Source organism: Pinus tabuliformis, chromosome 3_2 (genome assembly GCF_031772625.1).
Source record: "Pinus tabuliformis cultivar Carrire ecotype Pingquan chromosome 3_2, CPIR1, whole genome shotgun sequence".
NCBI classification, from domain to species: Eukaryota; Viridiplantae; Streptophyta; class Pinopsida; order Pinales; family Pinaceae; genus Pinus; species Pinus tabuliformis.
Genome location: NC_142302.1, coordinates 218,513,256 through 218,657,434, shown reverse-complemented (window position 1 = coordinate 218,657,434; position 144,179 = coordinate 218,513,256). Strand labels below are relative to the sequence as shown.

At 37.4% G+C, this 144,179-nt stretch overlaps 1 protein-coding gene and 1 pseudogene across 4 annotated transcripts; one reads left to right on the top strand and one right to left on the bottom strand.

The window, feature by feature from the left end:
- Positions 1 to 43,527: 43,527 nt before the first annotated feature.
- On the bottom strand, positions 43,528 to 134,419 carry LOC149180513 (transcriptional corepressor SEUSS-like). 4 transcript variants are annotated; one of them, XM_089416151.1, is made up of 11 exons: positions 134,169 to 134,419; positions 131,406 to 133,911; positions 131,160 to 131,279; positions 130,705 to 130,753; positions 130,082 to 130,296; positions 129,863 to 129,931; positions 129,185 to 129,282; positions 112,553 to 112,646; positions 112,321 to 112,390; positions 47,139 to 47,510; positions 43,528 to 44,276 (listed from the first exon to the last, which is right to left on the bottom strand). In XM_089416151.1, exons 2-11 carry the CDS (start codon positions 132,588 to 132,590, stop codon positions 44,251 to 44,253), a joined length of 2,298 nt encoding a protein of 765 aa, XP_089272277.1. In that variant the 5' UTR covers positions 132,591 to 133,911; positions 134,169 to 134,419; the 3' UTR covers positions 43,528 to 44,250. The 4 variants fall into 4 exon arrangements, with proteins under 4 accessions (XP_089272277.1, XP_089272275.1, XP_089272274.1 ...); XM_089416149.1 differs by lacking the exon at positions 43,528 to 44,276 and having other exon boundaries at positions 46,035 to 47,510; positions 131,406 to 134,031; positions 134,169 to 134,414; XM_089416148.1 differs by lacking the exon at positions 43,528 to 44,276 and having other exon boundaries at positions 46,035 to 47,510; positions 134,169 to 134,414.
- LOC149180514 (PTI1-like tyrosine-protein kinase At3g15890) lies at positions 125,917 to 127,160 on the top strand (annotated as a pseudogene).
- Positions 134,420 to 144,179: the final 9,760 nt, after the last annotated feature.

The window sequence follows — 144,179 nt, the reverse complement described above, 5'->3', positions numbered from 1 at the left end:
TTAATTAGAACCATTCTTGAAAACACTAGCAACATCTAATAATGTTATCAATCAACCACAATATATCATGTTTAATAAATATGAGAAAGGAAAATACATTGATTTTGTAAAGCTTAATTAGAACCATTCTTGAAAACACTAGCAACATCTAATAATGTTATCAATCAACCACAATATATCATGTTCAAATGTGAGTTGTATATTTCAATAAAATACTTTGCTCAAAATTTTATGCAGCAAGTATAAAATAGTTTTATTAGGGTTTTTACTTTGCTAAATATGTAATTTGTGTATTTCAACAAAACATTTTGTTTAAAATTTTATTTAACATATTCATTAAGTTATTTTATAGTAATTTACCCATGGTGTTTTCTCTCTCTAAAAAAACTTGAGATGAGAGACCACTCGGATTTATAATAGAAAAATCAATATTTATTTTTCTATTTAAATGTAAATATTTTTTATTAAAATTTTATTTAATGAATATTTTTATTAAAATTTTATTTAACAGATTCAATAAGTTATTTTATAGTAATAGCACTCGAATTTATAATAGAAAAATCAATATTTATTTTTCTATTTAAATGTAAATATTTTTATTAATCTTTGCTGCGAAGGAAAGTTCAACCATGGAAATTTAGACGGCGATTATATAAAAATTAATTAAAAATAAATATTACGATTAAAGTGCTCAACAAAATGTTTTATGATGATGTTAAAGAATTTGTATGGTATGTAGATGGTAAACATGTTCAACGACAAGTAAAAGGATGATCCACAAATATTTTACATCCAAGCCATTGTAAAAACTATGGAAAAAATAACTAATTATGGAGTCAACTATTATGGGAGAATCATTTGGAAAGTTAGTAGAAAATAAACAAGGAAATATTATTGTGTCTAAATCATATGATGGATATGATGGAAAAGATAGGAATGATAAGTGATCAATATTATATATGTGTGGATTATATTAGGTAATGTTATAAATGAAAATAATTAATTTTTTTGAGTGGGTTTTTATGATTTTTAATGTCAAAAGAAGTTGATGAATAGTAGATTTGCAAAAAAAAATCTCAAAGTTGATAAATAGTAATTTTGCAAGAATAAGTCTTTTATGACTTTTAGTGTTAAAAGAAGTTAATAAATAGTAGCTTTGCAAAAATATTCTCACATTTGTATAGTAAATTTCTAATTTTTGAAACTTTGTTGTTATAATTTATATGGAAGATAAATATGGTCGACATAATATTGGCATTTTAAATGTATCTTGATGTATTTATGTTCAATATTTTTAATTTGTTATATAGAGAGAGATTATTTGTTCACAAAACCTAATCTTTTTTAGGTTCTTGATATGTGAATGACTTAATTATGAGTTACTTTACCTACTTTAGAACTACACTAATGTTAGATTTGTTGGATTTATTTCTTCAACTACATCATTCATAGATAATGAACAACTTCTTTAATTCTATCATAGTATTCAAAAGAACATGTCACATTTACATAGAATGATGAATTGAATGTGTAAGTTCTTCACATATGTTTCAAACTACCACTTCATGAAGCACAATCTAGCTAGAAATCAATATTTTCTTTGCAAATATGATAATTTTTTTCCAATGTGTAGTAAAAAAAATATTTCACTTGAATGGTCCAATTTAGTGACAATTAATATTTTTAATATTTTTCTTTTCTAAAATTGATTAAGTGTAGCATTTTGCTTTATACAAATTTGTTTCTTAATTAAATTGTCCCACTTTAAAATTATAGTTAAATTGTTTCTAGAAAAACTCTAACAAACATTGTGAGAAACAAAATATAACATATAGGAATTGACCTTCATTTATACAAACTAAGTTAAAGAACTAAATGTAATTTTTCAATTTATTGGTTCGATCTTGTTGAATTTTTTCTAACAAAGTCTATAGATGGGTTTACTTCAATTTCCATGCTCTAAATATGGGAATGGTTCATTAAAAAAACAATGGCTTGCTCATGTGTCCTCATAAAATGTGTCGAAGTGAAAAAGACAAGTAAGAACTGAATACATGATGTACAACTAATTTTTTGACCGTATATGTAAACCAAACTGAAGGTTATTGAGCATCAAATTCAATATTGGTTTGTTATATTATAGATTAATTTTTCTATCTATAAATAACAATCTCAAGTTTAGATGTAAGTCTCAATGTGGTATTAATCATTTTCCTATTTAATCGTAAATGGATCTCTATTGCGAAAATATGTTTCTATGTTAATGTCATATATGTGTTATTTTCCCAAATGGCATCAAAATATAAAAGGCTAAATGTGTAATAAAATCATTTTATAACTTTAGAGTATACATTAATGTTTATTTTTTGTGTAGAGCAGTCTACTCACATTCATGTGTGAAACTGATTTCTTAGTGAAAAACAATATATAAGGAGGTAAACTTGTTTGTAGTAGATGCACCAATTATTCATTAATAATATCATTTTTTTTGGGTATCTTCCTTTGAGCTTAGTTATGTGACTCAACCCTATCTAGGCTTTCCTCATTTAGTGAACTAGTTTATTTTGCAATATAGTATCAAAGCAAGGAATAGTCCATGAGTCCAAAGTTGTATTAAGAGCCTCAAGCCTTTGAAAGACAAAGTTTACACTCTTGCAATTTCAATGACACCTAGAAAAATAACCAAACAAGAGAGTCGAGACATATGTCGAGTGAAAGAGGCACAATTGCTCATGTCAAGGTGTAAATGTTATAGCTACCATTTGAAGGAATCATTGCATGGAAATTCCAACAACTGTACAATTTTATTGTCTAGCTGACAAACGATTTCGAGTAACCATTATATTTTTTTAATTTATATTCATTGCTTTACAAAAAAGCACAATCACCTTTGGTTGTCATACAACATGCATGCAATTATGCACCAATGGAATTTTTGATTAGTTGACCTGTTTCTATATCAAGGAAAGAGTAGTTTTAAATTCATTTTATTAGAACATAAACATGGATATGCCATTATAAAATTATTCTAGCTTCAATTTTGACACTAAAAAAGTGAAAATCCACATGCAACTAATGAACAAACACTTATGAAGAATTGTAAAAGGGACTAAGAAATCATCAACATATCCAAATAAGTTATTGGAATGTTAGAACAATGATGATAAATCCAAATCTCTTATTGGTCTTGCTTTCTTATACCCAAAATCACATCATATATATATTGAAAAATCATCCTATGTAATCCAGTGAATCTAAATAAGTTATCTAGAGCAAAGGTGATGTGATATCCCTCAGCTTAAGGATTTCGCTGAAATTAAATGTGCATAAGTTTAATTTTGATTTAGTATGGTACATTAAAAGATAGATAGACATGTAATTATCAGTGATTTTATTGATATTATCTATTCTAAATTTGTTGTTTATAAAATTGTAATTACGTTTTTATTTTATAAATAAAAATAAAACTGGGAAAATAATCCTTAAGTAAAGATTGTTGAAAAAGGAAAAAGGCTACAATTTATTTTGGAAATTATTATTTTATCCATCAGCAAGTCTTAGGCATCTAATCTGGGCGATTAGATTTATTTATGAAATTATGATATTGGTCAATTAAATGTTTCCTAAAAGACGGCGAGTTGTCTTCAAAAATGGGAAACAAGAGCTCATTAATGAGCAGCTAATTACCTTCCACCTATCAATGAGGTGAAGGGAGTTAATAACCACCCAAAGAGTGGAAGATGGATAGTATCTTTGTAATTTTTTGGCTTTTGTATCATAATTTCTAAGAGTAGAATTGGAGAGATTGAAAAGAAGTAGAAAGTGATATACATAAAATGAATGGTAGGCCTAGTTACTTAAAGGGACCAACAATAGTTGTGTTAAGGTTGGAATGAGCCAAGTACTTGACTCTTAGTTTCCTAGGAAATTTCTTGAATTCAGTGTCTCTAACTTTATTATTTGCTTATTAAGACTTAGAATGAAAAATTGTTCATTTTGTTCTTGATTGGTTTAATATTATTTTGACTAGTACGAAGAATGGAAAAAAGTTTTTATTGTGCTTTTAAGACTAAGCATGAAATAACCTGTTATGATTTATTTCTGTGTGGAAATTTTATTATGTGTGTGGAAATTGTCAAAGAAAAGTAAATTGAAAAATGGGAGAAATGGTGTTTTTTTCTAAAAGAGAAAATATAGTTCGGCTTCAGTAAAGGCACACTGATATTAGCAACACAAGAGTATATTGTGTATAAAACTAATATAATGGCATGTAGTATAAGAGTAAGTAACTATAAATATGAAACATAGTTAGAATGGAATTATACAGAAGAAAAATGGCAGAGACGAGTATACACTATTATGCAAAAAGTATGTAAATAAATTGTGAAAACAAAGTAGAATTTACTCCTTTAATAATTTGAATCAACTCAATAACCATTTTAAATCTACTGACTTTAGCCTTAGTCAAATTGAGTAAATCGAATTTCCACGTCAGCGGGACAACTTGGAGGTAGTTAACTAGTGTGACATGGATCTTGTCACTCAGTTAGCTTAGTAAATTCGAGTTAGAGGGCTTGGAGTTAAGTTATGCATGTATGATTGCTAAATCTTAGTAATTCAATTCAGTTATTTTCAGTTGTATTCAGTTAACTAGCCTCTAACTATTGATAGAGTCAGTTGAAGCTCAGTTGCAAGGAATTTGAGTTCCTCAGTTGAAATGGAGATGAAAAGACAGTGTAACATTAGTTGTAGACTAGTTTTGAGTGTAAAAGTGTTGCATAAGTCAGGAGACCAATCCTTGGGAATTGCGTAATCAATTTGGAGGAAATTCCTATTTTTTAGGTGATAATTTCCTCAAGATTCGCACAAGGAAATAGGAGGTTGGGTGAGTAAATAATTGGCTAAGTGTTGGCCAGAGTTTCTCGTTGAACAGAGAGAACATTTACTCTTCTGCAGGTTGAGCTTAGAGTTGGAGCTAGCAATTGTAATAGTTTTTCTATTCAACTGATTAATGCAAAGCGGCTTGAGTGGTTTTTCCTAGTTGGGTTCCCCTAGAAATCATTGTGTACTTGTGGTTTTTCTTATTGCATTTCTAGGCATGTTGTTCAAAATTGTGATTTCCATTCCACGGATTAGTAGAATAGAATTGCATCTCTTGTTTTTCAGTTTGAAATCTTAAGCAATTGTAATTTTTATCAAATTTCTACATGGTATCAGAGCCCTAAAATCACATTAGAACCATTATTTCAAACTTGTATCTCAGGAAGTTCGATTTAGCAGCTTCACGCAGTAGTTTTCTTCAGGATCAAGAGAATGTCTTTCAACGAATTGAGATTGGAGTATGCCCTAGAGGGTAGCTTGAATTTCATAGCCTAGAAGGATCAAATGGAAGCAATGATTGATGACAATGGTGTGTTATAATATGTTAAAACTGACATTGCAACACCCCAGCAGTCTTATGCACAACAATTAGCTCAGTGGAAGAAAGATGTTACAAAGGACAAGAGAATTCTTCTAGAAGGTGTGAAAGACCATGTGGTCTCACATCTCCATGGAAAAGAAACACCATTTTCTATGTGGAATACATTGACTGAGCTATTCAAAAATAGAAGTGGCCATAGAAAATTGGCCCTGAAAGACAAACTTTGAAACATTAGAATGCAGAGGAATGATATTATTCCAGGGTATCTCTCCAAGCTTACACAAGTTCAAGATGAGCTTGGAGGGGTTGGGGTGAATGTTGCAGAAGATGACCCGGTGAGCCTAGCTCTTCTAGGCCTTCCAAAATCCTGGCACAGCTACCAAGACTTTGTGAATGGAAGGGAAAAATTACTGAATTTGGAAAGGTTGTGGTCTGATTTGGTTCAAGAAGAGTTCAGGAGAAATAACAGAGATGGAACATCATCCAAAGTTGAGGATGAAGAGAACTTTTCCTTGGTTGGAAAGAGGAATAAGGGAAAAGGAAACAAAACCTGGAGCAAACCTAAATTCAGCCAAAATAATTGCAAGAAGAAAGACTTGAGCAAGATAAAATGCTTCCATTGCCACGAATTCAGGCACTATGCAACAAAATATTCACACAAGAAGTCTAAAAAGAAGCCTTCAAGAGGAGGAGCAGGTGAAGCATTGGCTTCACAATTCAAATTAGAATTCACCCTAATAGCATGCATGGCTAGCATTATTATGGGGAGTGTGTGGTACCATTATTCTGGTGCCTCATTCCATATGACAGGGTGCAAGGAGTTTTTTAGTAGCCTAGAGGAGAAGGATCTCCAAATGCATATCAAAATGGGGGATGATGGGAGGTACAGTGATACAGGAATCGGTACTATCACCTTTGAGAGGGAGAAAGCCTCTACTCTTCGCATATAAGATATTATGTTTGTACCTCGGCTAAAGAAGAACCTAATATATGTAGCAGTATTAGAGGATCGTGGCTATGATTTTATTTTCAGTAAAGGGAAATCCTTTCTGAGACACATAGCTATTGGGAAAGTGAAGCAGAATGGGGTTCATGTGAGGAACATATACAAACATGAGGTGGGATATTGCACTGCATTGAGCAGCAAGGCTGAACAAATTTAGAGTCGAGATGTTGGAGAACTTTGGCATAGGAGATTGGGTCATCTACACCATGGTGCCTAAAAAATCATGCATAAAATTATTGATTTGTGTATCTTGGGAGGTACTCCAAGTCCTAGGGTTTAGGGTTTGGAGGGAAAAACACCACAATGGCATCTTGTGGGCCTGGAACCAAAGTGTGGGGTTTATTACCCAACCTGATTTGCGCCAAAATTGTGATGAGAAATCGATGTGTGATGAATTAGGACGATAGTGCTCGATGAAACGATTCCAACACAATGAGAATCATATGATTTTGAGTTGTCGTTAGAGAGAAATGAATTTTTGAAGTTGATTAGTAATTATTGGTTTTCAAGTCATGTAGGCTTGATGTAAAACTCGTCCAATAGATGGGTCTCTTCATGAATTCGTTGAGTCCTACTGTTTTTTATAAATAGAGGTTGAATTAGATTCATTTGAGGCATCCAAGTGTGCATCATTTCATAGAATTATCTCTAAAATACGCTGAGCTCAAGGAGGAGGATGAAGGTGAGATTAAATTCTAGTTTTTGGGCATACATACACCTATGATGAGGCTGAGAACCTATAGGAAGTAGGCCACAGGCCTAGAGGAAATTTCGGGCATGATTTGTGGTGTTGTTTATCTCTCTTTTGGGTCCGAGTTGAGCTAGAAGGGAGGTCGCATACCTTGAGGAGAATTTGATACATGTGTGTGTATTTTTTAGGACTATATTCCATATGATGTCGTAGTCCTATTATGTGTTTACTTATTTAGTCGCAGTCCTGTAGAAGAGTTTTGTGAGGATTGTTGTCCTTAAAAAGCTGAAACAGTGTGCCATCCATAGCAGCGAAGGGAGGAGGATCTTATGGAGAGGAATTCGCAGTCTTGTAGGTGCCTGTTGGAGTGTTTTAGGATTGTGACAAAATTCTGTGGGTGCCCTAACTGGTGAGGAAATACAACAACACGCACAGTCAGAGGTATGTTGATGAGATAGTGTTGAATTTGATGCTAAAGGATCAATCCTAGGTTGGATAGATGTGCTTGTCATCTTTGTGAGGTTTTAAGGTGACAAGGTGCCCTAGACATGCTGTCATAAAGGACCTTGTACAGTAGAAGGTGGGCACACTTGGAAATCCATGTGTTGGATCATTGGTTGGATCATATGATGGGAAACGTGAAGAAACCTTAGGAGTTGTTTGGAGGTGCCCACGTGGACTGTTAGGAAGCCTACCAAGCAGCCAAGGTAACAGTAGGCACACCATATTAGAAGGTAAGAGGACAGCAACAAGGATTGTTGCAGATGTTCACTTGATGATCTATGGATTGATGGTGTCCTAGGTGAGGACATATTCATGTTCCTAGATTTTTTAGAGCAAAGGGCAGATTAGTGAAGTATGTGGGTAGCCATGTGTAACGGTCTCCTAAGTGTGGGGATGCCCTAACTAGGTGTAGATGCTACAACGTGGACTTGGTCTCTTGTGGACTGTTGGAGAGCAGCGTGAGAGAAAATCAAGTGTGGACGAGATTGGGCAGATATGGTCTGCTAGAGGATAGCATGATAGTGTCCAATTTGGAGCCCGATGAGCAACACCTTGATGAAAAAAGGTAGTTGTGAGAGAGGCAGTTGTTGAGCTCAAGGGTTGACAAACCAAAGGAGAAGTTGTGGAGCTCGAGACTTGTGTGTGGAGAAGGACTTCTACAACATATGATGGGTAGTCCTCCTAGCATGTGTTCATTGTGGGAGATGGACATCTTGTAGTGATAGGTGAAAAACCTCCATGCCCTATGTTGGTCTTCATCGGTGCAGCACAGGAATACCATAGTGGGTTGAAGTCCCTAAGTAGATGAGGAGCAACAGTGGGCAAATCAAGAGTTTTTCATAAGTGGCGCTATGAACCACTCGATAGTAGTCTTGATGTGTTGATGGACGAACAATCAAATAGTGACCAAATTGATAGTTGAGGTTCAATGCACAGATGGACTTGGAGCATTGATAGAGGCAGGAGATGCATATCAGGAGCCGAAGGACTGGGCAAGTATAGGGTACGACCGAGGGGCGCTGAGAGAGTTGACTTCATCAACTAGATGCTCAAAATATCTTGTTGAGGGCAGATTGTATGTTGATGTACTGACATCAAGCCCTAGTTTTGTATCTTGTACTAGTGGATGTATGAGGGCCATTATCTCTGGTACGGGAGCCCTAGACTATTGTATTATATGTTGTTTAATATAACAAAGTTGGGTTGAAAACTGTAAAAAGTTGTTTATATTATGTGCATGTGTGATTTACTAATGTTTATATTCTGTTGTGCAAAGTAGTATCGTTGAGATTCTTGATTTGGTAGCTTTAGTGATTTTAAGATTCTATCCTAGACCCAAGGTCATGCAAATTCAACACAAACTATCATCGGTCCCCCTAAAGGCTCCCTTAACCAGCAAGATGTCTAAAAGGTTGCTCATTGGGGAAATATGTCAAATCCACTTTCAATGGCCGAGATAGAAAAGCGGATGCAATCTTGGAGCGAGTCCACTCTGATGTTTGTGGACCCTTTTCTAAATCATCCATAGAAAAAAAATAAGTACTATGTTATTTTTATTGATGATTTCTCTAGAAAATGTTGGATCTTCCTCAAGTAGAAAAAGGATGAAGTTCTCTCAAAAATTGTTGAATTCAAGGAATTGTTTGAGAAGGAGACTGGGAAGAAAGTGAAGGCTCTCAGGAGCAACAATGGAGGTGAATTTGTTTCGCATGCCTTCAAGGATTTATGTGTGAAAGAAGGTATTTGAAGGGAATTGATAACACCCCATAACCAACAACGGAATGGGGTAGTTGAGAGGAAGAACATGATCATAGTGGGAGAAGCAAGGGCCATTTTTCATGACCAGGGGTTTCCATTGCATTTATGGGTAGAAGCATGCAACACAGAAGTCTACTTGTAGAATCGGAGTCCTCATAGAATACTTGGTATGATCACACTCGAGGAAGTTTTCTCTAGGAGAAAGCATGATGTGTCTCATTCAGAATTTTTAGAGCTTTAGTTTATTATCATGTATCCAAGGATTCGAGGAAGAAACTTGAGCCTACAACAAAGTTGGGAGTTTTTGTAGGATACACTAAAACTCCACACAATTACCGAGGGTATTTTCCTTCACTGAGGATGATATTTATGAGGAGATATGTCAAGTTCGATGAGAAGAAGGCTATGAGATGATCTCTAGAATGAAATATGACTATCATACCAGAGCAAGATATTTTATCTCCAAATAAGGAGCCTAGGGATGAGCTTCAGGAGGTTGTGGAGCAGACAAGAGGTAGAGTGGAGGCACCAACTCAACCAGAACCTTCCAGCGAGGGGAGAAAAATAACCATAGAAGTTGATACATTATTGCAGGATACAAGGGAGAATGTGGGAGCCCCCACATCATAGTGTAGGCAGAGGAGATCACCTAATAGGTACACTAGTAACATGGCTCTCATGATTGAGCTCATTGAGACATAGCCTTCCTCATTTGAGGAAGCAGTTTCTCAACCTATTTTGATTGATGCCATGGTGGAAGAATATGAATCCATCATGAAGAACAGTGTATGGGAGGAGGTGCCAAGACCAGAAGGGAAATCAGTGGTTGGTTCGAGATGAATCTACAAAGTGAAGCATACAGTTGACGGGGGCATCGAAAACCATGTTGGCTTGTTGGGGCCTGACCCAGGTTTAAAGGTGATTTAGCCAAACAAATCTCGATACCACTGGCCTTATCAGCAACAGTCCGCGGAGCGCGGACTGAGGTATCACCCGAAGTAGTATGGGAGGGTGTTAAAACCAGGTTTCTGCACCCTAGATATGTTTGATGAGTTTAAGTGGTTTGCGGTTCGACCCTGCGCTCACGTCACTACGCACACTTACCCATACCTCACAACCTGAGATGTTGCCTTCGCACAGCCCTAATCGGGGGCCAAACACTTTTATTACCCAAGCCTTTACTAGTATTTTGATGTTAGTTGATTAACTTAGCTTACTTGCATGTGTAAAGTATATGTTACACTAAAATTTGTCACCATGACTATTTGCAGTTAGTATGGCTCCATCAACTGTCATACTATCCTCCTTGGCAAGTCTCATACCTCTGCTCTCCATGTCAAACTCCAAGAAAGAGAGAAAGTCTTTAAAAATCTATATATCTCTGGGTACGCAGTTTCTCTTAGCTTTACCTACGTGTACGCACCCCAAGTTCACAATACCTGCGTACTTGTACGCTCTGTCAGTAAAGGGGAGGGTGCGTACTCCTGTAAAGGTCAAAAGGCGCAAGTTTCACTCCAAAAAAGTTACTTGTGGTCATTTCTAGAGCATTCTAGAAGCTTGTTTGACGTGTATGGAGCGCCTCCAGATGGTTCATGTATCCCTATGAAAGAGGAACTTATCCCATCAAGAGGGGAGCTATCCCATCCAAAGAGGGGCTTATCCCATTGATGGTGGACCTGAATAACTTCCTCTAGAGCACTATAAATACAGGCATTGGGCCAGAGAGGGAGGAGACGTTGAAAGCTGAACATTCCTAAGGGTAGATGTTGCTGGAATTAGGACTCCCTTGTAAAGCTTGAGAGGAGAGATTCCCATCCTTTCCTAGCCTTATTGGAGAGTGGGTGAGCTGATCAAAGTAAAGGAAAAATCTTGCTGGACCCTAGGAGGGACCTGCACAACACCAAGGCTCAGGTTGTAATGGTTTCTTTTGTTTCCACTTAATACAAATGAACTCATTTTTCTCAACAGATTGTTATTCGTGATTTGTTTCATATACTCCTTGGTCTGTATGATGGATATGTATTATTTTATGAGTTTATCAAGTGCTATTTAATCTTTTGGCTTGTTAGTGAATGCAGGTTTCGAAGAGAAGGAGGAGCTCATCCGGATCGGCGAGGCTGGACTACTACAAAGCGTTGGACTAAAGGTATGTTAAAATCACTTGATTACTTGTATTCTAAATGCATGTTTAGAGAAAGGTAGTGTTTATTTGTCTTGTTTGTCACTAGAAAGCCTTTGCTTCTAGGGAGGTCGGTTTTGTCCGCATTATCGACTCTTTCCGCATGACAAAATGGCGACTCTGCTGGGGAATCCATTGATGTGAATGTTTTTTCCTTTGTATGAAATTTTGATTTGAGAAAATTCATTTGTTTTCTGGTTTTTGGCTGTCTGACTGTGTTTTTGGGTGGGCTAGCTTAGGGTTGAATTAGATTTTAGTTTTTCTTTGTTTTGCTAGAAGTAAGCAGCCTCTGCGTTGAGCACAGTGTGTACCTGTACGCACTGCAGCTTTGTGCACATAGCGTACACACACCTGTGCAAACAGGTCGCCTGCGTACCCTGTCAAAATTGAGAAAATTCCAATTTTCTCCTTTTTTCCTTTTAAATTTTGTTTTTCATTTGTTTTTTCTGCTCAGATCCACTGGTTATCTGCCATAAATCTTCACCTAATCTTGTTTCGTCAGTGTCGAGAGTTTTAGTGAAATTCATAGAGATTTTGCCCTAGGGTTTGATTTTTGCACTGGTCCTGTAGTGACTTTGGCTTTAGAGGTTGTCAAACTTTGGATCTCCCTGGTTTTGTTCAGTCCTCTTAGGAGTCGGGCCTTTCATAGAATCCACCCTTGTGAGAAACCTACCTTTGTGTTCTCTCTTTGCCAAATCTCGAAAAAGTTTGTTGATTGAACTTTGAATTTTATTCTTGAGAAAAAGAACAAAAGATTTTGATTTTTGTTTTTGACTGGTTTTTGGTTCTGCATTAACTAGTCCTTAGTTACATTTTGACTAAGTAAAACATTCGGGAATTATACTTGATAGGCTTTTGCCTCGTTAGATTTACTTTTAGGTGCATTTCTCTTAGATTTGCTTTTGAGTAAAATTGAGTTGATTTGATTGCCATAGCTTTTTTAACTTTGATTTCTGTTAAAGTAAGTTTTACATGCTTTATTAACTAGGAAAAAATACAAAAAAATATCTTTTGAAGGAAAGTTTGCTTTGGTAACATTTGAGTCTTTGAAAGGAAAAGGAATTTTCGTGAAGTGATTAGTGGTCATGTGTTGTATGTTTTGGAAAAGATAAAGAGTTTGTTTCTTTGATTTTCATTGCCAAGAAAGTTGTCTTTATATCAATTTTCGCATTCTCCAACTCTCTTAGCTAGGAAATTCATTGAAAAAGAAAATTAGTATAAATCATCCTAAGTGCATCTTTTTAGTGGATTTGAGTCGAGTCTACACACCATCAGTTTCATCTCCACTACCTTTTGTCTTAAAGAAAAGCCATAAAAATTAACGCTTAAAGTAAAATCAACTTAGTAACTTTTTATTTACTAGGGCTCTGAAACACCAATATAGATCAGGCTAGTGTCTTGGAGTAGGAGAGTAATTAACTCTCCAAGACAGTAAAACCAAACAAGTAGCTCATCTTGTGGTAGGATAAATCCAACTGTTTCATTTGTACTCTGGGAAAGCTCCTCTTAAAGGAGAAGCACGAGACCGTGTCCGAACCAATGAGGGGATCAATCCTCCTTCATTAGGAAAGACGCCAGATACGCACGTACTACAAACGGTAAACCTCGGATTATTTTCGAGAAGCCTGGGGTCACTTGTCGGTAAACCTTGGATTATTGTCAAGGAGCCGGCAAGGGGATTGAGCTTGTTACTCTGCCCTTGCATGCTATCGGGTCGTAGACTGTTCCCCCAGGTATATTTGTTGTTGTTGGTAACCTTAGTGACCATTATCTTTAGGATTCTACCAAGGTGACGGTGGAGGGAAGATCCCACTGTACCTGGAGCAGACGTCGGCTAGACTCACTTGGATTTTCCGGGGGGTTCACTTCACTCGAGACGGTTAAAGTGGAGGAACTTGTGCCGGTCTATTCATTAAGCAGGTTGCCGGGGTAACTGTTCCACCCACCACTTCTGTACTGAATTCGACGATGTTGGGTTTCATCTCCAACTAGTGTTTTCGGTCCGGAAGGCTACTGTTTGTGTATGGTTTGACGCCCTAGATTCTTTAGGCGTGTGCCTCGAAATTGTTTGGTTCTTTAGAGACTTTAGGTGGTTTGCTTTGAGATTTTACTTTGTTTGCGTGTGCAGTAGTTAAAAATTTTTAACTGTGGCTGAATTACCGAGACAGTCCCGTAGACTTCGGGGAAAGTCTCCTGAGATTGTTACCGTGGCCGATTTGTTGAGGAAGTCCCGTAGACTTCGGGGCGAACCTCCTGAAGAGGTTCCGGGTCATTACGAAGGTTTGAAAATCCTTGTAACTCCTAGTGGCAGTAAAGTAGGTTCACCTGAAGAAGGAGAATCGTCGTTGGTAGTCCATCCAGATTACCAACGTCTAGAAACAGGTTATAATCCCGAAGCTGTTGTAGTTTCCGAGCTTGCTGGTAGTTTTTCATCTACTAGTGATATAGGCGAAGAACCTGAAATATCTTAACCTGTTACTCCAACTTCTAGTGCTCCTGATTCACCTAGGGTAGAAAGAGTTATCACTGAAAATCTTCCTGCTGGTTTGATAGCTATTGAAGAACTTGCTCCAGAGGAAGAATTTGGCATTTCTATCCTTGAAGATCAACCTACCATTTATCTAAGAGAGCGTGAATCCATCTTTTACAGTCCTCCTAGAAGTACTACTTGGTACCTTTCGTTAACCAATTATTTAGACAACTCAGGGTTAAGTTTTTCTCCACCTCGTACTCCTTATCCACCTAGAGGTATTTATACTCCTGTAAATATGTCTGGTCAGTCGTCCGTGTTCACTCAATCTCCTGAATCTTTCTTGTACGGCGGTCCTTTTGTTCCCTCCGGGTATCAGTCACTTTCTGGTACTTTTGCGGGAGCATCTCCTCAACCCATTGAACATGGGTTATTAGCTGGAAACAATGGTAATAAACCGTTGGGTGTAGGGGACATTTACATGATGTCAGGTTCAGTTCCCGGTTCTCAACCTCAAGGTGGCCAATTACCGCCTGGGGGGCAGCCTCAATTAACGCCTGGGGGGCAACCTCAAGGTACACAAATTGCGTCCGGGGGGCAACCTCAAGGACAGTATGTACCCATAGTACAATACATTCCTCAAGGTCAACCCCAACCTCAATATGTACCCCAAGGTCAACCTCAGTATCAATTTATAGCTCAAGGTCAACCCCAGTATCAGTATTTACCTCAAGCTCAATACTCGAGTCAAGGTTATCAACCACCTCAAGGTCAATCTTATGTTCAAGGTACGGGAAATGTACCTTTCAATTATCAATCCTACCCTCAATCCGGTTATGGATCTCAATATCCTCAACCTGTCATGGGTCAATACCCCGGAATGAACATAGTGTGGGATCCATCGCAAGTTCAACAGGTATTGCAGCCAAGCGTACAGTTGTCATCTCAAGCTGGACAACCCTTAGTTGCTGGTTCATCCCAGCAACCAGTCCAGTCTAATGTTCAAACTTCTGTACCTTCGGTAGTTACTCAGTCGCCAATTGCACCTAGTACTCCATCTCAAACGACTGCTGCAACTACCGCAACATCTCCTCCTTCCACCACACTTGCTTCTGGAGTATCGACAGCTCCGGTTTCTACTGTCTCTGCAACTACTCCTCAGACATCTTTACCATTGTCTAGATCTACGATTCAAACTACGGTTCAGATGCCTGTAGAACAACCTGGTTTAAGTACGGTTGTCACTAGTCAACCACAATTCACTTATCAACCGTACCAGGGACAGTACCAATACGGGCCTGCTGTCCAACAGCCAGTTTACCAGTATCAACCGTATCCTGGGTACACTTATCAACAACCTCAGCAACCCCAGTACGGTCCGGTTAATCCTGGTTTTCCAGGAGGATACAATATCCCGAATGGGATACCTATTCCAAGTTATCCTGAATATCCTCCTCCTGGGACTGGTCTTGTGACCCAAAGTTTTAGGGATCCTAATCAGCAGTTACCATTTATCGCAACTTTGGATTTACCAGACTTGTTGTGCCTAACGAACGATCCAATAAATTATCTTTCGTTCTGGCCGCCAATGCCAAATAAGTTGCCCAGTGATATACCCAAGTTCGAAGGTAAGTCTGGAGAGGATCCGTCAAATCATGTGATGACTTACCACCTCTGGTGTGCTTCAAATTCCATCTCGGATGATTCGATCCGCTTACGTCTTTTCCAGCGTACGCTCATTGGTCTCGCGGCCAAGTGGTACATTAAGTTACCACGAGCCTCTTTTTACAATTTTAGGCAGTTAGCTACCTCGTTCCTAACTCATTTTCAGTTGCCGGTCAGATATGATAATGGCACGGAACTACTAACTTCACTAAAACAGTCGACGTCCACTTATATTTCTGATCATATACATGAATGGAGACGTCGATGGAGATTAGTGAAAGTTTTTATCCCGGACCAAATCTTAGCTGAATGGTTTGTTAAATCATTATTACCGAAGATTACTGAAGACGTAGCTAAGGCCGGAGTAGTTACTGAGGAGCAAGTAATTGCTCAAGCGCAGTACCTTGACTTAGTTTACACTCAGTCAGGTACGTTACACGAAAAGATCCCATATCTTCCAAAGTCAAATCAAATCGTTGCTGCTCCTTCAGGATCTCATGTTGCTGATGGTATGATTGGTATGGTAAATACTAAAAGCAAGAAGAAGTCTTCAAAGAATTCTTTGCCCATTATAACCTTACCAGATTCCCCGACAGGAGAATCTTCTCCTGAAGTTTCTGCTGATATTCACGCTGTAGAGTCATCTACGGCTAAATCAAAAAATGGTGGAAAGAAGAAAGGTAAGAAGAAGAGTAAAGCAGACAAGACTCCAAAGGAGAAAACGTAAAAGTCGGAAACCAGTGACGAAAAGCACAAACCTCGATATCCTTGTCTTATTTGTGAAGAAGATCATTTTACAAGAGATTGCCCTCATCGGGCCGAGGTTGTGAAAATCGTCAAAGGTTCCTCAACTCCTGTTGTTTTGAAAGATCCATTTCCAAAGCAGGAGAGTAAGATGATAGGTTCTTCCTCGGGTGCTACTGAAGAACCCATATTGATGATGTCTCATGTAAGGATTGTGACTCGATCGCAAGATTATGGTAGTAAAAGTCTTGTTGATGGATCGAAAGAAGCAGAATCTTCTCATTCAAATCCATCAACCTCAGCTCTCGTTTCCGATCCACTACAAATCGAGAAACCTAACCCTGACTTAGTAATCAAACCGCCCGCCAAGGGTGTACTTCGAAGGTCTGCTTTCAATCCACATGCGAGAGCGGCCCAGAATTACAACATTGTTGAGGATTTAGCTGTTTCACCCTCAGCAATGTCGTCTTTAGAAGTGCTGCAATCATGCCCAGCACAGCGAAAATTACTTTTGTCGGCTATAGGAGCTGTTGATGTTCAGGACCCGAACCTGATAATCTTTGATCTAGAAAATAGTACACCGCGTTTGCCTCATCAGATGGCTTTCCAGATCCCAGTGATAGTCAAAAACAGGCCTATTCATCGGACTGTAATTGATGAGGGAGCTTCCACGTGTATTATGTCGATACAGTGCTGGAGATCGCTTGGTTCTCCTTCACTAAATCAATCCCCGACAATTCTTAAGGCCTTTGATGGCCGTGGGTTCCATCCGTTTGGCATTCTACAGGATTTGCCTATAGGGGTTGAAGGAAAAAATGTTAGTCTAGATGTGGAGGTGGTTGATGCCCCTCTAGACTACAACCTTCTTTTGGGTCGAAGTTGGTCTTACGCTATGACAGCGGTCGTTTCATCGGTCTTCAGAGTAATAAAGTTTCCACATAATGGCAAGATCGTAACTATAGACCAGTTGGCTTACTTTTCATCCGACCCAGCCTCTTCAGAGAGTATCCAGCATGTCGGTAAAACGACTATCCCTTATACGGATGTTGGTGTAGGATTAGTTAAAGATGTCGGTTTACTGGGAACTTTTCCTTTTCCTCCAATCAACGTCGTGTCTTCGTTTGCATCTATTCATATGATTACTTCAGACACTATTATTTATGACGATCCTTGGATCGTTCCTTCTGAATCTGAGATAGACTCATTTGGTGATGCAATGCCTTTGAGTCCATATGAAATAGCCTATGAAGCCGTGCAGTCTTTTTCCGACCCGAGTTCAACCAAAATCGACCAAATGAATGTGGTCCGTGAGGAATCCCTTTTCGCGTCAACCTCGGAATTAATAACGTTTCCCGAAGTTGTGTCATCTGACGAACAACTTTGTGAAGTCCTGTGCGTAGACGATTTACCATGGGAAGATCTCCATCATAGATCTTCGTTTTTACCTGAGGATGACCGTTTTGAAAACGATTTCTCATCAATCTTTACAGCTGAATATGTCAAAGACACTCAGAGTCCAATGAAACATCCTGATTCAGAGCTGAATTTGGGAAACATTTCTCGCACTATTCCCATTGACATTTCAGTGAATCCCGGAATTTTTGAACACATTCATATAGGTGCCTCGTGTTCAGATGACGAAATTCAAACATACAAGGCCCTATTTCAAGAATTCCGCGACGTGTTTGCCTGGTCTTACGAGGAAATGCCAGGAATTGATCCCGCCATTGTTGTCCATGAAATCAAGACTTACCCGGACGCTAAACCCGTCCGGCAACGTTTGCGTCAGATTCACCCACGAAAAGCGGCTGCGATTAAAGCAGAAGTTGAGAAGCTGTTGAAAACAAGTTTCATTTATCTGATCCCGTTAACGGATTGGGTATCGAATATTGTTACGGTTAACAAAAAACAGGGAACAATAAGAATATGTATCGACTATAGGGATATCAATCGTGCTTGTCCCAAGGACAACTATCCAACGCCCTATATCGATCAAATAATTGATGATTGTGCCGGCAGTGAAATATTTTCCTTTATGGACGGTTTTTCCGGTTACAACCAAATCAATATTCTACCTACCGATCAACCAAAAACGGCTTTCATTTGTCCATGGGGGACATTTGCTTATTGCAAATTACCTTTTGGGCTTAAGAATGCCGGAGCCACTTTTCAAAGGGCGATGTCTTATGCATTTCATGACATCAAGCACATTGTGCAACCGTATCTCGATGATTTTCCCGCTCACTCCTTACATCGAGTTGATCACCTTGTCCATTTACGAGCAATTTTTATGAGGTGTAGGCATTATCGTATACGGTTGAACCCACACAAATGTGTCTTATGCATAGAAGTGGGACGATTGTTGGGATTTGTGGTTTCAAAAGCCGGCATTCGCGTCGATCCCTCGAAGGTAGAAGCTATCATAAAATTGCCTCCTCCTTCGAGTCTGTGCCAACTCCAAAGTTTGCAGGGGAAAGCAAACTTTTTACGCCGATTCATTCCTAACTACGCCGAGATTACCAAGGGTTTTACCCGGTTGTTGAAAAAAAATGCTCAATTCTCTTGGGATGAGATAGCTCAGAAATCTTTTGATGCGCTGAAGCACACGTTGACCCATGCACCGTTGCTGCATCCTCCCAACTACAACCAGGATTACTTTTTGTACCTCGCCGCCGCTCATTCCACCATTGGAATGGTCTTAGTACAGGAAGATGAATTCGAAACGGAACATGTGATCTATTATCTTAGTCGGACATTAAATCCCACTGAGCTCAAATATTCACATGTGGAGAAATTGGCCTTGGCAGTCGTTCAAGCTGTCCAACGTTTTCGTCACTACATTCTTCTCCGTAAAACTACAGTCATTTCGGATTGCAACCCTATGATCTACATTTTGACTAAACAATTGCTAGGGGGCAAGTACTCTAAATGGATCGTTATCCTGCAGGAGTTCGACTTGGAATTTGAAAAGTCTAAGTCTAAGAAATCTTTAGTTTTTGCGGAGTTGATGTGTGACTTCCCGCGTGCTGACACGGAAACTGTGGCAGAGGAACCCATTGCGGACGAATCTTTGTTTCTCATCAGCACTTTAGATCCGTGGTATGGGGATATAATTGTCTATCTCCAAACCCAATCCTTTCGGCCCGAAGTTTCAAAGTCGAAACGTCGGAAAATTCGATTCCAGTCCCAACAGTACAAAATTATTGGAGATACTCTTTATCGTCATGGGGCGGACTTGGTTTTTCGTCGTTGCTTAACTCATGAGGAAGCTGAAAGGGTTTTGAATGACTGTCACTCTGGAGCGTGTGGCGGTCATATGTCTGGGTATGCCACAGCCCAAAAGATATTGCGCGCTGGCTACTTCTGGCCGTCTTTGTTTAAAGACTGTATTATTGCGGTTCGGAAATGCCACAACTGTCAAGTGTTTAATCACAAGATGCGCTCACCACCTACTCCTCTCCACCCTATAATTGCCGTTGGTTCTTTTGCCAAATGGGGTATCGATTTTATTACATGTAACCCTCACTCGACCGGGGGCATGCGTATATCATCCTTGCGGTTGATTATTTTACTAAGTGGGCCGAGGTGATGCCTACATTCGAGGCAAACGGCAAGACAGCTGCGATTTTCGTATTCAATCATATTATTGCTAGGTTTGGTGTCCCACAAGCGATAATCACTGACCATGGGCGCCATTTTCGAAACGTTATGATGACAGAACTTACAGGCCAGCTTGGTTTGCGTCACGATAGCTCAACTCCTTATTATCCACAAGCCAATGGCCTGGTTGAGTCTATCAACAAAGTTTTAGTTATCATGATCTGACGAATCATTGGTATTCATCGGTCGAATTGGCACAACATGTTATTTTCCGCGCTTTGGGCGTACCGAACCTCAGTGAAAACATCAACAGGGTTCACTCCTTTCGAACTAGTTTATGGTTTGGAAGCAGTGCTGCCCATTGAATGCGAAATCTCGTCACTTCAAATGGCTGTCGAATTACTTCCAGCTACTTCCGAAGAGGAGAAGCGTCTATTATACTTAGCTCAATTAGATGAGACTCGACGTGATGCTGCATTGGCAATCGAGACTCACGCAAAACGGATGAAAGCTCAGTATGATCGCAACGTGACCCCTCGAAATTTTTCGGAAGGAGACCTAGTGCTATTATATGATCAAGCTAACGATAAATTAGGTGCTGGAAAATTCGTTCCTATGTGGCATGGGCCCTACATTGTCAAGCGAAAGCTAGCAAAAGGGGCCTATGAGCTGGTAGATTTTGATGGGGACTCTTTGGGTAAGCCCAGAAATGGACTTTACCTAAAGAGGTATTATGCTTAAATGATGGGTATGGAGATTTAGTTAGGTTAGTTTTTTCTTTCTAGCTGGTGTGTTTGTTAGTATAGACAGTGTGCTTAGCTTAGAGAGTGTGTTTTTCGTCGTTATTCTGGCTTATCTTGGTTTTACTCTTGATATTGCAGATGTCGACGCCTCTTCAAACGTACATTGGATTCGCTAATGGTGCTTGTCGTAGTACACGGAATATCTCTTCCGCAGCATGGGTTACCTATTCGCCCTCTGAAGAGTTAGTTTCTATGCATGGGGTGAGCCTCGGTCAAACAACAAACAACATTGCAGAATACAGTGCAGTGATTGAATTATTGTCTGAATCTATTTCGTTTGGGATTCGAAGTTTGATAGTGAGGTTAGATTCTGAACTCGTTGTATTACAGCTTAATAGAGTATATGCCATTAGAAATCCAGTGTTATTAAGGTTATTTTTGAGAGTGCGCCTCTTGGAACGTGAATTTGATTACATTGAATATCAGCATATTCCAAGGTCATTAAATACATTAGCAGATGCAATTGCTTCTCGAATGTTAGATAGACATTTGCGATAATCATACATGTAAATTTAAAAACATTTCATCACACATGTTTAACAAGATAAGCCGGTAATAATGATATATATAGATAGGAGTGTGTCAAAATATACATCGTCTTCGATCATAGGTTGAAAAACACCTTATGATCGGCAAAAATGATAAGTACAAAAAACTAAAATGTCACATGTGTCTACAAAAGTGACCAGCCAGTCACTGGTGGTGCTCTCTATACGACACCACTGCACGCGCTACCCTACACAAGAACCTCCTAAAAGGTCCTGGGACTACGACCACATAGCGCTGAAGTCTGATAGGAATGTCATCTATAGTCGTCTCTGGTATGTCTGTTGTAAGACGCTCTAGGTCCTGTTCCAACTCGGCTAAGGTCTCTGCGGCCGCATCCTGTGGGGCCAGTGCTGGTACTCTCCTCTCGAAAGGCCGGAGATTGGCCGGACGCTGTGGACCTACATCTGCATTTTGAAAATTGTCACTGTCAGTTTTGAGACGATATAAAAACAAAAAAAAAAAGTAAATAATTTAAAAACTTGTGGAAAATGAAGTACCTGTGTCGTCCCACTGTTCTCCCAGTGGAAGAATCATGTCTGGATCTCCGCGAAAATCAACTCCGGCATACGGAAAATCCTGAATCGAGAAGACCTGGTTCTCTAACCAGTGAAAATATTCTGGTCTAAATCGGACAACCTTCGTGCCCTCGTCAGGATGACGGGCCATCACCGCAACCCATCGCATCAACTTAGGCTCTCGGGGAAGCCCAGCCTCAACAGTGAGCTGCTGCGGGATCAACATCGGAACCCTCTCTAGGGAAAAACTCACAACTAAGGGCCCATAACCAAAAGTCTTCAGTTGCCCGTTTTTTGCCCTAGTCAGTTGGCCCTTTAAATTGGCCAACACAGCATCGCACCAGTTGAAAATGGTGCCTCGATAGCAGTCAATCACCATCCGCATTTGGGACCCGGTGGCAATGTGCAAAGCGGCAGCGCCGCAAAGTCTGGTAACTGTAAAGGCAATTACCATAAGTTCAGGTAGGGATATCTTTTTGATTTCTATCCCCTTATCCTGGTTTTGGTTGTTACACCACTCTAGCCGGAGGCTAGCAATGGACTGGCCACCTGGCCTAGTCCCGGACAGAGTCAATTGTTCGCCCCTCTTGGGCAAACCAGTGAGGAAGTAAATATCAGAGGGCTCTATCTCGAGCTGGTGCCCTCCAATGTAGAAACACTGATCCTGAACGTTCCACCTTTCGACCAGCCACTCTAGAAAGCGCACCTGGGCCCTCATGCCAGGTATGGCCCAGTATTTGTAAAGATCGCATGCCTTCAAAGCATCAATGGAAGGTTGATGATTAATCGCGGCCAAATCAACATCTTCGTGCTCCCTCTCGCGCCAATCAAGCATGGTGGGCAATCTACACACCATAAAACATCTGTTAGAGTCCATAAAATTGAAAGTTTTTGGTTCATTTTGGAGAATTTGGAGTTTAAAAATCCACTCTGTGGTGTACGCATCCAGCCCTTTGAGAGACAGGGCGTATGTACGCACCTTCTCTTAAGGCAAGCTGCGTACGCCCGGCATTTTCCCAATGGAGAAAATGTCGGGGTCCGCAGGTCACCCATGGGGCACCTGCATACCCCGAAAAGCGGACCTTGAAACCCCCAAGGTCTCCAAAAAATAAAACTAAAGCCTAAAAATGAATTCTAAACAGATGGAAATGCAAGGGAGGATGTTGTAGAATACCTGATGAGACGGCGTTCGGTTTCGACGGTCGGATTCTCCGCAATGTCCACGGGAAGTTTCTTGCCAAAAGCCCTTTTTCTCTCCTCAACAGTGAAATGGTAAAAGCCCTTTTTATAGGTTTTTTGAGTAAATGAATGTTAAATTTGTTTATTTTCCACCATGAAAAGGTATTTTTCAAAGTATTTTTATCTATATTAAACAGGTATGAGTAATGTGTTGGTTTTTGTGCAGGATAAAAAGATTTTCAGGGAAAATTGTCATTTTTCACATACAAAAACATCAGAGTCATCTTTTAAGCCCTTTTCTGACTCCTAAAACATGAAAAGATTGTCGAGCGTTTCTTTTACACTCGTTAAAACGGAATTAAAAGACGGTCCCCTTATAGCCCTTTTTCTGACCGTAAAAACAGGAAAAGATTGCCGGATTTTTGTCGTTTCAAATTCGATACTGGAAATAAAACGACGTGTCCTTGATCGCTTTTTACTTTTCAGGTCAAAGACACTAATCATGAAAGTACTCCTTGGTCGTAAGATCAAGCGGTTCTCTCAAGTATTATTTTATACTTTTTCAGGCTTGGGAGACACAACTTTACGAAAAAGTTCAACCTGGAGTCTTCTTAAGTTTTTCAGACTCTCTAAAAATGAAAAACGTCGAGTTTCTCCTATACTGGACTCGTTAAAATTTCACAGTAAAGATCCTGTTCGATTACAAACAGGAACGGACCACTCCTTCTTAGGGTTCGAATCAAAACTAAGTTAGACTCATCCGAAGGATGAGCTTATAATCAAGCATATGTTATCCTCCTCAAGCTTGTAAAAAATAAAGAGGTACTTGTCAGAAATGGTGGGGGAAAAGAGAGAAAAATGAGCCTATTTGTTATCCTTTGTCTCAGAAGAAGCCTTATCACCACTCTTGAACACGACACTTTTCATTCACCTGGGTTGGGAAATCCTTTGCCTCACAGTTGATCAAACCACATTGAAAGTCTTCAGCCGGGTATTAACTTTGGGTCAAATGTCACCAAGCCATCTGTTGTGTCGTTATGTGTTCAAGAGGTCTCTGCAAATAAACCATTCATCTGCAAAATACCCGTCATCCATCTCGACCATCCCTGAGTCAGTCCTTACAGCTACATTTCTTCAACTTGATCTATGATTTCGTGTTGTGGGCTTGCCTGCAACGGGTCGCTTTCTATCGACATCAGCACATTATCTAGAAAGATGACCTAGGAATCGTCAGTACCTTGAAGTCTGCATGCATCAATGGCAGGTTTCTCGCCTTTGACGACGATTTACATCATTGACTTTCGATCGAAGGATTCCATGAAATGTTCGACATCAATTCATTCATTCACATCTCATGGATTGTACTGGGTACTTTCAGAACCATTGACATCACTGGTGGTCTCTCTCACGCTTGTTAACAGTTTACATCATTGACTGGTAATCAAGTGGTTTCTACCATGTTCGACATCAACTCATTTATTCACATGGATAGAATCGTACCTTTTCGGGAAGTAGAAATGAAGACCCTGGATCTAGTTTCCACCATCCAGGCTGCGAGGAGTTTTGTATTCATTATACAGTAGACTAATCATAAACAGATGGCTGCGTCCATACTGTGTCTACAAAAGTCTATGATTATGATGTACTGCAAAATCATTCCTGTATCAGAGCAGTAGATAGTTTGTTAGTTAAAGTTTTCAATCTGAGTATGGGAATGCCTACCTCAGCGATGATATGATCTTATATATGTATTTTGTGTTGAATACTTGCAGGTTCCGACTGGGCTCTCCACAAGATAATCCTTGAAATGATAAAGTACCTCACCCTTCCTAGATATGAAACCCTTATCTACTACAAGCTTCGCACTTTAGGGGACAATCTGTTACACTAAAATTTGTCACCATGACTATTTGCAGTTAGTATGGCTCCATCAACTGTCATACTATCCTCCTTGGCAAGTCTCATACCTCTGCTCTCCATGTCAAACTCCAAGAAAGAGAGAAAGTCTTTAAAAATCTATATATCTCTGGATACGTAGTTTCTCTTAGCTTTACCTGCGTGTACGCACCCCAAGTTCACAATACCTGCGTACTTGTACGCTCTGTCAGTAAAGGGGAAGGTTCGTACTCCTGTAAAGGTCAAAAGGCGCAAGTTTCACTCCAAAAAAGTTACTTGTGGTCATTTCTAGAGCATTCTAGAAGCTTGTTTGACGTGTATGGAGCGCCTCCAGATGGTTCATGTATCCCTATGAAAGAGGAACTTATCCCATCAAGAGGGGAGCTATCCCATCCAAAGAGGGGCTTATCCCATTGATGGTGGACCTGAATAACTTCCTCTAGAGCACTATAAATACAGGCATTGGGCCAGAGGGAGGAGAGGTTGAAAGCTGAACATTCCTAAGGGTAGATGCTGCTAGAATTAGGACTCCCTTTTAAAGCTTGAGAGGAGAGATTCCCATCCTTTCCTAGCCTTATTGGAGAGTGGGTGAGCTGATCAAAGTAAAGGAAAACTCTTGCTGGACCCTAGGAGGGACCTGCACAACACCAAGGCTCAGGTTGTAATGGTTTCTTTTGTTTCCACTTAATACAAATGAACTCATTTTTCTCAACAGATTGTTATTCGTGATTTGTTTCATATACTCCTTGGTCTGTATGATGGATATGTATTATTTTATGAGTTTATCAGGTGCTATTTAATCTTTTGTCTTGTTAGTGAATGCAGGTTTCGAAGAGAAGGAGGAGCTCATCCGGATTGGCGAGGCTGGACTACTACAAAGCGTTGGACTAAAGGTATGTTAAAATCACTTGATTACTTGTATCCTAAATGCATGTTTAGAGAAAGGTAGTGTTTATTTGTCTTGTTTGTCACTAGAAAGCCTTTGCTTCTAGGGAGGTCGGTTTTGTCCGCATTATCGACTCTTTCCGCATGACAGTATATTTAGCAATATAAATCATTCATACATGTGTGCGCAGTAAACAACCATGCATTAATCCAAGAACAGATACACGAATTTGTAACAAAACCTTTCTTTATTAATCTCTTCTTCGGTTACAGACTCGACTCTGCCCTATGCACTGAGTTGCAGTGGTCCGTGCACTTAGCTGCGGACTACTAGGCCTCTATGCACTCAACTGCAGAGCCTTCTCCTACTCTACGACCCAAGACACACTTAGACTCTTGCTCTTTTCTTCTACTTTTCCGTCTATTACTTCGCTTAGTTATATTTTACACTTAAAGCCTTGCTCTATTTATACAATCCCATGGTTCGCAGATCATGGGTAGGCCGACATTACATTACAAGACTAAGGCGGACCTGTGACTCTATCATACATTTCGTGCTCCGCGCCAGCAATTCGCAAAGACTTTACATCAATATTGGGTCAAAACTTGGGCTTTGAGCCCCAAAACATGTCGTGGGGGGATCCCATGCCCAACAAACTACAAGGCCATATTTGTCACCAAAGGATTCTCTCAGATGGAGGGAGTGGACTATGACGAAAATTTTAGACCAGTTGCAAGATATTCCTCAATCATATCCATTCTAGCATTGGTTGCGCAGATGGGGTGGAAAATCCACCATATGGATGTGAAGACCGTCTTTCTCAATGGTGTTGTTGAGGAGGAAATTCACATATAGTAGCCAGAAGTATTTGAGACATATGATCGAGAATCACATGTGTGCATACTTAAGACAGAATTGTATGGTCTCAAACAGGCGCCCAGAGCCTGGTACACTCGAATCGATAGTTATTTCAGTGGATTGGACTTCACCAAAAGTGAAGTAGATGCAAACCTCTATCACATTGTGGTAGATGGTAAGTTGTTTATTCTTGTTTTATATGTTGATGATTTAAAATTGAAATATGATGAGTAGTTGATCCACTCTTGTAAAGAGGATCTTGCAAGGGAATTTGAGATGAAAGACATGGGCGTCATGAATTACTTCCTTGGGTTGGAAGTATGGCAAGGTGATGGTGAATTGTTTGTGTCTCAAGGGAAGTATGCCTCTGAAATACTTCATAGATTTCACATGGGTAATTTTAAGCCCATGCACACACCTCTAGCTACAAACTAAAGGGAGGAGAATGCCACTTCATGTAAAGAGGTTGATGCTACCATTTACACGCAGTTTGCGGGGTATTTGATGTATCTTATGAACACAAGAACTAACATGTGTTATTCAGTAAACCAACTTAATCAAGTTATGGTGAGGCCTACCAAGTTGTATTAGAAGGAAACAAAGCATGTGTTACAGTACCTCAGAGGCACTACCGAGTATGGATTATGGTACAGGAGAATAGAGGGAGTGAAGCTCCAAGGCTTCACCGAGGCAAATTGGGCACGGAGTCCATCAGAAAAGAAAAGTACTTCAAGTGTTATCTTCAGCATTGGGTCCACAACTATTTCCTGGTACAGAAGGAAGTAGAGGTTTGTGGCACTTAGCTCAATAGAGTATGAATACATGGTTGCAAGTCCAGCAGCATGTGAGGCCATAGGGACAAGGAGAATAATTGTGGGACTTTTCAGTTAGGAGATGTATCCGATAGTGATATATTGTGATAATCAAAGTTGCATTAATCTCTCTATGAATCTTGTATTTCATGACAGGTCCAAGCATGTTAAAATTAGGTATCATCATTTGCGGGACTGTGTGCGGAGGAGAATTATGTTGCTATTATACAATCCAACTGAGGAGCAAAATGTTGACATATTGACAAAGGCATTTTCAAGAGGTAAATTCGAATTTCACAAGTGCAAGATAGGCATGGTAAAATATCCCCTTTTTGCTAAGAGGGAGTGTTAAAACATGTTGCAAAAAAAGCTCTATTTGACTTTAGCCTTAGTCAAATTGAGTAAATTGAATTTCCACGTCATCAGGGCAACTTGGAGGGAGTTAACTAATGTGACATGGATCTTGTCACTCATTTAGCTCAGTAAATTCGAATTTGAGGGCTTGGAGTTCAGTTATGCATGTGTGATTGCTCAATCTTAGTAATCTAGTTCATTTATTTTTAGTTGTATTCAGTTAACTGATCTCTAACTATTGATAGAGTCAGTTGAAGGTCGGTCATGTAGTGGGATAGTGGTCTAACTCATAGATTTTTCAATTAATTGATCAATCAGCCCAAAATAACTATTGCGTGCAAGGAATTTGAGTTCCTCGGCTGAAGTGGAGATGAAAAGGTAGTGTAACATCATTTGTAGACTAGTTTTGAGTGTACATGTGTTGCATGAGTCAAGAGATCAATCCTTGGGAATTGTGCAATTAATTTGGAGGGAAGTCTTGTTTTGAGAGGCTAATTTCCTAAAGATTTTTGCAGGTAAATAGGAGGCTTGGTGAGCAAATAATTAGCTAAATGTTGGCGAGAGTTTCTCGTTGGGTAGAGAGAACAATTATTCTTTTGCAGGTTGAGCTCAGAGTTGGAGCAAGCAATTCTAATAGTTTCTCTATTCAATTGATTAATGCAAAGAGGCTTGAGGGTTTTTTCCCAATTGGGTTCCCCTAGAAATCATTATGTATTTGTGGTTTTTCTTATTTCATGTCTATGCATGTTGTTCTAAATTCTGATTTTCCATTCCACATATCAGTAGAGTAGAATTGTGTCTCTTGTTTTTCAGTTTGAAATCTTTAGTTGAAATTTCTATTGAATTCCTACAATATGCATACAATTATCATTATATATAAACAATTGTATTTGTGAGCAGTGCTAAAGAAGTGTAATTTCAGTCAAGTGTCGCGATAGTAAATACTCTAGAGAAAAATAAGAATGACTAAAGGTCTAAATTATGTGACCGTGAATACATATGCAGTCATCGATTAAGTGAGAGGAAGATCTTGATGTAGCACAATATTAAGTAAAATGGGAAATGCATAGCCAGTAAACAATAAAGGACACGCATACACACACACACATATATATATATTGATAACCAGAGTTGGAAATAAACAGAGCATTTGTCGTTGTGAGGCCTTATTTCTCTTAAAAAGAATGTTTTCTAACAAAATATATAGTGACAAAGTCCATTCACAGTAGACATATACATATATAATGTAAAAAAATTCAGAATATGTAATGCTAAACAGTACGTAATCTTGAAATTGGCAAAAATGCCTATTAATAAACATAAACTCCTTTAGTTCAAAAAGATGGAATATCCCTGATAAATTACATGATAAATAAGGAAAACGTAAGAGAAGAAAATAGTAATACAGTCTTCATAAATATAAGCAATCCTTTTCTCAGTGAGAAACTAGAGGGTTCGAATAGTTTCCAACCTGGAGAAAGAATATCTTCGAACATTAAAATTTAATAAACTAGAAAAGACTTCTATTGCCAGCAACATTGTTGTATTATTGTGCTTTGGAGCTATTCAAATGATAGATACCTACCACGGAAAGAGAAAACACAATGTATGTTACGATTTTGTATATTTTGCAAAAGAAAATTTATAAAATTTACGAAGTAGGGCTTCAATTCAACAATGGAGTAAGAACTCAACCTTATAAATTCATCGAGTCCTTGCCCGAACCTCCTCTGCATAAATAAGAGGAAAATATTGGTTAAATGGATCCAACAAATAAATAAACAATTTTATGAGGAAAAATGTGTAATTGAAACCCTAGAAGACAAAACTTTTAACATGGCACTTAGACATCAAGGCCAAAAGTTCTGCAACCACTTTAAAAGAAAATTTTGAAAAAGGAAAAGTAATAAGGACAATTACAGTAGAACAGGCTTGAAACATTTCATCCAAATGAAAGAAAAAGGTACACTCGGGTAAAAAAAAGCCAGTAGCATCATGGTTGAAATTTTTGACACGCCAATAATATACAATAATACTTCCTTATAGCAGAAAACCCTAGGGTAAGAAGTAGAAGAAATATTCTTCTTGCAACTCTAGTGGTTGTAGAAAAATATTTTGGAGGAAAATATTTTGGAACTAAGTCAATAGCCGAATAGGAACAAAGATAAAGTTACCACAAAGTTAAATGAAGAGAACCCTTTTTATCAAAAGAATGCGTAGGGTTTGAAATGGGAGAGAAACCCTTTGTTTCCTGTACTTCTATTAATAACGGGAATGTGTTGAAATACAAACAAAAACTGAATGAGAGACATAATAATTTTACATTTGAGGGTTTTGAAAACAAGAAAACTTTTTCTTCATATTATCTGGTTTCGAGTCCTAGGAACATCCTAAGAGAATTGTTCACATTTTTCCTAGAGGACTAAGTGAATACAAGAATTCAATAGTTTGAAACTATGGAAATGCCCCTGTAATCCTGCAAACAACACAAACATTAGTGATGGCTATGTATTTATAATAATTCAATTGTGAAATTCTTATAAAATCCAGAGCATGCAATTATTAAGAAAATTAACTTACTTTTGAGAAAGAGGTTGACACATTTCAAGTGGGTCAAGTTCCACTCGACAAATCACCGAGTCAACTGCTTATATATGATAGATGGAAGCGACATAACTATTGAAGGTAAACCACAATACACATGGAGGTACGGTGTCAAAGAAAGCAGTGTTTTCCATTGTAATCGAGATTAAAACCCTAGCCGCAGAGTGGCATAATCAACGAAGGCCAATGAGAAAATTAAACAACACAACAAAGACCAAACGAAATCATTAACCGAGTGATAAAACCCTAATTTCATAATGAACATTGATTCATTCACAAACAATCTGGGTTGAACTTGTCAGTTCTGGTCAAACCAAGATTGTATACGTGGCGAATGGAATTACCTTCCCTCTTAAATACAGAACAATCTAGAGGAATGTCAAAAACACATACAGCTCAGATTAATACTCGTTTAATACCACATTGAAAGGAAGACTTTGAACTCAATACATTATATATGTGATAAAATACAATAATTTGAAGTCGAGAAATTGCTTCGAGGAAATATGTATTGTACAGAAGGATGAACCATTAAAATATTACAACTATCAAAATGATTAATAAGTATAATAGAGGTTAGTATAGTGTTCATATCAACATTGTTTAATTGCGTATTATTGAGAAATGAACTAACGTCCTACCTCTTATAATGATCGTGAGAGAACCTTACAATAAACCAAGAAAGAAAGCATTGTAGATATCGCATGTATCATCCAAATTATATAGTGAAACACATAGATAGATATAGATTAGATATTTGGATAAGGGACTAAGATCGTGAGAGAACCTTACAATAAACCAAGAAAACATTGTATCCCATGTATCATCCATGATACAAATTATATAGTGAAACACATAGATATATATAGATTAGGTATTTGGATATACAAATTATATAGTGAAACATAGAGATAGATATAGATTAGGTATTTGGATAAGGGAAATAATCCCTTGTTAAGATGATGTAGAAGTTTAAATTTGTTATCGTGGAAAGAAAATAAGAATATGTGTATTTATATGTGATGGAGTTAAACATAGGATGAATTTATATAGTGAAACAAAGATAGATATAGATTACCTTACAATAAACCAAGAAAACATTGTAGATTGTGAGAGAACCTTACAATAAACCAAGAAAACATTGTATCGCATGTATCATCCAAATTATATAGTGAAACGTCCTACCTCTTTTAATGATCGTGAGAGAACCTTACAATAAACCAAGAAAACATTGTATCACATGTATCATCCAAATTATATAGTGAAACACATAGATAGATATAGATTAGATATTTGGATAAGGGACTAAGATCGTGAGAGAACCTTACAATAAACTAAGAAAACATTGTATCGCATGTATCATCCATGATACAAATTATATAGTGAAACACATAGATAGATATAGATTAGATATTTGGATAAGGGAAATAATCCCTTGTTAAGATTTAAATTTGTTATCGTGGAAAGAAAATAAGAATATGTGTATTTATATGTGATGGAGTTAAACATAGGATGAATTTATATAGTGAAACACATAGATAGATATAGATTAGATATTTGGATAAGGGACTAAGACAGTGAGAGAACCTTACAATAAACCAAGAAAACATTGTATTGCATGTATCATCCATGATACAAATTATATAGTGAAACACATAGATAGATATAGATTAGATATTTGGATAAGGGAAATAATCCCTTGTTAAAATGATGTAGAAGTTTAAATTTGTTATCATGGAAAGAAAATAAGAATGCGTGTATTTATATGTGATGGAGTTAAACATAGGATGAATGCATTGTTAAACCTTTGGAAAATAAGTTTGTATAAAGACCCATAGTTGATATGTGAACGAAGAAGCTTTTTAGTAGAGATTCTAGATTTATTTTTAATGCATTTTTTAAATAATAGTACAAAAGATGGTACGGTGATGACCTGTTGAGTATTTGTATTTAGCCAACAAGGAGAGTTATGGAAATTCCATTATCTTATAAACATTTCTGGGGTTAGCTATTGATCCACAAATTGGTAATTATTAGGAGTGGAGATTTTGTAAGAAGACTATCTTTAAAATAAAATAAAATAAAAATTTATATTAAGAAGGGTCTTTACAATTGATGAATGCAAAGTTTTCTTTAAAGCTAAAGTTATTAATATCCAAGATGACTATTGAAGCAGCTATCTCTAGCCACATAATAATCTAAGTTCTCCCATTAGACAAATAGCTAAATTCAAAGCTATCGTAAAAGAATAAGATGCGAAATCCATTTTGTTAAATAATTTGTCTTCTCAATGTTATAATGTAATTTTTACTCTCAACCAATTACCTTATCAAACTATAGAATATCATCATTTCTATCATAGCTGAAGAAAACAAAGAAATTGCATGAGAGATCGAAGATTATTTTCAACCTATGATGGCATTATACTAAAGCAACAACCATAGCATATCAACTAACAACAAGCGGAAGATATTATATTATTATTGCAAGCAAACAGATCACATAGCCTCAAAATATATATTTTGAGCTAAAGATTTCTCAAGATATATCTCAAAGACAAACCACATGTAGCAAATGTAGCCATTATTGAATATTCATTGAATGTTAATAATGGTGATGACCTTAGTGAAGAAACAGAAAATTTATTAATTTTAATAAGCCCAAAATTTGAATTAGGATGGGATTTAGTGTATATACAACTCAGCGTGGACGTTTCCCCAAATAGTTCAGCGGTTTTGGGATCTTATGAATTATCCCTCATTAGATTTTTTAGACATGCATGTGGATTTCTATCTATAATGAGATTGTGAGACACGAATGTGGTGCATGTGGATTGTTGTCCTTAATGAGGTTATGAGACATGCATGTGGATTGTGATCTAGTAATTTAATTCAAGATCCATGATATGAGAACTCAAGGAGGTGGAATATGAGAACTAAGGAGCTTCGCCTTTACGAGGGTTATCACGCAACTTAATGGAGCGTTGTCTAATTCAATCATTTATTTCAAAGAAGAAACTTATGAATATTTTTTTGTTATCATTTATAATGATTTATCTTTGGTTAGTAATCTTTGCTTTCATAAGCCATAAGGGTCTTGGAATATAAGGATATGCGATAAAGTCACTTAAATTATGACTTTAAAATATGTTCATGTTCAATTTTAGCATAGAGTGATCTATCCTACATTCATAGCTGGAAATGATTTACCTAGTGGGGAATAATATATAATGAGGTAAACTCCTCTATAATAGATGCACCAGTTATTCATTAATAATATGATAGAGTTATTGAGAGTATCTTCCCTTCAACTTATTTATCTGACTCAACTCTATCTAAACTTTTTTCATTTAGTGATCTAACATAGTTTAAAATAAATTGGCACTAATAACAATTCAAATGTCTTCTTGATATTTAAAATGGAAGAAGCCTTCTTCTGTTCATACACTAAAAAAGAACTAGACCTTGTCCTATTTAAATAAAACCTTATTTGGAAATTGATGATATGTTATTTTTGGAGGTGTTTTCATTCCAAGTACTACAATATTATCGACAACATTATGATGATGTTATCTAAACATTGTATGTCAATACCAAGTACATTCGACAAGTACTAACAAAATTTAGTGTAGATATGTGGAACTTTATGTAAGTATAACAAGAAGTGGAGTGATATGTGGTTGTGAAACAGAGTGTGTATGTGTAGACATATTTTTGAATCAAACTTATTTTCGGATAAATACATTGAATCTTTTTTTCCAAAGCTATTAGTGTGTGTGAGTTGGGAGGGGGCGGCCGGGGGGAGCATATTTTCTAATCAAACTTATTATTGGTAGAGACATTAAATCCTTTTTTCAAAGCTATTAGTGTGTGTTTGTGTGTGTGGGGACATATTTTTTAATCAAACTTATTGTTGATAGAGACATTGAATCTTTTTTTCCAAATCTATTAGCATTGGTTCAAACCACAACATGATAAAATTTTATACAAGATGAGCAAAAAAGATACTTGGCCTAAGAAAACCGTATTCCCTTTTTAAAGATGCTTCATTGTGTTAGGAAAAAACATCGATATATTGAAATGTTCATAGTACCTTGTTGGCTTCAATTTATTACATTCAAAAATTTTAAAATGACTTCGGAAATATTTTTTGAAATGGATTTCTAGATTCTAATAAACATTGAATACATTGAAGTCAATAATGATGTTATTAATAAATTGTATTGGATTTTTATGGGTATATTGCAATGTAATTATTGTATATTTTATGTTTTCATTAGCTTTATAAATTTGTATTTTTAATCCATCTTATAATTGCTATCATCATTTGTTTTAATATAAGATAGCATTCTATTTTCCCAAGAAAACCCTTGCAAAAATAACCCTCCAAATACTTCCCCGTGATCCATGGATGGTAAAAGGGGTAAGTCATTTATCATAATTATGGAGTCTCACCCCAATGGGATCAAAAGAGTCAAACCCATGACCTTTCCAATTCTGGGGGAGAAACCCCACATTTGGCTCATAATCACTTGAGCTAACCCTCGAGGTTAATATAACCTAACAAGATAAATTTCTATGATTTTAAATTGTTAGTGAGGTGTTTAATAGAACACATTGTATATATTATGCCTTAGTTTCGTTAGTTTCTTGGACAATTCTTAAATGCTCTATCAGATTCATTTCTTAAGATATGACTACTTTGGGCTTCATTCCCATCACTTAAATAGTTGTGTAATTCCATATTACAATGATAATTTTGAGGTACAAAAATACTCAATGAAACATTAAATACTTCCAAGAAAACAAAAAAGACTCAAATTTTATGATGTCCTCATAAGAAAAATTGTCCAACTTCATGAAAATGTGTTTCTAAAATTCATAGGATGATTTATGCATTTTTTAGGTTTCATCTTATTGAGTTATAAGTATATGCAAGTGCTATAATTTTAATTTAAAATGCCTTCTATGATGAGTTTATTCTTCAATATATGTTGAATCCATCAAAACATGTATATTCACAAACCTAATAGCTCCTTTTCCTTAAAGAAAACATAAATAGATGGAAGGTTTCCAAGGGTGTGTCTCCTTAAACATTGGATTCCACCCTATCATGGAAGGGGTTAATTTAAGTTTTAGCTATCTAGTAGATCCATAAAAGTGATTCATAGAGGATGTCTTAACTTTTGTCTCAATAAGAATCATCATATTCCTTTCATGGAATATTTGGCCCAAAGTTCTTGATAATAAAAGGTAAGATTGGAAAGAAATAAGGAAAAAGAAAAGCATGAGTTGAAAATAAAATGATCGTTAACAAAATTGGATAGGATTAAGATACAATAAGAAGCTCTAGTAAATTATTAATATGGTGGAATGAAACAAAATTTTAAGATGCAAATTCCAAGGCCAAGTTTGGATCAATATATAGTTTTATTCAAAAATATGGAATTATATTCATGTGGTATTAAACATATATGATCCACATTCTTCCCATAATTGAGGATGTGGAAAAAAAATCATAAAATCTTTTTGAAAAGGGGAATTATCAACAAGAAATTCAAAAAAATAGACTTGGCAATGATGTAGGGAATGAGAAAATTGTTGTAAACTTGATTTTTCTTTGAATCACAAGAATTGTTAGGGAAACTAATTATGTCATGTCTTAGAGGGGAATGGCATAAATAGCAAGGAAGTTGAATATTTCTTTAAATCCATGTTGTTAGACCCTGAAAATGTTTCCATAGAATGTCAGAGATTGTTTTAATTCATCCCATAAATCATTGAAAAATGAATTGGCGGCTTTTGGACATGAATTTCGAAAAAGAATCCTATAATTAGTGTTCCTCGTGAAAGACATAATTCTTGAATTATACCCCTTTTGGTTGGATTTATAATAGATGCACCAGTTATTCATTAATAATATGATAAGTGTTATTGAGAGTATCTTCCCTTCAACTTGTTATCTGACTCAACTTTATCTAAACTTTTTTCATTTAGTGATCTAACATAGTTTTTAATAAATTGGCACTAATAACAATTCAAATGTCTTCTTGATATTTAAAATGGAAGAAGCCTTCTTCAGTTCATACACCAAAAATGAACTAAAGTTTGTCCTATTTAAAGAAAACCTTATTGGGAAACTGATGATATGTTATTTTTGGAGGTATTTTCATTCCAAAGTACTAAAATATTGCCTACAACATTATGATGATGTTATCTAAACATTGTATGTCAATAACAAGTACATTCGACAATTACTAACAAAATTTAATGTAGACATATGGGACTTTCTGTGAGTATAACAAGTGGAGTGATATGTGGTACTAAAACAGAGAGTGTGTGTGTAGACATATTTTTGAATCAAACTTATTTTCAGATAAATACATTGAATCTTTTTTTGTAAAGCTATTAGTGGGGGGACGGGGGGGGATATTTTTTAATCAAACTTATTATTGATGGAGACATTAAATCTTTTTTTCAAAGCTATTAGTGTGTGTTTGTGTGTGTGTGGACATATTTTTGAATCAATCTTTTTTTCAAAGCTATTAGTGTGTGTTTGTGTGTGTGTGGACATAGTCTTTTTTCCAAAGCTATTAGCATTGGTTCAAACCACAACCTGATAAAAGTTTATCTAAGATGAGCAAAAAAGATACGTGGTCTAAGAAAACCCTATTCCCTTTTTAAAGATGCTTCATTGTGTTAAGAAAAAACATTGATGCATTGAAATGTTCATGGTACCTTGTTGGCTTCAATTTATTGCATTCAAAAATTTTAAAATGACTTTGGAAATATTTTTTGAAATGGATTTCTAGATTCTAATAAACATTGAATATATTGAAGTCGATAATGTTGTTATATGTTTTAATAAATTGTATTGATTTTTTATGGGTATATTGCAATGTAAGTATTGTATATTTTATGCTTTTTCATTAGTTTTATAAATTTGCATTTTTAAGTCATCTTATAATTGTAATGATCATTTGTTTTAATATAAGATAACATTCTTTTTCCCAAGAAAACCCTTGCAAAAATAACCCTCCAAATACTTTCCCATGATCCATGGATGGTAAAAGGGGTAAGTCATTTATCATAATTATGGAGTGTCACCCCAATGGGATCAAGAGAGTCAAATCCATGACTTTTCCAATTCTGGGGGGAGAAATCCCACATCTCGCTCATAATCACTTGAGCTCACCCTCGAGGTTAATATAACCTAACAAGATAAATTTCTATTATTTTTAAATTGTTAGTGGGGTGTTTAATATAACAAATTGTATGTAGTATGCCTTAGTTTCGTTAGTTTCTTCTACCATTCTTAAATGCTCTATCAGATTCATTTCTTAAGATATGACTATTTTGGGTTTCATTCCCCTCACCTAAATAGCTGCGTAATTCCATATTACAATGATAATTTTGAAGTACAAAAATACTCAATGAAATATTAAATACTTCCAAGAAAACAAAAAAGACTCAAATTGTATAATGTCCTTGTAAGAAAAATTGTCCAACTTTATGGACATATGTTTCTAAAATTCATAAGATGATTTATGCATTTTCTAGGTTTCATCTTATGGAGTTAGAAGCATATGCACGTTCTATCTTTTAATTTAAAATGTCTTCTATGATGAGTTTATTCTTCAATAATATATGTTGAATCCATCGAAACATGTATATTCACAAACCCAAAAGCTCATTTTCCTTAAAGCAAACATAAATAGATGGAAGGTTTACAAGGGTATGTCTCCTTAATCCTTGGAGTCCACCCTATCAAGGAAGGGGTTAATTTAAATTTTAGGTATCTAATAGATCCATGAAAGTGATTCATAGATGATGTCTTACCTTTTTTCTCAATAAGAATCTCATATTCCTTTCATGGAATATTTGGCCCAAAGTTCTTGATAACAAAAGGTAAGATTTGAAAGAAATAAAGAAAAAGAAAAACATGAGCTGAAAAAAAAATGATCGTTAACAAAATTGTGTAGGATTAAGATACAATAAGAAGATCTACTAAATTATTACTATGGTGGAATGAAACAAAAAATTAAGACACAAATTCCAATGCCAAGTTTGGATCAATATTTAGTTTTATTCAAAAATATGGAATTATATTCCTGTGGTATTAAACATATATGATCCACATTCTTTCCAGAAGTGAGGATGTGGAAAAAAAAAATCATAAAATCTTTTTGAAAAGGGGGAATTATCAATGAGAAATTCAAAAAAATAGACTTTTCAATGATGTAGGGAATGAGCAAATTGCAGCAAACTCAATATTTCTTTGAATCACAAGAATTGTTAGGGAAACTAATTATGTCATATCTTAGAGGGAAATGGCATAAATAGCAAGGAAGTTAACTTTCTTTAAATCCATGTTGTTATACCCCGAAAACTTTTCTATAGAATGTCAGGGATTGTTTTAATTCATCCCATAAATCATTGAAAAATGATTGGCATCTTTCGGACATGAATTTCCAAAAAGAATCCTATAATTATTGTCCCTGGTGAAAGATATAATTCTTGAGTTATACACCTTTTGGTTGGATTTATCTCCCAAAAAGATATAACATATAATTAAAACATATCTTCAAGATCAATTTAGAAACTATTAATGCTACAAAGAAAAATCTTAAATGTCAATGAGTTTGACATAATTTCTTTATCCACATTTGGTGAAAAAAAGGTTTAAAGAGTTCTCTTCCTTCCTGATAATTTCCTTGTGCAATTCAATTTACAAAATTATCTCAAGGTTAAAACCCATACTAAAGATGTCAATTATGTATTGGTTAGTTGGTGATAAAGTGAGGGTGCTTAATGCCCCCAACTAACGTTCAATACCCCAAAGAAATGTTAAATTCCTATTGAGTAGTATTGCTCATGCAAGTGGGTTGTTTCATGTAGTTAGTGTTAGGTGCAAGTTCTAGGCAAGTTTTGTGGAATGCAACCCTCCCCCGCCTTCATAGCTTCTCAATGAAGCAATCTTTGTCTTATGATTCAAATACATTTCATTGTAATAATTCTCATAATGGAGAAAGGAATGTTTGACACATGAAAATGATATCAAGCATCTCCTCCTCGCCTTCCAAAAAGACACCCTTATTGAAGAGGATATCTGAAGAGAAAGACGGCTTTTGTGGTAAGTAGGTAAGATTGATATGACTAATGTTGGTGAAAGAATATCCTCAACACTATGAAATAAATGAAACATGGATGTCAATGAAAATGGATTTTGAAAAATCCTACAAGAAAGTCAATTGACGTTTTCTAAAAGTTATGCTTCTTATATTGGGATTTGACATTAAGTGAATCGAATGGGTTGTTGAATTTGTTTCTATAACATCCATTGTTATACTAATAAATAGGGGTCACAAAATCATTTTCATTACTCATTATTATATAAGAATCATTGAGAATGGGGGTCCACAAAATCATTTTTACTGCTCATTATTATAAAAGAATCTTTGAGAATGGGGTCCCACAAAATCATTTTCATTGCTCATTATTATAGTAGAATCTTAAAAAAAAAAGTTATTGTCTTGCATGAGCTCAAATTTCATGAAAGATATATGAATACTTCGAACACTTAGAACTCTTACCTATATTCAATTCGTGGGTGACATCTTTGAAAGCATAGGTGTGAATGAAGAAAATAGATTCATAGATATTATATTAAATTCATGTAGGCATTCAACTAGGAAGTAAACAAGGAAATTCCAAAGATTACTTTTTAAATGTGGATCTTAGTTCTAGAAAAAGAATTGATAATACTCTTGAATTTAGGTCATAGGTCTTCCAAACAAATGCTTCAGTTTTCCCACTTTCTATTTACTAAAACACTTGACAAAAGATTGAGCCCCAATAATAAATAAAGCTAAAGTGCAAGTTGACTTGAAGAATTCTCTATTTACCTATCGAGGTACAAATAGCACTTTTCTAATTAGTTGTTTTAGTTATTCAATTAGATAGAAACATTATTCTAATGTTGACAGCAACAATGTCACAATAAATGCAAAACATTCTTAAGACACAAATAATGAGAACAAAGATATATGTGATCTCGGTAAAAAATGGATGTATCCCAATGCACACCACTAGTTAGAATAAGCATGTCAAAACTCGTTAATAAAAAAAAATTATCCCAAACTATACTAAAAATTTTAAATAAGTAAAACCAAGTGTGAAGGTAATGAAATTCAAGTACTTAAGAAATATTAAGGATAGAAACAAGATATATGGAATTCATAGAGGATCGTGTCTTTCGGAGATTTGATTGACAAAACGTTATTTTGGAATCCTCGCGATCATAAATAAATCAACAAACTTTTAAGAAGACATTTAACAAAGCCACCCAAATTAGGAAGAGTCCAAGAACTACATAGTCAAACTATGTAAAAAGCAAATTGGAGGTAAGCAACTATGGGACACTCAATCCACTAAGAGGAAACATAATTTAACGAGGGAAACTATGTGGAAAAAATATATTTTTTTATCAAATCAAATGAAAATTAGGGAAAGGAAATACATAGAATTAAATAAAATGAAGGTCATTGCTCGAAAGAATGGATCATGGATCTTTTTATCCGATATAGTATGATAAAAACTACTCTATTAAATATGGTTATCTAAGAACTATCAAAGAAGACAAAAAAAAATTAACTAGGAACGAATCTAGCAAATCAAACCAAAAAAAGGGCACTTACATCTTGTTAAAAGATTGTTTCTCGTCTTACGAGCCACAAAAGAAGGCCATTCAATGTCCCTTTCAATGCAATGGTTGAGCCACAAAAGAAGGCTATTCAATGTCCCTTTTGATGCAACGGTCGTTTCTAAAAGGATGATTCAAGCCACATCCTACTTGAAAGCAATCAAAATGAATCTTTTAGCTTTACAGCAACTTAGTTGGTACGGGTGTGCATAAGCTCACTGTTTTGACAGCCACCAAAATAGTTTATATACGCTCAAGCCTAAGCAAAATATTTTTGTTTCAGTGGCAAACTTGTGTAAGAAAATATTGTTACCCAAAAAAAATAATTTTACGTGTTGTTAATCATAGGCAGTTTTCCTGTAAATAGAAGACTCACTCCCCTGCATGTTCGAAGTCCTCCCTATCCTCCATGCCAGCATATTGAAACACACATTTTCTAGTTTTGTCCCTTTACCAAGCATGTCATTGATGTAATAGTAGTGTAGTCAACATCTCCCCAATACCATTTCTTGGAGAGCTACTCTCCTAGGAGATGATGCCCACTAGGTTGTAGAGCTTCAAGTTGTCTAACCCATTGAAAATACAAAATTACTTTTTCCTGTGAACAAGAAATGATGACAAATTTTAATAAAGATTTCTTGAAATTTATTATGCTTGACAATGCTCTAGCTTATGTGAATTTATCCTCGCAAAATATTGTTCAAAGCTAGAAATCCAAGTTGAAATTTACCACTTGAAATAGTTAATTTTTAAGGTGAGATGGAATTTAATATTATTATAAGGTTTATAATAAATTTTATATAGATTTAAAAATAATATTAAAATTTATATTATATTTAATAACAACAATAATAATTATTATTATTATTATAAAAGCAGAGATCATGCAACAAGAACAGAGATCACCTAGCACATCCCCAAGGCAGTGAAAGCATTACAAGCAGAATTGAGGCAGAGCAGAGATCACCTAGCACATCCCCAAGGCAGTGAAAGCATTACAAGGAGAATTGAGGCAGAGCAGAGATCACCTAGCACATCATAAGGTTGGCCATGTAATGAAAGAGGTCGGCGCATCGTGGCCCCTTCTCCTTCGGCCCCTTCTCCTTGCGCGAAATAACGATGGATCTCAATGCATTGCCTTTGTTTATCTAAAAGACTGATGCTGCTTCAACCAAAGAATCACTGGTAAGAGAGTCAATTCTTTTGGATTATGAACCCACTGACATTGGTTAGGGACGAAACCCCAATGTGCATGGCACATCACCAAATGTCAAGCTCCACCCCGCTGCTTTGTTTATGCTCATTGTTCCTCTTGCCCACAATTTCACTGATTCTAATCACTGGAAACCCTTACAAACCAGCATTTACATTTCATTGTTTCAAGTGGCAGATTTAGATTACATATCCCTGTCATATGTAAATAGTACTTCTTCAAGCCCTTTTCTTCCTGCATTATTCTCACATCTAGCAAATATTAAATCTACTAACAAACGTTCAGCAATATATATGCAAAAACTTGAATCCTCTTGCCCCTTCAACTTACATATCATCCTCGTTTTCATGCTAAAAACCTTGACTCCTCTTGGCCCTTAACTTACATATCATCCCCATTTTCATGCTAACCTTTGTAACTAATGTTAAACCCACAAAATTATTTTTACAATATAATATATCTTTTTAATTTATTTTATTTTTATTTGTACTATATATTAAGTTATTTTACTTTTTGTTATTTGTACTATAAGCACAGTCATTCAGCCCTATTAAATTAAATGGCTGATAAAGGCCAACAGTCATCAAAAGTGTCATCTGTAACTCTGACAAATTGTAATGCCAAGGCAAGAGTGGAGATCAGAAACAGAAAAACTATTTGTAAACCCCTAGTTTTATCCGTTGGACAGTGTATAGAACAAAGTATACATTTAGATTATAAATCTGGACCATCCATAAATTTTCATGTTTGAAAAAAAAAACTTGTAATGCCCATTCTGAGATAGACCACGCCTATCGGCATAATTATATCCTTTTACTTTTCCAGTGTACAAAAATATAAAACTCCCTACTTCTGGAAACTCCCTACTTCTGAAACTAGATACAGTAAAATAAAATGCAATATATAAACTTGCATCATTTCGAAAATTTATGATATTCAAACTAACATTTTCAAAATTTTAAAATATTGCTCCTCCATAGCTAGCGTTTGTGCAAATCTCTCCATGAAGGTGTTCCATGTGAAGCTCTCTGTAGCTAGAGTTCTTTGGCGTAGCTTCTACGCATCATGATCTCTACACAGTTCAGATATATTGCTGTTGGGTCATTCATAATCTGACATTCCTGATATAGGTGTGGTTGTTAGCTCAAAGCCACCTTTTCAGGTAGACTTATCTTCTCTATAAGAAAAAATTATCACTGGTGTGGAACCCTCCAATGGTCCGCTCTTCAGAGTGTATAACCCTCAAATGGCTCGAAGAGAACTTTCAAAGACAGTGTCTTCATCTAGTGTTGCAATTCATTAAAAGGTCACTCCATGACCGAAAAGGGAACACTTCATCTCCATCTGTCTCCCTTGGCCAGGAAGCTGTGTATCAATTCGTATTGAATCCATCAATCCATCATTTTAAAGGTTTTTGACCACATTTTTTCTGTCCTCCAACCCTGTCTGTATGGTGAAGCCATTCATCCATCCATGTCTCTGATGAGAATCAAGACAATCAACAGTTCCGACATCAAGGTCTATGACTCACGCAAGCCTCCACATGAAATGGTGCTCTCCTCTCTCTGATCATTTCTTTGAATCATTAAATTCAACCCCAATGGGGGTCAGCTTACAAATCTACCCTTGCTCTTTGAGGACCCGAAATCATTGGTCTCCACTGTAAACACTCCAGGCAAGTTTCATTTCTGCCGCCAGAGATCCCCAACAGTGACCATATCACACCCTATGCCAAATTGTGTATAAAAGATGGATTTCACTAATGCCCTGTCCCCAAGGACATCTCGAAAACAAAAAGTAAAAGCTGGATAAACAGAGATCCTTTTGATGGAGAGCATTCTTCACATTTGGGCACGTCGCTTCATCCCTGGTGCAAAAAATAGACTCAGAAAAGCCCTCTAATCCTTTGGGAAGAAAGATCGTGAACGGTGAAGAACCACAACAGAAGAAGCAGAAGCTCTAGATAATAAAAGGACAATAGATTCAAGTTGAGCATAACACACACCAAAAGCATAAGATAAAACCCGAAAAGAAAAAATAGAAAGAGAGCACCTCCTAGTGCTCCCAGTCAAGGAAGAAAAGGAAGACACTGCACTCAATGTCACTACACCAAGGTCAAATGGGTTTGGGCCCTTTACATACAACAAATTGTGAAGAAATCTCAAGATCCAGAAATAAAATCAGCTATAAAGATCCAAAAGGCGGGGGCCCCCTTAACACAAATGATTCTAAGCTTTCAAAAGAATTAAGATCATCGAGAACTTTTGAGTCAGTCATTTCGTAGTTTGTTTCGTGTGTATTGTGCAGAAAGTACATCTGGAGCATTAAAAATGTAATCGTTCTTATTTTAATAGAAAGAAACGGAATTGTTACTGTTTTCTATTAAACCAATATGAAAATATAAAGTAGGTAAGCCCGATAGAAAGGAATTGAACTGATTTGTTATGCACGAAAGTTGATTCGCACGTGAATCCAGATCCCATAATGTCACGTGAACTTTGGTTGATAAATTCCATGTGCTAACATCGTATTACCTTTTCAAGATTACTGCTTAGGTTATTCATCTCTAGCTCAAACGCCACTTCAGACTTCCAAGTAAAATGACCAACTTAAAAATAAACTTACACAGCACTACCATATTGAATGCAGCACTAATAGAAATGCCACTTAATTTAATGCAAACTTTTGACTTCTTGTATAGCATAAGTTTGCAAGACCTTCAAACTTATTTCTGTATATATAAAATATAAAACTAAAAATATTTCAAACATATTTTACCACTATTAACGAAAAATAATTGTTTATTCCCATTTTCTTTGTCCACAATGCCCACAGTAGATTGCTGTCTTTTCAATGGATTCAAATCCTAATTAGTCTTTGGAATATAAGTTTGTGCAATACAAAATATATAAACGCAGTGCGAATATATAAATCGTGTATATACTATAGCCGGTATTTGCATTACTAAATATGCATCTTACAGAGTAGACAAAAGGGCTGGATCGCTGTGAATACAGTTTCCGAAAAACACACACGAGACATGAAAAGAAACTTTGACAACAAAGACTACCTAATACATAGGACGGCATATAAGCCACACTTCTTCTATTTTTAAATCGCTTCTTCACTTTCCGTTAATATTTCTAAATTATTATATCAATCTGCTCTTTACACCACCCCAAAATCCAGTCTTGCTTCAACTACTATAACTAGTTCCAAGTGATTGCACACAAATGGTATCTTCCAGTTATGTAGTATATCAAGTGCAACTTCCATTTAAGAGGAAATAAGGGATCCATCATGGCAATCTGAAAACAAAAATGGATTTAGATTTGGTATAACTTTACATTTCACATCTTTTGTATCTCAAGGTCGAACCTTTGGAGGAAATTAATAAATGCAAAAGCAGGCTCATTTCCTTACTCTTCATTTTGCAAGAATAAATCTAATAGCATCAGATATCTTTTATTCCCGCAAATGTTCCGTTTGCATCATGGTGGTCTATAAAAACAAGCCTATCTAGGAAGAAATTAGAGTAGGAACAAAGAGAGTCCAACGGAGCAAATCACATTTACCAAACCAGGTCTTTCACACACTTTGCAGCTGAAACCCTGTACCAAGAATAGAAAGCACAACCATTTCACTTCCAAGTAAATTATCATTCTGCAAAAACTGATGCTTTTAAGTGCATCACACGCTCCCACATATTTAGTAAATCATATAGTTACAAACTAGCCAGTGGGAGTACGAATTCCTGTATACAGCTCTCAGATTCTGAAGCTGGAAAAAGAGGGAAGGGGGGTCCCTTAAATGGGGTGTTAGTGGATAAATGCATATTACATCTGGGATGTGAAAAGATGGCCTAAATAAATTAAACCTAAACCACAAAAGGTGCAATACAGAAGCAACGAGTAACTTTATCCTTTGGCAAGTATCATGAAATGGCTGAATCCCACTATGGGAGATTTATTGAAGCTGACTAAGATACTGCATAGTACATGTGGCAAACATTATGTATTTCGACATAATGCTAATGGGTTTCTCCCACAACCTTTTGTTTTACAAAGAAAGCTTCCATCGAAACTTAATAACCTTGCTTAAGTGGACTTCCAATCAAATTGATTGTTACTGTAGCTGCCTGAAGCACCAAGACCATTCAACAATCTATTTCCTCCCAGTTCCTGTTGAAGACTGAAATTGGGATCTTGCATTGTAAGATTTTGAGGTATAGAAGGTATATTGGCTCTCCCATTTAACGACACAGAATTATTGGTCATGCCTATATTATTGGATCTGATACCATTTACTGAGCTAGGCATTGAGCCAATTGCCCCTATGTTGTTGAAGTCAACACTTACATTGTTAGTCAAACAATTTCCAGCCAAGCCATTTGAACCTTTAAGATTTGCAGACCCATTACCATTTGGGACCAATCCATTCAAATTCTTCATATCACTCCCTATGACACTATTAACACCTAAAGTGCCTCCAGTATTAGTCCCCCCACCACTGGGCTGGAAAGGTATTCCTCCATTGAGCTGAGATGACATCATCATCTCCTGTATAATGTGTTGAACAGAATTTTCTGAATCATTCCGGCCAAGATCAGTAGTTGGCACAGGCTGCTGCTGATATAGGCTAGAAGTTGCAGTAATAGGAGCCAACTGAATAGAAGTAGATGTTAAGGTAGCAGCAGAAGAAGGTTGTACAGAATTTGAAACAGATGTACCTGAATTTGCAAAAGATGGTGCAGAGTGGAGCTGTGACTGCTGGACAGAGTTTGAAGAACCAACAGAAGGAACTTGAATAGTGCTTCCAAAAGAAGTTGTGACACCACTTAAGAGACTACTCTGCCTGGAGTTCATAGAGTTCTGGTGAAGAAGTCCTGCTATGGTGCTTGTAGAGCTTGTATGGGAGGTTGAATTGACTGAATTATTTACATTATTAATAATATTATTTGCAACAAGCTTCATAGAAGTAGGTTGACCTGCACTTTGTTCACCGCTCAATGTCTGTGAACCATTCTGTTCTTGTGGCTGTGCCACCTGATTTTGAAGCCCAACAGACCTTGGAGTTCGACGAGGAAAATTGTTCAGGCTTTCTGCATTAAAAAAGCAATAATTGGATAGTAAATAACCAGTAAACATTTTTTATTTTAAACTATATCTGTTAATGATACTTGATGACAGTATCTCAAATTGTTAAAATAAACTGCAATGAAAAGAGCATGGTTTACTCCAAAAATAGACACTAAGTACAGAAATTCTAGGGAAAAAATGAGTGATAAAGAAAAACAAATGAAACTGCTAGATGAAGTACAGCTGCTACACTTAGTCACAAACAAGAAAAACCCAAATGAAGTTCTATTGGGTGAGAGTTTTTTATAAGCAAAATACCCTGTGAACTATAATTGTATACCACCAAAATGGGCTGCAATCCAATTCATCAGTGCCACGGGGAAGAAATGTTGCACATCTACTTGCTGAAGACAAGCACATCATGCATTTCACTCCAATAGGGTCATATGAAAGCTAAGGTGGCTCATGACCAAGATTACATGAGGTGGGATGTGCAAATTGCCTTTTTCTTACATTGGAAAACATTAGCGTGAAATATCTGTATATATAGAAATGTCAAAATAGTAAAGCCTACATAGAAATTAATTTTACAGGGAAGGAAATTCCACACAGTGATTAACAAGGGCAACAATTATTCACCTTTATGGTGTTTTCCTGGAACACTCTTTGAACCTATAACACCATCATCATAAAGGATGACAGGGTTTTGTTACTATCTATCTATGGAACATGTAGCCATCGCTGCAATGCATGAAAAATTCAATCCACCCAAAGAGCTGGACAATTAGTATATGACTCTTCTCTCAATTTATTTGCTCCTATACCACTTCTTTTATTACCTCTTCCCTGCCAACACCAACTCAATTTTCCTAAGCTCTTCAAAAGTCTCATTGTAAATAGTCTCCAAATACTCTTAACAATGTCTATTTATGGTATACTGGAATCTGCATTAACTTTATTTTTCTCAACTATTCCAATCATGATCTAGGATCATTCTCAAGAGACCGAGATAGGCTCACTTTGCTACAGTGTTCCTCGGGGCCGCGTGCCGCCACCTGGGGGCCGAGTTTCCTATCTCCCCTGCGCTCCGGGGACTTGGGGACGAGAGGGTGTCATTTCCCCACGCTCCCAAAAAACAGGGTACGCAAGGAAACTTGTCAGGGGTCGTTTCCTCCATTTTTGGGGTCGTTTTCCACAAAAGGGGGTCATCTCGGGTCACAAGGGATCGTCAGGGGTCATGTTCATTGACCAATTTCGAATTTTTTTAATGATTCTTTTTAAATCATGATCTTAAAAAAAATTTATTGTGTTGACTATTTCTGGCCAAAAGGGTTTTATTTTTTCATTGTTGAAGCCCGACGCCCATCCCTCTAAGTTTCTAATGCTGCAATCGCTGCTGCTGGACGCTGACGCCATCGAAACCTCCAACACTGGACGCTGGACACCATTGTTGATGGACCTGGATGCTGTTAAAACCTCCATCTCTGCTGCACACAGTCGAAAACTCCATTGCTGCTGCACACCATCGAACGACAAAACCAACTCACTGTTGATTCTTCATTCTTGAACCGCTACTTGCCTCACGACTTTGAAGTTTTCACTTGAACTGCAGGCAACCCAGGGACTTGGACACTTGGAAGTTTTTTTTCATTTGCACTTGAACTGCAGGCAGCCCATCGACTTTGAAGTTGAACTGCAGCCCCCATCGACTTCACCTGGCCACAGTTTGCACAGTAACATTAACAATTTAACATTGATGATTGCAATCTGCCGCTGCTGTTTTCTTTCATTTTTTGTAAATTGTAAATTTTTCTGAGTTGACTGTGTGCCTGTAGGCTGTCACTGCATTTTTTTTTTCAATTTTTTTTTGTAAATTTTAAATTTTTTAAATTTTTCAGTGTTGAAACTTGATTGTGTGCCTGTCACTGCATTTTTTTCTTTCATTTTTTTTGTAAATTTTAAATTTTTTTAATTTTTCGGTGTTGACTATTAATTTTAATTTTTTTCTTGTATATTTAAAAAAATTATTTAGTGTTGAATCTGTGTGCTGTTAGTATTAGTCAACCTGTGTAATTTTTGTAAATTTTTCGGTGTTGACTATTAATTTTAATTTTTTTCTTGTATATTTAAAAAAAAATTATTTAGTGTTGAATCTGTGTGCTGTTAGTATTAGTCAACCTGTGTAATTTTTTTAAATTTTTTTTATTACAAATAAGATTTAAATTTAAACGGTAAACCCTTGTTGCAGGCTGCAACCTACAGGCTCCAAGTTACATTCAACTTACAACTATGAGTCAAAGTTATTCTGCGAACAGTGGGAACAGCGACAACAGCTACAGTGGTAGTGAGACACATGATGCACAAGAAGAAATTGAAAGCAGTCACAGGAGGGCAAAAAATCAAAATAGGCTTTTGCATGGTGTAGATTCTGAAGGCCCACCAAGAGATCTGGAAAATTTTGCAGGGAGAACATATAATCCTCTAAAACCACTTCTAATCTATGTAACCAGACTTCCGAAGAAAAAAAAAATCCAAAAGTTGGTGGTGGCTCACGTTATTGGGTCAGCAATATTTGTGGGCATCACGTTGTTGGCAACTATACCAGGATGAAGCAACATATTTTGGCTATCACAAGTAAAGGAGTCAATGTGTCCCTCAAAGAACCTGAATTCAGCTCAAAGAGAGCAACTTTGGAGGCTAGAAAGGACAGCCACTGGAAAACGACTCTTTTCTAGCAGAAATGTTGATCCATCCACAGATATGCCTCCATCAAGTGCTTCATCAAAAAAACAAAGGGTTCTACTGGTGCATCTCGTTCTTGTGCAATGGGTGCTACACTGTCTGGGATGTACAATGTTCTAGATCGAGATGACACAAATAATGCAATTGGCAAATTTCTTTTTGCAAATGTAATTCCCTTCCATGTTGTTCGTTCTCTTTATTACAAGGAAATGGTCCAAGCAATCGCAAGAATAGGGCCTTCATATGTACCACCTGGAGAACATAAGCTAAGAACGACAATTTTAGATAGACAAGTGTCCAAAATTAATGTGCAAAAAGAGAGAATGAGACAATCATGATTGAGGTTTGCTTGCTCTATTGTTATGGATGTATGGACTGACATCCGAAAACGCCCACTAATCAACATCATAGTGACATCTTCAAAAGGTCCATTCTTTCTTAAAGTTGTTGATTGTTCTGGAAAGCGCAAGGATGCATCTTTCCAATTTGAGCTTCTTCGAGAAGCTATAGAGGATGTTGGGCCTGATAGTGTGGTGGAGGTTGTGACAGATGCAGCAGCAGTTCGTAGATCAACTGGGTTATTGATTCAAAGCAAGTATCAACATATTTTTTCGACTCCTTGTTGTGTGCATGCACTCAATAATGCACTGAAGGACACTGGCAAGATTCCGTGGATATCAGACTTGGTCACAGCGGCTAGAGATGTGCAAATGTTTATCTGCAACCACCACACCTCCTTGGCCATGTACAGGTCTCACACGAGGAAGGGAATTCCTCAAGCCCATTGATACTAGATACGCTAGCTATTTTCTCTTATTGGAGAGGACGCTAGAGGTACAAGCACCTCTACAATCCTTGGTTCTAAGTTCAAAGTGGGGAAGGTGGTCAGAATCAAAGACAGACCCGAGGAAGAAGGTCAGGCTTTGGGTGTTGGACAATGATTGGTGGGCAGATTGTTCTTATTTGGTGTCATTCTTGGTCCCTATTTTGGAGGTCATTCGTTACACTGATTCACATGCTCCTAGTCTTGGAGAAATCTATGAGACCTTTGACAACATGTTGGGTCGTGTGAAGGCAGTCATTCAGTAGAGGGAGCCCTCATTAGAGTTCTATACATCTCACATGCTACCCATCATTCAGCGTAGGTGGCATCGCATGAACACACCTTCGCACATGGCAGCATATGCATTAAACCCAAAATGGTATGTTGAAAGGCCTGGGAGGGTGCCTCCTATTGATGATCTTGAGGTGAAGAATGGCTTCCTAGATGCAATTGCAAACATGTACAATGAGGAGGAGGGGGCAAGATTTCGAAGACAGTTTGTTCAATTTGCATCTCTTAATGGCCCCTTCAACACACGTGGTGCACAAGCAGATCGCATAGATCTAGCCCAAGATGACCCGATTGGTTGGTGGAGGATGCATGGGGATGGTGCTCCAGAGCTCAAACATCAGCTATGTGTTTGTTGTCTCAGATTGCCAGTTCTTCTGCAGCAGAGAGGAATTGGTCCACATGCTTCATTCACTCTATCAAGAGGAACAAGCTTATCTCTAAAAGCACTGAGAAGTTAGTTGTTGTGCACAGTGCCCTACGTCTTGAAAATAGGAAGACACCTGAGTATTTGAAGGGACCAGCAACACACTGGGATGTTGATCCAGAGGATGATGCATAGGTAGATATGAGGAGAGACTTGATGAGACATAGATGGGGTCGGTTGGTGTGCTACTTAGCATGCTTGAGAATGCAAGTGATTATGATTCAGATGGTGATATGGTTGATCCTAATGTATTCATGCAGCAGCTGGATGCAAAGACTAGCAGGGCATTACCTTGAGCAATTATGCTCATTTATCTTTTGATATGTTCTTATGTTATTTTGACCCTATAAAATTAAAAAAAATTGACTCTTGATGTATCATACTTGACTTTTTAATTTTATAATTTTATTTCAATATTCAGCGTTCAATGTTCAAGTTGGAAGTGGATCATCAATATGGTTTAAAGTTTAAAACTTTACACGTTTATAATTTTAGAATTTATTTTCATTGTGCATTGTTAGTAAGTTAGTAGACTAGTAGTTACTAGTTACGCTGTACAGTTACAAACTTAATGTATGATGTATGATTATAATTTAATAATTTATACGATAATTATTAATGATATCAATGATCGTGCCTTCTGTTTTAAATTTGTTTCAGTTATATGATTCATCTATTTAGTTTTTATATTTATAAGTTTTTAAGACCCCGACGTCCCCCCACGTTTCCTAAAAATTGGTGGGGAGCTTTTGCATAGGCCGCTCCTGCCTATCCCTGCTCCCTCGCCTCCTCATCCCAGAAACTTGGTGGAACATTGCTTTGCTAAGCCTCAGCGCAGTTTTTATTAAAATGCTATCTTTTATGCGTACAGCTCTAGATTGTATGCCGACCAGTAATTATATAAGCAGGCCGACTTAACAATTTAACGAGTTTATATGTTTGCATTACTCATCAAGTAACAAATGAATTATACCAAATTGAGATGGTATCCATACAGAATGAAGCAACCCATAGATGATCAAAATCTAAATATGTATATTCTAGCATTATATTTCATTATGTTAATTCTACATTTTTCTAGAAAATACTGCTGTTTATTATCTCTTTTTAAATGTTTCTGACAGATAAAAATAGTCGGGATGAGACAGTGCCGGGTTCCCTAATCGTCACATGTATTTATCGATTTCTCCTTTCAGACAATTTTGAAATGTAAAGTCAAAGGACTTGGCTCTAGATGTCAAAGATCCCTATCATACAATCAATGCAGTGATACGCACAATACAAAACCTTTAACTACCCTTTCAAGTTTGGATTCAAAGTTGTTACTTTTAGAGCTCAACTGATACTACCCTTGCTTGGACTTTTCGCAAACCATTTTGGGGATCTCATGAAGGCTGGAACCAAAAATGCAAAGTAAGTTGTGTTTTTTATTGAAAATGACACAAATTCGTGTACTTAGGACACCGTCAGAGGAAATGGAAGAAAAAGAGGATTTCTTGTGGAACTTCTAACAATTTGCAATCAAAGGATGTAGGAGGTTCCAAGGGTTTGTATATCATTAAAGCTAAAATCATCCAAAAGTTTCAAACAAATATGTAGGCCCTTACATAGAATAATTGATATAAATCACTCTAATTAGAACTGATTTCACGTAAGAGGCAGTTTATAACAATATAATGAAACAAAGTAAGCTAGCACCATGACTTACATTACAAAAAGATGAATTTTTATGCAAAATAGCCCACTTACAAATGGTTTGGTAGTCCTCATCTTTGCAGGGAATACATAAATCATTTGCATCAATTCAGACACTTCTGATATTAGTCTGGGTAGACTTCCACCAATCACATTGTTTAATTTTTTATATATTCCACCAAAAACGTTCAACTTTAGAACTGTTTTTCTAGATTTTTAGAATCCCTTCAAATAAAGATGAAAATCATCATATCAAGTATATCAAACATTAAAAACAAAGTAATGTTATTTGTCAACATATCCATGAACAGTTTTGATTATTAAATTGCTTTAGCATTCCGACATTCCTTGCACCATGTATTACATTTTATTAACTCAGAGACACAGTTCCCAACTTGAACATTTCTCCATGCTAGCCCATTTAATATTTCTCATCCACATCAAGATGTCAATTCTGGCATGTCTTTTGTTTTTGCCACTAAGAATGTCAAGTATGCATTGAACTACAGAAAAGATGGAAACTTATGAACAAGTGCCTATGCATTGCCTGTAAAATTTTATTCAAGCTCAAATGTGCTAACCAATCCATCATCCGTGCAATCCGACAATGACGCCAAATTTTCAGAGTCACGGATTTTGGGAGCCTGGTAGTTCTTCCTGAAATGATGGCTGTGACACTAGTGCATCCAGTGATGAGGGTCTCTTCTGATTCACTGAAGTACGAGGGGTATCTCAGCACCATTTCAAAGATGACAACTGTTAACACATTGTCTATGCCTCAGTATTAATGTCTGACAGCAGTTTCATATTTGAACAAAAATCTGTTCTCTAAAATTCACTGGATCGTCATCACAAAGCACACGAAAGTTTTCTGAGAACATGGCATCAAGATGTAGCTCAAACACGAGGATTTTCTGCTTGTGAGTACTTATGCCTTTGGCTAGGGGTGGGCTTTATTGTGATAAGATCATAGTATTCAAAACCCACCGGTTCATTAGGCTGACCCATCCAACCAGTAGAAAAAACGGTTTTAAACAATGAGGGCTAGGGTTTCTGGGCCTAACCGTCCATAACCGGCCGGTTTATTGCCAGGCTTGTCGCAGGCACCACAGAAAGCGGTTTAGTGCTTTTTCAAGCAGTTTTGTGGAAAACTAGGGGCAGTTTCCCTCCAAAAACAGCCCCTCCAAGACTTTAAAAGCATGTCTCCCCTCTCATTTGCCTCACACATCTCGATTCTCAACCCTAGCAATGCTGGCAATAAATGGTAATGTTAAGTAAAAGTGGCATTTCCTTTATCTTTCATTTTCATCATTTTCCTCTTACTTCAATTTTTAAAATTACCATGAAATAACTCAGGATGTTGGAGTGGTTTCGACCTCGCTGAATTTCATATGGAAAAACCAGAATTTTAGATCTCACTCAAAATCGAAGAGACATAATAATTTTCAGGATTTCAGGATTTGGGGGATTGCAATGTTTCCATTTTATTCTGTCATGGGTGAGGGTATGAGATTGGCATTTGATCAAGAGCATGGCATGCATTGTTGAATTTTGTTGATGTTGGCAGTATTGATTGTTGTCCTCTACCATGTATTCAACAAAAATGCACCCTTGACTAGAAAGAAAATAATTGGTCAGGCATGCCAAACTTTTTCTACCATAATATAAGGTTGAGGAGTTGAACCCTTCACTCAAACCAAAATCATTGGTTAGGCATGTTAAACTTTTTAATTTCTATCATATTATAAGTTTGAGAAATCCAAGCCTGAAGACTTTAAGCTAGTTGATGTTTATGTAGCTCTTGTCCATGATCCCATTTCTAATGGTGCTGAATCGATGATGAGTTTTATGAGTGATCATGATGACCAATGACCTATAGTTTTGATGTCTAGTTTTGCAGCTACTACTGAGGTTGCAAAGGAGTTTGAAGAGTGCTCAGACTGTAAGCCAAATGATGTTTATAATATATATAGCTCCTGTTGATGATCCCATGTCTGGTAGCGGTGATGATTTTGATCATGATGAGCAGTGATCATGTTGATCACTGATATGTAGACTGGTAGTAGGCCAGTGGTGCCATAGCTTGTAGCATATTTTTGGACTCTACAGGCCATTTAGAGCCTCATTGGTTGTGTATTTTGTTGCTGATATGTATTGTACTCGGTGCCATTTTGATATATTCAAGTTTATATGGTATATACTATATAGATGAACAAACTTTGAATATTTTGTCTCTATTGGTTTGGAACATGGTTTTAAATCTTAAAATATTTTTTCATTAAAAATTAATTATTTCATATTTTTTTAATGACTGGTTCATTGAGATCTGAACAGTCCCAATTTGACCGGTTCTGGTTTGAAACCCAATTTGATAGGTCAATCGGTCTGGTCACTGGTTTTATTATTGAACAGTAATGACAATATCGCCGAGATATCGCTGATATTCGGAAATATCATGATATTTTCGGGGAGACGAGATATCGCCAAGGAAATATCACGACATTTTGTCTCCCCGAAAATATCGTGATATTTCCGAAATATCAGCGATTTCTCAAGAAAATATCACACTATGATGGAAATATCGCCGGGTATAGAAAAACTTCGTCGCCGCAACTAGAAAAGTCCGAATTCGTTTTTTTTGTTCACTCATTTTGTTTTCCGATCGCTGGAGAAGGGGAGAGCATTGTGCTTGTTGTCAAGGAGGATTCAAGGGTTGAATAGCCATTATTGCCGCCAACAACAAATATTTTGTTGATCAAAGATGGAAGAACAATGAGACAATCTTCATTTCTTCCATTAACAAGTATGTTCAAATAAACAAATATGTTAATGATTTTTTTGATAGTTTTAGTGTTATTCTTGCTTGCCTATTTGCCTACAAACATTTTTGCTTGTTTTTTTATCCATTTGCTATGATTTTCATGCCCATGAGCAAATGCAAGGGTTTTCTCCATATTTGGACAAGAAACTCCATTTTTTTTAACTTTCAAATGCACCTCTTATTTTCATTTATGATTTTTCATTGAATTCACATTGCAAATAATGTAGCAAAAAAATTATTCTGTGAAATGAGGTGGTTATTACTTATTAATTCCATTTTTTTTTGGTGCCCTAGGTTTGAGTTAGCTCACTACAAAATTCAAATATGCCAAAAGCCTTGGGTCAATTTTGGGAGTATGGCAGCCTAATGGTGAGACAAATCAGGCATATCTATCATGCAAAATGTGTGGGACCAGGATGACATTTTTGCTTGTTTTTTTATCCATTTGCTATGATTTTCATGCCCATGAGCAAATGCAAGGGTTTTCTCCACATTTGGACAAGAAACTCCATTTTTTTTAACTTTCAAATGCACCCTCTTATTTTCATTTATGATTTTTCATTGAATTCACATTGCAAATAACGTAGCAAAAAAATTATTCTGTGAAATGAGGTGGTTATTACTTATTAATTCCAATTTTTTTTGGTGCCCTAGGTTTGAGTTAGCTCACTACAAAATTCAAATATGCCAAAAGCCTTGGGCCAATTTTGGGAGTATGGGCAGCCTGATGGTGAGACATATCAGGCAAATCTATCATGCAAAATGTGCGGGACTAGGATGACAGGAGGGGTTACACGATTGAAATACCATCTAGCTAGACTCACTTGACATGATGTTGGGATTTGTACAGTTTCTAGTCCGAAGCTTATACAAAAAGCTCTTGAAGCAATTGATGAAAAAGACAGAAAGAAGGAAGAGACATAAAGAAACAAGGTTGAACGTGCAGGTAGATCTTTCGAGATACCTCCTCCTGATTTTGATGTTGAGGGCAGTGGGAGGGCTCCACAGCATCACTTGCTACTGCTAGTGTGAGGTCATCATTTTTTGTTCCACGAACAAGACATGGAGCACAACCTGGCATAAAATCAATTGTTAAAAGAAGAAGCAAGAAGCAGATTGAGTCATGGGGAGGTGTCTTTTCTGGAGCGACTTACCTCTCAGCATCACCAAAACCAATCCATTTTGGCAGCCAATGTGTGATGCAATCGCTGTTGTGGGCTCAGGGTACAAAAGTGCTCCATATGAGAAGTTGTGTGGGCCAATTTTTCAAGCAAAAAAGCAAGACATCAACTCTAGATTGGCAGAGTTGAAAAAAACATGGGAAGTTTCTGGATGCACAGTGATGTCTAATGGTTGGATAGATAGGAAGGGTAGGACCATTCTAAATTTCTTGGTACATTGTCATAAAGGTACCATGTTTATTAAATCAGTGGATGCATTAGAACATATCAAAGATACATCAACGATATGTGAGTTGTTAGATGGGTTCATTCGAGAGATTGGTGTGCAAAATGTGGTGCAAATCATAACAGACAATGTAGCTAATTATGTGTCTGCTGACAAGAAGCTTATGGAGAGGCATCGCACATTGTTCTGGACTCCGTGTACAGCACATTGTCTCTATTTGCCGCTTGAGGATATGGGGAAACTCTCCTTCATCAAGGAAGTGGTTGATATAGCTAGGAGCGTCCCCAAGTTTATTTATAACCATGCTTTTGTTCTTAGCCTCATGAGGAAATTCACTAGAAATAAGGAGTTGTGGCGTCTTGCGATAGCACGTTTTGCCACAAACTTTATTACTCTTCAGTTTTTATTTCGATGTCAATTCAAGTTGAAGCAAATGTTTGTGTCTAATGACTGGCATAATTGTAGATACAACTGGAGACAGGACAAGAGAGCCATTGCAAAAATGGTGTACTCTGACACGTTTGGCATGGAGTAGAAGAAGCATGCTCAATTAGTGAACCTACATTAAAGGTTCTAAGATTAGTAGATGAGGAGAAGCCTGCAATGGCTTATTTGTATGAGGCCATGGATGGAGCTAAGGCAGTCATTCGTTCATATTATACAGACAATGGTTCTACTGGCCTTGATAGGCATGCGATGTTATGGGATGTGATTGATAGTCGGTGGACGGGGATGCTTCATCAACCCATTCATGCAACAACACTCTTCCTCAACCCCGCATTTTCATACAAATGCATCTTTGATTTTGATGGCAAGGTGATGGAAGGGCTCCATTCCTGTATTCATAGGATGGTACCTGATCCTGAGCTTCGTAGAAAAATCAAATGCGAGATACAGTTTTATCAGGATTGTGTTAGCCTATTTGGCTTTGATGATGCTACTAGGGAAAGGACACTCTTCAGGCCACGTAAGTGACAAGTCATCACTCATTAAAAATTAGAATGTCCTTATTTATAATTCTAGTTTTTTAAAATTCAATTATGTAACTTTTATTTGAAAGTTTAATTATGTTTTAAGTTTTTGAATTTTTTATTTCTTTATTTTGTTGTAGATATTGAGTGGCGAAGAGCACCAAATTTGCAGAAATTGGCCAGAAGAATCTTGAGTCAAACATGTAGCTCTTCAGGGTGTGAGCGCAATTGGAGTGTATTTGAGAAAATACACGCAAAAAAGCGCAACAGGTATAACTTTGAGCTCCAGCGTTTAGTCGAGCAATTACACTTATTGTAATTTTTTATTTTTAATTTATGACTTTCGAGTGTCAAGAGTCAAGAGTCAAGACTCATTAGTTTTTTTGACACTCTTATAGGGTGGAGTTCGCACGCCTCAATGATTTAGTGTATGTGCATTACAATATCCAACGTCGAGTGAAGCAAATAGAAGCACCAATGGATCCAAATGCCATTTCCTTAGACAATATTGATGTATTGTCACAGTGGAGGGTGGAGTCTGAGGAGCCCATCTTGGAGGAGTCACCTTCATGGTTAGAGCTAGATGATCCATTAGAACAGGGGCAGCGAGAGGACTCAGAGGAGGAGCAGCATGAGGAGGAGGAGGAGCAGGAGGAGTAGGATGAGGAGGACATTGTGGGAGCATCAGCATCAACACCATCTGCTATAGATATAGGAGAGCACAGCACCATACCTAGCATTTGTAAAAGTCTCTGTTTTCCCACCCCGATTTTCAGTTTCTCCTTATTTCTCCCATGTAGTTAAATGCCCATTCTCATAACCATACATTTAACAGACTGAAAAAAATAAATATTGCTGAAAACACAAATTCTGGAAATTTTTCAGAATGGTGGAAATTGCAGAATTAAAAATCAGCAATCAAAAACAACCATTAAAACACATTAAAACACTGATATTTTTGGTCAACTTGACCCTGGAAAAACCCCCTACAACTCTTGGGGAAAACCAGTTTGAGAGCTCTTCTTTATTTCTGAAAATTGCCTTTTTACAGTGAAAATTATTCAGCAAAAAATCAGTAAGCAAATTTACAACTTATCTCCTTTCCCGTGCCTCACAGCAATCTGGAAATTACAGCAAACAGGACAGCAATAAATGTTGTACGGCCTCCGTTTTGTGTGCAGAAAAATCAGCAAACTGCTCCTCGATTTTTGTGCAAAAATCTGCCTTTCACTATGTGTTGAATCAGCTGTACAAATCTGCTCAACTGCTGCCTTGGAATGTGTGCCAAGCTGTTGTCTCCTCCTCCCTGCTCAGAAATCTCTTTTGCTCTCTTGCTCTCCTTCTCCCAATCTACTCATGAAAGAATGAATGACCTTTTCCTCCTTTTCCTCCTTTAATATAACTCCAAGTGACTTTTGGGTGATCCAAGTGACTTTTGGGTGATCTCTAAATCCAATGGCTGAAATAGATTTAGATCAATGGTTGAGATTAAATGCTCATTTAAATCTCACTTTCTATTTTTTAATTCACCCCACTTTAATAAAGACCCACTTAGTCATTTATTTCCAAAGTCACTTTTCCTTTCTAATTTTTCATTTACTTTAAAATTAGACTTAGTAACTTTATCACTTAAAGTCACTTTTAAATTAGATTTAACTTTATAAAATTATAAAGTCACTTTAGGAGAAAAATTAAATTCTTTTAGACACTTTTCCCTAGGCCAAAGATCAAAGCCTAAGGGAACCACCTGTCCTCCGGTACCAAATTCAACACTCCCTCTTACCGAGGAAGGTGTTCCTCACCACACCCATCTTGTCTCTGAAGTAGACATGCTTGCCCCGTGGTAAGGCTTTGGTAAGGATATCTGCAACCTGCTCATCAGTGGAAATATACTCAAGCTTCACAGCTCCCTTCTGAACATAGTCTCTGATGAAATGATACCTGATCCCGATATGCTTTGACATGTCATGAAATACTGGATTCTCCGTGAGTTTAATGCAACTCTGATTATCACAGTAAATCACTGAAGGTCTCAACGGCTGACCAAATAAGCCAAACAACATCTTGCGAAGCCAGATAGCCTCACAACTAGCTAGACTGGCTGCCATATACTCTGCTTCCGCTGAACTCAGTGCTACTGACTGCTACTTCCGGCTGAACCATGACACTACTGCTGAACCCAACCCAAAACAACACCCTGAAGTGCTCTTCCTATCAGAAGCACAACCTGCCCAATCAGAATCAGTGTACCCTGCCAATCTCACTCCATCTCCCTGCCTGTAGTCCAGACCATAATCCACTGTCCCCTACAAGTACCGCAAAATGTGTTTTGCAGCCACCCAGTGAACCTTCCTAGGCTCACACATAAACTGACTCATCGTGTTGACTGCAAAACAGACATCTGGTCTAGTGTTGACCAAATACATCAAGGAACCAATCAGCTGCCTGTACAATGTGGGATCCACCAACTCGGAATCCGAAGCATGAAGCTTCTTCCAGTTGGTGATCATCGGTGTCGACATGGGTCTACAATCCTCCATGTGGAATCTGCTAAGGATGTCCACAATATACTTCCCCTGCCCCAGGAAGAAATGCCCCTCCTCCTGCCACACCTCCAAACCCAAAAAGTAATGCATCAGGCCGATGTCCTTCATCTCAAACTCCGCCGCAAAATCTCTCTTGCAGTGCTCTATGAGTCTCTCTGCACCTGTAATGATCAAGTCATCCACATATAGCACCAGAATGAGAGGCTCCTCACCAATCACAATAAAGTAAAGGTTCGGATCTGCCTCACTCTTTGTGAAACCCATCCCCTGCAAGTATGTATCTATCCTGGAGTACCAAGCTCTGGGAGCTTGCTTCAGGCCATAAAGGGCCTTCTTCAGTCTGCACACATGGGACTCCTTTCCATGCACCTCAAAGCCCTGTGGCTGCTCAATGTACACCTCCTCCTGTATGAAGCCATTGAGAAATGCGGTCTTCACATCCATCTGGTGGATCTTCCAACCCATCTCTGCTGCTATCGGTATAATGGAGCGGATCGAAGTATATCGAGCCAGGGGAGCGAAGGTCTCCTCATAATCAACTCCCTCTACCTGGGAGAACCCTCTAGCCACAAACCTCGCTTTGAATTTCTCAATGCTGCCATCTGCAGCATGCTTTACCTTGTAAAGCCATCTGGAAGTAACCACGGATTTGCCCTTAGGCCTCGGCACCACCTCCCAAACATCATTCTTCATGATAGAAGAATACTCCTCCTGCATGGCCTCTCTCCAGACCTGCTGGCTAGCTGCCTCCTCATCGCTAGAAGGCTCAGAGTCAAGGATGCTGGTAACCATCACCATATAACTACAAAACCTCTCAGGTGATCTACTCTCTATGACCGGCCTCTTCGGCTCAGCAACAGATGTGGCATCTCTCAAGGTGTCCTGAAGCCACTTGGGCTTCCTCTTCCCTGAGCGCACTTCTGGAGAATGAAACTGTAGCCTGAACTCTGACTGTCTGTCTGCTGTCCTTTTGCCTGCACCTGAACCTGTAGAAGCTGAGGTACCGTGTGAACTGTCCATCAGTGGACTCCCTAGTGAACTGCTCTGTGAACTGCTCTGCATGCTGCCCGGAGCACCACCCCTCTGGCTCGGCAAGCCACTGCTCACTGATGGACCTGACATCCTCATAGATGTACCTCCGGATCCTCCTGATCCCTGCCCACTGGATCCCTGCCACTGACTCAACTGCTGCTAAGGGTCTGGCTGATCCAGATACTCTAACTCCCGTGACCTCCTAAAGGCCCTGTCCTCCTCGAACTTCACATCCCGTCTGACAACAACTCTCCTCTGTGCAGGAATGTAAATCTGAAAGGCCTTTGAGGTCTCACTGTAGCCCACAAAGATACCATTCTCTGCGGTGGGCTCTAGTTTGGTCCTCTTCTCCTTGGGTATATAGGAGTATGTTATGCATCCAAAGATATGAAGATGACCAATATCAGGCTTCTTCCCAGAGAAAGCCTCCTCCGGAGTCATGTACCCCAAGGCACGATGCGGACTCCTGTTCTGCAAGTAAACAGCTGTGTTGCAGGCTTCTGCCCACAAGAACAATGGCAACCCCTGATCATGTAACATGGCTTTGGCAGTCCCTATGATGGATCTGTTCTTCCTCTCTGCAACTCCGTTCTGCTGGGGGTTGTAAGAAACAGTGAACTCCCTCCTAATGCCTGCCTTCGCACAATAGTCAACAAACTCTCCAAGGGTGTACTCTCCTCCATTGTCCGACCTCAAGGACTTGATCTTTCGACCTGTCTGAGTCTCCACAAGAGCTCTGAACTCCTGAAACCACTTGAAGAGCTCACTCTTGGTCTTCAAAAAATAAATCCAGGTCCTCCTGGAGTGATCATCAATGAATAACACATAGTACTCATATCCACTCAAGGAAACATGAGACATCCGACCGCTCACATCGGAATGAATCAAATCAAGTATCCCCGTTGCTATGCTGTCACTGCTGGGAAAAGGGGATTTGGCAAACTTGCCCATCGCACAACCTCTGCAAGTATCAAAGTGATCAGTACTGAAATCTGGCACACCTGTAGTGATCTCCCGCAATGTCCTCAAGGCTCCATGATACATATGTCCCATCCTGCGATGCCAAATCTCACACAGCGCAGAACTGCTAGCTCTGCTGTCGGTACTACTGCTCAATGCCAAAAGGGGTTGGAATGCAAACTTGTACACCTTTGCATGGCGTACACCTATCACTCTAGCTGAATCAGCTGGAGAGCCCCTGGGATACATCAACACCTGTCCTCCCCTGAACAGTACCTCATATCCTCTGTCCTCCAAAGTTGAGACGGATATGAGGTTCTTCCTCATCCCTGGCACATAAAGAACCTCTGACACCTTCAAGGGAGGTTTGGACTCCCTCTGAAATGTCACTGTCCCCACCCCGACTGCTCTAACAACTCTGTCATCACCGAGTACTACCTCAATATCAGTGCCACTCTCTAAAAGCTCTGAGAAGTACTCACGGACTCCTGTCATGTGACGTGAAGCCCCAATGTCCACATACCACTGTAGATGCTCCGCTAATCGAGGGAAAAGCACGCTCCCTCTGAACCTGTGTGGCAGGTGATCCTGCACTAGAGGACTCACACGTAGTGAACGCAAACTCTCGGTCAAAACGACCAGCAAAGTCCTCAATCTCTGCTGAAGCTGCCACGTCCTGGTTCTTCCCCTTCTTCTTCTTCTTCTCCGGACACACAACTGCATAGTGTCCCATCTTTTGACAATTCCAACACTTCACCTTGGAATAGTCCTTCTGTGTGTTCCCCTGTTTACCTTTACCTTTGCCTTTGCCCCCACCACGCTTGTGGAAGCCTGCTTCTTCCCTTTGCCTTTCTTGCCTCCTGCCACCAGTGCTACGTCCTCATCCTACTCAACTGGCTTGGCTGCCCCAAGCTGTCCTTTCCTGATCTCTGTCTGAATACAATCATCTCAAAACCTCTCCCATGTGGGAAGGGTCTCACGTGCACAAACCCCATCAGCAAAGTTCAACCATGAACGGGGTAGGCCATTCACTGCAATACGCACCAACTCAGTGATGGAATGGCCTCTCCAATCGCTGCCAACTCATCTCTCACATTAGTAATCTTTGTGAGTTATCCAGCTGCACTATCATTCCCCATCTTAATGTTCTTCAGCTTCTCCTTCAGGACCATCTTCCGGTTCTCATTGGTACTCTGGTAGAGATTGGACAATGTTGTCCACATCTCATGGGCATTGCTCTTTCCTCTCACATGAGGAATGCAATGGTCTTTGATTCCGTCTAGAATCAGCCTCTTACCCTTATTGTTCTTCTTTTTATACTCAGCCAACTGAGTAACATCAGTGGGCACAACAACAGGGTTCTGTGTGGTATGCACCATGATATCCCAGACTTCTGCCTCCTCAAAGATACTTTGCATTCTCTCCTTCCAAACACTGTAATTTGTATGCCCATCCAACCTATCCTCCACCCTCAATCCCAATGACATCCTGCTGTCCTAAAACTGAAAAATAGCACTGTTGTAGTAAAGATAAAACTGTTGTTTATGAAAAAATCAGCTTGCTGGAATTTTCTGAGTGAAAAATCAGCAACTGTAATTTTTCTTTTTGCTGTCTCAAACTGCCCTTCAGCACTCAAGCTCTGATACCATGTAAAAATCTCTGTTTTCCCATCCCGGTTTTCAATTTCTCCTTATTTCTCCCATGTAGTTAAATGTTCATTCCCATAACCATACATTTAACAGACTGAAAAAAATAAATATTGCTGAAAACACAAATTCTGGAAATTTTTCAGAATGCTGGAAATTGCAGAATTAAAAATCAGCAATCAAAAACAACCATTAAAACACATTAAAACACTGATATTTTTGTCAACTTGACCCTAGAAAAACCCCCTACAACTCTTGGGGAAAACCAGTTTGAGAGGCTCTTCTTTATTTCTGAAAATTTCCTTTTTACAGTGAGAATTATTCAGCAAAAAATCAGCAAGCAAATTTACAACTTATCTCATTTCCCGTGCCTCACAGCAATCTGAAAATTACAGCAAACAGGACAGCAATAAATGTTGTACGGCCTCCGTTTTGTGTGCAAAAAAATCAACAAACTGCTCCTCGATTTTTGTGCAAAAATCTGCCTTTCACTATGTGCTGAATCAGTTGTACAAATCTGCTCAACTGCTGCCTTGGAATGTGTGCCAAGCTGTTGTCTCCTTCTCCTTCCTGCTCAGAAATCTCTCTTGCTCTCTTGCTCTCCTTCTCCCAATCTGCTCATGAAAGAATGAATGACATTTTCCTCCTTTTCCTCCTTTAATATAACTCCAAGTGACTTTTGGGTGATCTCTAAATCCAATGGCTGAAATAGATTTAGATCAATGGTTGAGATTAAATGCTCATTTAAATCTCACTTTCTATTTTTTAATTCACCCCACTTTAATAAAGACCCACTTAGTCATTTATTTCCAAAGTCACTTTTCCTTTCTAATTTTTCATTTACTTTATAAAAGTTACTTTAAAATTAGACTTAGTAACTTTATCACTTAAAGTCACTTTTAAATTAGATTTAACTTTATAAAATTATAAAGTCACTTTAGGAGAAAAATTAAATTCTTTTGGACACTTTTCCCTAGGCCAAAGATCAAAGCCTAAGGGAACCACCTGTCCTCCGGTACCAAATTTCAACAGCACTCATTATTTGACATTAAGTGCAGAGGCAGGGCTAGGGCCTTCTACTGCTAGGGGCAAGCCTGGCAAACGTCCAATCATGTTTTCCCGTAAAAGGGGGAGAGTGCAGTGATTTCAGATAGATAGTTGCTAGTTTTATTTGTTTTGCTACATATAACTCATGATGATGAGATATTTGTATATATGTGATGTTATTTGTATTGGTTCTCCACATTTGAGTCCTTGATTAGACAATTATCAGGGATCGACAGGATTTGGTATCGCCTTTGATGTATCATTTCTATTTGACATCATATATATCAGTGCTTTCTTCATATTTATGTGCCAATGTGTTTATTTCATGTTGTTATTGCTTTATGTGTTTAAAACTCTGAAAGAAAACCAAAAAAAAAATGAATATATTATGAATTTTTTATGCTTGCCGATATTTGTCGATATTTTGCCGATATTTTCAACACTAGTATTGAATACTATGGCTAAAGTTGCTAGAACCACATTGGTAAATGTTCATTGACAAGATATTTTATTAAGTATGTTTATTCTCTTATTCTACATAAAAAAAGCTTGCATCAAATGAAATGTTGGAAAATGATTATACCTGAAAGGCTTGCGTAAATCCACATGAATTGACATCATCTTGAGAAAGACCCTATTAGTTAGCTTGTCAAAGTCAAAAGTTGTCTAACGGGAAGTAATTAAGTGGGTCGTATCCCTCAACATTTCATCAAACATATCACCACATATGTGTGCCTATATGCTTGAAGTGAAGATGAAGATGAAGACGATTCTTGATTCTTTTTAGCCACTGATGTGGAGGGGAAAGAATTCATAAAATATTAATTTAAATCGGTGTTTTTATCTACCTCTAACATTTCCTTTTTTATATCTTCATTGATATACTATTCTTATCTTTCTCTTCACAATTTGTCTCTTTATGTATCTTATTTTTTGTTTTCCTCGCCATTTATCTAAGAAAATCTCTTCAAATACTTCCCACATGAAAGGGTCTCAAAATTGTTCAAGTTCATAGGAGTTTTCATGATTGATTCCCCATGTGAATGCTTTTACCAATGAGGTATCCATATATCAACTTAGAAGAACAAAACCCTTCTCCAACTAAAGTATCCATATATAAACTTGGAAAAAAAGAAATATATATATATATATATCCTAGAAAAGGTAAACTCATTAGGATCCATCGTATATTCTTTAAAGAAAATGATGATATTATCATAACTTCAATCAAATGCAAACTTCAACTCCCAAGTATGAGAACAAAGGTTTTAGGCCAAAAAGAAGGGAAACTTATAATGGATTTATATTTCTTTATATTGTGGATGTAAAGCTAAAATTTTATATGGATGTAGATTGGAATCTCACCTTCAAGATACCTAAAATCCCCACCTTGATCAGAGTCCCAAGGAATGATACCAACTTGCAGCAGATTGGTTTAGAGAAGAGAGAGAGATCCCAACCTATACTATATAGTGGTTGGTGGAGATCCTCTTATTCTCATTCTAAATGTGAGTGGTCTCTTTATTGCAGGGTTACAGAGGCTCATAGCTAGTTGAAAGTGAGATGTTGCTTCAAAATTTGAGATGAAAGATATCGGGCTGATGCATTATTGGCATTGGAGGTAGGAACCAAGATATTTTTTTGGGACAGAGAAAGTATGCAATTCACATCTTGAAGAGATTCCAAATGGAGGATTGCAGACCTATTTCAACACCACTGATAACCAACTGGAAGAACTTTAATACTTTTAAGGGTGAGTTGGTGGATCCCAACTTGTGATGTCAGCTGATAGGACCACTGATGTATCTGGTCAACACCATGCTAGATTTGTGTTTTGTTTCAACACTCTCAATCAATATATGGTTGAGAAGAGTTGAGTTCATTGGATGGCAGCAAAGCATGTGCTCAAATACCTTCGGGGTACATTGGATTATGAATTGGACTACAGGCGAGGGGATGGAGTCAATTTCACTGGTTACACAGAATCAAACTGGGCAAGCAGTGTAGTGGACAAGAAAACGCTTTCGAGTGTTGTTTCAATTTGGGCTCTGCAGTTGTGTCAATGTTCAACAAGAAACAAAAGTTATTGTAATGCACCATATTAATAAATCAATAAATAATAACAATAATAAATGAAATAATACTAATTTACAAATAAATAAAACAATAAATAATAGGGGTCATGAGACAAGGGACTCTGCAGTGCACTGGCATGCGAAGCCACATCCTTTTCTCACAGCTCACTAGCCGCAGGAGTCCTATAGTTTTCCATGTGTTCAAAGTACTCCCCTCTCCTTTTCTTGGGTTTTTGCATGGTTCAGGAGGGTTTTGTAGTTTTCTTTCTCGGTAAACTTTCCTAAGGCGTCTAGGGCTAGCTCCTGTTTTTCAGCAGTTGTATGAAGCAGGCACTAGTCTAAAACAGGATCTTTTTAACTAGGTGGTCTGTCGTTGGCAATAATCCAATCCCTCGACGAAACATAAGCATATCCTTTGTTTTTCAGAAGTTGTTGGATTTTAGGGTTTTTTGATCTTTATCGCTTTCTAATTGTCTTACCCTAACCCTGCAGTGGAAATCTCGAGTAACGGTGGTCAGCTAGAAACTAGAGTTGCGCTACTGCATAGTGTTGGGGATTTGGATTTAGCTTTGTTTGTAGGTAAACTGCTAGCAATCTCAGGAGTAGGGTAGAAGGGTCTAACACTGAGGGGGTTATGCGCATGGAATGGATGAAAAAGTAGACTATTCCTCTGACCCTTTTGAATTTGTATCCATCTGGCAAGATTTTCCTCCTCGGTATCTAAGAATGGAGGTGAACATGGCATCTAGCTCCCCGAAATTCGAGATATTCTCTTCTCTTCCTCTCCTGGAGGTAATTCTAGCTAACCAAGTTTTCTCAAGCCCTCAATCAAGCAGCATTTTGTATGGGTTAAAGGTTGTCTTTTAAGAGTGTCGATGGCCTCCGAGCGGTGGTGCAATCCCAACCCTGGGAACTCTGCCCTTAAGAGATTCAAGGATAAATAGGGAGGCGTTACAATTTGTAGATAGTTGTTTAGCGCCAAATGTTTCCGGCGGAATAGAGGATGTTGCGGGTTGTTTTAATGTGGTGGAAGAGTTTCGGTTTCAAAAGTTTGCAAAAGTCAGTTTCGTTATTTGTTCCCAAGAGGTGGAAGGAAGCAATAATCCTATATCTTAGTTTGTCCATGAAGGATATCAGGGTTCCTTGGAGCTAAATGCCTCTCATGGTGGTTTTGGCTTTTCAGGTGTAGTTGGCAGTTTTGTATCGAGTCTAGACTAAGGAGCTTTCCAATCTAAGTGTGTAGCAAGCTTGGGGTACTTCGCAGATCTCAAAACAAGTCGACATCGAGCATTAGGAGTACCATAAGCCATTTGTAGACGGGATCTAGGAGGAGGCAATCCATGATGCATGACACTTGTTTTTTGTTATAAGATTTTTGACTTTCAACATCTCAGCTATTTCCCTCGTGTTTTTTGTTCAAGTTTCCCTGTCAGTTACAGAATGGCAGTGCCTTAATGTTATATAGTTTGCATATACATGGTCTAATAATGAAGCCCGAATAGATATATTCTTTTTTTATGAACATTATGTATCTGAACTATTTATGATATGAGTGGGGACTAATGTTTTGTATAAGTAGTCCCTGTGATACGATGTATGAAACCTGTAGCATGTAGTTTTCAACTCTATCTTAATGAAAATTGCAATTTTTCCTTGGGGAAAAACAATAAATAATAAAGAAAAGATAATAATAGCAAATAAATAATAAATAAAGAAAAAAAATATAATAATAATAAATAATAAATTGATGTTCTAAATAAATATATATAAAAATAGTAAGAATAAGTAAAGCTAACAAAAACTAACACAGAATAAAATAAGCAAGATTTAAATTAAGGAGGAGGTTGAGTTCAATAAAACTTAAGACAAATAAATAAACGTTGGAATGTTGACACATAGATTTTGTGCATGTGCACTTTCCAACCCCCTTCCATTTTTAGAATAGCATGTTCTAATTAATAGCTATGAGAAGCAATCATCTTTTCAGAAGACAATGGTGTGAGAAAAAGGATTCCCTGGCAGTAGTAGTTGATTGAAAGCTCGGGAGTGGCTAGTTGTAGAAAAATTATGTATACTTGAGCCTATTGTTCAACAGGGATTCAAGTAGCACCACGGCGTCGTAATCAACAATGAGATATATCTTCACTCTACATGTAAGTATTCACTGCTCATGGTTTTCAAAATTTATATGCTCAAATCAATTGAATATTTTGTATTGATTATTCATAACACCCTTTCATGTAATTAATTTGTATATTTTAATTCTTGGCCATCACATATGGTATCAAAGCCTTGTATTAATAATAAATGAAATAATATTAATACACAAATAAATAAAACAATAAATCATAAAGAAAAGATAATAATAGAAAAAAATAATAAAAAATAATATTATTAAATATGTAATAAGTTGAAGTTAAAATAAAATTTCATTTGTATTTCAGCAATAGCGGCCTTCTGAAAATATGGTGTATCCATCACCACTCTCCTAGGAAACCGGATTTGTCCTAAACCCCCTGCGAACCCCGAATCCGGCGAATCCGACACGATTCAGTCTGGATTCGTGTCCAAATCACAGGACACGTCGTGTCTGTTTCGGACACGTTGTGTCCGAGGGCGTGTCGCGATTTTAGGACACGTGTCCGGTTTCCAGGACTTGCTAAGCTCAGCGCGGGTATGAAAAGGGCATGTTTGCTCATTAATATTTTCATTTGGTAAGTGATTTGCGCTGTTGCAACAAGGAGTAGAGCATTTTGGCAGCTTCATAATCAAGTCTAGGCCCTAGTATTGATATGCTATTCATGGTAATGTTAAATTCTTAAAGTAAAAGTGACATTCTCCTTAATCTTCATTTTCATCCTTTAATTGAGAGTGGTTCCGGCCTCATTGGATTTCATATGGAGAAAGTAGAATTTTAGATTTCATTCACAATCCAGCAGAATTATCAGTTTTTCAGGATTTTAGGATTGGGGGATTGCAATGTTTCCATTGAATTTTTTCATGTATTAGGGTATGGAACTCGTATTTAATCAAGAGCACCAAACCAAGAGCTTCTGAATATGTCGCTCCCGCTCCCGTTTTCGCTGCCGCTCCCAAGTAACATTGTTCCTGATGATATGGGTCTGGACACCATTGTTGAGTTGGCATTGGCCAACATGGATCTCAATGATCCAGTGCTACAGCCTGTTAGATTTGATGACTTAGAGGGGTCAGCCTCCATACCAGCAGATGCAGAGGCGACTATGGATACAAGGGAGGAGGAGGATGTAGAGGAGAGCAGTGGGGACCATGATGATGGGGACAATGATGCTGATTCTGATGCTGATTGATGCCTTGAGGCTTGTATACCTGTAGTTGTTTTATATTTTCTATTTCTATTTGCCATTGGCTTGCACCAACACTACCTATGTAACACATTTTGATTTGATGACTTAATGAGAAAACTACAGTTGTCAGTGTGTTTATCTTACTATCTTGTAGTTGTAAGTTGTCTTTCAGTTATGAATTATGAATCATGATTTAAATTTTTAATAGATTTATCATTTATGTGACCAGTACCACTAACATTTATTTGAATTTTGTATGTACTATGCATGCTAATAGCTATAGATGAAGATCTATGTTTGAAATCAATAAATTTGTATCATTAATTAAAATTTGTGTAAGAAATATGATAATATCTCATTTTTAATATATATATATATATATATATTTAAATATTATATATATATATATATATATATATATATATATTAATAAAATAATATATAACGTGCCCTGTTCCGGGGGGTCAGCGTGTCCCGAATCCAACACCACAAACCCTGAATCCTACGTGTCCCGAATCCCCGTGTCAGGTGACTTAGCCACTCTCTGTTTGGTAATTGAACTCACGACCACATGGTTTAAAACAACATATACACCACCAACTAGAATGAAACAAGTTTTGTTCACCATCACATGGTTTAAAACCACGTGTGCGCTACCCACTGAGATAAGAAAACTTTTCTTTATTTTAGGAGGTTCTGAGATTAAAGGGGTAAATGTGAGGTTCCCATAAAATAAAGATGTTACATCTTATCAAGATTAATATTGTTTTTATTTGGAAGTAAAACAAATAATTCTCATATATTGTGCACATGAAAAGATACACTATATGAATTAAAAGATACGAAGGAGGTGACTGTATTTTATTATTGTAAAAAGTGGTTGTATTTTATTATTGTTGTTGTGTTTTCATTGTTTATTAATATAGTATAAATATGGTTTTTTTTTAATTTTTAAATTAAATTACTGTAAATTAAATAAAAATAATGGTAATGGAGGTGGACATTGAATTGAATATTAATTATAATTGAAATTTTTTTAGACACAAGATATAAAAACCCTTTTATTTAATTAAGGTTAAAAGCCTAAGTACATTGAATAATAAAAATGAAAATTCATGTGAATACTTTCATTAACATGTGTAGTTAAGAGATGTTCTAACTTCTAAGCTAATTATAATAATGATGTATTCTAAATAATATTGTTATGTTCAAAAAAAAAACTAATAGTATTTTTTACAAATAATTTAGTTTTAGTAGTATAATCAATACTTTATTATATTAATTAGGGTTTTTCATCATGAATAGATGTGTAGTGTTTTGTGGCACTTCATCCAATAACATACATGTACAATATAACTCTTCCTCTTTAAATGATTAAGTACCATAAAACGTGTCTTACATTTTAACATAACATTTTCTTTCATTGCATATTAATTATAAACATGTTCATTGAACATTGGAAATGTAGATGTTAAGCTTAGTTTAAGAATCATTGTTATGTACATATTCATTACCTAATAAAGTCATAAGAAAAGTGTCATGGGACCAATATAACCTCAGGTCAGCTACCTAGGAGGAAGCAAGAGTTATTCATAGTGACTTTCCTTATCTTTTTTATTATTAAAATGTGTTATGAACCAAATAGGACTGTATAACTTAGACTTGATAGATCTCTGTCTTATATGGAATTTCCTTGTAACAAAGGACCAAACAAAAGAACAAAACTGAAACATTTAAATCATGTCCTATTGCTTAAATTTTATTGATACACTATGGTACTATGTTCGAGGCTATGGTTTAAGTTATTTGTCATATCAACATAGGAATTTTTAAGTATAACGTTGTGATGATGTTTCAAGATGTGATGGTATGTGGCAATTGGACTAGTTCTGAAGAGAGGTTAATGATGTCATGGATATGTGCTTCTTAATTATTTATTTGTTATGATAATGATGTTGAATTTTCATGATGGATATGATATGTCAAATAGAGCATATGGATTATTTTCTATGATGTTGTGATTATAACTAATGCATTGGTTTCATGTTGAAATGTGGTGATTGACAAGAAATCCACAAATGGTCTGAGGGGGCCAGTTTATTGGATGATCTTGTGGGAACCCATACCTGCGAGGGAGAATATGTAACGCCATATGTGTTGGGGGCAGACTCGGTCAACATTACATATGTTAGTGGTTCTTTTGTCCTGTATAGCTCTCAAAGGGCTATGGGGCTATCTTGAGGAGGCCTAGTGCCTGATATTGGATTGGCATGTCGAAGTCTAGAAGTGTGTGTAGGACTTTGTTGCCTAGGGTTGTGCACCTTAATGAGTCGTGGAGGGAGTTGGGTCATCCTTTCGAGATGACTAGACTATTGGGTTTGATGTCTACCTTTGGGTAGATGAGGTCTGAGCCTTGGGGTTATGGTATAAATCGATGAGGTTTTATGTCTGGTTTCCGAAAGATGGGAAAAAGGACTCGGGATTCCTTGGGATTTGCAAGTGTTGTGTAACATTCAATGCCTGCTAGTATAGTAGTTCAGTAGAGGGTGTTGGGAAAATGCAGGGTAATAAGTAAATAATTAAACTTAAACTTTCGAACGAAGTTCCTTAACTAAGGGGGGTATGTAATGTCTTGTATAAATAATAATAATAATAATAATAAATGAATGAAATAATATTGTCCACAAGGTCTTGGATAGACGGTGATCAGTTGCTTTGTTAAGGCACTCCTTGATGTGAAGTCATCAGTTCAATTCCCTGCACCAATCGAGGTGATATATTGGACATGATAAAGATGTAATCATGCCAAGTTTACAAAAAAAATGAAATAATATTAATATACAAATAAATAAAACAATAAATAAACGATAATAATAGCTAATAAATAATAAATAACGAAGAACAGATAATAGTAGTAACTAGTAAACTAGCATAGATCCATCATAACTCTAGCTTTATCAAGCGCCAATAGGGGTCGAATCTCTTTTCACTTTAAAATAGGTTTGCATATCAAGAGATTTGATCCCTCTCGACGATTGGTAAATCTGGAGTTAAGATGGATCTACACTGATTTAATTTCCCCCTTTAAATTAAATAGGCTATATTCCACATGAATACCATGGGTCAATACCATGTGTTCTCAATACCATGGTCCAATACCATGGGCCATTTTTATTTTTATTATTATTTTATTTTTGTAGAGTTATTTTTATTTTTCTTTTTGATTGTTTATTTTATTTAATCTTTTTCATTTTTTTAATGTAATTTGACTTGGTCAAAATGTGAAACATTATATTACAACATCTCTACCATACTACGTTGGAGAGTGCCTCTCTACGCAATAAATATAATAATAGATAATAAATAATAAACTAAAGTTCTAAATAAATATATATAAAAATAAACCATAAAAAAGGTAGGAATAAGTTAAGTTAACAAAAAGCAAAAAGGAATAAAATAAGCAAGAGTTAAATTAAGGAAAAGGTCGAGTTTAGTAACACTTAATACAAAAATAATAATTGGCATGTTGACACATGGATTGTATGCATGCGGATCCCTTTCCAATCCCCTTCCATATTTTGAACTTGTTCTATTTAACAGTTGAAAAGAAAGATGACAACATTCATTCTTTTCAGAGGAGAATGTTGTGAGACAAATGATTCCCTAGTAGTAGTAGTTGATTGAGGGCTCGAGGGTGGCCAATCGTAGAAAAAAATTTGAGGGCTCGAGGGTGGCCAATTGTAGAAAATTTTTGTGCACGAGAGCTTACGATTGGGCAAAGAGTCGTCCTAAAAACTTTGTTGCGATTAACGAGATTCAAGTAGCACCACAACATCGTGATCGATAGTAAGAGATATCCTTGCTCAGGTAAGTATTCATTGCTCATGGTTTTCAAAAATTCTATGCTAAAATCAGTTGAATATTTTGTATCGATTATTCATAGCACCCTTTGATGTAATTAGTTTGTATATTTTAATCCTTGGTCATTAGAGTCATTGGCACTAAGCCTCGTTGAGGTTGAGTATATGACAGAGAGTCAGGTGAGTTGTGAGGCCATATGGCTTCGCAAGTTACTATTTGGGCTTTTTGGTCAGCAATTGCAGCGAACAGTGATTTACCGCAACAATCATAGTTGTATTCAACTCTCAAAAAATCCAATATTTCATGACAAGTAAAAAGATATTGGGATCAGATACCACTTCATTCGAGATTATGCTCAAAGATAAATAGTTGAGCTTCAATATATATCTATTATCCACAGATAAGAAAGTTGCAGACATTCTCACAAAGTCGTTGATGAAAGGCAAGTTTGTGCTTTTCAGAGACAAGTTAAGAGTGGTGAAGAACACCTTCTTCGCTAAGAGGGAGTGCTGAAATTTTTAGCTCAGACAATTGTCTTCCACATTAGCTTGTTTTCTGGCGTGTGGGAGAGTATCCAAAATTGGTCTCTAGAACATTAACTTTATTTTATAATGTTAAAGTGACTTTTGTGCATTATTAATGAATAAAGTGACTTAACTGATTTAAGTTGTGATAATGAGAGATTATAACATAGATCTTATTGGCCAAGGATTTAATCTAAGCCATTAGATCCTAGGTTTAAGTTATAACCATTATACTGAGACATCAGAGCAGATTCTATGGAAAAGGCACCATTATTATTACTCAATCATTGGGGCGACAGAGAGAAGAAGAGGCACAGAGGAAAAAGGAACAGCAAGAAGGGGCACAAGTTCCAAGCTAAGTTGCCGGAAATGGCTACCCTAACCCCCAAAATGGCATTTTCCCGTTTCAGATCCAAATCCAAGAATGAAACGCCAGAAAAATGCCGAAAAAACGTTTTTGTGACTTTTTTTTTGGATACGGGACTTTTTTTCCAGACGACGTTTTTGTAGAAAAAACTTGTCGTTTTAAAAAATTGAAAACGTTTTATGAAAATATGAAACATATTTGTAAAAAGTTTAAACGTATTGGTAAAGGAAAAAAAAAAACGTTTTTGAGGTATGCCCGTCGGGAACAGCTAACCGATTTTTTTACTACGCAAACCTAACTTACAAACTACATTGCACGCATTACTAAACCTACACTTTACTTGTTGCTGCCATAAGTTCATAACCCGGTTACCGTGAAGAAAATCGTGGAACTTGGAAGCCGCCGTCGAGACAGGTCACAGTTTCCAGAACTGTTCAGTAACCAGTTTGGTTGCGGACATAATAGTTCAGTTTGGCCGCATAGAGTTGAGAGCCGAGTTGAAACTTGAGACTCGAGAGCTGTCTGTTCGAAGAATCGAAAGTCGAGTTGAGACTTGAGAGCCACGAGGTATGTAGTATTGACTCTCGATATAGGGATGTAGTGTTTGCTAAGTGCTTGTGCATGAAAATTTAGGATTGGTTGATTAACATTTGATGCTCAAGGAGTTTATAAAACACGTTCACTATGACAATGATTTGAACTTCAACCACCCATTCACATTTTCTCAACTCATTGTCTTATGTTTAAAGTATATGGTTTCAGAATCGAATATGCTGGTGAATAATGATGCCTTTGGGTTCTGATAAGTTTAACAACATACTTTTAGTTGGGACAAAAATTCTTAATTATCAGTATCTGGCAATGAAAATAGTGACAACAAATTTAGGCTTGAGCACATTAAGGGCCAGCATCGATTTTTGCAAAACACAACACACAAAAATTAGTGGTATGCATGCAACCACACTGTATTACCAAGAGAAATTAAGTTATAAGCCGGTAATCATTAAGTTTAATACCACTAGTGAAGAAATAATGATCATTATCAACCTCAAACTTTGGGGCATTTTTGGTTGAAAACACACAATTTTAATCATGCTTGAAGTGTCTGCTTTAGCAGCCCCTTTTTGGCATAAAATACCATGTAAGCAAAGCATCTTATCAAAAAATTACAACACACATCTGAGTGACTATATCTTTTATGGTTTTCTCTTCTAACTCTCTGAGTGGACTCCACCCTCTTTCTTCTCAGTGGTACAAAATTTTGAAGTACTTCTCAAAAATATGAGCAATCAGAATTATTCCCCTTAGCCTGCTCTGAAATTGGGTATTTTCAACAATTTTCAGAAATTTTCCCCAATTTTTACATAGATCCGAACTCGATATTTCTATAAAGTCCTCAACAACCTCTTTAGTTCAACCCTATACTCTATCATAAGACACATTAATAATTCATATAATGACAATTTTATTTTTAAAATTTTACTCATTGCATGAGATCTTCATTGATGCTATTTTGTCTCCATCTAAATTGTAACTTGTTTTAAGTTTTAACTTTTAACTTTTGAACTTTTGAAATAAATATATGATAAAATGATATTTGTCAATTTTCTTTTTCAGTTTCATTTACAGCATCATCATCATCATTCATGGCAACTTCAAGTTTAGCCATTCATGAGGCAGATGAAGTGGCATAGGAAATTGAATCAACCCCTGGGCCTAAAGTTGATCCAAAGTCACCACTTTGGAAATATGTACCTATTGTTGGGAAGATCCAAGGAGATGGATCATTGGAATGGGTTTACAGTGAGTGTAAAAAGGAGTATAAGGGATCATACACACGGGTTAAAGCACATTTGCTTGCGTTAAAAGGCAATGGGGTTCGAATATGCAGTGGCCCACCTAAAGAGAATGGGGCAGATGGAAATGGTTTAAGCAAGGTAAAAATTGCAAAATATCAGAGAGAACAAGACGAGGCAGATGCTAAAGCAAATGAGGCAAATCTTGCCTCCCATTTAAAACACCCAACAAGGTTGGGAGCATCTTCATCAAAGCCTCCACTTCATTCTCATGGAATTGTTGGTTCAAAGCGGTCAAATTAGGGACCGCTTGAGAAGAGTTTTAATAATGATGCTCGAGAGATAGCAAATGCAGTTGTAGCCCAATGCATTTGAGCAAATGGCCTTCCCTTTAACCTTGTGCGATCTCCTTACTGGGCAAACATGGTAAAAAGTTTGAATGAAGCCCCAAGAGGGTACAAGAGCCCTGGATATGAGAAGATACGCACCACATTATTGAGTGCTCAAAAGTTAGATTTGCAGGAGAAATTAGCCCCCATTCATGATTCATGGCTCATTTTAGGGGTGTCCATCATTTCTGATGGACGGAAAGATCAAAGAAATAGGCATTTGATTAATGTGATTGCTCAGAGCCCACATGGGGCAATGTTTTTGAAGGCAGTGGATTGTGAGGGGCGGATGAAAGATTCTCAATTCATTGGTAACATCTTGATTGAAGCAATTGAATTGGTGGGGCCTGAAAATGTTATCCAAGTAATAACTCACAATGCAACGGTGTGTAGAGCAGCAGGCCTAATTATTGAAGGCAAATATCAACACATTTTTTGGACCCCTTGTGATGTACATTCATTGAACCTCATGTTGAGCAAGATGGGGAAGCAAATTGAGTGGATTCGAGTTATTTTTGAAAAGGCAAAAGAAATTCAAGCCTTTATCACAAACCACCACATGTCCCAAGGAATCTACAAGGAATTTGCTAAGTTGGAGCTCCTTAAGGTACCTATACTTTAAAGTTTAAAGTTTATTAAATATTTCATAAATTCTAATTTCTTACTCTAAATTCAAATATCTAAATTGGATTCTCAAATGTCATGATTCGTGAATCATAATAGGTTATTCAATCAAATTATGATTTTTAATTTGTTGAAATTTGAAACATTGGCAATTTGACACCTACAAGTTGCCGAGACTCGATTTGCTTCTCACATCATAGTCTTAACAAGACTCATGCAGGTGAAAGATGCATTACAATCAATGGTATGCAGTTCTCTTTGGAACCAATGGAGGCAATCCCAATCTGTTAGAGCACAAGCAATGAAACGGTTGGTTGTTGATGATGAATGGTGGGATAGGGTGGAGTACCTCTTGGCATTTACTAAGCCAATTGTGGATTTGCTCCGTATGTTTGACACAGATATGCCTAATCTGGGAGAGGTGTATGAAGACATTGATTCCATGATAGAGAAGATAAGGTTGGTTATAAATGCCAAGGAGAATGACCCGAATGAATTCTTTTACAAAGAAATAAAAGATATATTGACCAAAAGATGGAACAAGATGACCACCCCATTTCACCTTTTAGCCTAGGAACTGAATCCAAAATATTATGCTACAGAGTTGCTACATGATCCAGAAAGAAGTGCACCAAACAAAGACCCAAAAGTCGCAAAAGGATTTAAAAATGCTTTTAGAAAGCTTTTTGTAGATCCTGAAATTGGGCTTCGGATTCGCGCATAGTTTTCCCATTTTGTGGGATCAAAGGGTTGGGGTTGTGATATTGATAGTATGCGGGACAAGAGCAGATTAAGTCCAATTGAGTGGTGGATCTTCTATGGTGGGGCACTTCCACATATCCAAAAGTTGGCCATCAAGATCTTGTCACAAGTTGCTAGTTCCTCTTCAGCAGAAAAGAACTGGAGTACATACGGCTTCATCCATTCAGTGAGGCGAAACAGATTGGGCTCTAAGAAGGCTGAGCAACTAGTGTATGTTCATTCAAACCTTCGCCTTCTGTCACACAAGATAGATGAATACAAATTTGGGCCCACCAAATTATTGGACGTTGAACCAAAGTTGCCTGACTTGGATATGACATTGAATGCCATGTCTCATATGAATTTGTTTGATTCGGAGTCACCAATAGGTGGATCTTCAAGTGGACATGGCAGCAATGTTCCCAGTGCCACTTCTAGAGAGGATGTGGAAGTGGAACATTATAGTGGAATGAATGAAGACATATTTGATGATATGTAAATGTAATTTATGATGGTGTTTTAACTTTTAAACTTTTGAACAACCATATGAATTATGAGTAATGATAGTAGACTGTCAATCATAGTTCATTTTATACTTTGTACTATGTAATTAGTATGCATTATTAATTTTGGTAATGATGGTGCCCGTGTAACTTGTCATGTTGATAACTTGATGTTTGAAATTTGAAACAAAAACTTGATGATATCAATATGTTGAAACTTGAAACTTGAATCATGAATGTTATAATAATCGTTAATGATGATGACAATGTTGAATGTTTATGGCATATGTTGAATTGATGATGATGAATCATGATAGATTAGTGTTGCACTAATCACGATATTATCGTATAATCACGATAATTTCAATGAAAAGAGAAAATCACGCTTGGTAATCGGATTTTTTTTTGCCCGATTTTTTCGGTAAAAATCGCGGGAGGCTCGGGCAGCGCGTGTTAAAAGGGAAAAACGTGATTTTTTTTTTTTAATTTCATTTGGACAGCAAAGCGCACGGTGGGGTTTGGAGACTTGGAGTGTTGGAGGCTTGGAGATATTGCCATTTTGGAGCTAAATCAACTACGTGGAGGAGAAAATCAAAGAGTGAGCTAAGGAGGAGACCGATTATATTCATAAAAACGGTATGGGCACCAATGTTTTTTGTTTTCATTTTTTTGTAACTTTGTTTTTGGTTTTTTTCAATGTTTTTGGTTGGATTTGGAATGGGGTTTTTGACATTTGTCCAATGTAATATTTTTTAGTTTTTTTGGTTGGGTTTGGAATGGGGTTTTTGACATTTGTCCAATGTATTGTTTTTTTAGTTTTTTTGGTTGGGTTTGGAATGGGGTTTCTTAAATTGTACGTAAAAAAAATTTAGTTTGTGTACAATGTAAATAGTAAAATATTAAATTGTAAGTTTGTAACTTGTAAATACTAAATTGTAATCCTTATTTTCCCATAGGTTCACCGAAACACCATTCAAGTTTTCAACTTCAAAGTTCAAAATCAAACATGCCAAGGAAATTGGACCCTTTCTGGGAATTTGGTGAACCTAATGCTCTGAATGATAGACTAAGCACCATATGTCTGGGGGGGTGTATAGATTGAAGTATCACCTTCCAAAAATCCCTGGATTTGATGTAGGGCCTTGCAAAAATACAAATCTTGAACTCATCCAAAGAGCCATGAAAGCATTGGAAACTTTAGACCACAATATAGAGGCCAAAGAAGAAATGAAGAGGCAACCAATCCGGTAGCTGCCTCATCATTTTTTGTTCCTCGAACCACACCTGGTTCACAGCCATCTATTAGTTCAATGCTAAAAAAAACTGAGAAAAAACAAGCTGAAAAGTTGCTGGCAAAATTTCTCCTTTGGAGTGATATTCCTTTCAGCATTGTAAGGAATAATCCATTTTTCCAACCTGCTCTTGATGCTATTGCAACTGTTGGCCCAGAGTACAAAATCCCTTCTTATCATGACATGAGAGGCCGGATTCTTCATAATGAAAAGCTTGACTGCACCAAAAGATTTGAGGATTTTAGGGCATCATGGGCACAAACATGATGCAATGTGATGTCAGATGGTTGGACTGACGAAAAGGGGAGAACCCTTATAAACTTCTTGGTTAGTTTTCCCAAGGGGACTGTTTATCAAATTTGTTGATGCATCTGCACAAATCAAAGATGCAAGAACTTTATGTGATTTGTTAGATGTGTTTATTTTGGTAGTGGGTGCAGAAAATGTTGTCCAAGTCATAACGGACAATGCTGCAAATTATGTTGCTACTGGCAAGATGCTTATGGATAGGCATCCTACTTTATTTTGGACACCTTGTGTTGCACACTGTATTGATTTGATGTTGGAAGACATAGGGAAAATTCCCTTTGTCAAAGATATTGTTGAGTCATCCAAAAGCATTACAAATTTATATATAACCATACATCTATGCGTAGCTTGATGAGAAGATTCACCAACAACAAAGAGTTAGTGTGCCCCGCCATTACACGGTTTGCCACCAGTGTCATATCTCTTCAATCCCTCTTGAATTCTATGTGGGATGTGAAGAGAATATTTCTTTCAGAGGAGTGACGTGCTTTGCCAATGAGCCACAAACCAGAGGGAGAGGCCGTATGCAGACCAGTTTCATACCAGGAAGACTTTTGGGCGGGAGTGCAGGAGGTTGCGTTGTTACTAAACCTTTGGTAAAGGTTCTTCAGTTAGTTGATGGCGAGAAGCCCGCAATGAGCTATTTGTATGAGGCCATGGACAGGGCCAAAGAAGCCATTCGGCCTACTATGATGATAAAGGAGATGAGGGGTTTCAGAGACAACTCCTCCTATGGGGAGTGATTGATGAGCGATGGAAAAACACACTCCATCGTCCCATTCATGCTGCTGGGATTTTCCTCAACCCCGCATTTTCTTACGCATGTGGGTTTGTATTTGATGTTGAGATCATAGTTGGATTCTTATCCTATGTCTAGAAGATGTTGCGATCTCCAGCAGAACGTACAGAGATCTCTAAAGGAATTGAGACATATAGGATGGCAGGTGCAACATTTGGCTTTGACATGGTTGTCACTGATAGGACGATTAAAATGCCAGGTATTTTTTAGTTTGTAACTTTGTTTCAAATTTCATTGTCTCTTCAAATTCCATTTTTTTCTTATGTTTATTTAAAATTTTATTTGTAATTTTGTTGTAGATGCATGGTGGAGAATGTATGGTGTCAAGGTACCCCTTCTACAAAAGAAGGCCATTTGAATCCTTAGCCAAACATGTAGCTCCTCAGGATGTGAGCGCAACTAGAGTGTATTTGAAAAAATACACAACAAGAAGCGCAACAGGTTAACACTTAAAAATTTAAAATATTGCAAATTTCCAAATAAAGTTTTGAATTCATTAAAAAATATTTTTTTATAATTATTATTTCATGATCTTTGTACAGGTTGGAGTCCCAGCAACTTAATGACATGGTCTACGTCTACTACAATCTTCGATTGTGGGTGAGGCAACTTGAGAGGACACCTGATATGGAGGCCATCTCATTGGATGGGATTGACACCACTGTTGCATGGAGGGTTGAGGCCGAGAGGCCTCCATGGAATCCGTTGATGATTGGTTAGTGCAAGATGTAGTGGAGGGGGGGGGAGGAGGAGGAGGAGGATTTGGAGCAACAGGAGGAAGAGGTGACACCACCTGCCTGAGCTACCCTACCACCAATAGAGGACGTGGTCTACCTCCTATAGCTCCTACTTCTAGTTCTTCAGCTTCTAGAGCACAACAAACTCCACTGCCAACTCCACCAGCTCCAACATCTACATCTAGAGGGAAAGGGACAGCTATGGCATTTTCTCACAAGAAGGGCAAAGGAAATCAATAGTATTAGACTTTAGTTATTTTTTTCATTTCCTTGTATATGACATTATGACTCATGAGATACATTATTATGTTTTTTGTTGATATTTTGAGGTTGAGTTGGGACTTAGGAGTCAGGACTTACTATTCAAGACATGATTCACTGTTATGTGTGATTTTAGCACTAGAAATGATATTAAACATCTTATATATTACTTCTTTTATCATATTTATGTGTCAATGTATTTATTTTAGGAGTTTGACTTGCATTGGGATTCACACCACCATTTCCACTTGTTACATTAGATTTTCATTGGGATTTGCTCCCAAACTTGTGTAATCCAACCCTCTTAGCTTTCATTTGCTCATGGTTAGAAGCTTATTCCTTGGCTAAACTATGTTGAATTGTTTTGTGTTAATTTTTGGTACGTTATATGCTTAAGATAAATTTACTTCAATTTTTCTTATTAGCCCAATATCAATTTCCAAATTAGCAATCACCCCAGCATGATTGTAAAATACAAATAGAACATAAACATAAACAGTAGAAGACAAACCAAGACAAGAGGACTAGAGATGTGGCACCAACCAGGGAAAAACCCAGATGTGGGGAAACCCTTGATCAATTCTTATTATATTCTTCAATAGTTCAGCAAAGAAAGAGATAGTACAAATATACAAAACTAATATTTATGACAGCAGTAGAAAGTCCATCATTCTGCTAATGATGATTGTTCAAAGATGCAACCTTGATATCTCATGATAGTGTTCAATCACTAAGAGTGTTGTAGCATATCCTTTGAGGAGATCATCAATCTAGAAACCTTCAACATAATGTTGTTGCAACATGTTAGTACAGTGGTTAGCTATCCTGTAGCCTTAGATCCACCACACAGTCAGGAGATAAGTCCTTTTAGGAGTGAGATTTACCTTGGAGACCCTTCTCTCATGCCACGCTGCCTTCCAAAGGTTCTGACCACCCTAGACTGCTCCTAACACAACCTCTAGTTGTACTAGTTGTCACTGCTTCAATCCTTATCCTTCACACAGTCAACAATAGTTTTGTTGTTGTCACCACAATGATTGGTTAGGGCATCAAATACCACTGTAACAGTCCTCCAACAGTGATCAAAACAGCGCTTAATCTTTGAGGTATTGCCTCATAGGACAACTCCTTGGTTATGTTGTTGATCTTGGCATATATAAGCCCTCAAACATTTTGTCATTTGGAGATCAATAAAACAAAATACATTGGGGGTCATTTGCATTGGGTTTGTAGAGTTATTCTTGGCATTTGGGGGGTAACTTAAGTTTTCCAATGGTTCTTACATGCTTATATTCATGATACTGTATTTGCTTGCATCTAGTTTTGGTATCCTAGCCCATAGGAGCATTGTTGCCTAAGGGAGAGGAATTCAATTATTTGGATCTCATCTTTGACATTGTTCACATCCTAGGCTTGTTGTGACTTGTTTGATCTTGGTTGAACAACGAATCCATCCTTGCCATCCTATGAGCAAGGTCTCAAAGGTTACTAATTATTGTGTTACAAGTGTTGGGTTTAGCATGTGTAGATTGCCTAACAAGCTTGGAGATTAGTAAAGTTTTTTGCTAAACTAGCCATCTCCAAGAGAGCTAAGGAGCCTCAAACTCAAGTTGACAAACGCCCAATTTCTTCTTCCTTACACCTCCTCAATGGTCGCTTTATTTATGTGCATCTAAGCTAAATCTGAGCATCTAAGTTAAATATTATATTCATGTTCCGACAATGGTCTATATGCCCAAATGGAAGCCAAGTTTTCTTGGTTTCCTCTTAAGCAAATTAGAGTAATAAACATCTCTTTAATTTTGGTTAATTAGATATAATATATGTCAATTTTTGGGGTTGATTTCCAAGTTTTCATCTAGTCATTTACTAACTTACTCATTTGTTGTCTTTTGGGCATAAATTTCGAGGCATTGGGATATAACACCAATGTAGTATGTTCTTCGTTGATTTACTTGACCTTTTTCTAATCATTTGCTCAAATTGCTATGTAACTTGGGGCCAAGGATTTATCGTGCTTCTAACAAGATTTGGAAAGAGTTTCATTCCTCTTTTGAGGGAAGTACTCTTAAACTCTTTCCAAAGACTCTCTTCTTCCCTCATCTCATAAGAGGGATGAAATTTGAATAAAAAGACAAACTTTCTTTTTGAGAACTTGGGAATGTTCCCCTTGGCATCCCTCTTCACCATTTGGGGGAGGTGTCCCTTTTGTAATTACTCGAGTGTTTATTCTATTACTTGGGTTTACTTAAGTAGTTTAGAGTGAATATCATTTCCTTTAACTTGCCTTTCATGCATCTTACTTCTCTATTTGACATGCATCTCTAGTCTCTCTATCTTGTCATTACATGTTACATGCCCTTTAATCTAATGTGTTGAAATAATCTTGGGTAACTTGGTGCACTAATTCCATTTTGCACTTATATCGTCATGCATTTGTCTCTTTCTTGCAATTAGTAGATTAACTTGCTTTTACAAAATTCTTGCAATCTCATTGTTTTAATTTGTTAGTCTTACTTTCAAGTGTCATTTACTTTGAAAATCATTTATTTCATAATATCTGGCAATTGTGGCACTAACAAATCTACCTCCAACGTAAGTTGGTTGAAGTAGACAATAGGGACACTCCATCCCCTATTGACTCCTCACTCTCAGATCATGGCCCAGGCGAAGGTGAGGTCTAGAGAAACGGAGTTATTTGAGACATGCTTTAGAACTTAGGATTTAACTTAAAATTTACCAAGATAATCTCATAACACTACCAAGCAGGTACACCATAAAGCATCACCAATATTTAAACTTGTTTGGAAATGGTTATATATCTTGAGTAAGCCTTATTTACCATGTTTAGCACTTGATCGTTTTTCAAGTTGATGAGCATTTATTTCATTCTCATTTTTCAAGTTGATGAGCATTTATTTCATTCTCAAGCATTTTTAAGTTAGTGCACTTGCTAAAGTTATAACTTACCATTTTACTTTAGAAGCAACCATTTTTTGTGGCGCTTTTCCTTCTTTCCAAGCTTTTTTTTTGCAGAAGTATATATTTACTTGAATATTTCAGCAAGTGCTTCCATCTAGGCACTAGTCTTATCTTGATATTTATTTTGTGGATGCATGTGCTCATTGAGCCTGTAAATGTATGTGGATGCTATATATTTGAAGTGTGTTTTAATCATCTTGTATTAACTCTTAGGAAACTGACTTGCTAGCTTTGAGCTGGATGAACCTTATCTTTTAAGGACTACCCCCCTTAGCTTCGACTAGGAGCGAACCTAGACGAAGGATTTGAGAATTGAGTAACAACCTTAACTTGAAACTTGCCCCCAAGGCCACACCAAATGGAGTTAAGGATTTTCTCCAAGATAATCCCAGGTGTGGATTACGACGGCATAAAGCAACATTACCTCTGCTACATATTAGAGCAAGCTCAAGGGAACATTCCCCTTCCCCAAAGACCTCAAAGACATCACCAAACCAAATCCCTTACTAGCAAGCAGATGAGATGACCTAAACATTAGTGGTGAATTAATTCTTCCAAGTAGCAGCACAGTAGCAAGTTCAAATCTTACCCCAACTCTTCCTCTAGGCACCATTCTATTTTAAGTTTCCTCCAATTGACCTCGAATGTTAGGAGAGAGATATAGTGGTCCGCAACCTTGTCCATGGATCCCTTCTCTATGTACATCTCCCTCCTATAGCAGTTGTCAGTATATGGAGTTGACAGTTCTCCACGGTTTCACATATAGATGTCATGTTTTACTTTCCTTCTTGCTTTATATAGGAAACATTTTGGTCCTCTTACTTTGCATCGACATCGTTGTACTCAACAATCCCATTGACCTACCTTTGAGGTTATTCATTGGCCATTAATACAATTATCTTATCTTATCTTACATTTATTTTAGGATGCCCTTATTCAACGCAACTATGGAAAGAGGTTGAAACATCTAATTTCAATTCTACATTTATGGAATGAAGCAACGCTAAAATATTGCTTTCAAACGTTCTTTATTAGAAGGGAACTACAGGAATATATAATACTTCTGAATTGATTACTTGGGAATCTAGTTGGCAAAGAATGACAAGATTCTTTCAAAGTTTCATATAATCTATTTCATTGTTTTCTTCTTCTAAGCCCAGTCATGTGGTAGGAGAGGTGATTATGAACAAGTATTATGGAAGGAGTTGCTTTGATGGAATCTACTAAGGTCAACGACACTTGTACAGTTTGGACTTTGTGATATTTATTATTAAGGATCACCATTTCAATGATAAGGCAAATTTGGGTACTCGGACTAATAATCAAGGACAATTTAGAGCATTATTCTTTCTAATGAAGTGTGCTTTAAAGAAAAATGTTACGCAACTAGCTATTGGGACACTTTGTTATGACTATCAAATGGATGAAAAAAGAAATCCAAGTCCACGATATCAACCAAAATGACATTTGAAGTATATCTTTGGTCTTTTTCAAATGATTATTTTACTCATATATGTAGATAACTAAACAATTTTGTCAATCCACTGTCTAAGAATGCTCTGCACTTGGTTGAAGCTTTGCTTGTCTTAGATGAATGTACTAAGGGGCATTTAGTTTCCTCAAGGTCTTGTAACCTCTTAGACCTTTGATCATATTTGGCTATTGATATTTAATATGTCAACTGATGATGACATATTTTGATTAGAAGTTGATCAAATATTTTAAGGTTTTTGGACATTTACAGAAAAGATATTAGTAGTGTGCCCAAAGGCCACAGAAAACTAGGCATACATTGTGTGTGCATCAACACCTAAGCATTGTATTTTCAATTCATCATGAATATAAAGTAGGCAATTTTTTCTTGGAAGAAAAAACTTCCATTTGTGCTTTTATTTTTTAGATGTATCTCACTTCGAATGAGATTGTTGACCAACTTCTAAAGCTCCAATGGAAGGAACACTATTGCCAATATTTCATGATGTTGCCTCATACCATATATGCCAAACAATGTCAAAGTTCAAGATTTGTCAAGCCACACTCTACTTATATCTTTCTACCTAAACTTTTGCAATCAAAATGACTTCAACATACAAAATGACTTGAGCTTGAGTAACTAATAAGTTCGCCAAGGCTAGATCGAGTGGTTGAAACTCACAGTGTTAATGCACTCACCTCCCTTCAAAACCCTCAATAGTCCCTAGTGCATGACAACAAGCTTTCCATGAAAAAATCGATGGCTATAGTGGCAAACTAAGAGTTTCAACCCTATGTTGAGCCAGTGAAATTCTACCTAGTTATTGATTCCCCCAACTAGTTCATAACAAAACAAAACAAGAAAAAAGATGAAGAAAAAATTGGTACCTAATAAAGCTAATTTTGCAAATCAAACCTTCGATAAACGAATTTTGGCACCAACGTGTGTTGTTTAATAAATATTTGATATCCTCTAGCAATACTACACACTTAGGAAGATAACTTCTACCTCTTTGTTGTTAATGAACAAAAAGTTTAGAAATCTCTATGCATTTGCTCTTCTTAAAGCAGGCAATGGCAATTCAATCAAAGGGATTTTTTACATAACCAACAATATATGGATGGAGTGAAATCAAAATAGATTAACAATATTATGGCAATGTGAGAAAGTGATATCAATAGAATTTATTAAATAAGTTCACTAATTTGTAGCTTTTTCTCAAATTTCTATGGCAACTAAAATTGCTTGTAACATCATAACTAATGAATTATATTACTAGATCTATGAATCTTGGGGATGGATACATAGATACATGAACCAAATCCGCCCAAGATCTGTTTCATAAATGTTTCTTGCATTGATGGAAATGGATCTATCCACTGTGAAACACATCTCAAGATTATTTGTGGATACCACAATTTTTGTTTTTTTTTTTTTTTTAATTCGAGCTTTTTCATCTTGCAATGCTTCGATCTCAAAATAACGAGACAAGGGAACATGAGCTCTTGCGTTCACAGAAATGGATATATCCATTGTGAAACGCATGTCAAGATTATTTGAGGATACCACCAAAAAAAAAAAATCGAGCTTTTTCAATTTGCAATGCTTCCAACTCAAAATAACGAGACAAGGAACATGAGCTAGTAAGGGGGCAAGCACCTATGATCAACAAAAGAACCTTAATGTTGGCCTATTCTTTTTCGTCATTTTGTTGATCAATCAGAGTTTGTTATATGTGCACATTCAAGGTGTTTTTTGCCTAATGGTTCTTAGCTTTTTGTTCACAAAAGAGGGTTTTTCTTCTGCCCTGCCTAGCTCTTCACCTAAAGTAGTAAGACGCCCTTTAAAATTTAACTATTTGCCATACAACTTTGCTAAATTTCGATCACTTTGCTCATTTGCAACTCAACCGAAACTCATTCAAATAGGGTCCCAACCCAGTGATCAGAAAATACACAACAAGATGTCACTATTGAAGAGTTGAATTTCCCCCACCCCATAATGCCATGCTACATGAAGCCATAATGCATCAATCTTTCCCAAGTCTACATAGCTTTCCTAGACTTGATGATTGTTAAATCTTGCTTTATTTTATGTCTGATCCACTAAATTTTTGAAGTGTGTGTGTGTGTGTATATATTAATTAGATTTTATAACCTTATATTTTTAGGATAAGTTTTATATCACAGTATTATACTTTATAAGTTATATATTAAATTATAATTAATAATATATATATATATATATATATATAATTTAATATATTATTTTATTTTTTATAAATATCATATACATATATATATATGACACAAATTATATATTAAAATTTTAATAACGGCCCAAGTGGCATTTGACAAGAATGAACTTTGCCCACTTACGTATCACCAATAGGTCATTTCATGCAGTCATGTGTTGTCTACACATAAATATGCAATTGCATGTCAAGGTATTTACATTGTATCAACAAAGATTAAGTTAGTAGCCCCGAATATAGTATCAGAAAAAAGGCTACAATACTTATGACTACTGACCTAAACTCTATTGATATAATTTAAAGACCTCAACATGCAACTGCATCTTTCTGTGTAGACAAAACCTAACCATATGAAAAGTGATTTCATTGGTGGATCGGGAAAAAATCGGTGAATTCAATAAATAAAGATATACACATCTATTGAACTAAAAGAATAAAAAAAAAACATTTTTCATTGATATTCAATAAAGCCATGTCCAAACAATGCATAATATCAATAGATGTCCAAAATATCAAGAATGGATAAGTATCTAATATATGTTACGAGTCCAAACATGATCCAAAGTACTGAGTCCTAACTCCTAACCAGTGACTACATAGAACCAGAAGCATTTGCTTCTAAAAGTTTATAAAATCCTGCATACTAACCAGTAAAAATAGTAACTGAAATCTCTTGATTGTTGCTGAGTCCTAACTCCTAACCAGTGACTACATAGAACCAGATGCATTTGCTTCTAAAAGTTTATAAAATCCTGCATACTAACCAGTAAAAATAGTAACTGAAATCTCTTGATTGTTGCTGAAATGATGCAATAATGGTTTGCTACTGAAATTTCTAACAGAGCACACGTTGAAGCTAACATTGGAGCACACTACGCCTCTATTACGCAGAATAAATTGAAACTAAAGTCATGCCTCTATTGCCTTCTTAGTGTATGAGTTGCAGGCTTGAGCAATAAGAAGTGAGTTATGGACCGACGTTTAATTTTTATCCTAACTAAACCACGCAGCGAAAAATGCGGGAACCCTAAAAGTTAAAACCTGTGCTTGCTGACCTGAGGAATGAAAATCACCTCAAGCACCTAAATCGTAATTAATCGGTCAGTTGTAAGTCAAACTCGCATTAACCACAAGTCAAACTCGATCAACACAAGTTTGAATTGCCAAGAGTTGAATCACATTCTTTGAGGGAAGAGTAGAGTTCGCCTCGCGATTAATCGCGAGTGATCGAAGATTTCATGTTTCACTGATATATATATATATATATATAGAGAGAGAGAGAGAGAGAGAGAGAGAGTTTGTACACATGTCATTTCCCTATTATACATGTATCCTGACTTTTCAAAATTCTGACATATCCATATCCGAATTCAGGTAACTTAGCTAATAACCAACCTACCCATATGAGAACATGAGCTCCCTTTACAAGCCATTTATGACTTCATTCTAGACTCTGTCTCACCCATTCTGAATCATATTCAACTAAGTCGTTGGTTAACCATTCAAGCCACATTTCAATCCTTCAATCTTTATCAACTCCTTGATTATTAGGAAATAGCCTTCCTTTACACAGTGATTGCATGAACTCAACAAGGTCACTGATTAATCATTCAAATCATTTCAATCCTTTAATTTTTCAACTCCTTGATCATTAGGAATTATCCTTCCTTAAAAAGATTGTTCAATGAACATCATAGGTGACTAGAAATTATACCTTGAACACAAAGCGATTTGCTAAATAATTTAGTTAGCATATACCTTACGACTTCATGCTTTAAATCAACAAAGCTATCCTATGAAATGGTAAATTAGCAATTCATCCTTAGACAATAGGTTAGTGATTGTTCACAATGCTATTTTCCTTCTTTACTCTACATCCTATTTTAAATAGGCAATCTTAAATTGTCCAAGTTTGGTTGATTAACCACCATAGCAATTGTGCATTAACGTAAAGTATGAGGTCAGATGTCTGAACAGTAAACAATTAAGAGCAGGATGGCAACCCCCTCAAGCTGACCACACCATGTTGTTCAACATCATCCATTCTCTACAGACAATGTCTTGGCAATTGAAGAGATTTATAGGTATTATTGGTTTGTTGGGACAGCAGTACTTCATTCCAAATTGCATTGTTGCACTTGCAGATGAATTAAACACACACAATAGTCATGACAGATACACCGCACACCATTTTCAAAAATGGTTTGCAGTAACTTGGAAGATAGAAACATGGGCCTTCCACAACAATCATATTGTTCAATGTATCCACATTGCTAAACTTTTATGCGTTGCTTTGCGTTGGTACTGTAGGTCAATCATTCTTGGCCAATTGTAATTTTGAATATCATTGTGCATTCAAAGTTATGGATGTTAAATGGATAAGGGACTCATGTTTTCTTCTAGTCTATTATGGTCTATTGTGAAGTCTTTCAAGTCACATTCTAATCTCTTCATATTCATACTTGGTTCACTATGGTTCAGTCTATGCGTCTTGAAGCTCTAGGCTTTCAGCTAGCAGCTTTTCATTGGCTCAGTGATTGTTCTGTGTAGCATAAAAACTATCGCTGAAGCAAGAAAACTAATATGTAATAATAATAATTTATTTTAAATATATATAAAATGTATAAGATGATATAAGATGTTACAATGAGCCCCTGCTTTTATATCTCAGCAGGTGACCTTTCGTGAATGGGCATGTCCTTTAGACATGCCTTTTCACTTAATTTAATGACTATTTAACCTAAATAATATTTAATTATTTAATATTTATATTTATTTTATTTATCTAATTGTTATGAAATATATTCATAACATAGCCTCTCCCTTCAGAAGCTTTGTCCTCAAAGCTTTAATGCTAGGGGTTTTCTCCACTTAGTGTACATCGTCTCGTCGAATATAATATGGCCATCCTCTTCTCTTATAGCTCATCGGTAATATTTCCTTAGATATCTTTTTTCTAAATTTTTATTTTCATTTTCCTTTTTAATAATTTTTTAAATTCTATTTCTTTCTTTTTTATTTAATATAACTCTAATAATTTTTTTAACTCTAATTTTTTTTGTCAATTATACATTTACAATTATATAATTATGAAATATAAAAATATAATTATATAATTAAAATTTATATAGCTAAATGTTTATATAATTAAACTTTATATAATTAAAAGTTATATAGTTTTTTTTCCGGTCAGACACGACTCTACAACGGTGGAACTGGGTTTACCATTTCTAACTCGGTTGACCGGAGTTGTTTAATGGCAGGCATGTTATTATGTGGAGTGTTATAACAGAGGGACGCCGACAGGGATGTCCGTTGTCGGAATAGCGGCCCGTCAACAATGATTTGTTGTGTATGTGGATAGGTTGAAGGATGACAGTTTGAAGTGTCCAAGGATCGAGCATAGAAGAGCACGCGACAGGAGTCCAGGAAGGACAAATGGCGTGGAGTGTATGGGCAACGAATAGAGTTGTCGACGGAGAGAAAGTTTGTGTGGCATGACAACATGAGGACAGGGATGCGGGGACTAATGTGGAGTCAAAGGCGGCAGTTGATTGTGGGCAGGGTCGACTATTGCAACCAGTACAACCCAATCTTCTCCACAAAGCCACACGAACCCGTACATGCCGGATAGATAAGGATGATAAACAACAGTCTATGACAAGATCAAAGTCAATATTGACAATGTCAAAAGGGTTATCTGGTTCAGTGAAATCGTATCTGTGTAGCAAAGCAGCATTGCTTAAGGTACCATATGTATTGAAAATCTCACTTCCTTCTTTGACATCCTTCACTAGAATCATTTCCAGAACCTCACCGCTGCTTCTTGGACTTTAGAAGCATGTGCCCTTAATGTCATCATTGTCATTCCATCGCTATAAGATGCTTCAGGATTGTCTATATCAGTACTGTAATCGATGGGCACTAAGGTAAAGTGAACATCCCTTGCTGTAGTCTTATGGTTAAATAAATCTACCAAAGGTACCATGCCAAAACCATGATAATCATCAATTTCAAATGCACGTGATCCCACAATAGTTTTTGCTGCAAAATACCGTTCAACAGAAAACCAATCTCTTGGAAATTCAATTGGATCCAAGGCAATGAGTGAGGCAACAGACTCCTTCAAGTCTTCATGGAAAAGTTCCATATCTCCCTTAACTACCTTGTGAAGTTCAGTGCCTGCGAGGAGGGTATCCACCTCATCGACAGTCCAAACTAAGGGACCGCATTCCTAGTGAGGCAGAAGCTGGAAGTAGGCGTACCAGGGGGAATTGGTTCCCTTACTCCTTTCGTACATGAAAGCTACAACCAGACCCAAGGCGCCCCCCAGCCCGGCCTCTTCTATCATATGACCAGTCGCTGATGTCCTAATGGTGAGACATGCCTTCTTTGGTATTGTAGCGATTACATCTCCCTCCTTGAGATCGACAATAGCCCTTACCCCAATGCCTAAAACACTTCCTTCGTCGTGACAAAACACCAATTTTTCATTATTGAGGTCCATTGTCATGTCAATTTCAATTGAAGACATGTCCCTGTTAGGAGCAGTAAGTAAAGTGTGCCTTGATTCTTGATTATCAGATTGCCCCACAACTGAATTCATAGCCAGGCATGCTTTATCTTCTTTTATAGATTCTACATGTTTAAGTGTTGTATTTTTAAGGACTTCATCCTCTTTGACATTAATATCCGCTTCATTGGAATCACTATCATCATTCTGGTCAACATCTTCTTCTCCTGCTTCACCTTGTTCTATTTCCTCACTATTGCTATCATATTCCTCTGCATAACTTTTCTTTAGACATGGTGAAACTTTTGCACATGATTTTTCTAATCGCTGAAATGCTTCTTGAATTTTACTAAATTGTTCAACGCATTCAGGACGTGAATGTATGGCACATTGTGTTGCGAACAACGTTCAAAGACTCGCATGATTATATCGTGTGCCATGGCTCTGATACCACTGTAGCATAAAAACTATGGCTAAAGCAAGAAAATTGATAGCTTGTAGGCTTGAATTTAAAAATACACACAAGTTTTTAATAATAATAATTTATATATATATATATATATATATATATATATATATATATATATCATTGTTTTACAACCAGGCCGGCTCAACTCGGAAACGGCCGAGTCAAACCGAGCCGGTAAAAAAATGTGTGACCAGGCCAGCAAACCGGCTCGGTTGACCGAGTCATTGATGACCATGCCGAGTCATCCAATGACTCGGCCTAGTCATCAATGACTCGATCAACCAGGCCGAGTCCGTATTGACCAGGCCTAGTCATTGGAAAACGGCTGGGCAGCGTAAAAAATAAATTTTATTCACTTTTTTTTGGATTTGTGGTGTGAAATTAATCTGTTTGGATGTCTATAATTTTATTATGAAGTACACAATGCATAAAGTATGCCATGAACCATGGTATGAAGCAATAATGGGAAAATGATAATTATAAATCTTACGAGCCATGTCTGAGAAATGTCAAATCTGAAGTTGATATTTTCGAAATATATCAGGACTGAGGGCCAGCTGAATGCCCTTCTCTTGCTCAGAATATCGGATCTGAAAATGAGTTATTTCAACTCAAAATGATCTCGGAAACTTAACAAAAATGCTGCCCTAGCAATGAAAAACTTGGTTGTGAAGAAACCAACGCTGAAAATATGCTTAAAGTGTTCTATAGCTGTGCTTTCTGGTGAAAAATCAGGTCTGAAAGTGTGCTCTAGCTGCCATAGAAGTGACAAGATGAAGCTTGATTCTTTGAAAATCAGATCATAAAGTTTTTGCCTTAACAGCTAGCTGGTGAAAACAGCCTGAGAAGTGCAAATTTGTGCCCTAGCTCCCCAAATTAGTTCAACAAAAATCACAAAATGTGCCTGAGATGCTATTGCTGTTGAAAATCTGCAGTATTTAGTTTACCCTAAAAATAGTAGAGGTATGTTGTAGTTGTGTCCTAGCTGCTTGTTGGAGTTTGGTCTCACCAATAAAAAATCCCTTCACAAAAACAGAAAAAGAGCTGAAATGGACAACTTTGGCATTCTACTGGAGAGTGTCCAGTTGACAGTGGTCTGTGGGTCAGACCACATATGTCTTGACTTGACCTGGTTTTTAGGTCATTTGTGTCTGAGTGCCAGCTGTGGTTTGAATTTTTGAATGACTTTAATCATTGCATAGAGGATCAATGGTAAATCTCTAGATACCAAGTTTGTGACCTTCCGTGGAAGAGATGGAAGGTTTAGGTATTTCACCTCTTGGAAATTGAAGCTCCATGAGCCTACTTTGATCATATGTTGTCTTCCATCTATATTATAATGCTATGTGTTTGGAAACATGAATGAAAATCTTTAAAATTATGTTTAAAATATTTAAAATTATGTTTTTTTATAAAAAAAATAAATATTTAATGTATTTTTTACAACGACCGAGTCATTGAAATCGACTAGGCCGAGTCATTACCGATTCGGAGTCGGAGTCGGAGTCGATCCTCGGCCGAGTCGGAGTCCTGGTCGGAGTCGGAGTCGGAGTCGATCCTCGACCGAGTCGGAGTCCTGGTCGGAGTCGTAAAACACTGATATATATATATATATATATATATATATATATATATATATATATATATATATATATATAATGTATAAGATGATATTAGATGTTACAATGAGGCCCTGCTTTTATATCTCAGCAAGTGACCTTTCATGAATGGGCATGTCTTTTAGACATGCCTTTTCACTTAATTTAATGACTATTTAACCTAAATAATATTTAATTATTTAATATTTATAATTATTTTATTTATCTAATTGTTATGAATTATATTCATAACACTCTAGTTCTCCTCGGCATTTAGTTGTCATAATCCCTCTTTTTGTTGACCAATCATAGCAGCAATGATCTAAAACTTTTGTGGATAGGTCTTTCAGGGTCCCCTCCTATTCCTTTTGGAGAAGTCTACTTTCATGTTGTCACGAGTCCTGTGGGAGAAATCTCACTTGAATCCCTAATCGCTTTTTTCACTAATTTTCTTTGTCTCTTCTATCTTTGGTTCTCTTATCCTTGCTTGAAAGCAAGTGTTGGTTCTGACCATGTGGTGGATAGTCTATGCGTTGAGATTTAAAATCAATTTATGTGATCTAAAATCTTGTGTTAGCTTGTCGCACACTTTTCTGAGTTAGGTCATTTGAAGTGTTGTCTGTAAACCTCATTCTTTTCTCACAGTACCCATCACTTTTCACTAGACAATCACCATGCCTCAAGGAAGAGGCTCTCATGGCAAAAGAGGTTTCTCTAACAGCAAGGGTCCTATTACAACAGTGTAGCATTTAGCACATATCTATTCAAGCTACCCCCTAGCAATCCAAAGAAAAATTGAGGATGTTCATAGGGTGTTGAAAATAGTAGCGAGAAAGGTCTCCTTGACTTGTGCCTTAGTCAAGAAAGACCTCAATTAGTCCTTCTTTAGCATGCACAAGTTCAAGGAAAAGTTGATGGAGCAATTAGATCTCGATGATACTGTTGTGAAGAATTCTATGGTGCAACAATGATAACTTCTATGCAAGCATAGCAACTATGGTCTCAGTGAAGAAGCAATGAGTATGATCTCAGATAAGCTGCTACAGTAATACTATGATGACATCGATGTACGCAGCATTGATGATGATGATCTCAGCAACGGTAAGAAAGAGGATTAATGTCTTGGTCTTGGAGAAGCAGAATATGTCAAGGGTCATGGTCTTGGTATTCGTCAACGGAATCGCTATAAGAAGAATTTATGCATTGGTTTTCCTCTCCAAGAAGGATCGGTGTTGGCCTTGGCAGAAAGCCAAACATTGGTGCTCGTCTCTTTAGTTTTTTATAGCAATTTGATGAAGTTAAATTACACGTGCTAATAATGAAATAAACATCAAGCTAAGATAAAGATTTCATTAATACTTCACAAATTGTTATCATGTATCGAAGAATAGTCTTAACTATGCTTGCCCTAAATTCTTCAACACACAAATTAGATAATTTTCCTTTCAGAAATGCGCTATGATATAGGAGTTAATTCCTAAATAATAGGGATACGTCCAACACTAGGAAATAGGAGATTTCCAATGCTAGAAGATAAGAGCAGAAAAGGAAAGAGGGGTTGGCTCAAGTTCTTGCAGGGAGGTTTTGAGCTAAGTATTAGCAGAGGGAACAACCTTGTTTTCTGTTGAAACAATTTGCCTTGTAAAGAATTATATTTGCTCAATTTCTGTCTATAAATTTCTACACCTAGCAGAGGGTTTTATAGGTTGGATTCCCTAGAAAAATAGTGTTATTGTGCATAATTGTGTTTCTTTATCTTTGTTTCTATTCTGTTGCTTATCTTTCATAGAGAAATCCTGTGTTTTGGTGCAACGAAATTAGTTTCAGATTTGTTCATTCAAGCAGTTGCAAGATTTCAAGAAATTTCTCCATGGTATCAAAGCAGAGATCAGTCTGAAGAGCAATACTGAGAATAGTTTGTGACCAACACAGATCAGTCAAGAAGGCTAGCACTAGATTGTGAAGAAGAGATTTTTCCGTAAGCGGGATGGTGTTCCAAGGATTGAGATCAAACCAATATTTGGAGGGAGCCTCTAACTTCATCTCGTGGAAAGGGAGGAACATGATAGTATTGGAGGATAATGGGGTGGTAGAGTTTGTTAAGAACGCTACACCACCAACACAAGATCCCCAACAGTTGACCCAACATACTAAGAATGATATCAAGGCTAAGAGAATTATTCTAGAAGGGGATCAAAGATCATATAGTTCCTCATATCCATCAGAAGAAGACAGTTTTGAGATGTTCAAAACTATTTTAGATCTATATTAGAGTATCAATGATGCGAGGAAGCTTGCTCTAAAGGAGAATCTGAGTATTTGGATAAGACAAGGAGAGACCATTGCCACATATCTTACGAAGTTCACTCAGGTTCGAGTTGAGCTAGGTGGTGTCAGTGTCATTGTACTTGAGCGGGGCCTTGTGGGTTTTTCTTTACCAAGACTTCACAAGTCTTGGTATGATTTCCAAGATGTTGTCAGTCGCAAGACAGAACAAGGAGTATTTCAGCCAGCTCGAGGAGAAGAACATGCAGCTTCAAATCAAGCTGGGAGATGATGGTGAGTACGCGTCTAGTGGAGTTGGTATTGTCAACTTTGAGAGGGATTATGGGAGCCCTCTCCATCTCAGAGATGTCCTCTACGTTCCAGGACTAAAGAATAACCTTGTTTCAATAGCTACCCTTGAGGACAAGGGATATGATTTCATCTTCAGCAAAGGTAACTTGTACCTCAAGCACTTAGCTTCTAAAGCAATGAATCAAATTAGCGTGAGGGTGAAGAACCTTTACAGTTGCAGGTTGAGACATGTGCAACCTTGACCAACAAGGCAATTGGTGAGCAGAGTAGAGATGTTGGAGAACTATGGCACAAGCACATGGGACACTTACATCATGGTGCACTAAAGATTCTTCAAAAGATAGCATAGAATTACCAGCATGCAGTTTTGACCAGCATGATGTGTGCAAGGGGTGCACAATTGGCAAATATGTAAAGCCTTGCTTTAAGGGCCGAGACAAGAGAACCAAAGGGATTTTGGAGTTGTTGCATTCAGATGTATGTGAGCCTTTCTCTTATCCGTCTCTTATAAGACAAGAATTATGTTAATTTTGTTAATGATTATTCTCGAAAAACTTGGATATTTTTTATGAAGAAGAAAGATGAGGTCTTAACCAAGTTCATGGAGTTTAAGGCCTTGGTAGAAAACCAAACCAAGAAGAAGATCAAGGCAGTGAAGAGTGACAATGGTGGAATATGTCTCCAATGCCTTCAAGAACCTCATTATTGTTGGAGCAGCCAAGGCCATGTTGCATGATCGTGGGTTGCCTATGTTCTTGTGGGCAGAGGCATCCAACACTGTAGTATCTCTACAGAACAGGAGTCCACACAGGGTTCTTGGTCAAGTTACACCGGAGGAGGCTTTCACAAGCAAGAAGCCTTATGTTTCACACTTTCGTATCTTTGGCACAAAAGTTTATTGCCATGTATCCAAAGATAGCAGGAAGAAGCTGGAGCCCACAACAAAAAAGGGTATTTCGTGGGATATAGTGAGATAGCTCAAGCATATAGGGTGTATCTACCAAGACTCAAGAAGATGGTTCTCAGGCGAGATGTGAGGTTTGAGGAGTCTAGAGCTCTGACAGAGTCCTTAGAGCAAGAGCAAGTTAGAGTACCTAAGATCGAGGAGCTACTTGCTCCTAATGAGGAGCCTCAGACAAGTGGCAAGTGGCCCACACATCATGATCCACAACAGGATGTGTTGAAAATGTAACTGGTATCATTCTTCATAATTGTTGTCTAGCTCATGGGATGATGTAATTCATATGTATTTGTAGAAGGCAAAAAAAATGAGTATTCAACCAAGAGACTAGAATTTGATCATCAAATCTGAAGATTCTAGCGAAGGTACAGAACTAAGCCAAAGGGGCAGAACAGGCTGAAGGTATAGAACAGGTCGAAGGTACAAAAATGAGGGAACATGTTGAAGGTACAAAACTAAGGAAAGAAGTCGAAGGCACAAAACTAAGGGAACAACCAAAGGTGCAGAACTGAGGTAATAGGCCGAAGGTGCAGAACATGACGGAGGTGTAGAACTATTTTCTTGGGAGGATGACTTGGTGGTTAGAGGAGGTCTTTGTCAAAGGGTCTTGGTTGTCTCATTTGATTTGGTTCTAAAGGAAAAGAATAGAATATTTGGGTATTCCCCTAGAAGAGGGGTTTTGCCCTGGATGAGAGCCTACATCCTGTCTCCTTGTTGTTTTGATCTTCATGCATTTATGTTTTGATAGTTGCTTGATGATAAGAAAATAAAATAAGTTAATAAAATTGCAAAGAAATCACAAGTAATTATCAAGATAAGAAAACCTTTTTGGATTTCTAATTTTCTAACAGGATGATGAGGAGAAGAGACCAAGACAAGAGCAAAGAGTTATTCAGGTAGAGACTCCTAGCACAAGGAGGAAGAAAGCCAAGTGGACCAAGAAGTTGATTCAAGAGGGTCAAGATCAAGTTGAAGCTCCTAGCACCATGTTCAAGCAGAGCAAGCAGCCACATAGGTACACAAGATATATGGCACTAATGACAAGGGCGGTGTGCGCTAAGCCTTCTAGATATAAGCAGGCAACTTCTCAACAGGTTTGGCAAGATGCCATGCTGGAGGAATATTCCTCCATCATGAAAAACGATATCTGGGAGATTGTACCATGACCTGAGGGAAAATCAATAGTAAGCTCATGCTGGGTGTACAACGTGAAGCATGGAACAGATGGGAGTGTGGAGAAGTACAAGGCCAAGTTTGTGGCCAAGGGCTTCTCACATATTGAGGGCATAGACTATGATGAGACATTTGCCCCAGTAGCATGATATTCATCCATCAGGACTAGTTTGGCACTTGCAGCACAGATGGGGTGGAAGATCCACCAAATGGATGTGAAGACATCATTCCTCAATGAACTGGCTGAGGAGGAGATTTATATGGAGTCGTCGGAGGGGTTTGAGCAATTTATCAAAGACACATGCATGCAAGCTGAAGAGAGCTCTTTATGGGCTAAGCAGGCTCCAAGAGCATGGTACACTCATATTGACAACTACCTTCAAGGATTAGGCTTCACTAAGAGTGAGGGAAATGTCAACTTGTACTACATCATGGTTGGAGTGCTTCCGCTCATTCTAGTGCTCGATGTTGACAACCTTATATTGACTAGAGCAGACAGCTTAATCCAACATTGCAAGGAGGAGTTTGCAAGGGAGTTTGATTAGCTCTTCCTCTTCTTGAGATTCCTCCTTTTCTGAAGCTTTGTCTTCAGGAGAATTTCTGGTACTAGTTTTTCTTGGTTGAAGTGGTTTGACCAACAGCTCGTCTTTCGATTGCTCCTCGAAAGGCATTTCTCGAGATTTCTTGAAAGCTCTATCCTCCATGAACTTGACATCCCGCCAAACTACTACCTTCCTACTTCCCACAACGTATCATTTCTCAGCAGTTTGATCTAATTTCTTTCTCTTTTCTTTGGGTATACGGCAATACGCTAAACTCCCAAATATCCTGAAATGACTGACTTCATGTGTCTTCCCTGTGAAGACCCTCTCCGGAGTGATTTTTCCCAATACCCTATGTGGAGTCTTGTTTTGGGCATAAATTGTCGTGCTACATGCTTCTGCCCACAGAAATTTAGGCATATCTTGATCATACAACATTTCCCTAGCTGCATCCACAATAATCTTGTTTTTCCTTTCTGCTACTCCATTCTACTTTGGATTGTAAACAGTTGTCCACTCCCTTGTGATGCCTTCCTTAGCGCAAAATCAGTAAAATCCTTTTCAACCTACTCTCCACTTTTATCTTCTTTCCTGTCAGATTCTCCACTAGAGCCTTGGACTCTTTGAATCTAATAAAAACGTCATCCTCGTTTTTCAAAAAGTAGATCCAAGTCTTTCTGGAATGGTCATCGATAAAGGTGACGAAGTATTTGGCACCACTAAGAGCTTTTGTGGACATCGGTCTGCAGATATCTGAGTGTATCAATCCTAGCACACTCTTAGCCCTATTGTTACTTCAGGAAAACGGTGTTTTGGCATACTTGCCCAGAGTGCACCCTTTGCATACATCATCTCATTCGGTACTTAGTTCTGGAACTCCTGATATTGTTTTCCTGAGAATTCTCAGAGGCCCATGGTGTAAGTGTCCCATCCTCATGTGCCATAGTTCATTCAAATCTTTGTCTCCATTTTATTGCCTATCAGTACCATTGGTGATTCTAGTTGCAACCTGTACAAACTGTTACTTCTAATTCCAAGCTGGGCCTTCTTTTTCCAACTCGGGTGTTTGACATATACTTTCTCCTTAATGAACGAAAAGTCATAGCCCTTGTTTTGAAGTTGAGATATGGAGAGTAAGTTCATCCCCAATCCTAGCACATGCAACACATTGGTTGCTCAAAGCCGCTCTCTTGCTTCGGTTTGAAAGACCACAGTACCTCTTCCTACTGGAGTACACTTTACCTTATTTCCCATGGTGATCTGAAAATTCATTCCTTCTTCATGATAATCTGAAAAACATTCTCGGATTCCTATCATATGCCAAGAAGCTCCACTGTCTATATACCAAACCTCAGAGGCGACAGAGCCTGCCAAGCAAGCGACTTCATCTTCCAATCTGTAAGCTAACATAGAATAATCATAATTCATGTCCCTTGTGCATTCTTCTGAAAATTTGCGCTAGTCCCCTTGAGTTGATGCCTCTGCATCATGCTCTTGACCCATAGTTGATTTTCCTCGTGTTGTCGGATCTTTGCTCTGATACCATGTGAAAATTTCTAAACTGAAATTCTACTGCAACAACTAATTTATTTCACCTACTTATTATTCACAATAAGTTATTTACGAAATCCCTTCAACAAATAGTAAAATAAATTCTACTGCAGTTATCACACAATTACCATAGAAAAATACATGCACAAGAACCAATCACATCAACACAGTGTTTTTGGGCAATTGTCCTCGGAGAAACCCAATGCGGGAAAACCGATGCAGCAGATGAGGGCTTTATTAATCTTCAGCAACAATTGTTTTACTAGGAATGATTTTACAAAGAAATTGAAAGAAAACACCTAAGACTTTCCCTTTCAGACATTCAGACACTTTGGAGACCCTGCTCCCACTTCTGTGTCACCTTTGTGTGGCTCAGTTTGGCTCTAAGTGGCTCTGCATCCCTCTGTGTCAGCGTGCGTGAGGGTTGCGTCTCTCCTCTCGATTGCGTCTCTCTCTGCATTGTCTCCCACCATCCCTACATCACCTCCTCCTCAGTCACTACCTGCTGCTAATGCCCTCCTCTTCCTCGACCCTGCAACTCTCCCTCTGAAATCGATCTCCTTTACTTGAGAATCGATTTTCCTAGAGATACTAAGCATTTGTCGGTGTGTCTCGAAATGATCCTCAAGTTTTCTCTTATACTTTTCCTATTGATGAATCAACAGTCGAGATTAAGTCTCTAATCAACGGCTAAGATTAAAACAAACTTGATCCTCGTCTCTTAGAAGCTTCTCACCGTTATCTTTATTAATACTCATTAATATTTTTGTTTTCCTAAGTTTAGACTTAGGAACCCATTAAAAATATTAATTATTTTAATAACTCCTCATCCGGGTGGAATTTCTGAAAACGATTTCTAGGCCTTGGAGATCTCATGTGCCTTCTTAGCCTCTCCTCCAAATTTCAAGGCTAGAGCACATCCAATGCTACCAAAAATCAACATGTCCAGCACTAGGAAATAGGAAATTTATAACGTTAGAAGATAGGCTTAGAAGCTACGCAAGGAAATAAGGGATGGGTCAAGTGCTTGCATGGAAGTTTCGAGCGAAGTATTAGCAGAGAGAAGAGCCTTGTTTTCTGTTGAAACAGTCTGCCTTGTAAAGAATTCTATTTGCTCAATTTATGTCAACAAAATTCTACAACTAGTAGAGGGTTTCCCAGTTGGGCTCCCTCGAAAAATATTCTGTTATTGTGTGTCACTGTGTTTCTTTATCTTAGTTTCTATTCTGTTGTTTATTTATCGAAGAGAAATCATGTCTCCTGGTGCAATGAAATTAATTTCAAATTTGTTCATTCAAGTAGTTGTAGGATTTCAAGGAATTTCTATATAGTGAAGCAAGAATTAAACGCAGATTCATTGCCAATGAATAAGTCCAAGAGCTAATTTGCAATTGGGTGCCAGACGCATGCAGCACAAGTTCCAAAAATACTAGATACATCGAATCGATGGACATCTACTAGCAACTAGAAACAATATTGGGCAAGATATTGGTGGACCCCCCACTAAATAAGCTATAGATGATGGCAGCTGACAAAATACTGATTTTTGTTATTCTGACGCTAAATGATGTTAGAATAGCTCTCATGCCTGTAGGATTGATTATAATGTTCAGTAAGTACCATATAATAGGTTTCTTTAACAATTTCAAACATGTTATAATGACAAAAAACCATAAAGTTATGCTTCTTGTATCGTTCGCCTTCTAGCAGGGCCATTTAAACATACAAGAATTATCTCATATTGCTCATTTTGATATAATCTAATACAAATTTCTTGCCTAGCTTACACCCAAAAAAATAAATTGGCTTATTAAATTTAGCATTGATGATTTCTTACTATTTCATATAAAAAACTTCTTTTGTTATCACTCATTTACCAACTCTATGACTCTTGCAAGTATTCACCAACTTGTCTAAGAATTCAATGAAAAGATTTGCACTCCCTCCAGACTTGGTTGCATTATCGCTTTGAAGCTTTCCAATGTTCAACACTTCAAAAATTTGTTCTCCCTTTGTTTATAGAGTTTCATCCATTCGGTGATTCATCTACTTTCTCCTTGTTTTACCACTACTAATTCATACATCTTTCGTGTTAGCTTGGATTGATGTGACCTTTAAGCGATTGATTCTATTATTTGTCAAAATCAACTTCCAAACTTCTGAATTGATTTGGATGTCAACTTAATTCGAATTTGCTAATCTCAACCAATTTCAATAACTTGACTTGAGTCAATGTCTCTATCTTGGTCACAAATTTTCTTTGACAACATTTTCACTCTAGCAGAATTCTTCAAACTAATCAACTATCATTTTAAATTAATTTCATCATTACCTAGATAAAAGAAATAAATTAATTTAATAATACTTAGATAAAAGAACATCTTCTCAATCTTTTATATTCGTAAAGGGTGGCTATGAAAATCCAACAATTGCCATCCAAGTTAAAAAAAACTCCTAATATGTGGAAATTGCCTCTTTTAACAATGCAATATAAAGTCTTTTCAATCAATTGTTATCAACTAATCCTTTTGTCATAGAACCTTGGAGTGTTTTCAACTTGAATGCACCATTTGCTCAGTGTTCTTCCATTATGTAAGATTCTAACCAGAGCACTTGCAGTTTCCTAAATTTGGAACATTTGATCCCTAACAATGAACTCTATTGATTTGATAAGCCAATCACAACAAAACTTTCTACATAGCTCTATCAACATCTTCATGGCATATGTCAAATAGCTTAAGAGTGTCTAGTCGACTTATATGTTGTATTATTTCTTGTAAATGCCTATAATTTCATTATGTCATCACAGGAATTCTAGGGATGAAGCGATTCATTCAATTGGAACAGTAACTTCCTCACTATTTATTAGTTCATATGGATTGTGTATCTTGGAGCTCCTAAAAGTTGTCTTATGAAAGTACATTAGGGACTCCTCCATCCTGGTCATCTCAATCAACAAAACATTTTTTAATGCCAAGCCTAGAGGTAATCTTTTTTAAATTCTTCAACAAAACCATTTCCTCGAAGGTGAAAAACCATCCATTCGTAAAGCATAATTTTTATCACTCTGAAGATGCTTAACTTGGTCACGAGAGATGAAAGGAAGATAATCAAACGCTCTAATGATATTATGGTAGATAATCCAAACAAATGCATGAGTTGTGTAATGTTCATCATATCAACTTTCTCCCTCTTGGACAAGAAATTTGGTGGTGTGAAAATGTCTCTAAATTTTTTTAGAATAGGAATGGCCTAATAAAGTTGATTAGCCATTTTTATAATGGCATCTACAGAAGAATGAGGTTTAGGCTCTAGAGGCATTTATTCTTTATATTTCAGCATCTCAATTCTTTGACATATGACTCACTTCTTAGATAGTTGTGGGAATCCTTGAACATATATGCCTTCATAACCCACCTTTAACTTTCCTTCTTGTAATGATGCCTTATAAAAGGCCATCTACAACTTTTAATGTGCTTCTACCAAAAGAGATGTTAAGAAATCTAAAGGGCTGCAACTAAGATGATTTCTTTTCAGCTTGATAACTGTTTGTGATGTATTTTTTATTTTCTTGATTATTAGCTTCTCTTATTATTATGTTGTTTTATCATAAAACAGCTACCAAAACAACAAGATCAATAAATCACAACACAAGATATAGTTTGCAAGCCAGGGCCAAAACCTCTCCACTTGAGAGGAAAACCCGCAAATCTCCTCTTCTTATAGATTCTTCAAATGACGAATTCCAAGACCTCTAGACCAAGATCAAGTCAAACCTTCTTGATGACGTGCTTCCTCTGTCCAAGTCAAATCTCTTTCTGTTATAGAACATCGACCCTAAGCTACAAAATTTCAGCCTCCACTACAGGTTTGAAATTTTCTACGTCTGCAACAATTACTGCTTCCACACGTGTGAGTAGTTTCAAGGCTTCCAAGACTTCCTTTGACCTTCGCTTGGGTTCCTCTGTCTTTTAGGGCTTGTAGGTGACCTAATAAACCTTCTTTCTGCAGTTTCCTTAATTTCGAATTGCAGCATCAAAACCCAAACCTACACCCTTTGCAGATGTGAGAGAGAGAGAGAGAGAAAGAGAAATAACCTAAACACTTGTCCTTCATCCTTCTTCGCTAACCTTCCTTTGTTTCTCCTTCACTTGGATGATGAGAAGAAGAGTGAGTGTCCATAGGAGGTCAAGTTCCCTCCTATATATAGGCTTCCAAGGAGAACGCCATGCCCTAATTGAAGTCGACTTCTTAACTGTAAGGTTGACTTGGTCTTGGAGGGTAGTTTGACACTTTTAAATACAAAAATAATTCTTTTTACAAGTTACAATGTGCCCGATGGGGTCTTCTTCATATGACAATGACTATTTTGCCTTCTTGACCTTATGAAGCATTCAATGGGTGCTTGACCTTTAAATAAAGGACCTTCAGTATGAAACCCATGCTACAAAAATAGCAATAATAAATTTTCTTTCTTTTTACAATATACAAGAACCAAAAGTACATTTCATATTTATGAAGACCGAACCTAGTCACACATTTCAACACTATCTTAATAGGGAGGTATTCATAATGGTACATGGACATTCTCAAACTGAAGAGATCTCATAAGAAGAGTCGGATTGGTAATCCATCTCATAAGCTATCATTTCAACTTATCTCTTTGCAACATATCTACCAGCATTTCACATAGCAAGGCCTTGACTAACAGCTGTATCTATCCACAAGATGATAGCACAATGTTGGCGAGACTAATGACTGATAAACAACATCATCCTTGTCTCTAAAGGCACATACCCCACCAGGGTGTTCACAATGTGTGTCCTTTTAGGACGATTCCTATCTTGGAATAACACGTCCTCAAGGATTTTCCTCTTTGATTACTCTTATCTTGAATGCCCCCTCTTCGATTACTCTTATCTTGAATGCCTACCTCATCCTCAAAAAGTATCAGTAACGAGGAGCCTGTTGAGAAATCTAGGGCATTAGCATTAGGTGATCTCTCTTCTATTAGTGACTGCATGTTAATGCTTTTTACTTCTTTAAATTAGGATCTTCTTCTTGTTAGATTATTAGTGTTCTTCTTCATCAAACAGTAACAAATGCATGAACATAAATAGACAAGAGACACAACATGTATGCTATGAGCCAGGGCCAAAACCTCTCCATCCTGAGAGGAAAACCCACACAAATTCTTCTTAAAGAGATTCAAATTGACGGATACCAAGACCAATACCCTTGACCTAGTAGCCACTCCAAGACCAAGACAAAAGTCCTCTTCCATGGTTTCATTTCCTCTTTCTCGATTCCTTCTACTTCAATTCTTGCATCATATGAGATCATTGTAGACATGTAGTTTCATCAAAACTGAGGTCACTGTAATGAACCTCTCCTTCAACAGTAGAACCGAATTCTTCTTCCTGGGAGGCACTGAATACTTCTCTGTTGTGAGATATACCAAATCATTGTGGTATAATACCGAACTATAGGTCCTTATGATACGAGCATGTTACTATTTCAAAACACTGAACTGTGGCCTATAGAGAGACCATTCTCTCCTCCGCTGTCATTGTGACCTGAACTTAAGAGGGATCTGTGTTTCCTACCCAATCATGTGCCTTAGACGAAGCTCCTTTTCTCACATCTGAACTCTGTAATTGTTCTACGAAATCTCAGAGATATCTAAAATCTTTTACAATGCTAATGTGAAGAGCCTAGCCTCATATATGTAGTAATTCATCTATATAATTAAGCCGACATGAGCATCCGAATGGGTGTGTCTCCTTAATTGAGGAGACATGAGTTTGTCACCTTATTTTGAAGCCAACATGAAGAAAGGACTTTGTGCTTGTCATTGGAGGGTTATATAGACTCATATAAAATTGACACATGATCAAGAAGAGCTCTTCATACATAACATGACTCTTTGACTCAATGATAAATCCTAATGCTCTCAATGGGAGCCACTAACAAATAAAATCTCTTACTCATGAAACCCATGAAGCAAGGCATTACAAAATTAATTTTATTCTCTGTTTTCATCATTTACAAAGATCATAATTACATGCCATTATGAAGATCGAACCTAGTTACATTTTACAACAATGCTTACTCAATTCTCCATTCTTTCTTCACGAAGTGAAGACATGAAGGTCTATCTCTCCCTCTCAACTAGGGAGGATATATCAACCAGTGCAAGCTTGTCTCTCAAATACACAAGCTTCTAATTAGGGAGAGATTTTGTCAAGATGTCAGCTACCTATTCATCAGTGGAGATATACTGTAGCTGCAACACTACATCTTGCACCAGCTTTCGTATGTAGTAATACTTGTTATTTATGTGCTTTATCTTTCTATAGAACACTAAGTCTTCACAAAACCTTATACAGAAAGTGTTGTCACAATGTATCACCATAGGGTCCATTGATCCTTCAAACGGGTCGGATAGCAGCTTCCTCAACCAGACAGCGTCTTTGCTTACTTCACATGTTGCAATGCTCAACACTACTCAAAGCAACCAATTCTTTCTTTCTACTCATCCATGATATCATGGAGGATCCCAAACTAAAACATCCTCCAGTAGTGCTTCTCCCATCCATCTCACTGCCTCCCCAGTCGGAATTTGTATATCCAATCAAGTGGGCATTATTCCTTTTATCATACTTCAAGCAGTAGTGGATTGTTCCTTGCAGATATCTCAGTATATGCTTGGTTGTTATCAAATGATCACAGCTTGGGCTCTAAATGGAACTGATTGAGAATATTCACTACAAAACAAATGTTTGGTCGAGTATTTACCGAATACATCAGTGAGACAACCAATTATCTATACTTTGTCGGATCTGCAGGGCTTGATTTAGAACTTCTTAGCCTCTTTAAGTTTGCAATCATAGGGGTCGTCATAGGTTTGCAATCCATCATGGCAAAACTTTTTAGCATCTCGATCACATACTTTCCTTGACCTAGATAAATTTCATCAGGTCCTTGCCAAACTTCCAACCCCAAATAATAGTGCATCAACCCTAGATCCTTCATATCGAATTATGCTACCAGTTGTGTTTCGCAATCTTATATACAACCTTATACAACTGTCATGAAAATATCATCCACATATAGAAGAATGATTATGGGTTCATCCTACACAACCTTGATATAGAGATTCTGATGAGTAGAACTCTTTGAGAATCCAAATCTTTGTAGGTATGTATATATCCTTGCATACCATGCCCTTGGTTCTTTCTTAAGGCCATAAAGTTCCTTCTTCAACCTGCATACATAAACCTCTCTACATTTTACTTCAAATCCCAAGGGGTTTTCTATAGAGACTTCTTCATGAATATTACCATTCAGGAATGTTGTCTTGACATCCATTTGATGGATGTTCCATCCTATCGATGTTGCCAAAGAGACTAACGAACATATAGTTGTATACCTTGTTGTAGGTGCAAATGTCTCTTCATAATCGATACCTTCTTGTTGGGAGAAGCCCCTAGCCACAAATCATGCCTTATATTTATCAATATTTCCATCTGTTGCATGTTTAATCTTGTAGAGCCACTTGGAAGTTACCATAAATTTGTCTTTAGGACTAACTACAATCTCCCAAACTCCATTCTTTCCTATTGATTGATATTCTTCATTCATGACATCTTTCCATTCTTGATGTTTGAAAGCCTCTTCAAAGGTGGGTGGTTTTGCTTCTATTAACTTCATCATATAGGTTGCATACCCTGAATATCTTTTGGGATTCTTACTTTCCCTGAATGTGCCTTTGGCTGCTCCATGTCCTTTTGCATTTAGAAGCGTAGACTTCAAACAATTAGGTCTCTCTCTGCTTCAGATATAATCACTTGTTGCACAGGTTCACTGGGACCATCTTCTTTATGATTTGAATTATCTTCCTCCCTAGTGCATTCTTCTTCAAATATTGGAAGTTCATCATCAGAGTCCATCGGGAGGTCCTTTGATTTCTTGAATGCAATAATTTTATCAAAGATCACATACTTCTCTTCAGTGTTCTTCCTTTATGTAGATCCTATATGCCTTTGAGGTGTTACTGTAGCCAACAAATATACCCTTCATGCTTCTGGGACCTATGCTTACCAATCAAAAGTACATTTCATATTTATAAGACCGAACCTAGTTACACATTTCAACAATAGACTCTCTCATGTTCTAATAGGCACTAATGTGATAAACAGTCTTGACCCAACTTATACATTTGGTAAAAACCTTTAAAATTCACATCTAAGGCTCTTTTTCATTGAGTTGAAACTTGACATACCTATAGCTACTTGTCATTCTAAAGAAAAATTTACGATATCTGAATCTTCAACGGGAATAACTTCTACTCTAAATAAATGTGTGTTTATTAAATAAGAGCTTATTCCTGTTGCTTCTTCTCCTGACCCAAACCTAGATAAAAGGCATGGACCAGAATGTGACACATCTCATTTCATAACTTATTAAAAGCTGATTCCTGAAAATAGTAATATAGAAAATTGACTCAATTTGTTATTTAAGTTACACTCAGAAATTCCAATTATTTGCTATCAACTCTTCCAAATTTCCGAAACAGCATTGAAAAAACATCAATGAAAGAACATGGAACACTATAGCCTTGTACTCTAGAAATTACAAACATCATATTAATCTAAAACATATCAAACAAATGAGAGAATCAACCCAAAATATGTTCCAAGTAATAAAGAAAGTAATGGTAAAACATACCAATGGGCCCAGTTTTATTTTCTCTGCTAAAATCAATTAGATCCTTCATGCTGTTCACTACCTCTGATATCTGAATCATAAGACAGTTCTAAATCAGCACAAGATGTTATTAAGTCAAAATCCAGTGCTTTATTTTTCCCAAGGAATCTGTATAATACAGCTTTATTAGCATCAAATCCAACACATGCACAAGAATATCTCTAGCAGTAAACAAAATGTGAACATAAATCACCTGAAGGCATCGAACATATCTTTTTGTATACCCAAGATCATTCACCAAGGGCACCTCCAATGTTTTTGCTAATTGACGAGCAGTCGCAACAAACCTGCAAACCATTTTGCAGAGTCAGAAACACTGACGTCAGATTCATTTGCTTTTTTATGTTATGTTTCACCAAGGTTTGTTGTAAAAAGGAAATGGGTGTACAGCAGTCCACAGGTAAGAGATCACCCAGAATTCAGTGAATAGCATAGGGACCACAAATATAGTAAACATATTACCAAAATGAATATTAGTAATTATTCAAAATACAACCCACAAATATTCGATAAAATATTAACCAGCTTAGTACTAACTCTAATCACAAATATAGAGTGCATCATCCAATTAGACAATTTTAGAAATCTGAACTGTTTCTCTCCTTAATAAACAAAATGAGAATACAAGGATACATAATGTTTTAAAACTCACACAGCTTGAAATTGAAGGGTGGATATATCAAGACGGCATAAGCGCAATAAATATCTGAAACAAAATACATAATCAACGAGGCTCTAAATCTAGAGTACAAAAAAGCAACATGCATGAATGTTAAAAGCCACTGGCCTTATACATATCACTGACCAACATGATCAATCATCAATATTGTCACTGCTACAAAAGCAGGATCCTCAGTATGGACTACAGGATAAAGTGGGATCCTCAGTATGGACTACAGGATAAAGCGGGATCCTCAGAATGGACTACAGGATCTTACTCAAGTCCTCAGATGAGTGAGCCTAATGGTTAAGAGCATGTGTTTCCTCCTAAGACGTCACAGGTTCAAAACCAGAGGGTGGTAGAGTATGTATGCCTTTGTAGACTTAGCAGTCAAATCGCTGCACGGAAGTGGGCCCCTTGTCCCACAAACACCGGGGTCCCATACACCGATTTGGTATCTGACTTGGCCGTGACCTTAAGGAAGCAAGTCAAACTGGAACAAAACACGCCACCAGTTACTCAAACTATGACAATGAACAAATTTAGTAAAAAATTGGATGATTTTAAGAGGAGATTCAGGCAGACTGAAGAGAAAGTTCTGAAGCTACAAGAAAAACACAAGAGTTCATAGAATCAGCTCAAGCAAAATTATAGTGAAATTCAGAAGAACCGTGCACACCTACGAAACTTGGCTGATCATAATAATCACAATCAAGTGATGAGCATGTTGGGCCAGATCCTTCAATCAAAGAATAACACAGCAGCTCAACAACAAGACTCTTTGAATATGTCAAATCCATCAAATTCACATCACATTCTCAAATCTCCGCATTCATCTACCATACCAGATCTACAAAACAGTATATTGAATCTTCAAGATATGATAATTTCAAACCAAATTCCCTCATACAATCAACCGAATGTCACATACCAACGAAGAGCAAAGCTCGAGTTGTCGAAATTTGACAATAATGAGAAACACGGTGTAGCATGCTTCAATACGGCAGAAGTATTTTGAGATTCACAAAATTGACAATGACGATCAAAAAATCAAGCATGCATCCATGCAGCTTAAGGCACAGCATATGACTGGTTCATGTGGTAGAAGAAGTCAGCATATGTAACTAGTCGTTAAATTCAGAGACGATTTCTTTAAGTGATTCTAGGGTATCAAGTACGAAGAGTTCTTCACAGAACTCACTAGACTACAACAAAGATGGACAAGTATACTAAAGAACGGGAAACATTAGCTACACTAGTACCCGAATTATCATAAAAACACCTTATTCAATCATATACATCACTGGACTTAAACCCCAGAATGAACTTAAGCTCCATGACATTACATATATGGAAGATGTGATACGAAAAGCAAAAGCTACAGAAAAGAAATTCAAAAAAATACCACTGCCAAAAGTTGAAAGAGTATATTCCAGACAAGATTCCCCAAACTTTTAACATAGAGAATAAAAATACCTTCCACTACATCTACGAGGAGGAAAATCTAATCTGGAGATGCAAAGAATAAAAGAAAGTAAATGCAAACGTTGTGGCGGAAAATGAGACCCCAGACACAAATGTTTAAGGGGAAATGATACCAAGAACTTATATAAATGTGAAGCAACAAATTATTCAGATAGTGAAGAACCAAACATAGAAGAAGTTGAGGATTCTCAATAAATTTCCCTGGATTCAGACAATGAAAATGTTCAGCAAGTATTGCTATCAGCCATGACAGGAATAACCCAGCCCCAGACTTTAATGTTAAAAGGGCATATCAAAAGGAACAATGTAATGGTTCAAATAAATACAGGAAGCACTCACAATTTTGTGGATACAAATCTTGCAAAAACACTAAATATTTTCACATATCCAATGCTTAATATGAAAGTGATGACAGCAGATGGAAAGAAAATTGAAGGACAATGGAAATGCCATAAGGCTACATTGCAGATTCAGGACTACAATTTATAACCCCCATTTTACAACATACCACTTGCAAGAGTGGATGTAGTCCTACGTGTCCAATGGCTACAAACCTTAGGCACTTACTCTGCCAACCTAAGTCACCTGACATGGGGACACGAGACACACAAGAAGCGCAAATTCAAGTGTATGACATAGGGCACATAGACCCCCCGGAACAGGACACTTAGGACACAAAATTAATGCAATCATCATCTCAATCAAATGAGTTGTCCCAAGGTGGAATTTGGCCCTAGTTGCCAATTTTAACATAAAATGATCTTCACCCTAGAGACTCGATCCCTCTTGACACATTATAGATCTGGAGTTATAATGGATCTCTCTCTCTGTATATATATATACATGCCACATGTCCACTCCATGTTTAACACAAAAGCATTTACACATCTATGTCATACTGATAAACATGCCATTGAAATGTTTTAAACAAGATCTATCGCAACTCCAAATCTATCTATCGTGCATTGAGAGGAATCAAATCCCTTGAGGTACAAACCTTTTCTCGAGTTTTTTTTAAATCTAGAAAAAGGTTCACTATAGATCCGAAGTTAATGTGTTATCCATCGGGTCTAGCTTGGGTGCTTGGGAGGAATGATTATTATCCTCCCCTCCCAAAGTCAATTCACACAAGTTGTTGAACTTTTAGTGTTCAAAAGCGTATTATTCTAGTGTTAAAATAGTAACTAAGTTTGGTCTTCATAATTATTGTACTTATCAAGCATGTTCTTCATGATTTATTTTTGGCCAAACAAAGAATTCGAAGGGCATGTTCTTCATGACCTTATGAAAAGAAAAAGAATTTAATGTTTGTAAGCATCATTTGTTCCTCCATGTTGCTAAGTCGGCCCTCCACATAGTCAAGTCGGCCTGCCCAAAGAACAGCTATATATTGGCATAGATCCTCCACCATTTGGCATCCAATTCGGGAATTTTCTGAGGAAGGAAATTTCAAGTCTGTGGCATGAAGTCCGAAGCACATAAAGCGAGTTATCTATGGCAACATATCTTTCATGAATCCCAACTATTGTGACTACATCTTCGTGACAATTCTGGTTACCAGAAGCTAGATATTTGTGACAATTCGAAGCTACCTAAGGCTAAATCTCCATGACAGTTTGTGGCTACCTAACACTATATCTCTATGACGATTCAAGATTCCTGTAGCTACAACTCTATGACAATTGGGGGTTCTTGTGGCACCTTCTATGTGATGATACTCCATGTTCAGATTTGTTGGAGGGTTGACTTGGCATTTGGATTATTGGATTGTTTGACTTGGATTTCCCCTGTTGATGAATGATCTATAAGGAAAGGTTTGACGGGTTTTCCCCTTGTGGGTTTTGCCATGGCTTAGAACGTAATTTCTTGTGTCGCATATCTTTTTGCAAATTGTATGTGTAATTGCTCGGTGATTTAATGAATGAAGTAAAACTAAATAAAAAAATACAAACATAAACACTCACAAGTAATTACCATGAGAAGAAATTCATCTTGCATTCAAATTTCAACACCTTGTACCCTAATGATTATGGCATTTTCGCCAAACAATGTAAACTAGAATACATACATACATACATATAAATGCGCCACATGTAAACCCCTTTGGGATATATCCTTTCATAATTATTAATTATACTGCACTAAATATCATTATTATTATTATATATATTTATTTTATCTACTTAAGCTCATACTAAGTATATATAAATATTTATATATTTATATTTGTTTTATACATACGTATGTTCATACATACTTTTATTTAACAATCTCTATATTACTAAAGAAGATAAGATAATATAATTATATTAATGTCCAACAAGTGACCACAAAAGTAGGCCAATCGAACTATTGAGTACAACAATGTCAACACACTGTAGGAGTACTAAGAAGTTTCTTATATAAAGAACGTGAAGTAAAGTAGAAACTAGAAGTCTATATGCAAAAACATTAGAAAACCCTCGAATGCAATTACATGCAGTCGCAACAAGGGGAAGACGTGCAAAGGGAAGAGATGCATGGGATGGATCATGATACACCAAATCTACCTCCCCTAACATCCAAGGTCGAATGAAGAAAACTTAAGATAGGAATATGCCCTAAAGAAGACTTAGGGGGAGGTTTGAACTTTGGACCCTTTCCTACATGGTTTCCTGGCTGATGTAACTCGCTACTGATATCTAGGTGATTTGATCTACTTGTTAGTAAGGGATATATTTGGTGACATCATTAATGTCTCTAGGGAGGAGTGGTCACTCTAGTCTATTGAAACATGTAACTAGGTTCGGTCTTCATATGCACTCTTGATTCATGTATATTGTAAAATGAAAAAGAAATTATTAATATTTTTTGTAGCATGGGTTTCATGCTCAATGTCATTTTATTTTAGGTCAAAGCACCCATTGAGTGCTTCTAGGTTTCGTCATTGAGTCAAGAAATTAAACAGTCAGTATCATATGTAAAAGACCCCATTGGGCATTTTATAACATGTCAAAAGAATTATTTTTGAGTCAAAATGTCAAAAATAACCCTCCGAGACCAAGTCGGCCTAGCAGAGAAGAAGTTGACCTAATTAGGGCATGTCGTCCCCCTTGGAAGCCTATATATAAGAGAGCATTCAACCTCCTATGGACTCACTCATTCACTCATCATTCAAGTGAACGACAAGAAGAATAAAGCAAGCGAAGGAAGAAAGAAGACTAAGTTTTTGGGTTTTTTGTACTCTCTCTCCCTCACACGTGTGAAGGCAAGCTAGGGTTTTTGCAGCATCAAGGCCAAAGTTCTCAAGTAGCAAGGAAAGGGTCGAAGTTGGAAGAAGATTAGTCACTTTGATCTCTCATAAGGCATAGAAGAAGAGGTTGTCCAAGTGAAGGAAGGAGGAAGCTTTAGAAGCTCTAAATCTCCCACACACGCGAAGCTACAGCTAGTTGTAGGAGGCCAAAAATTTCAGACCTACAATGGGCGCTGAAATTTTGAAGTTGGGGTCAAAGTTGTGGAAGAGTATTGGTCTTGGAAGGGTATTGGTCTTGGTCTAGATGTCTTGGAATTTGTCATTTGAAGAATCTATAAGAAGAGGAGATTTGTGGGTTTTCCTCTCTAGAGGAGAGATTTTAGCCCTATCCAACAGCCTACATCTTGTGTCCTTGTGTATTGATCTTCATGCTTTAGTAGTTGTTTGATGATAAGAACAACATAATAATAAGAAAAGAAGAAGATAATAATCAAGAAAAGTAAAAGAACATCACAAGCAATTATCAAGTCTAACAGAAATCACCTCTTTTGTAGCCCTATTGATTTCTCAACATAGTCCACACTAATCTAGAGCTAGAAACAATGTTATCATCAACCTGTCCTTTGGAGCCCCTGGTAATGGAAGCACTATAATGGAGGATGTAATCCTCTAAACAAGATCCAACTGACGAGGACACTAAAGAATGTGGGTACAAAGTCTAACGACCTCTTGCAAGTAAAGGGCTAGACATCTCTGGTTTGAGTATAGGAAGCCGCTGGAAATGGTGTAGACAACTTGACTAAGAGTTCTTCTCGTCCTTTCTCCAATCAACGTTGGAGCTCTCAACCCGTTCTCTCTCCAAACAACTATGGAGGCTAACTCGCTCAAACTGAACTTGTAACTACCACCCCGTTTTGTAGTCAAACTGATGAAGACTCCTCTTTAACTGAAGCTCCAACTCTACGCATGCTAGCTTGATGATTATTCCATTAAACTGGAAATAACCCACTAACTGAAGTCTAACTTGTGAGATTGCACTCATATTGATAGAAGAACACTTCAAGGTCTTCACTAGCTAATGCGCAAGCCAAAAGACCTTGCTCGCGACATTTTCAACACTCCCTCTTAGCAAGGAGGTACTTCTGGAAGAACCTCATCCACCTGGATTTTTCTTCAAAACGACCACGTTATCTACTGCTGCAACTACTCCCTCTGAACTAGAAGTCTTCTCTCCTTCATGCTACGAAATCTGATCTAAAGACTTGTTCCTTCCAACCATGCTCGTATGATCTGAGTCTATCACCTCAGTCGTAAGTGCCAACATGCTCCTATGATCTAAGTCTATCACCTCAGTTATAAGTGCCAGCATGCTCCTATGATCTGAGTCTATCACTTCAGTCATAAGTGCCAACATGCTCCTATGATCTAAGTCTATCACCTCAGTCATAAGTTCCATGTACCTTGTGTAACTTTACGGTTGCTTACTCTACTTGAATGTGATACTAGGAGGTCCAACTCTCCCCTGATCCCCCTCAAACAACTCGTTTGCCCACCTAGCTCAAACTCTCCCTATATTGGGAGTCTCTAACTAAGTGGCTGCCTCCACTCGCCCTGGTCTCTTCTCCTCATCATCCTGCTGGTCGGCCCACTTGCCAACTAGTTGAGACTCAAACTGCGATATTGGTTGAAATTACTTTTTGGGAGCTCAAACCTACTCTCGCCATAAGGACTCTCCCTCAAAGCCCTACTCACCTCAACGCTCATGTCGCTACTTTGCACACTTTCCGCCTTGTTGCTCAAGGTTGTTCATGTCTCAGCTTGTAGCAAGTATAGATTCTTATACCTCACACTTATCTGCTTCTTACATCCAGAAGCTAAGTGCCTAAGGTAAGTCTTACGTTTGTTGAAGATGACATCATAACCCTCTAGGGTAGCGACAGAAACAAGATTCTTCTTCAGGCCTGGAAGATAGGAGACATCTTTGAGATGGAGAGAGCTACATGACTCATAATTGACAATACCAACTTCCCAAGTCGCGTAAGCCAATCTCCTAACATAATCTGAAACTGCATGTACTCCTCCTTTAGGTAACTGAAATACTTCTTATTCCCAATCATGTGGAAGGATGCTCCTAAATTGATATACCATACACTACTTGTCTGTTGAGGTTGCCATGCAAGCTATCAATGAGAAACCTTTATCGAATTGCGCAGAAAACACATCTACCTCAGCTAATGCAGCTACATGATCCTCTCTAGTTCTTCTTGAACGCAGTCACTCCATAACCCTTCCCAACTAAGAATATTCTCTCTATCACTTATTGCATCCTGGAAACCATACCAAGACTTATGGAGTCACAGAAGCACAAGACTCATAAGGTCTTTTTCTGCTATTGTCTCGCCCACACCACCTAGCTCATCCCGAACCTGAGTGAACTTTGAAAGATATATGATGATGGGCTCTCCTTTGCTCATCCAGATACTTCTAAACTTCTCCTTGAGAGCAAGCTTCCTAGCATCACTCTAACCCTGATACAAATCTAAGATGGTTTTAAACATCTCACATGTTGTCTTCTTCTCAAGGAGATGAGGGATAATATGGTCTTTGATCCCTTCAAGAATGATCATCCTTGCCTTGGTGTCATTCTCGTTATGTTGAGCCAACTATTAGGTATCCGTAGGTGGAATTATTTGTTGCTTCACAAACTCTATCACCCCATCATCTTCCAACACCACTGATATCTGCTCCTTCCATCAACAGAAATTTGAGGCTCCCTCTAAATTGTGGTTTGACCTTAGTCCCAGGAATGCCATATTGTTATCCAAAGAATTGCTCTGCTCTTCAAACTCTAGCACTAGCATATTCTTTGGATATTCAATTATTTGCTCAGCTCTGCTCTTCAAACTTTGCTCTTCCTCTTCCTGATTGATCTACGCTCTTCATTAACTGATCAATTTGGTGTGGTCTTTATGTTGATTTTTGCTCTGATACCATGTTAGATTTCCAGGAAACTCTACAATTACTTAGATGAATAGCTCAAAATTGAAACTAGTTAACTTTCACCAAGATACAAAGCCTCTCAACAACTTATAAGCAACAAAATAAAAACACTTCACACAAATTGACACACTTATTTTTCTCTGGAAACCCAACAGGGAAAAACTACTTGTTTGATGTGACTATTTTATTGACTATTCTTGGAGCAATTGAATCTATTACAAAGCAATTTGTCTCTCTTGAGAAAGTGTTTTTCTTCTCACACAATTCTCTGTTGATCAACTGATCTCGGTTGGCCTTGATCTCGATTCTTGCACACAATTCTTCCTTTGTTGCCTCCTTGACTTGTTCTGCAAACCCTATCATCCCTCTTCAATTTTGCTCCTGTTTCCCGGCGCACTTGAGCCCCTTATTCCTTGCCTTGATCTCCTATTTCCTAGCACACTCTAGGCCCTATTAACTCATTTGTGCCCTATTTCTTAGCACACTTCAGCCTCCTATTCTTTAGGATGCCAGCTCCTCTTTCTTGCGCACAACCATCTCCTAAATCCTAATGCACTTGTGCCTCCTATTTCCTAGGACACAATTTGTGCGCCCCACAATCAAGGCTCTCTCACAAACTCGTAAGCTCTCTTTTAATTAATTGAGCAAGGTTCACACCAAACCCCAACTTTGGGCTTTTTTTGTTGCCCCAAAACTTGCCCAAACATTGGTATTTTTGGGTTTTCCCCTTTATCAAGGGCTATACCCTATGGGATCAATAGGTTACTTCGTCCCTTGTGTTGATGTCCCTCAAACTAGTTTTGACAGTGGCCCTAGAATCACGAGTTTCACATGTTCAAATATACAGGGATTTGCTTCTTGTTATATAGTGGATGTTCAAGGAAATAACATTGGGAAACTTTACTTTACATCCCCTGCTTAATGAAGTTCAATCATTATTACCAACTTTCTCACAAATATCATTTTTACACATATATAGAGACAAGAACATGATAGCAAATGAACTTTCCATATCTCAAAGAGAGTTGGATCAGGGAACCTGAATGGCATCAATTTCATAGTAAGGGGGCACTTCTATTTATTTATGCACACAATTATTTATGCACACAAGTCCTAGATATAATTCTTATTTTCCTTATATGTAGATTTGGATAAAAATCAATGCTAGAAGATAAGACAAAGTACATCTATACTTTTGGTATCTTTTTAAGATGATGGCAAGACACCTAAGTCACCTGACACGGGGATTCGAGATTTGTAGGATTCGGGATTCGTGGTGTTGGATTCGGACACGTTGACCCCCCGGAACAGGACACATAGGATTCGTTATATATTATTTTATTAAAATATATATATATATAAATATATATATATTTTTTAAAATATATATATATATATATATATATATATATATATATTTATTTATTTATAAATATATATATATTAAAAATTAGATATTTCTTACACAAATTTTAATTAATGATACAAATTTATTGATTTCAAATATAGATCTTCATCTATAGCTATTAGCATGCATAGTACATACAAAATTCAAATACATGTCAATCTATTATCTATTTGTTATGCTTGGCCCTCTCGCCACCACGAGAAATGTCTAATTTTTTAGTCTTGTTGGAAAATCAGGATCTTTGTCATTAATATCACCCTCCAAGCATTAATATCCAGAGGTATCTTTGTCATTACCTCTGTATCTGTATAGGGAGCTTTGTCATTAATATCACCCTTTAAGCATTAACATAAGATAGAACAAGAATAACATGTCAAGTCAAGATTTTGTTTGAGTGATGCGTACATTTTTAGGAGGGTCATGATACAGGAGTTCGACAACCAATGTCATTAACATCAAAGTACATAGAGGGATTGGTGCTCTTGATTAAATACGAGTTCCATACCCTAATACATGACAAAATTCAATGGAAACATTGCAATCCCCCAATCCTAAAATCCTAAAATTCTACTTTCTCCATATGAAATCCAATGAGGCCGGAACCACTCTCAAACATCCCGAGTCATTTCATGGTAATGTTAAAAACTGAAGTAAAATGATGAAAATGAAGATTAAGGAACATGTCACTTTTACTTTGAGAATTTTAACATTACCATGAATAGCATATCAATACTAGGGCCTAGACTTGATCATTAAGCGGCCAAAACGATTGCCAAATGAAAATATGTGTGGCTGTAACGACCAAATGCGGCCTTTTCATACATGCGCAGGTCACTTTTGCCGCCTAACGAGTCCTTGAAAACAGGACATGCTGCCAAAATCATGACACGCAGTCGGATTCACGTGTCAAAATAGGACACGACGTGTCATGGTTTTTGGACACGAATCTCTGAAGAGAATCGTGTCGGACACGATGGATTCGGTATTCGTGGGGTCTATAGGACAAATCCGGTTTCATAGCAAGACACTGTAAAAGTTTTCTTCTTGAACATTGTAAATACTATATAGAGAATGAAAATGCATATGGGAGGCAAAAGCTATTCTCAAAGCTGAAAATTCTATTTGGAATGAATATAGCGTCCACTACATTGTAATTTTGCAAATGATTGTTAGGTCAGAACTAGCATAAGTTATTGAAGTTTTTATATTATTGGTTGACAACTAATGCATTCTAGTTGACATTACTTATCTGTGGCTTGTTGTAACTCAATTATTACAGTAACTTATGTGGTTGTTGAACACCTTTTATATCATTGAGTATATCTACTATTATGGATAAATGTGCATTGTTAATCTGTTAAACCCTTGACTAAAAAAGAACTAGGGCAATAAAATTCCTTGAAGATATTACAATGGTATCAGAGTTGGCTCTCCTGCCAGCCTGGAGGGTTTGTTTGGGCAGAATCTTTTCCAAAGTGTGAAGAGTTTCACAAGAAACTAACAAGAGAAGCTGCAGCATGGACGAAGCCACACCCAAATGATTGGTCATGGTTATCCCCTCCTAAAAAGAATAAACCACCTCAATCTTTTGAATTTGGTGGTATGAGCAAATCAGAATCTTTGCCTTGCACTAGTGATGGGGCTCAAAACAAGTCTGGAAATGGCGATAAATCTTAACAGAGTTTATCAAAGAAATAGGATTCAGCCTGTAAAGCTGAGTTCCAGTGTTTGGTTGATGAGAACCATGAGTGTGAATCTTAGGGTATCTCAATGGGGAAGAAGGAATGGACTAAAAACGATAGCCATCCTGAGAGAAGTGGAGGTAGTAACTTATCTGGAAATGAAATCAATGAGGGTAAATCAAAAACAGAGGATGAGCTGGAGGAGGATGAAACAGGAAATTCAAGCTCTCTTAACAGAGAGATTGCAGTAAAAAATGGCTTCTCAGTAGTGGCAAAATTCCCCAAAAAGGATCAAGAGGAGGAACCTTGTTTATTACAATAAATTATTGAGAGAAAAAACACAAGTAATAAGGTAGGATGGTTTGTTGATTGATGATCAAGCCCAAGCAGTCTCAGCAATAGAGTTTGAACTGGATTTTGCTGATAAATAGTGATAATACTTGTAGAAAATGTAAAGCAAATGACAGAGATTATCAAGCATATATCAGTGTTCAAGAGGACCCACCTGATGGAGGAGGGATAGGTGATACCAGTATAGAAAATCTCCTATTTGATGCTGCTATTGAATTCATGAATCATGATCCTCACCAGAGTAACATGGAACACCCGAATAGACAGATTTTTCATATATTCTCAGTTATATATCCTCAATAAACAGTTTTGTATTGTTTTGGACTACGGCGACAGCTTTCATCAGTAGTCATTTTCAGTTTATTTTATGACACTACATGCTTTTAAGCCAGTGCTTCCAAGCAATTCCTATATGCCTGCTTATGTATTTTCAACTTTTTGATGTGCCTTCAGGTATCTACAGCATATAATTTTCATTTTATTTATGAAAACTACGATTTTTCCTTGAGGAAAAAACATGGAACACCCGAATTATAATTACTGTATTGGAAACATTGTCTTTAGACTGCCCTCTCTTACAGAGCTACCAGAAGAGTCCAGTATTGTTGAATCATCAGTTGATGATAAGGTGTGTCAAAATTTCTCACAACTTGAGAATTGTATGAAAACAGAAAATGAGTCAAATGTTGTGAAAGATTGTGAAATGGAGCCAAAACCTAAGTAGACCTACCTTCAGAACTGAGATATTTGAGGAAACAACAAAAGGCCTTAGAAGATCAAACTAGTGATGATAAAGAAATTGAACTGGAGCCAAAATGTGTAAATAAGACCAAAAGTGCAGAGCCAATTTTCTAGCAAGGGTCTTCAAGAGGGTGTAAGGCTAAAGTAGGTATGAATACTGAAGAATCAGATTTACCCTTGATTGGAATATTATAGGTCTCCAAAATGGGGCTATTTAAGTGATGTGGGCAGGTGGAATGACTTCAAAGGTTGGACCACAAACAATTTTGGTAGTTGGTAGGTAGGATGATATGATATGGAATTAACTCAAAATAGTTTTGAGGATGGAGATGCTGCAGGTTGGCAAACTGTTGATGATAATACAAGAGACGCATTTGAGGCTGATAACGAGTTGGAACAGACTGTAGAAGATAATTCAAATCCAATTATTATTGAGGGAAATCATGCTATGGGAACCATAACATCAGATGAAAACTTAAAACAGTACCAATGGTGGCCCCCCGAGTTGTAACAGCCAAGCAAATGGAAGTCATACCTAGGCAAAACAAGGTAAATTGCATGACAACTCATAAGGTACAAGCCCCAGATTGTCAAGTAGCAGCTTACAAGCCTATGAGATGGAACTCAAAAAGGACATTGGAACTGACATATGCATGCTCATGAGAGATTGGAGCACTCAGAACCCATCTCTTAGTAGAGCACTCCAAAAATAGGTTTGTCTGCAATTTGATGGACAGTCTCATCCATGATGACAAGTACAAGATAGAAGTTGAGATCATTGTTTTTGAAAACCAGATATATTTTGTTCCCAAATCTACACTCAGAAAACGACTCGTTAGGAGTCAGGACGACACCCAGCAGACCAACTCATGTCACACTGAAGTCGTACCCTCAAGACAGGGATTGCACAAATATGGCAAACATTTGGCAAAAGCAGGTCCAATATTGATGACAAGGACCACAAAGAAAATGTGATTGCAGCAATAGATTCTCCTAAAGTTCATGGCAGTCTTATAAAATAGGGGAGCATAAGACATTATGGCTGTGAGAAACATCTTGAAATGTGTAAGAGAGGGGAAGCAGTTGAAAAGAAAGGCAGCACTTCGAGAGTTCTCTTTGAAAGAGCTGCATGTAGCTACAAACCATTTCAATTATGATGATAAACTTGGTAAAGGTGGTTTTGGCAGTGGTTACTGGGGTCAACTTTGGGCTGGTTCACAAATTGATATCAAGGGATTTAAGGCATGGAGTACCAAAGCTGAAATAGAGTTTGCAACAGAGGTAGAGATTTTTTGTCAAGGCAGACATTAAAAATTATTGTGCTTGCTTGGATACTGTTCTAAATGTTAAAAACACCTTATATTCTATGATTAAATACCTTCATATCTCCATGGTCAACATGTTGCTGTTGAAATACCATTTCTTTTTATATCTGTGATTTATTCCTATCCATGGGTAGTACGTTTAATCTCTTTTTTTTATCTCTCCATGAATGGTATGCTTGTAACAATAGGGACAAAATTTATTTGATTCCAATCGAATAGGTGTATTGCGTCGATTTTTCCGAGTCGTATATCTAAATGCTTTCTTGACTGACCTAGAGCCGCAAGCAGTTCTGCAGAGAGTCTTGCTTATCTTCACTATCATACAACACCTCATATACTTCACACAGATATTAAGGCAAGTAATGTACTGTTAGAAACTTAGACATAGACTTTAAAGCTCCAGTTGCTGATTTTGGAGTTTCCAAAACTCCTTCCTGAAGGGGCAGCACACACTAGATTATTTTGCCCCTGAATATGCTCCATGGGAAAGAGTTTCTGGGAGTTGTGATGTTTATGGTTTTAGAATACTATTGCTTGAACCAATAGATAAGATGGAGTACACGATTATTGACTGGGTACTTTAGAAGGAAAATATGATCAACTAGCTGATCCAAAGCTCCATGGAAAATACAAAGAAGAGGAATGTAAATCCCAAATGATTGATATAGGATGTGCTGGTGAAAAAACTCTTATGAAGCCTGAAAATGCAGGGCTGAAAGCAGAATTCGCTTCAGCAGTAGCACATATTTGTACTCTTGACAATTGTGCTATAAATGAAAACAGTGACTATTGCATGGTGAAATCTCCAACCAGCATGTTGTTTATTGGACGGCAAGAATTAAAGAAGTATGTTGTAGAAGAGAAGTTCTCATTGTCCACAGGGTCTTGTATAGACAGTGATCAGGTGCACTGTTAAGGCACTCTTAGATGTTAAGTCACCGGTTCAATTCCCTGCACTATTTGGGTGTTATTCTTGGACATGACGATGATGTAGCCTAACCGTTGCTAAACTTACAAAAAAACAAAAAACACGAAGTTCTCATTTTTCAAGATGGAAGGACAAACTTTGCATCACCCATGTTTGCAATTGCTCGGGGACAATCAATGTTGGGAAAGTGGGACTATAATGTCCCCTTTTGATTAATTGCCCAAGAGAGGATGAAATAGCCTAAGATAACAAAGATACTTGCTAAAGCAAGAACTACTATTAAGTCCTGCTTGCAAATTGCAATTGACGAACTGCCAGGTTTTCAATGTACTTAACATTTGCCATAGACAAACTGTTAATTTACAAAAATGTCGTCAAATTAAGCTGATTGGATTATGTAAGACCATGTTTTTGCTTGACAAAGGTTGTCCCAAAGTGATGAAGTTGGAACACACTAATTTCCCTACTTTGGCAACAATGGAGTCTTGCAAGTGAAATGCATCAACAGTAAAGGCTCAACAATCACAGCACCCTAGGTCATATTATATAGGTAGAATCAATTCTTTGAAGTTAAGTTAGACAAATGCTTATGCAGTTCATTTACATTTCAGAAATGTGATCGTTGAGAAATCCTCACCATCAGCATATACAAACGTAATTTAACAATCCTACTTCAACCCAGAACCTGACAGTTACACTAGTGCAGTTTCTATGAAAATATGTGCTTCAGGAATATATGTGTTCAGCAGTAACACATATTTGTACTCTTGACCCATAATTGAGCTATGAATGAAAACAGTGACTATTGCATGGTGACATCTCGAACCAGCATGTTGGTTATTGGGCGGCAAGAACTAAAGATGTTGTAAGGATTGAAGAGAAGTTCTCATTGTCCACGGGGTCTTGGATAGACGGTGATCGAGTGCGCTGTTAAGGCACTCTTAGATGTTAAGTCACCAGTTCTATTCCTGCCCTATTTGGGTGTTATTCTTGGACATGACCATGATGTAGCCTCACCATTGCCGAACTTACAAAACAAAAAAAAAAAAGTTCTCATTTTTCAAGATGGAAGGACAAACTTTGCATCACCCAGGTTTGCAATTGCCTGGGGACAACCAATGTTGGGAACATGGGACTGTGATGTCCCCTATTGATTAATTGCCCAGGAGAGGATGAAATAGCCTAAGATAACAAAGATACTTGCTAAAGCAAGAACTACTATTAAGTCCTGCTTGCAAATTGCAAACTGACAAACTGACAGGTTTTCAATGTACTTAACATTTGCCATAGACAAACTGTTAATTTACAAAAAGGACATCAAATTAAGCTTATCAGATTACATAAGACCATGTTTTTGCTTTAGAAAGGTTGTTCCAAAGTGGTTGCACGCACTAAATTTCCCTACTTTGGCAACAATGGAGTCTTGCAAGTAAAATGCATCAACAGTAAAGGCTCAACAATCACAGCATCCTAGGTCATATTATATAGGTAGAATCAATTGTTTGAACTTAAGTTAGACAAATGCTTATGGGGTTCATTTACATCTCAGAAATCCTCACCATCAACATATACGAAAGTAATTTAACAATACTACTTCAACCAAGAACCTGACAGTTACACTCATGCAGTTTTTATGAAAATTTTTGCATTATCCAGAGAAAATTGGGGCAAAAAATTAAATTGGGCCCTTTCAATCATCATAAGTATTTTTAAGGAAACTAAAATGGGGTAGAAACTAAAATAACACTCCCTGAATTTATATTATTCTAAGAATGATAACAGTGAAGAAGTGCCATTCATATAGAAGGAGCAAACCTACTTTCCTGAAATTAGTCAAATGACTGCAGTTTCTAAGTAAAGAGGACTTCACTAGGAAACTGAATAGCTGTCCTTTTAATTTAGAATTGTTCCACAGCTAATAAAAAAATTGGGTTAGCCCTGATATCCTACAGAAAAGCATAAAAAACATAGAACGACAACCATGATCTCAACCAGATTGTTGATATGCTTACATGTTACAGTTTGATTGTAAATCCTGGGGAGAAAGATTTGTTGTGCCATTTTGCACTGAAGTTTGATACTTCTGTGCAATCGCACCCAATTGAGATACCTGCATAAAGATCAACCAAAACATAATTGCAAGTGCGTATACCATGGATGAGAAACTTGCACACCTAAATATTTCAAAAGCCTAGTCATGATGCATGCAAGATTTGTCTGATCTATAATTCATATGAAATCAATCTACATGGCAAGATTAGGTATTTGCATTACACAAATGACAAAAATGGGGCAGCAAGTGTGAGAAATCAGAAACATTTCATCCTGGAAAAGAATTCCCAAAAATTATAAACGTAGAATAAATTCATATCACAGGATTTGATATCCACACTTGTATAACAGATTGATCAAAATATTTCAGTCATAAATTAACAAATCCAAAACTCTTAAAATATATATATATATATGGGGCAAGGAGAAAGAGAGACTAACATGACAAAACAAAACAAATAAACAAAATCCAGTGAGAAATGAGCAGATAATTTATAGATGTGTTAAAATTGAACCGTGCCAAGAATCTCTACTTTTGACAAACTTAGTCAAAGTACACACTCTGATTCAAAGATTGCAAGAAAACAAGAGCTAGAACTAATAATATAGAATTTACAGCTAAGAAAAAGATATACTACCTGTGGTATCAACAACCTTCGAGGAATGAGTTCCTCGTGACTTCTTGCACAAAATTCCCATGAAAAAATCTAACCAACAGAACGAAAAAGTAAACTGTTCAAAATCAGCCAAATTTTGGATCAATGAAACCTTAATTTGATATTTCTCTCATTCATTTATATACTTTTGGCTATCAAAATGTTTGAGTGACAGAAAGCAACAGGCATGCACAATCTAACCTTAAGGTCTGAGGAAAAAACAATCCGGAGTTGACCATCACGTACAACACGAAGTTGCTCAAATACACTTTCCTGTATTGCTTTTTCATACTCTAGCACAATGTGGCCTGAAGGAGTAGTATATTCACGAGGCATATCTACGTACAGAAGTTCTTCCAATGTTCCACTATCATATTTGATTTTGCAAAGCCTTGGTAAAACCTCCACCGTAGTTTCTGACAAAAACATTTCATAAGCAAATACAGTAGCATTGCTCAAAAGTGGTCCAAGCTGAAGCCAAACATATGAAGGTGTAGAAGGGCTCCTCTTTAGATTTAATGGAATCCAAAAAGGTAGAACATGAGATAGCATAGCAATTATAATGCATTCCTATATATAATTATTAGCATAGCGGCTAATATTGTGTAAAGGTCAAAACAAGCTTTCACTGAAGATAACAGCCCAAGTAGCTCAATTATAAGCATTCACGCACACTGACAAAGAATAGACTACAACTTAAAAGCAAGGCTTTGAACAGCTTAAAAAATTGTGTTTCTAGACCTCCAACACATGGAACCATTTATTTTTGAGCTTAGGGCATGCATAAATTACAAAACAGTACTCTTCCAGATGGAAAAACATACCAAAGCCTCTGCCAGGTTTTGTACCACATATTTCACAATGCCACACATCCTGCCAACAGAGACAAATTAATCACTAGCAATTTTACCCATGTAATTTTGATCGTAAAATTCAAGTTCAACAAAAGGGATAGCTATGACAATCCAAAAGGAATCTGATAATATATGTTCTCGCTTTAATATATTTCAACAACATGTGATCCTATTGATATTCAAGCATAATATGAACATACGTTGTATCATTATAACATATTTTCACAACATGTAGTCCTATTTATATTAGTGCATGTTTTCCCAAGGTCAATGGAAGGAATAAATTCCAGTGCAAGCTCTGAATTATTGCAATTTCCACCTTTTAATTGGCCAGTGAATATAAGATATAAAGTCAATCTATAGCTTTTACAGTACTGCACAATACTAAGACATTCACAACAAACACAATGGTAACAGATAACAACCTGAGGGAAAACACCTGTTGTTTGGCGACCACTTCCATATAATGAAACACACCAGCGCTTCTTTGCTTGCGGACCAAAATACTCAGACACAAATTTTCTCCAGAAATCAATGCTATTATCCTGGGGAAAAAAGAATATGCCCAGCTTACTGTGAAATGTCACCAAGCATAAATATCAAGCTCTGCATGCATATTCTATGTTAAGGCGTCTACAGCAAATCATTTGCATGTCTGAGTAACTGCTTACTTCAGGCCGATGTTGCTGATGAAACATGTACTGCATCAACCGCCGGGCACACATTCCAGGCTCATATACAGGTGATTTTGCAGGGGCCCCAACTTGCAAATTCTGCTGCTGAAATTGCTGTAGTGGTTGCTGTTGTAATTGAGATCTTTGTTGTGGAAGCGTGTGTAAACGCTGCTGATGCTGCTGCAGAATACGCTGCTGCTGCTGTTGTATGATATGTGCTGCTTGAAGCTGTATTTGTTGAGATGGCTGTCTCGAGAGCTGCAAAAGCTGCTGCTGCTGTTGATGTTGCAGAAGCAATGACTGATCACCTGGTTCCATTTTCACAGATGCCAAACTGCGAAGAGATTGCAGCTGTTGCTGGTCAAGCTTTCCTGAAGCCAAAGTTCGCAAAGATTGCAGCTGTTGTTGCTGCCCTGCTTGGTCACTAGCTATACTTCTCAGTGACTGCATCTGCTGCTGTTGGCTTGCTCCTAGCCCCAGAATATGCTGGCCTTGAAATTGTTGTAAGCCTCTTGGTCCTAGCATATTTTGACCTTGCAGCTGAAAACTAGACACCATCTCCTGAGCTTGTTGTCCTTGTTGCAATTGTGTTTGCTGTCCCTGCTGGAATTTATGTTGCTCAAGCTGTTGTGCCTGCTGATCTTGAGAAAGTTGAGGATTAGAACTTGTTAAGTGCTGCATCTGGGGCTGACCAAGGTGTGGACCTGTGGCGCCAGATCCTCCAGGACGAACCATGGATCCACTGGGCCTAGATGATCCATTCATGTTCAGATTAGTTGACGAAAATGATGCTGCAGATGAAGAAAAGCCCATACTCCCAACGACACCTGCTAGTGGAATCGAATCATTGCCCATGGCCATTCCTCTTTGAAGGTTTGTCGATCCAGAAATCCCAGAGTTAGTTGCACTTGTCTGTGAAGCAACATTGCCTCCATTGTTGAAAGCTTGGTTCATGCCCATGTTTGAATTTCCGGCACCAGAAATAGAAGAAACATTGGGCAAATTTCCGAGCATGTTCATATTACTATACTGGGAACGTGAGTTAACAAGAGAAGGATATCCAGGTTGGGACGGAGCACCCCCGCCTTGTCCTCCCAAAAGGCTGGAGTTTGCGCGAAGCAGAGTTGCGGGTGAAACTGTTGGGTTTCCACCCACTTGGGTGGGAGGCCCCGAGGGAACCATTTCTCAATGAGCAAGTACGTAGCAGAGTTAGAATTTGTTACGGGGAAAATTTTGAATCAAAAACGAGTCACATGCCCCGAGATGGACGTACACTTGCACAAATTGCCATTGTTTTCTCCCGTTTTGGTCGAATTATACCTATTCCTTACAAATCCACGGACAATTGACGAAAGCCCAACATTCCCTTCTCAGGTTCGGCTCAATTGATAAGATTGAAAGTTGAAGTGAACCCCTAAAGGGCGCAAAAAGGTTGATTTTCTGAGAACTTCCCTCAATCAGGCCAAAGTGGCGTCATAATAGGCCTGATGTTCATAATACCTACAATGAGCCTTTTCCCTGCGATACACCGTTGATGAAAAAAAAGAGATGGAACGAGAATGCAAGACATGGGCCAGCAGACAGCCAACAAGTGTCAAAGGTATCATACTTCTAGGACTGCAAAGTCTGCTCGGACTGCTCCAAGCAGTCAAAGCAGATTGCTTTTAGCAAGAAGATATTCGATTGATACAGTTCACTGCTTTGGTTCTGTACGCCGTCTAGCGTGCTAGGTTTCACTAGTACAAGTACAAAACTCGAGAAAACTCGATTTTCGTTGCCGCAAAAATGAACTTCTTCAGCACCTTACATACACCTCCCACCAAACCTTCTTTTGCAAGCAGATCGAATATAATCACATAGCTTTCTTCCACACGGACAACAAGCTCCATCATCGTGATCTCATTCCAAAACCTGCTGACGTTTCGTGTCGAACCCAAATCAGTTAGATTTTGCTTCAACCGTCGATCAATAGCAATAGCTTGAACAAAGATAGACTATTCTCCACTACCGAATAAGGCCCATCTAACCTACAGATACCCAACCGTCTAAACCCCAATGTGTCCCAACAATCCAGTGACGGATGAGCTTCGCTTATAATGTTTAGACCGGCTGCTAAAACTAAAACAGGCAAATAAATAAGCCCTCATTCTTCTTCCATGGCCATGACCAGCCCAAATCTCTAGACGTTTTCTCGAAAACCACCATGCCGCAAAAACTCCAACTTTTCGCCTGGAGCTCAAGCCGGAAGCCACTAATCTTTGCTGAAACAGTCGCAAGATGCACCTTTGACAATCATGCCGACAGCGGCAAACAACCAAAGCATAAAATCAAAACCTGCAAAAGTCCAGAATACCAGATATACGTTTAAGAGGCACTAGCAGCATTATAAGACCCGATGCTCTTCTTCCAGTTTCAAAGAAAAAGATGCATTGCACAACATCCGCCAGTGAGTCCACAGAGACCAGAAAGGCAACCGTTCAAAGCCCTCGACTCCATGATCTATCTGTGCATAATGTAAACGGAAACCTTAGAACCGAATCGAAGATACAGAAGTCAAATAATTCTTCAAAAGATGCCGTTTTGGATGAATATGTAAGGAGAAACTGCCCTCTGTATCAACCATCTTAAAAGCCATCAAATGCATCATTTTAGAGGTTAAAAAAAAAAAGCCAAACCAAAAACCCTAACGAGCAAAAAGCTCCGGCGTTTATGCTATCGGGCTGCAAAGGTACCAAAATGAGAGAAGAATTAGAATCTTACCAGAGAATACAGCTGCAAATGCTATTACCCAAACGTATGCTGAGACAATGACTGTACATATTTGGAGCTCGAACCTTCACCAACTGCGATTGCACAGGACTGTAGAGATATGGGCTTGCAAATGTACTGTTGTTTTGAGTTTGGGGGTTTTGTTTTGTTTTGCTGGCTTACCGTGTAACCCCACCACCACCGCTTCGCCCGAAAAGTATCATGGCGGACGCCAAATTTTATTCGAATCGTTTGAATTCCAGGGCGGCTGTTTCTAATTGTTTCCTTTTATTCTTCATCTTGCTAGGTAACAGACAAGTCAATTCGATTCAGGAAAAAGCAAAAAATTAAGAAAAACACCCCGCGATTAGCTTAAGCTTAGCTGGTTTATGTGAGCGCGTGTGCTTGCGCGCGGGCGTAATAATTAACAGATGTGACATCATGTAATGCCATGGTATGTCATCTCTCATGCCATTTGCATTTGCATGTGCATGTGCATGGGCATGGGCGGATTTATAGGATACCCGCCTACCACCGCCCACAGTGCAGTCAGCCGGTTGAAATCGCCACGCTCTTTTTGGCGGCCACGTCCTCTCCTCCAAACCCCGCTACTTCCGAATGCTCAGTGTTTGTTTCATTTCCATCACAAGGCGACACCACACACTGCGCTGGAACGTACCTTCTCATCTCCAACGACTTCGTTGTTTTACAATCACAAATTCATCATCTGTGTGCAAGTTTTACACCCCTTTCCTAGGAAGGCTTGGCATTGGCATTGCATTGAGAGTTACTTAATCTCATTCACTGTGAATGAATGGTTTTTAATCAAGTCCCCCATACTCCACGATCTTAACTTAAAGGACCACACAACAATTTAAACCATATTCACATTATTTTGCAGGTTAATTTTAATGGTGTGAATGAAGCAAGAAATTAGTTATTTTGCCAAAGTTTTTCTTTTTCAAAAAGCTTACTGAGATTGTTCAGAATGTTATCAAACTAATAACTAATATCTTTATATTTTTCAGAGGGTTATTAAACTAACCATTAATACTTTCATAACCACTGATACTTTTATACGCTGTATAATTTTTTTATGATGTCATTATGTTTATTCAAGTTCTTTTTTTCTTATTTTTTTTAGGGTTTGCCCATTTCCAATTTCACATTTCAGATGATGAGAACTAGTCTTTAATTAGGAAATTAGTATTTTAGTTTTTTTTTTAATTCAAATATTTTTCTCATCCTACTTCCAAACAAAATTAAATGGAATTATCTTTAGTGTGACTTTTTAGACTTTCAGTGCTGGAATCTTGATTTGTGTTATTTAAACTACTTTTTGACTATATATATATATATATATTCAACACCTTCAAAACCTTTAGGGCACTTTGATTGCACAAGATTACCCATCAAACTTGTTATTTCAATAAATTTTTGTCAAATTTAAAAAAAAATTAACCAGAAAAAACCCACAATAAAAACTTCGAAAAAAACTCACTTAAAAACTCCAAATTAAATTCTTTTAATAATATGTTTTTTTAAAGTTTAAGTTTTATATTTAATATATATATATATATACGTGAGAGACATAAAAGTAGATTTTAGGATTTACTTTTTGTAATGTAAATATAAAGGAAGAAATTATTTGGTGGAAAATTCTTTGGAATGGGTAGAGCGGGATGTTAATGAGGTCTTTTATATGACTTTGAATTGGCATTGGCAGAGTACAGAGTTGGTCAGTTAGATTTGAGGTTTTCGTAGAACTTTGAAATGTTCAAAGGTGGAGTTTTTCGTTCCTTAAAAAGAATTCTATGCCAATATGAAGAATAACAATGAAGTATGATTTTATAATTTACTCCTAAGTAGGTAAGGATGGGGAGGAAGGGGAAGATGGTATATAATATTATTGTATTAAAAGAATTAATTTTAATATTTATTTTTTATTTTTTTTGGAATTTTGGGTTAATGGTATTTAAAAGATTGTAATTTTTTTATTATGAGTAAAAAAATAAAATATATATAGGTGTGGTCTAATTTATAAATGAATTAGATTTTTTTATTGACTAAATAATTTTATGAAAAAATGTTATTTTTGTTATTTAAAATGTATTTTTGAATATATAAATGGTTCAACGCCGTGAAAAACCTCTAGGCACTCGAATTCAAATAAACAAGTTAAACTCGAGTTTTTAAAAATCTCTCCTAGATTTTGATTAAAATTAACCAGAAAAAATGTCGTGAAAAAGGTTGTTTCCTCTATAAATTAAACTAAGCCTCTATATAATTAATTGTTGCTTATTGTTATTTCTTTGGCTAATTAATTTAGGTTTTAAATTGAAAGAATGTAGAGGAATCTCATTGTGTGGGAGTATGGAGCTCTACTTAAGATACACATGTGGACTCTACCGGATATTGATTAAATTTAACCATAAAGTAAAAAAACTCATTTCCTCTATAAATTAAACTAAGCCTCTATATAATTAATTGTTGCTTATTGTTATTTCTTTGGCTAATTAATTTAGGTTTTAAAATAAAAAAATGCAGAGGAATCTCATTATGTGGGAATGTGGAGCTCTACACCATGAACTTAGCTCTACGCAATGAGCTCCACACTCTCACTCTCCCGCACTAAATTTCCTCCCAATAAATTTTTCCAAGAAAAAATCTACCCTTATTTAAACTTAATCCATACAACAAACAATTAAATAAATCATGTTAACAGATTCCACAAAACAACTTAAAGCAATTAAATGAAAACATTTTATTAAAATATAGATTCTTTCATTTTGTAGCTCTATTAGCTTAAATTTATTTATTGGAAAGCACACCTTGCCCACTATGGAAATCATTCTAAGTTATTAATTAAATGAAAATCACCTATTAACAATTCTTTTCCGAGCAGAATATATATATATATATATTATAATTATAGATTTATTAGGCCTGGAAAGTTAGATTAGGGTAAATTATTATTATATTATTATTGTTTTTAAAATTTTAAATAAAAGATGCATAAACATAATCAATTTTGATTTTTTTTTAAATTGTTAATAGTAGAGAAGGAATAGATTTACACTCTTGTTTAATTTTTTTAATTTTGGGTTGTTGATTTTCTTAAGAGACGGTTTATAATCCATTATGAGGGAGATGGAGACATTGTCAAGTAATATTGTATTTAAAATAATAAAATAATATTCATATTAACAAATTAGAAAATAGCAATAACAAAAAAAATGTTTCTCATAAATGAAATACTTCAATTTCCACCTTAATTTTATATCAATTTTATATAAAGAGATAAAGAAATTGAAAGTAGTAAATAAATAAAAATACTTGTTAGTATGAGGAAGATATGAAATTTTTTCACCACTTAAAATGGAGTTGACAAAATGATATGTAAAAATAATATTATTAATATTATATAATGTGTAATTCGTTCCATTTTTAAAGCAAAAATATATTAATAACAAAAACAAATTTAATGTCAACCATAAATAAAATATTTCAATGTTCATCTTTTATATTGTATATGGATTTTTATATAAACAAAAATAAAGTAATTTAAATTAAAATAAAAAATAAAAAAATTTCATATTTTCATTTTCCATATAGTTGGAGATGTGTAATTTATTTCATTTTTATTAATATGGAGTTGATATATAACATTTAAAAATTAATAATAATAATAATAATTTAATGTGGGTTATTAATCAAATATTTCAATGTGCATGGCGAGTAACATCAAATATAGAGAAGAAAACTTCGGACAATATCAGACCGCGCGCTTGAACGCCGCTCTGCAGCTGACCCCCTGTGTCTGAGGTCGTCGCCTCGGCCCTGTGGCCGTTTCGGAGGACTTTCTCCCGCGAGGCGCTTCGATCTGCGAGGTGTTCTGGTCTTACCCTACGGTGCTTCAGCCCTTTGCCTTTCTGACGGATCTCTAGGGGCATCTTCTGTGAGCAGACTTGAAGGACTATGCCCGTTGGGGTTTGGGCGAGCTCAATCCAATCGAGCTAAGGCTTCTTCAATGGAGTCATCAGCGCCCCCCCCCCCCTTATGAAGTCGAGGCCTTTATCAAACTGTTGAACTCTCTTCCAAAAAAGAAGACAACCAAGGCTGCGAAATTTGTGAAACGCTTGGATGACATCCCTAAGATCTCGCTTCCTCCTGAGAAACTGATTCAGGTTGCCCTTTCTCTAGCTGAGCATGCATTGGTGGGACAGGTCACTGGACTCTGGCCTTCCCCCAAAACCACGGAGAGCTGGGTTGCAAGGAATTGGGCGCCGCTGATTAAAGGCAAAGTCACTTTGTATTTTCTGAGGAAGGGATTCTTTCTGTTTTAATTCTCTGAAAAGGAAGATAACAACCTGATATTTTGTAATGGACCCTATTTCATGGGCCCTCAGGGGCTGTATCTCAATAAGTGGACGCCTAACTTTGATCCAGCAGTTAACGTCCCCGCAGCCGTCCTTGTGTGGGTTAGATTGCCCAATCTGCCAATGAATTGTTGGAACTGGGAGTCCCTTAAGCACATCGGAAACACCTTGGGTAAATTCATTGATCGAGCAAACAGTAAAGACCAATACAATTGTGCTAGAATCTGTGTTGAAGTTGACCTTGAGGTCGGTCTGCCTGAGGTAATAAAGATTAGGGTTGGAAGTTGGACACATGTCCAAAAGCTAGATTACGAGCAGCTTCCGTTCAATTGCAGGAAATGCCAGGTCTACGGCCATTTTGCTAGAGGATGCCCAAAAAATAGTGAAGCGGAGAAAGGCAAGGAGGAAGGATGGACGCAGGTTAAAAGGACCAAAAACAAAGCCCCTAGAACTGGTAATATCAATGGTAAAGCTCCCCAGGTAGGCTCAGGGCTTCAAACACCTCACATGGAAGAAAAAGGAAATAAATTTATACAGCTAAGCTCAGCATTAGAGGACACCCAAGAAATAGAGATACAAAATGAAGGATCGCCCCACAAAGAGCCCCCCTCGGGACCAAAGCCAGCCGAAAGTAATGCAGATAGAAAGGAAGAGATACCCACATAAGAGGCTAAGGAAGTGCAAGGATCGGAGGACTCAGAAGGAGAAGGTGAAATAGGAGATTCGCAAACCTCGGCTAGAAGATCATTGAGAGGCCGAAAATCTGCCAGTGAAAAAAGAGAGCAGGAGACCTATAAAGACAAACTCCAAGGAAGCCAACCTACCCTTGAGAAACTCTTGGCTAAAACTCCGAAGATGACTAGAAACCAACCCCAGAGCTCTAAAGGAGCTCTCCATTCCAAATGCAAGTGATGAAGATCATCTCCTGGAACTGTAGGGGTACGGGGAGCAAAGTAAAAGAAGAAGCCATCAAAAGTCTGATAAGATCTGAATCCCCTGATATACTCCTCATCCAGGAGACTAAAATGGAGGACAAGGCCTTCCTCCATATCGGCAAAAATCTGTGGAAGAGAAGTGAAGGGCAAGCTGTCTCAGCCCGGGGTGCCTCAGGAGGCCTGGGCACCCTCTGGAATGCAAACAAATTTTCAAGGGTTAAAGAGATCGCCAACACTCATTGGCTGTTCTCAAAGCTGAAACACGTTGACTCAGATGAGACCCTCTGTCTCTTTAACGTGTATGCTCCAGTCAGCGCAGGAGAGAAAAAGATCTGCTGGGATTCTGTTAGAGGATTGGCAGACTCTGAAGATTTAGCAAACATCATCATTGCCGGGGATCTAAACTTCACATTAACTTTGGCTGAAAACGTGGAGGAAGCATTGTAAGGGATCTGGCATGAGAATGGGACATGGGACATCAAACCTACGTCAGGCAAGTATACTTGGTCCAATAAAAGACTCGGTCCGGGTCACATTGCTGCAAGGTTAGACAGATTTCTTGTTCAAAGTACTTTTCTTCTTCTTGGTTTAGAATCTAGACTCCCGTATTCCCAGACATGCTCAGCTCCATATATTATTGTAAAGTCAGTCAAGGGGGAATTGATCCCATGAAAGATAGAGATCAGGAAATGGAAAACTACTGATATCTTCTCCAATCCTTGTTCGATTGTCAATGTTATACCAGGGGTATCTTTAAAGTCTACTGGACTAGTATAGCTAGCTTTCTTCTGACACAACAATACAATTTTGATGAGTATCGAGAAGGAACGGGATAGAATGATTCTGTTCCTGCCAGCAGTTATTCTATCTCTGTTTGGTCGACTAAATCCCAATAGAAAGAAGAGAATATTGCATGTTCCGAGGTCCGTCCGGGCGTAAGGAACCCCAACTCCCTCAATCGATGTTGTAACAATAGCGAATGCATATTGTCCCTTGTAGTGTATCTGATCACAGGCCCATTAAACTTGATCTTTTGGCTCATATGGATCAAGGCCCCATCCCTTTTAAATTCAGTCCCCTTTGGGTCAAGGAGTAGTCCTTTATGCAATTAGTAAAAGATACTTGGAAGCAACCAGTCAATGGCTCTGCCTTCTTTGTTTGGGAGGAAAAGCTCAAGAGAGTGAAAGCTACATTGAAAGACTGGGTAAAATCCCTTCCCAACCAAGTAGTGGAAAGGAAAAAGCTACAAGAATGTCTCGAGATCCATCACCTGAACTCGGAAAATGAAGAGATTACAAAAGAAGTTCTCGAAAAGGAGGCAAATCTTCAGCAAAAACTTCTCAAAGCAAGCTCAGCCGACGAAGAGTATTGGAGGATCAAATCTCGTAGGCTTTGGCTCAAGGCAAGAGATAGGAACTCATCCTTCTTTCACAAGCAAGCCCAAGCTTGGAAAAATTTCAATTCCATCTCCGAAATAAAGGAAGAGAACATCAATCACAAAGATATTCAAAGCATAAAAAATGTTGCCTTTCTTCATTTCTGTATAGTGGAAAAGAGGGACGGGGGCATACTTCAACTTTGGTAAATGAGGTTCCCACTCTGATTTCTGCCAGACAGAATCAGTTTTTGGAAGCAGAAGTCACCAATAATGAAATCAAAATCGCCCTCTTTACTATGGACCCTGATAAGGCCCCGGGCCCAAATGGCTTTACTGCCAGTTTCTTGTAGAATTGTTGGCAGATAGTGGGAAAAGATTTATGTAGAATGGTCTGGAAGTCTCAAGCTTGTCAGAAAATAGGCGGAAGCACCAATTCGGCTTTCCTGGCCCTTATCCCTAAGGAAAAAGGTGCCAACTCCTTCTCCAGATTTTGTCCTATCTCCCTTTGCAATATAGGCTACAAATTGATAACAAAAGTGATCGCAAACAGACTGAAAACTATTCTTCCTGACATTATTCCTGAGAATCAGGGAGGTTTTATTCAGGGAAGACAAATAGTGGACAACTTTATTCTGGTCCAAGAGGCGATTCACTCAAGCTTGGCCCGGAAAGAGAAAGGAATGGTCATCAAATTAGATCTTGAAAGTGCCTTCGACAGGGTGAGACATAGATTTCTGTTGGATGTCCTGCACAAATTTGGGTTTGGTCTCAAATTTATCAACTAGATCAAGGCTTGTATCAGTGAGCCATGGATTGCCCCTTTGGTGAATGGGAGGGCCACTGACTTCTTCAAAGCCTCTAAGGGCTGAGGCAAGGGTGCCCTCTCTCCCCCTTGCTCTTTGTCCTCCAAGCTTCAGCTCTGAGCTTCCTATTGAATAAAAAGCAGTCTGACCAAGAAATAATGGGATTGAACATCGTAAGAGGTGTCAAAAGCATAAATCATGCGCTATTCGCGGATGACTCTCTCTTGCTGGGTGATGCCTCCTTGCCCTTGGATAAAAGATTTGAAGATGTGGTGGATGCCTATTGTGAAGACTCAGGAAGCAGCCTCAATAAAGGCAAATGTCATATCTTCTGCTGGAATGTTTCAGCCAGATCGCTCCAAGCCATTTCTAACTGTTTTGGCTTTGTAGCCACCTCCTCTTGGTCATCCTTCAAGTACCTGGGGCTCCTTGTCTTCCAAAAAAGGGCTCTCAGCAGAGACTAGCTGCCTCTGTTGGAAAAATTCAAGTCTAAAATTCAATCCTGGGGATACAACTGGCTCAATCTAGCAGGTAAGACAATGCTACTAAAATCTGTCTTGAACAGCCTTCCCATTTACCAGGCTGCAGCTATAATGGCTCCTATTGGCATCACGAGAAAAACGGAGGAATATATAAGAAACTTTTTCTGGAAAGGCGGAAAAGCAAATGAGAAGAGAATCCCCTTATTAAGCTAGGATATAATCTCCTTACCCAGAATGGAAGGCGGATTAAACTTTAAGAATCTCAGCAAGCAAAACATCGCATTGGGTGCAAAATTGTTATGGAGGATAATTGCCCCAAAGCCGGGTTGGGCTCAGCTAGCATTGTGGAAAAAATACTTCCGTGGGCAGAGAACACGTTGCCTGGACAATCCTAAGATAACCACTCGAACGATGATTCATAAATTATGTGAAAAAGCCTCAGCCTTAATTAAACTTCATGCGCACTGGATTCCTGGAAACGGAAAGCGCATTCAAATCTGGGAGGATCGCATTATGGGCAGTGACCCCCTTGCTGATGATCGCTCTCTGGTTTTATTGAAAGAGTGGATGGACAAATCTGGTATTAAAACGCTGTGGGACTTATCACAATGGGAGAATGACGATTGGCAGAGATGGAAAAACTTAGAGGTGTCGTTGTATCTTTCCAAAGATTTTGCTACCTTCCTCGCCCACTTAAAAGGCAAAGCCCCTTTGAATAGCAGGAAAGCAGACATTCGGGGATGGGGTCCGATACCTGGGAGTTATTCAATTTCGCAGGGCTATAGACAACTCTCTCTGCATCCTAATGTCCCGCCTGATCCGAAGCCCTGGGAAGGGATCTGGTCTAAGACAACGTTCCCCAAAATCAACTCCTTTTGTTGGCTCCTTTGCCACCATAGAATTCTGACCGAGGATAGGCTCCGGAAAAGAGGCTTTATAGGACCATCTCGCTGCTCGTTGTGTGGGGAACATGAAGAAAATGCCTCCCATATGATGCTCTTATGTAAATTTGTTGCAGACCTTTGGAAGGAGGCTTTAAGCCTATGGAGTATTGACTTCGCTCCCCCTAATTACTGCTCATATTTGTTCTCAAATTGGAAGCGTATGTACCCTAGTGGCACTGCTTAGAATCCCCATATCAAAGAAGCCTAGCTCGCCCTTCCCAAATCAATCTGCTGGCACATATGGCTGGAAAGAAACCAAAGGATATTCAGAGATAAGAAGAGCAATCCCAAGATAACCTAGGTAAAAATTAAAAGCCACCTAAAAGACTGTTTGGGAGACCAGTTAGACAGGGCAGATCTCAGCGAACAAGAAGCTGTATGGGGCGCCTCTCTTGATCTCCATTTCACTGAAAGGGTCAGGCTCCCCCCTCTGCTAAAACATTGGAAAATCCGTCTTAAGGATGCAGAATTCGTTGAGTTTTGCATCAAGAAGGCAAGAAAATCTCTCTTTTTTGACGGTGCAGCAAAAGGCAATCCTGGTATTTCCAGAGCAGGTGGTGTTATTAAAAGCGCAGAGGGTAGAATTGAACCTAGATACGCTTGGGGAGTGGGCTTTAACACTAGCATTTAAGCTGAAGCACTAGCTCTTCTCCAGGGGCTCAAGCTGCTCATTTTCCTGGGTATCAAAGATGCAATTGTTTTTGAGGATTCCCAGTCTATCATAAAGGCCATTGTGGATAATTCCTCTCCTTCAGATTTAAGACTATCAAGACTGCTGAGCAAAATTAAATCTCTGACAAATTCCTTTCAGAGTCTGGAATTCCTTCATGTAAAGAGAGACAACAACAAAGAAGCCGATGCCGAAGCCAATAAAGCGGTTCTTCTCCCCCTTGAAGTTTTTCTAAGAGACAGAGACGAAGGCTGGGATCCCATCCCCTAACTGACTAATAAAAATGTTTTATTGTCTAATATTAGAGCAGTTTGTTTGCATCTGCAAATTAGGAAAGGTAGAAAAATGTGCAAGTAATACAGTGTGCAAAATTCGCAAGCTCATTACTGGGAAAGCCATATGGTTCCTAGTCGAGGTGAAATATGAGCTCTA

Bases quoted from the DNA above. Each gene is read 5' to 3' on its own strand.
- LOC149180513 (XM_089416149.1), bottom strand. From the start codon at position 132,590: ATGGTTCCCTCGGGGCCTCCCACCCAAGTGGGTGGAAACCCAACAGTT. The intron at 131,280-131,405 runs GTAAGCAGTTAC...TTTTTTCCCCAG, and splicing joins ATCAGCAACATCGGCCTGAA to GATAATAGCATTGATTTCTG. The intron at 129,283-129,862 runs GTAGTATATCTT...ATCTTTATGCAG, and splicing joins GAAGGTTGTTGATACCACAG to GTATCTCAATTGGGTGCGAT.